This window comes from Microchirus variegatus, assembly GCF_963457635.1.
Source record: "Microchirus variegatus genome assembly, chromosome: 4".
NCBI classification, from domain to species: Eukaryota; Metazoa; Chordata; class Actinopteri; order Pleuronectiformes; family Soleidae; genus Microchirus; species Microchirus variegatus.
The window spans coordinates 35,110,750-35,234,642 of record NC_139805.1 but is presented as its reverse complement, the minus strand read 5'-3'; the positions used below and the strand labels follow the sequence as shown (position 1 = coordinate 35,234,642).

The 123,893-nt window shown below is 37.7% G+C and overlaps 2 protein-coding genes across 3 annotated transcripts; both read right to left on the bottom strand.

The window, feature by feature from the left end:
* Positions 1-3,707: 3,707 nt before the first annotated feature.
* Positions 3,708-41,134, bottom strand: eps15l1a (epidermal growth factor receptor pathway substrate 15-like 1a; the record flags this gene model as incomplete). The annotated part of the gene is given in 24 exon segments (XM_083888530.1): positions 3,708-3,854; positions 9,363-9,583; positions 20,996-21,089; positions 21,812-21,960; positions 24,605-24,677; positions 24,877-25,016; positions 26,986-27,036; positions 27,210-27,315; positions 27,629-27,808; positions 30,143-30,340; positions 30,424-30,585; positions 32,253-32,325; positions 32,427-32,512; positions 34,774-34,930; positions 35,190-35,347; positions 35,418-35,660; positions 36,381-36,440; positions 36,537-36,656; positions 37,265-37,330; positions 37,446-37,541; positions 37,747-37,794; positions 39,202-39,291; positions 39,902-39,943; positions 41,108-41,134. Coding segments are annotated over 24 exon segments (2,787 nt in total).
* Positions 41,135-42,754: 1,620 nt separating this feature from the next.
* On the bottom strand, positions 42,755-57,454 carry rad23ab (RAD23 homolog A, nucleotide excision repair protein b). Of its 2 annotated transcripts, none has more exons than XM_083887837.1 (10): positions 57,228-57,454; positions 54,547-54,628; positions 53,701-53,780; positions 51,722-52,182; positions 50,584-50,630; positions 48,543-48,670; positions 48,345-48,447; positions 48,065-48,273; positions 47,073-47,276; positions 42,755-46,145 (listed from the first exon to the last, which is right to left on the bottom strand). In XM_083887837.1, the coding sequence occupies exons 1-10, from the start codon at positions 57,294-57,296 to the stop codon at positions 46,032-46,034; spliced, it is 1,497 nt and encodes a 498-aa protein (XP_083743963.1). In that variant the 5' UTR covers positions 57,297-57,454; the 3' UTR covers positions 42,755-46,031. The 2 variants fall into 2 exon arrangements, with proteins under 2 accessions (XP_083743963.1, XP_083743964.1); XM_083887838.1 differs by having other exon boundaries at positions 48,065-48,270.
* Positions 57,455-123,893: the final 66,439 nt, after the last annotated feature.

Sequence of the window (123,893 nt, the reverse complement as noted above, 5' to 3'; positions counted from 1 at the left end):
GAGTTTCATGTTGCAGCTGAACGTCCCTCACCTCATCCGTCCCTTTACGAAGCCTTCAGAAAACGTCAAAACTCTAAAAGACGCTTAGTTTGTCCACTGCGGTCCAAAATGGCGGCGCGTGTAGAGCTGACCCTGGTCCTGAAACATATAACGTACATACACAGGGTTCCCACAACCTTTGTTGACATCAAATTCAAGGACCTTTCAAGGACTTTCCAGGACCAATTCCCTCACAATTCAAGGACAGAATGCTTAAAATGGGACTCGCTCTCTCGTTTTGGCTTTACTCGCTCATTGTTCTGCACGGAATCTCACGTCACAACACCGCTAGTAATTACAACCCCGCGTTTGTCCTGCGTCCTAAATATCAACTCTTTCTTTTCTCGCACACAATTCAAGCACTTTCAATGACCCATATCTTTTTTTCAAGGATATCAAGGACCTGTGGGAACCCTGTATATAAAAGGTTCTGGGGGATATTGTTGACATCAAATTCAAGGACTTATCAAGGACTTATCAAGGACTTTCCAGGGCCAATTCCCACACAATTCAAGGACAGAATGTTTAAGATGGGGGGACAACTTGACCTTGGGATCTTGGTCAAAGTCAGTTTGTCTTGGGTGAGACAGAGATCTTGGAATTTTCATTTCCTGGGCATCACACCATCATTTACTCTGTCTATTGTTTTAGCTTTACTCGCTCATTGTTCTGCAAAGAATCTCACAGTGGACAGTGTCCACAACAGCGCCAGTAATTATGACTCAACGTTTTGTCCTGCGTCTTAACTTCTTTTTTGTACACAATTCAAGCACTTTCAATGACCCATATCATTTTTAAGAGTGATTTTCAAGCGACTTTCCAGGACCAATTCACACACAATTCAAGGACAGAATGCTTAAGATGGGAGGACAAATTGGGCAAACTTGGTCAAAAACCTCTTTCTTGCACACAATTCAAGCACTTTTCAATGACCCATATCTTTTTTTAAGAGCGATTTTCAAGGATTTCAAGGAACACTGTATATAAAAGGTTCTGGGGGGTATTATTGACATCAAATTCAAGGACTTTCCAGGACCAATTCCCACACAATTCAAGGACAGAATGCTTAAGATGGGAGGACAAATTGGTCAAACTTGGTCAAAAACGTATTTCTTGCACACAATTCAAGCACTTTCAATGACCCATGTCTTTTTTAAGAGCGATTTTCAAGGATTTCAAGTACCTGTGGGAACCCTGTATATAAAAGGTTCTGTGGGGTATTTGATGACATCAAATTCAAGGACATTTCAAAGACTTTCCAGAACCAATTCCCCCACAATTCAAGGACAGAATGCTAAAGATGGGAGGACAAATTGGTCAAAAACTTCCTTCTTGCACACAATTCAAGCACTTTCAATGACCCATGTCTTTTTTAAGAGCGATTTTCAAGGATTTCAAGTACCTGTGGGAACCCTGTATATAAAAGTTTCTGGAAAAAAACAAACAACAAATGTTTCAGCCAAATGAAAATTGAAAATAAATCACCTCCATTTTCTTTTAAACACTGTACCTTTAAAATCTCCACACGTTTATGCCGTGTGCGGATCAGAGCGAAGTCAACTCACTTTGTACCAGGGGTCATTCTTCTTGTTCTTCTTCTCCTACAGGAACACAGTTTGTAACGGCTACAGTAAAAAGTCATACGTGATATGTAAACATGACAAATAAACAAGTAAACAGACAAACAAACAAACATATAATAATATGGCAGGGAGAGCTTTATCAGCTTTGTCTGCACCAGCGTTTGAGTTCCAATTCACATTCGTTTTCCACACGTCCTCTGTCCCCGAGCATTGTCCTCACATACAGAACAGGATTTAATCCCGACTCACGCAGATTAACAGAGAACTTTACGTACACTATATTAAACGATGCAGTCGGTAAACTTTAAAAAAAAAAAAAAATCCCTGCGTCGCATTTCATTTGAACTAAAGTCGCCTTTTTGTTCGTTTCAGTCTCTTCACAGTTTTTATGCATTTTCAGATTTCTTCCCGTAACGTCGCAAAGACGACAGAATATTTGAAATTAAACAAATATCTCGCTAATAGCTAGCTTCGCAGGGTTTGATATAGATCGGTAGATACTTGAGGCTGCGATATCGGTATCAGTATCAGTATCGGAATAGCTAATATCGAGCCAACCCTAAATTTAGACAATTTAGAACCGCCCATTCCCTGTTGTGTGCTCTGAGCACATGGCAAATCAAGAACTGTGAGAGCGTGTGACACTTACACACAAACAAAATACAGCCATACATGAATTAAACGGAAGAAAAAAAAAACATCGGTTTTCTGACTGAAAAGTGACACAACTTCAAAATGTCGCGACCGCCGCTTTCAAGTAAAGGGACAAACTCACGTAAAAACATGGAGGCGAGTGGTTCCAGTCCGTTCGTACAGCACTTTGATTCACAGATTATTCAGTTTCCAGCTTAACGAGACTATAGCTCCTCTTAAAACCCCCCCGTCTGTCTGTACAGTCAAAAACCACTAATGTGGAGTTTTAATTAGTGCTGGGCTAACACTTTAACACGTTAACGGCGTTAGCGCACGATACGCGTTTCCACGACGACTGACAGGAAAAAGACACGCGTGACGTCATGTTTACGTGTCGAGACACTGGAGTCCAGGCCCCGTTTACCGGTTAGCTCCGTTAGCTCCTCTAGCGCCGTTAGCGCTAGCACCATTTTAGCAATCGGGAGTCACGTAAACATGACGTCGCGCGCGCCTTTTTCCGGTCAGTCGTCATGGAAACGCCCCGTGCGTTAACGTTGACACCGTTAACGCCCCCCAGCACTAGTTTTAATAATGTTCTTTTAAAACAAAAACATGTGAAATATCATTAATGCGAATGAAGCGTTTAAATGGAGCAGCTAAAGAAAATAAAAACGTTAAAATTTCCACGCACTCTCTAAAAAGAAAATGAGGTCAAACATAGCAACAAAAAAAAGAAAGAAAAATAGTTCCCTCGTGTTGCCGTAGATGAATCTGGACGCGTGGTGACGTCACAGCGGTGGGGTCAAGCTTTTAGCTCCGTGTGTTTACATATATACTGTATACTGTATATATATATGTATATATACTGGACAGAAGCTGGGATCTCCACACACTCCGATCAGGTTGTTTTCTCTCCTCATTGTGGTTGAAAACTGGGTAACCAGATGAGCCAGATGAGAAGATTAATATCACTTTCATTTTTTTAAACCTGAAACAGGGGAGGAAACAGGGAGACGGAGGCAGAGAGGAAGTGAGAAGAACCTCTGCTTAATAATAGCGCTCTCACTTCTCAAGTGTTTCCTGAGGGACAAACACGGAGGACGCACGACGCAAAAAGAAAATCATCCTGAGGAGTGAAAATCCAAATCCAGGCTCCTGTTTCCTTATATTCTCGTAATGTGATCCGACATCAGTAGATCCACTCGTGGACGTGATGATGATGATGATGACGTGGTCAGGAATGGTCCGAGTGTGAACACAGTGCGTCGTCTGGTTGCCTCTTCAGTTTTCTTCACGTCAGCAGGAGGTTTTTTTTTTTTTTTGCAGCTTCTTCTTCTTCTTGTTTTGTTATTTTTGTTCCTTCTGCTCCTCATACGTTGAGTCATTAAGTGTTGGGCAGGTGGGGGGGGGAGGGAGGAGGTCGGATGCACATGTTTTTCGGTTGGCGGCAGGTCACGCGTTGGACATCTCGGCCTTGCTCAGAGCGATGGCTAGCTCCAGGTCCTCCTGCTCCTGCTGCCGCAGCCTCTTCAGCCGCTCGCGTTCGGCTCGTTCACTCTCCCTCTTTGCCCACTCCAGCTGCTGAGCCTCGTTCCCGAACTACAGACACAGGGAGAGAGAGAGAGAGAAGACACGCACATGGAATCTGCAAAACTGACCACAACGTCCTTCTTTTACCAACTAGTGCTGGGCACGTGACGCGGTTCCATGACGACTGACCGGAAAGAAGACAGCTGTGACGTCATGTTTACGTGCCGCGGCAGCGGAGTCCAGGCACAGTTTACTAGTTAGCTCCGATAGCTCCGATAGCTGCTTTAGCGCTGTTAGCGCACCTACAGTGGAACTGGAGCGGTCTGTATATTAAAGGAAAAGAGCAGCGCTAACAAATAACCAGCGTACCTGGGTACTGCGTACGTGTGCCTCTGTTTTTAAACTTTAGCGTTACTTTAGAGCATTTGTTCTCAAAGTGCGGCCCGGGGGCCAATGGCGACCCGCAGAAACATTTCTGGCAGCCCGCAATGAATTACAGTTGATAGTTTTAATCCAGGAGGTACTAAAGCTTGTTAAATGTTTATTGGACATTACTGGATACAGGCCAATAAGTGTAAACAAAAATACTGGGTATTTACCTGGTTTCTATATGGTGAATTTTAGTGTATTATTGGGTTATAAGCTGGTAATAAGTAGGTAGCGAGTAAATATATGGTAACAGAAATGTGTTACTTGGTATTAACCTGTAATTAGAAGGTAAGAACAATGGCCAAAATACTGGGTAATTACCCAGTAAATTATAAAGCGTTATTCTATTAATGCTTAAATTACATTATATAAACGCTAAACTGTAGAACTGAAATCTGGTCATTAAAATTATTACAAATGGGATTTCTTTCTGGTTTTCTTTCTTTGGCGGCCCTCGGTCCAATGTTGGGTTCCTAGATTGGCCCTCAGGTATCAAAACTTTGAGAACCCCTGCTTTAGAGACTCGTTTTAACAATCGGGAGTCACGCAGACATGACGTCACGCGCGTCTTTTTCCGGTAAAGTCGTCGTGGAAGCGCGGAATCTGGGGAAGTGAGGAATTCCAGCATGCGATTACACTCCAGTGACAATTTTAACTTATTTTTCCCAGTCCTTTTTCAGCAACAACACATGATGTAGGATCTACAGACACATGCTTCTCCATATTCTGTATTAATGCACAATAAAAGTTGTGTTTTAATCTCTTACCTTGGCTTTTTCAGGTCCTGTCAGAGAGTTGGGATTACAGAACAGAGAGATTATCAGACGGGAGTGGATCTAGTTCACAGGACATCACACACACACACACACACACACACACACACACACACACACACACACACACACACACACACACACACACACACACACACACACACACACACACACACACACACACACACACACACACACACACACACACACACACACACACACACACACACACACACGCAGAGACAACTATCCAGAGTTTCACCCTCTCCATCGTCTTCAGCTACTCGTCAATTACTTTAATAACAAACCAGTTAGTAAATATAATTATTACATTACATTATTAGAGGTTGAACAATGTGGGTGTTTCTGATGTTTGATGCTGATTTTAAAAAAAAAAATCAGTGCAGCTTAATCGCTTAATGATAACAAATAATACAAAAAAATATGGTTAAAGGTGCCATATGTAAGAATGTGGCCAAAAACGGTTACTACATTCAAATTCAAAATACCAAGGTCTTTTAGGTTTTGTTCTCTGACCTAACTGGCAACCCGTGGTTGCTCGGCAGCTGAGACTCTACTGACTGCAATGATTGGTAGACGGCGGTAGGTGGCGCCACATGACGCCAAAGCGTGATTTCAATACATAAACATGATTTGCAGTCTGCAAAATATTTTTTTAATGCGAATATTTTGTCTGTACTGTTGTTGTTGGTGAGTTCAGTTTGTTATATGAACATTATTCCTGAGTCTCTGTGACATATTAGGAGGATTTTATGGCCAGTTGCTTTAGATTTCATAGATTACATAATGCACCTTTAACTGTTATTGTACAACACTAACACTAAAGTTTTAGTGACTTTCTGAAGTTTCCGAGAACAGGAATGTCTAATAATTATTATTTACTTATTTTTAATATAAAATCAGCAAAATCGGTCTCCCTCTACTTTACAATGCTAAGAAATGAGTGCGTGAGGCTGAAGCAGAAGTCAATCAGAGCCTCAGGTGAGACGATGGACAGGTGAAACTGAACTGTCGCTCAAGTGTGAGCGAATGTTGGATTTAACTCCACTGTGGTGGGAGTGAGAAAAGCCTAAAAAAGTGTGCACTTAAAGGGATAAAAACAAAGGGAAGGATGTGAGTGAGAAAAAGAAAAACTACAGCGGAAAACATGCGTTAAAAGAGTCATGCACACAAACAGAGAGCCACTTAATGCAGGTTAGACAGATTCAGGAGCTGAGAGTTGAGAAGTGATACTGCTGTGTCTTTGTGTTGGGAGCTGAAAATCTATTTATCCCGCACTGTGAGGATCATACGCTGCTGACTTTTTTACTCTGCACCTCTTTCAGAAACTGCAAAAAAACCAAAAAAAAAACCAAACCCTCGATATTCTTCCTGTCAACACAAAAACACCGACCACAGAAAGGGCGGACACCTTTTCCTGCATCACAGTCGCACTGCAGCTCAGCAGCCAAACGCAGCTTCAACACTTACATGTTATATTTATTAATATATAATACGTTGCTAATGGTGTGGAAATATCACGTTCATTTCACTACAGAAAATTAAAATTAAAAGTCAGAATTTGAGGGTTATCTCAATATAGCGGCATGTCGTCGGCGTAACATGAAAACCTGCAGCACCAGCTCTGTTTCGACAGCGTAAACAAACATGAAAATGTGGTTTGAAAATGGGAAACGGGTGATTTCAGAGCAGCTTCTGTGGTTTCTGGTCCGTTTCATCTCGATCAATCACCAAGCGCAGGTTTCACTTACTCCCATACAAACCCCATAAAATCATACTCTTTATGTTGGGAGTACAAATGAAACTCTCTCAGCTCGACTGAATCAACGCGTAAGCAGCCAAAACTCTGATTACCTACAGCATCTTTTTCTTTTTCCCGTAAACACTACATCGTCTTCATATAAACTCCAAAGGCTGCAGTGCATGTACCAGACCTGTATGTGGTGCTGTATCGCTGCTGAATAAATGCACACACTAATAAATAAAGATGACGTAAAAAGGTGACGGCAAATAACGCAACTGCTCTGGGACCTGAGAGATACTTTAGGTTTTTTGAAGAGTGGTTGTACAAGGAAAGCTCATTGTCACTGAAAACACATCGACTGCTTAAAACGACGCACATCTACAGCCTTCTCTCACTGTACGACTGTGTCTGAGCTGTATATGGTGGTGGTATTAAAAGGATGTGTGCAACAGCTGCTGAGTGTTAGCGACAAACACGGAGGGCAGAAATACAGCAGAGAAATGAGAGCAGAGGCCGGTTTAGCTGATCCTTCACATCATGTGCTGCTGCCGTCAAATCAAATTATCACTAGTCGTCACTAGTTGGAAGATTTTGGGCTAGTTAAAAGAGTTTCTGACCATGTTATAAAACATCTGTCCTGTACAGATCAAGTGAAGCGAGGCCCCAAAAGTGAGGACACAAAACCAATCCAATATCAAAACATGATTTGCCAACTACGACACATGCGATTTGGGAGATTTGTGGCTGTCCAAAAACCAGACTGTGATGTTTTTTAAGCTGCTACTGCACCCTGCAGACTGTGTGTGTGTGTGTGAGGAGTCAGGTTCATGCTGGCATCAGGTCAGTGAAGGTGCTGGGATCAAACAGTTTCAGGTGGTGGAAATTATATTTTTGTGTCGTTTCTCATCCTGGTTAATCAACGATATCCTCGGTAGATATTGGCAAACACGCCACGATCCCCCGATGTGACTAATGACTAAGGGTGAACTCCAATTCCTTGCTTAACCCTCAGTCTCAAAAATGCGAGCTCCCTCTAGTCCAAGTGCTGTCCCGATTCTCTGAAAAATTAAGTTGAAGGCCATGTTTAAGGGCTGTATCGCTCTCAATATTGAGATTTTCCGAGACCACCCGTGGGAGCAAGGGCTACCCAGAATGCATTGCGTGTTTTCACATAACAAAGATGGCGCCGAAAGCAGCGAAGCGAGTACGCTACAAATTAAGTATTTTACTATTTACTATTTTTATACTTAGTTTAGGCCCATATTATGGATTACTGACGTCAGTGTTGCGTAACATTTATTTTACGATCTTTTGTCAATAGCCGGCCGGTGCGGACAAGCGATGGTTTGCTATGGTTTACTTTTCAATAAGCCGTGGTGTGTGGTAACTGTCAGCTGAATATGTCCGTGGTTGTGGTATTTGTATGAGTATCATCTTATAACTAACTGACAACCTAATAACTTGACTGACAAACGGATCGTAATAAATAATCCTGACGTAAATGTCTTCTTCTTCTTCTTCTTTTTTGGAGTTGACAGACTGGATGCAACTTTGGCGTTATTCTGCCCCCTACAGTCTGAAGAAGTATCTGCATGTAAGGGGTGTCCCATTTCTAAGTTACAAAATAACCCTCAACACTTGGTTTTAAGGGCCAGTTAAGATTAAGAGTTGAGCTTGAGGGTTAAGATAGGAATTGGAATTGGCCCAGACAGTACAATGAATAATACAATGACTGCGACCAAAGTGTGAAAATATGGGGTTAATTTCGCTACAGGAAAGATTAGAAGACGGAGTCAGAATGTGGGCGTTATCCCAATATATATGCACGTCGTCGGCGTAACATGAAAACCTACAGCACCAGCTCTCTCGGCTTGGCTTCACATTCGCTCATTTCTACTCTCTTACTCAAACAGGAGATGTATCTCAGGTGTATCCTGAATGTGAGCAGAACAGTCAGACTCTGACTGACAGTTGTCAAACTTATTCTTGCCGTGTTAGATTGAGTAAACTACGTCCAAAGCTTATCAGCGTTATCCACCCAAGTTTGATCGCAATCCCAGACCTGCATATGGTTCAAGTAACTGTTTTTGTGTTAAATTAAGTATTAAGTAATCACCAAATTAAAAGAGAAACAACACCGTGTTATCACATGAGCTATTAATCCAAAAAATGTCTGACTCGCAACAGCCTCATCTGTCCAATGATGAGGTTCACGGGCTTCAAAGTTCAGCACCGACTTTGACGTTGTTTGGATAAGAAATGCAAGAGAACAGGTTCTGGTTCTGCACTAGTTTGTCGCCCAAAGCAGAAAAGTCTCTAAAACTTCCTCTAAAGAGAAGAAGAATTATTACTAGCACCACTATCTATTTATGTCCAGGTGCCGATTGAAACTTTGCACTGACCAATGAAGAACCAGCACCAGTTCAGTATCCATTCTCAATACTCTTCCCTACTGTTTTAGTTCAAGATTCAACTTGAAAAATGACTTTAGACCCGAGATACGAGTTCTGCTCCACCCTTCAAATGTGACTCTGGATAAAAAAATGCAGTGACTGTGTTGGTGGTGTCTGTGCACAGCCGAGTTAAACAGTATCACCCGTCTCAACTTACAGAACTGAAGTCTGCAAAACCCGCAGTAGAGTCGGCGGGGTCTTTACTTGATGATGACGACGACGACGACGGTGGGGCAAAGGGGTCTTTGCCGCTGAACGGGTCGCCCATGCCCTTTTTACTCTGGAACGGGTCCACGGCCTCGCCGCCAAACGGCTGGAAGGGGTCACACGGTTTGGAGGGGTCGGCGGTGGTGGACATGCTCACTGGTGTGCTCTTACCTGGGGATGTAAAAGAAAAGTACTTTAACACTTCATCACAATCATTTGACAAGTGACTGAAACATGGTTTTCTCACAGGGATCGAAGGAAATTCAATGGCTCGCTAGCCTTTCTGTGTGTATTCTCGGTGTGTTTAAATGGTCATCGACAAGTGGTTTGGTTTATTTATATCATGGGTCTCAAACTCAAATGCCCCGGGAGCCACTTGTTGAGTGTCTTGTTTGGTCAATAAGGGGCTGGTGAAGTCAAAAGGAGGCCAAGTTTTTGAGAAAAAGACATGGAAATAATAATATTTATGATGATTAAAAGAGATTGATTTAATATGGAACGAAAAAAAGTTGACAATATAAATGTATTTATGACATTAGAGCTGCAACTAACGATTATTTTCTCGATTAATCGATGAATCGCTTGGTCCATAAAATGTCAGGAAATGTTAAAAAACGTTGATCAGTGTTTGTCAAAGCTGAAAATGTTCTCAGAAGTCTTGTTTTGTCCACAAACCAAAATGATTCAGTTTGAATGATTTCCTTGTTTTGAGGAGCAAAGAAACCAAGAAAATATTCACATTTAAGAAATCTGGTTTTACTGATGAAAAAAGCTTCAAACGGATTAATCGATTATCAAAATAGTTGGCGATTAATTTAGTAATCGATTAATAATCGATTCATTGATTAATCGTTTCAGCTCTATATGACATATTAAACATAGTAACATGACATAGTAATAAAAAACATACAGAAATAACTCATCTAGAGCTGCAACTATTGATTATTTTCATAATCGATTACTCTATCGATTATTTTCTCCATTAATCGATGAATCGCTTGGTCCGGAAAATGTCGGAAAATGTTAAAAAACGCTGATCAGTGTTTGTCAAACCTGGAAATGACTATGTTCTTTAATGTCTATTTAAGAAGCTAAAACAATCAGAAATCTTGTTTCAATCATGAAAAATCTATTAATAATCAATCAATCGATTAAATGTTTCTGCTATAAACTCATTATAAGTCAATATTAATTGGTGGGCCACATGCAATTGATTTGGGGGCCGCAAGTTTGAGACCCCTGATTTCAATGGTCAAAAACAAGGCATTTGAAAGTGCTTTAAAATAGAGCTGAAACAAGGTTTGAAGCTATTTTAACGATTAAAACAAGATTTATGGTCGTTTTAGCTTCTTAAAGGTGAATATTTTCTTTGAATATTTGCTCCACATAACAAAGAAATCATTAAAACTGAATCATTTTGGTTTGTGGACAAGACAAAGACATTCGAGGACATCGTCATTTCCAGGTTTGACAAACACTGATCAACGTTTTTTAACATTTCATCAAACGATTCATCGAGAAAATAATCGATAAATCAGTCAGACAGTCGTCCAACAGGTTTAAGTATGCTTACTTCTCATTACTGTAACTCCTAGACCCTGATGTGAAGGATAAAGTGGTAGAAAACGGATAAATGGATACTGGAAAGCAGAGAAAAAGAGTTTTGCGCTCATATATTTGTCATTACGGTAGAACTTTCAGGACTAGTTTCATGTCAGCTTCTCAGTACCGTAATTCCTAAACGGTTGAATAACTGCCAGATATGGAAAGTAGTAAGTTATCTTTGGAAAAATTGGCAGAGGGACTCACTCATTGAACTAATTAATAACTAGTTAAGGACGATGAAACACAAATAATAACAACTTTGACGGTTGAAAGACATGAAAAGTGGCTTTGCTTGGGCATTTCTTTAAAGGGTTCGAGGGGGAAAAAGTCTGTGTGAAGCAAATAAGAACACATGATGACAGGTTTGAGGTTTCACATACTGCGTCTATCTCTAGAGGAGGATGTAAACAGACTACGAGGAGCTCAGAGAACAACATGAATCATCAGTGCGGCTCCCACGAGAGAGACTCTCACCTCCCTGACCTTAGTGAGCGTTATACATGTTAATAACACAGGATCTGATCTGATCTAAAGCGACTGAATCCTCTGGTTCTCACGGTCCTCCCTGCCCACACACTGCCGTCACCTCAGCGGCACCATCCAGCTTCTGAAAGCCGCAACGGAGTTTCACCTCCAAAAAAAAAAAAAAACAGAACATAATCCATACCACGATGCCTTCCCACGAAGAAACGCACAAAACACACAGCTGGTCAGAGAGAGAATCGAAAAAAAAACCCAGCAAAAAAACAGCCAAACCAAGAGCGATACTCTCAGATCTGAGAAGCCACAGAGAAGCCTGAGACTCAACCGTTTCCTGGTAAATCTCTCGGTTGGGTTTGTGCCCACAGTAGCGACTGTTGGTTCACCTGCTCACCAACTACACAAACCCATCATTTAACCACATGCATTCACAAGATTCATCAATACTGCACCTTTTATGGAGTTTATTCATAATTCATTACATGGTTATGGGGTGAAAATTGAGCTGTAAATATGAAAGAGAACAAGAAAATCTTTAGAATAGATGTTTCAAGTTTCATCTATTATCTGACACTTTAAAAGTGTCTCTTATTTTCTTTATAGTATAATTCTGGCTGTTCAAGTAGCAGAAATTGAACATAATTATATTAAATTAACTCTTAAAGAGTCTAAATTGCCCGATTGTGACATTTTATAACCCCAGAATACTTGCTACATGCTACAACTTACAGTAGCCCACAAAGGTCAAACCAGTCATCTTTTGAGTAGTGCTGGGCACGCCAACGGCGTTAACGGCGTCAATGTTAGAGCACGTCAACGCATGGCGCGTTTCCATGACGACTGAGCGGAAACCATTTATTGGTGAAGTTTTATGTTGCAGCTAAATATCCTTCTCTTCCAGGTGTGTTGGTATCAAAACTAAAAAAAAATAGTGCTGGGCACGTTAACGTTAAAGGTGCATTATGTAATAAATCTAAATCAACTGTCAATCCTAATATGTCACAGAGACTCAGGAATAATGTTCATATAACAAACTGAACTCACCAACAACAACAGTACTGCCAAAATATTTGCATTAAAAAAAATCTTTTGCACACTGCAAATCATGTTTATGTTTTGAAATCATGTTTTGGCATGTGGCGCCACCTACCGCCGTCTACCAATCATTACAGTCAGTAGAGTCTCAGCTGCCGAGAAACCACGGGTTGCCAGTTATGTCAGAAAACGAAACCTAAAGACCTCTGTATTTTGAATTTGAATATAGTAAAGTAAAGTGTTTTTGGCCACATTCTTACATATGGCACCTTTAACAGCGTGAATGTTAGCGCATGTTAACGCATGGCGTGTTTCCATGACGACTGACCGGAAAAAGACGCGCGTGACGTCATGTTTACGTGCCGCGGCACCGGAGTCCAGGCACCGTTTACCAGTTAGCTCCGTTAGCTCCTTTAGCGCCGATAGCGCACCTACAGTGGAACTGGAGCGGTCTGTTAATTAAAGGAAAAGAGCAGCGCTACAAATAACTAGCGTAACTGTGTAACTGCTTATGTGTTCCTCTGTTTTTAAAGTTTAGCGTTACTTTACGGCCTCATTTTAACAACCGGGAGTCACGTAAACATGACGTCACACGCGCATTTTTCCGGTCAGTCGTCATGGAAACGCGCCATGCGTTAACGTGCGCTAACATTCACGCGATTAACGTTAATGTGCCCAGCACTACTTTTGAGTTTTGATGCCAACTGAAGGCTCCACGGCGTCTCCAACACACTTGGAAGAGAAGGATATTCAGCTGCAACATGAAACTTCACCAATAAATGTTGATTAATTACATACTGTACCTTTAAAAAGTCCTAAACAAATATATTAATATATATTAAAAAGGGTAATTAATGAACCTGACCAACTCAAATTGTGATGTCGAGCTTGACGAGCAGATCACATCTATCAGAAGCGGTGGAAACTGCGGCACAAACACGTCAGTAATCCAAGACGCTGCAGTTACGGGTATTAACGGGGGGAGACGGCGCCGGCGCTGGCAGAGGATCGTGGGAACGTTAAGAGCACATCGCGTTCGCTTTGCGAAGGTGTCAAACCACAGGGCCAGGTCAAAACTGTTGTCATACGACGCTCAGCGTCCTACTACCCAAGATAACCCGGGCCGATCAGCTGTTCACACTGTGCGAAACTTGCATGCCTGGCAATCAGTTATTTTCCTCTTTCCGAGCACAGCACGGCGCGCACACACACACACACACACACACACACACATGCACTCATTCACACTCGAGAAACCACAATCAGGAGCTCCACCCTGCTTTTTTTAAAAATAATTATCTATTTTAATATCTAAAACAGGACGGCACAACGCAGCGTCGTACTGAAAAGAAACACAACGCAGTTTCAGAGATGTGTTTCTCTGCAGACACTGCAGCATGACCTTCTCTGCTCTGACTGACACACACACACACACACACACACACAAAGGGAAGAGAGAGGAAGCATGTAAGGGTGTGTCTGCAAACAACAAGCCAAGCTAACCACAGATCATAGCTCTTTGAACATCACCATCTTGTGTGTGTGTGTGTGTGTGTGTGTGTGTGTGTGTGTGTGTGTGTGTGTGCCCACACACAAACATGAGGGCAGCAGATTGTGAACGTTAACTTAAAAATGCTTTTATTTTCATAACTGATTAATCTTTCGACTATCGTTCCATAATCGTCCATGTCAGAAAATATATATTCCATAGATATATCTAATATAGAAGATATATTATATTTTATTCCCAAAACCTATATAAGGAGTCATGACAATTTAAGAAGATATTAAAAAAAACAAGGTGTGTTTCGAAATATGGTTTGATATGAGTAAGCACGACTCCTCCTGTAACGGTATATATGTACGTAAGAAGAAGAGAAAGAAGACTCCTGCTGCAGTTACCTCTAATAGAGACAGGGGGAGACAGAGAGCAGGACTAAGCGCCGCGTAAATGCGAACAAAAACAGAGACTAGGGCAGCGACACGTACGCAACTTATTTCTTATTAAAAGGTGCCATATGTAAGAATGTGGCCAAAAACGGTTCCTACATTCAAATTCAAAATACCGAGGTCTTTTAGGTTTCGTTTTTCTGACGTAACTAGCAACCCTGTGGTTGCTCGACAGCTGAGACTCTACTGATTGGTAGACGGCGGTAGGTGGCGCCACATGACGCCAAAACATGATTTCAAAACATAAACAGGATTTGCAGTCTGCAAAATATATTTTTTAATGCAAATATTTTGTCTGCACTGTTGTTGTTGGTGAGTTTAGTTTGTTATGTGAACATTATTCTTGAGTCTCTGTGACATATTAGGAGGATTTTACGGCCAGTTGCTATAGATTTATTACATAATGCACCTTTAACTTCTTATTTCACCGATGCGACGTGTCAAAAGCGCGATTGATTGTGTGTCCGATTGCTTTTCTGGCTTCTGCTGCCAGTTTTGACAGTTGCTCACACCCTTTCACACCAAAAAAACGTGAGATAACGTGCAAAGTCGCAAGAGATGCCAGGATAAGGGAAAACATGTTTTTTTGCGCACTCATTTTTATGTTACTTTACTTTGCTAAATCTCTATACTGGGACTGATGTGCTGTAATAAAGTGAAAATGCAGGTGCTATTAAAAAGTATCAAGATACTGTAATAAGTCTTTCCTGGTTGGCTCGGGTCAGGCACTAAACTGTGTTACTTTTAATGGCGTCCTCCGAGTATTTGAGGAGACGGAGAGAGCCGAGCAGCTGCTTCAGCTTCACGCACCGCAGAAAAACCCATGAAACCGCTCTGCGTCCGTCGGCCGTGACGCGGGGTTTGTAACGGACCTGGAAACAGAGCCCGACGCAGTCAATAAAAACTGCACAGAGTTTCCTGAACGACATGTGTGCAAATTACCTTTAATACTCGCATCTATATGATGATGAAATAAAGACCGGCCGAGTGTGCAAGTGGGCAATTATTTTTCACTACTAAAGCTACGTTTTTCTACAAAAATACGGCACTGTTGAGTTCAAGGTATGGGGTTCCAGTATCTCATGTGATACCAAGCTGTGGGAACCCTGTTGACATCAAATTCAAGGACTTTCCCGGACCAGTTTCATCAAAATCAAGGCCCAAATGTGCCGACACAGTTTAAGACGAGAGGGCAACTGGTAAGAGTCACTTTGCCCATGGTGTTGACGTGTAATGAAACTCTGTGTTTTGTATTTGTTGCCTCTTTAGGACATTTTGTCTGGCATAAACACTGACCCAGTGGTCCTCATGGAGACCAAAACCTGGTCTTAGGGCCAAGATTCGTATCGGGGTTAAGTTAAGGCAGGTTTAAGCAGGGTTCCCACACTTTGGTTGATCTCAAATTCAAGGACCACATGTGCTGTCACAGCTAGTAAGAGCTTAGCTGAATTCCAATTCCTTGCTTAACCCTCAATCTCAAAAAAGCGCTCCCTCTAGTGCAAGTGCTGTCCCGATTCTCAGAAAAATTAAGTTGAGGGCGAAAGTTTAAGGGCTGTATCGCCCTCAATATTAAGATTTTCCGAGACCACCCTTGGGAGCAAGGGCTACCCAGAATGCATTGCGTGTTTTCACATAACAAAGATGGCGCCGAAAGCAGCGTAACGAGTACGCTACAAATTAAGTATTTTCTTTGTTAATAGCGATATAAAAATGATGAAAACCATTGTATTATCTTAGTTTAGGCCCATATTATGGATTACTGACGTCATTGTTGCGTAACATTTATTATTATTTTACGACAACCTAATAACTTGACTGTCAAACGGATCGTAATAAATAATCCTCTTCTTCATCTTTTTTGGAGTTGACAGAGATTGTATTTGGTGAGTTAGAGATCATGGAATTTTCATTTTCTCTCTCTTGCTTAACTTTACTCGCTCATTGCATGGAATCTCACGTCAATGGTAGGGGAGAGACAGTGGACACAACAATGCTAGTAATTATGACTCCACGTTTGTCCTGCGTAGGCCTAGTCTACGTACATCAACAGTAGGTGTTACAAACAAGGGATAAATACAAGGGTTTTGCATGAGTGTTCGATCATTTGCTTAATTATAAAAAGTCAATCAGTTCCTGGGACTATTTGTAATATATTAAAAAGACGTTAAGCTAATGTCTTATCAGCGATTGCATCTCTAATCACCAGGGGGCAGCGGCAGTAAGCATTTACTAAGTAGACTCTGCACGTGTTTGCAGAAGCGATGAAATTTATGAGGTTTCTTGAATGCATTTTGAAACCAAACACATTGTAGAACCCACAGAAATTATAAAATATTGACCAGGGTCTTTGAATGCATCTCGTTAGCTGCTCCCGTTCACTCAACAAGCTGGGAACCCTGACTTTCACTAGCTCAGTCAAAATGTGCAGTATTTACAAAATATTTTTTTGCTAGAAATGCCCTTAACTAGTTATATTTCTGTTTGGACATAAAGTCTTGATCTCCGCTGACCTTAAAGAGGCGTCTTTCCTCAGATAAATGTACGAAAAGCTGTTTTTTCTTGCGTGTGAGCCACAGTAACTGAATTCTTCAGCACATGTCTAAACCTACTTAATAACAACATCATATTAGTGTGGTTTTGTTTTAGTTTGAGATGGTTCTAATTGATGTTGCAGGTTCAGTGCACAGCACTACTTGCCACAGCTGTTTTAAATGTGTTTGACCTTGCAATGGCAGTGGCTTTCATCTTCCCTGTACCCACAACACCGCTCTTTCCTGTTGACGGATCAGAGCATAGCTTGAAACTATACTTTCTACAAAGGAGGAGGGGGGGGGGAAGATGTTATCTGATTGCACACATAAGAAAAATGAGTTCAACACTATTTATGAATCCAAAAACTTCACATAGAAGTTGGTGCATCTTATCGCCCCAAAGGGAAATTTGCTGTGGATTCTACAGTGTCTGTAGAAGCAACTTTAGAGTCACCATAGTAAAAATACAACAATAAAACAACAATATAAACTTCTGGACATGGCCAAAAACACAAACTTTCTGGGCTAAAAGATGGAATGAATGCAATCAGTGTAAAATCTTACTAATGGCTTAAGAAGAACTGGTATAAAACTGAAATTGGACACTAAATCCATTGGTGTGAGAGTGGATGGTTTGTCTCCGCCTATCGCCCTATGTCAGCTGAGATCCTTGTGATCCTCATGTGGAGGATAAAGCGATGGATGGATGGATGGTATAAAACCGAGTCCCCAAGGCTCAATCGCTGGATGATCTTTTGGCAGCCATCCCAGGCATTATTAATCGCCTTGTGCACGTCTTTTGATTGAAAGACAAAACACAACAGTGTAAACACACAATAGAAATCAGCCACATCCTCACAACCGCCACCGTAGTAACAACATATTAAGTCGAGAGGAAGTTGTGTTCAAATATTCTAAGAATACTGAGCTAAGAGCCAAAACGAAAAACCAAAGTCACGAGCGGCGTTTCCCACAGAATGAATTTAATCTGTGGCGGTGGTGATAGCAGTGATGCATTAGCATGTGGTTTACTGTCAGCGTGTGCAGTGACAGGTAGCCACACTGGACGATGAAAGACAAGAGAGAAGTGTATAACAGGCCACTTGTGGGTAAATACAGTACAGCTGTGCTAAGAGGTCTGGCTTCCTGCCTGGAAAATAAAAAAAAAGAACTTTATGAACAACAAGCGACCGCTGCACTGATATCTCTGCACAAAACGTGAGGTCTGAGACGCAAGAGCGGAGCATCACGCTTTCCATTTTGGCGGCCATGTTGACGGAAATGACGTGAGCAGAGCGACAAAGGTGAGTGAACTCGAGGTAAATATTTTTTTTTTTACCGTTTCATGTATTTAAAAATAAGCGTGAAACAAATTCATTGAGAACGGCTCCTAATATTGATCACCATGCACATTTTCTAAATTAATTGCTAACCAGGTAACACATTTTTGTTACCATATATTTACTGGGTAAATAGCTAGTAACTAGGGGACTGTAGCTACCTGCTTATATATCCCAATAATACACTAAAATTTACTATATAGTTAACAGGTAAATACCCAAAATATTGATAATAGTTTCATTGTAATTACCTTCTTATTACCAGCACTAATTACCTAATAACACACGATAATTTACTATATAGTTACCAGGGAAATGCCCAGAAATTTTGGCCATAGTTTCATCCTATTACTTTTTTATTACCATCGGTAATTACCTAGTAACACTTGTGTTAACATGAATTTACCAGGTAAATAATTTGGTACTTCCTGTTTCAAAGTAAAAGCACTCTAGAGCTTCTGTTCAGGCTTTTATTGTGAAATATTTGCCGAGCTCATACTACATTCATCGGTTGGGCTCATTTTTCAATTCCTTTAATTAACACTGACCATTTATTACTTAATAATTGGCCGAATACTTCTTATTTATGTACTTTTACGTTGGACGACAAAGGTTAGTCAATAAATGTTTAAGTTAACTCTTTGACAACGAAGTGATTTTAGATTTCCTCTGGAATAGAACATTTTTAAATAGTATACAAAGAAATGTGCTCGTTAAACCAGGTGTTATAAAATCAAACCCGATAAAAACCAGCGTGCACCGCAAGCGCAGAGTCTTTGGGCCTTGGCGGTAAATGCTGATCGTATCAGTTTCCTTTGCAGACAAAAGCCAGATGTTGGTCGGTCGTTGGATGTTGGTGTGTTTTCCATGAGTGGAAAAAATAAGACTTTCAAAGATCTTTTACACTATTATTATTATTATGAGAGGTGCAAAAGTTGTTTTTGTCCATTTTTAAACTGTGAGAAGAGGACAGGCCGCCCAGTATTCAGATTTCTTAAATGAAAACAAAAAATTAATGTCAGTGAGTGAAGCTGTAATAGGTTGATATGGGACCGTGTGCCAGGACGCCTCTATACAGTGCCTTTTAGTGCTTTTATTTCACCTTTTTTACCTCCATGTTTATTTATATAAACACATGTGACCATTGACTAATTCTAAAACAATATCGTTTGAAAAGCTCTATCACTATTAGTCAAACTTGCGATATAGTGGTTATGATGAAGATGGGTATGATGGTAATGTGGTAACCACACACTGAAGCAAACCAATTATGAAACCTGGCTTTGTATAACAGAAAGCTTCCTGTTTTTTTAAAAAGACGAACCTGTGCTGCGACGCTCTCACTGTCGCTTTGATGCAAAACAAAACTGTGATATTGGGGAAATATTTATGTGCTACGTGAGAGCATGAAAGTTTTCCATTCCTATATTGGCACAGCACAACATTTCAGTTACAACCATCATGTTGTGTTGTGTTCCACATTTAAAGCTGTAAAATATACTAAATATTGGATATTAATTTGAACACTTGATGTTGGATGTGTGTAGGGCTGCAGCTATCGAATATTTTTGTCATCGAGCATTCGACCAATTGTTTTTCGATTGCATCGAGGAAGCAAAACGCAATTATTTTTTTTTTTATAAAACAAAAATTTTCAAAATAAATACATAAAAATGCGATTACTCGATTAATCGAGGAATAATCGGTAGAATGCACGATTACAAAAATATTTGATAACTGAAGCCCTACTAAGCTACTTTAAATCAGCTAACATCAATGTTTACGTTAGCGTGTGCCGGCGGCGTTAGCAACTTGACGCTATCGGGTCAGACGCTGAATCATTGAGGACGTGCTGCTGTAGTACGCCAGCTGTAGTTTTTGCTAACTTCTTGTTTAAAGGTGAAGTAAGTAGTTTATAGTGCCATCTAGAGGAGAGGCTGAAATTTACAACAAAGAACTGCTCCTCTGCTCACCCCCTCCCTTCCCTGAGCGCTACAGTATCCTCAGCCGGCCAAATGTCGTCCTCGTCGTCTTTCTCCGTGTCAGCAGATGAGGTTCGTGAGGCGAGGGAGAGGGTGAGCTACCGCGGCCGTAGCAGACAAAGCGGAGAGAGTGGAGGCGGGGCTTCCGCTACAAGTAAAGCCACGCTTGATTTGTTCTCTCGCGTTTGTCCTTACAGGCTCCGGTAGAAACATGGCGTCTCGCTGCTAACAGTGGCTATGCAACCGCGGCCCGCGACCATGTTATTTTAGATGACTTTTTAAAACACTACGAAAATGAAACAAAAACTATTATACAGCGACTAGACAAAGCAGGAGCACATAATATGTATAAAAGAGTGGATTTTGGGTCATATAAACCCATAAATACTACACAGTGTCCCTTTAAGGACATTTTCTGCCTTTTACGGACTGTTTCACTCTCCGTCTCCGCCATCGTGCTAGCTGAAATCCGGATGTGCGGTGTGCGTCTGCTAAAGCGGTCGCAACAGGCCGCATAACGCGCGAGATAGGAATTAAAAGAATACTCGAGGCAGAGTTCTTGCCTTTTTTGTAATCGAGTTACTCGAGTAATCGTTGCAGCCCTCGATATGTGTTTGACATTCTTATTATATGTCCAGGTTTTTGCGTCATGCCACTCACCACTGGGAGGTTTGGGTCTCGGGGGAACACTTTTCTTGGGCGGCAGAGCCGGCGTGTCGCCCTTCCTGCTAAACGGGTCGTCCACAAACACTGACTGGCAGGAAAGAGAGAGAGAAGACATGGTTTTACATACGCTGTAATCTTAGTGGCAGTGATGTGATAAAGCAGTGAAAAAGAAACTGTGGTTAAATGATTAAATCTGGTGAGGATGGTACTGGGAAGCAGTTCAATTCATGGGTTTAAACATCATATAAATCCTTTCCAGATACTGTGATGACTGCAGTCTGCAGTCACAATACATTTAAATTATGAGAAGGAAAATCATAATTTGAGAGGGTTGTTGATATTTGAACATTATAAAGTGAGAAAAAATGGTTAAGATTACAGATGTGTTTCAGATTAGGCCACATAATCAATCACTGAAAGCCAATTTTCTTAATTTAACTTAACTTCAGAAACCAGTTATTGAAAAACACTAAGGGTCCAACCTACATATACAATATTTTCAATAAAAACAATGTATAAACTCACAATAAATGTTTGAAAAACAATGTAAATATAAAGCTATCCAGTTTCTGAGAATAACATTTTTTAATTTAATCAACCTCTAATCTTATGGTGATAAATTACTTCCATTTCAAGTGATATTAATCCAGGCCTTTTCATGATTTATTCCTTATTATAGAAATAAAATGGAAAAATTCTTTGTCAGAGGCTCTCTGGTACCTTCTGGTAATCTGGAACCTTCTGGTAGTCTGGAACCTTCTGGTAATCTGGAACCTTCTGGTAGTCTGGAACCTTCTGGTAATCCGGCACCTTCTGGTAATCTGGCATCCAGCTGGCTCTGCCTTCAAACGGGTCTCTGGGCTTCGACATGTGGCTGAAGTCGGCGAACCCGCCCGAGCTGCTGTTGCTGCTGCTGCTGAACGAACTGCTGCCGAACGGGTCCAGCGTGCCAAATAATTCTGAAAAGGACACAGTGACAAAGTCGTGACTAAAAAAAAAAGAAAAAAAGAAAGTACATTTATTGCAAGTAGGAATTTTTATTTTCACTGATTAATCATGCTGCACCAGGCAGGCAGCAGCTCATCAGAAGAAAAAAGTATCTCGGAATGACTCGACATTTTCCATCATAAAACGTGGCATCACTCAGAACAAGGATCCGTTGAAAATATTTGCAAACCTCTTAAGGAATAATTTTAATGAATTTTTGAAATTCAGGAAATTATCCATTTGCCCTGATGCACTTTGACAGTGAGCTGACTTTCTTCTCGAAAACAAAAAGTATCTCGGAATGACTTGAAATTTACCATCATAATAGTCGGCATCGCTCTGATCAAGGATCTGTTGAAAATATTTGCAAACCTCATAAGGAATAATTTTAATGATTTTTTGAAATTCAGGAAATTATCGATTTGCCCTGATGCACTTTGGCAGTGAGCTGACTTTCTTCAAAAAAACAAAAAGTATCTCGGAATGACTTGAAATTTACCATCATAATAGTCAGCATCGCTCTGAACAAGGATCCGTTGACAATATTTGCAAAGCTTGTAAGGAATAATTTTAATGAATTTTTGAAATTCAGGAAATTATCCATTTGCCCTGATGCACTTTGACAGTGAGCTGACTCTCAAAAACAAAAAGTATCTCGGAATGGCTTCAAATTCACTATCATAATAGTCGGCATCGCTCTGATCAAGGATCTGTTGAAAATATTTGAAAACCTCTTAAGGAAAAAATGTAATGCATTTTTGAAATTCAGGAAATGATCCATTTGCACTGATGCACTTTGACAGTGAGCTGACTTTCTTCTCAAAAACAAAAAGTATCTCGGAATGACTTGAAATTTACCATCCTAATAGTCAGTATTACTCTGAACAAGGACCCGTTGAAAATATTTGCAAAGCTCGTAAGGAATAATTTTAATGAATTTTTGAAATTCAGGAAATTATCCATTTGCCCTGATGCACTTTGACAGTGAGCTGACTCTCAAAAACAAAAAGTATCTCGGAATGGCTTCAAATTCACTATCATAATAGTCGGCATCGCTCTAATCAAGGATCTGTTGAAAATATTTGAAAACCTCTTAAGGAAAAAATTTAATGAATTTTTGAAATTCAGGAAATGATCCATTTGCACTGATGCACTTTGACAGTGAGCTGACTTTCTTCTCAAAAACAAAAAGTATCTCGGAATGACTTGAAATTTACCATCCTAATAGTCAGTATTACTCTGAACAAGGACCCGTTGAAAATATTTGCAAAGCTCGTAAGGAATAATTTTAATGATTTTTTGAAATTCAGGAAATTCTTCTCAGGACTTTCTTCTCAAAAACACGAGGCCCATTTGCTTTGTGCCTAATGAGGTTGTGTGTGCGTGCAACTGTGTTTATGCGCAACATCTTTTTTTTCCCCACATTCATGAACGCAGCACTAGCTGTCCAACTATTAACTATCACGACAGGAACGACACGCAGCGTTAGGGTCGATGGAAACGAAACAGAAGCCAAACAATACAGTGTTAGTGTCAGCAGTTGCCAGTCCATAGTTTTTGAACGGTCTACGAGTTAGGGTAATGAGATGTACTGATGCCAAATCCTGTCTGCGACAACACGATGGTAACAGAAGGGTTTAATGTGTAAAAATATAAAAAAACGTGACCCAAAACCGCAATACAAACCGAACCATGGGCTTATTGAACCGAGCTGGAGAACGTTTTAGCCAAATAAAACAGCAAATGTAAATCCAGCGGTGTTTTCATATGAGACCATGCTTCCGTTCTCGTTGACTTGCACACATGAAACCTTCATTTATCTAATCTCTGGGGGATTCAGGAGACTGAAAACCTTTTCTTTTTTCTTTTCTCTCCATCTGAAACGACCGCAAACACTTGATGGAAAGCCTTTAAAACGACTGTTCAGGTTTAACAACGTGTGCCTTTATGAGACGCAGAGACTTTGGGCTCTCGCTGAAGACACGGCTGAAGACAAGCGGGGGACACCAGGAAAAAATGTCTGCGATTACTTAACTGTGTATTAATACGCGGTCTCACTGGACGTTTAAAAGAAACATCTGGCTGTACAAGTTTGGCCTAAAAACACAGAGAAAAGTGCAGATTGTGTAGTTTTATCCTACATTCTGTGTATTTTTTATGTATATTTTATTATTTTTATTTATTTGTATCCGTGCCCTAACTTATATGCACTGCTGCTTGTCTTGGCTAAGACTTTTATCCTTGGTTAAATTAAGGTTAAATGACTAAAATAAAAATATTTGCCAATTTATCTCACATTTTCCGCCTGGAAATTAAGAATGCGAGTGTTTTTAACTCCGGGGGTTTTATGGGAACTGTTGGTCTGTTGGTTTGTCGTCACAAAATAACAGGTTTAAAGTTAGTTTAGAGGCAGCGGTGGATGAAAATCCTCTGTAATGTCATGAATTCAAGTTGGGCAACGTAAAAAGCGATAGAAACTTGAGTTAAACATCCATCAGAATGAGTGTTTTATAGGATATACTGGCTAATAAAGACCACACAGAAGGACAAATTCTAGTTTTAACACTATTACGACGTTCTCATTAAATAGAAAATAGAAAATAAATCAAATCGTACCTGCTCCTCTGGGTTTTGGGTTACTTGAAGAGAACGGATCGCCGCTCGCAAAGTGACTTGTGGCGGCTTGTTGCTGGAAAACAGTCAGAGGAAAAATTCACAAGAGTCACAAACTTTTTTATTTGGCTTCATATCATTAAGGTTTGTGAGTTTTTACGCAAATTAATATGTTTTTTTTTTCCTTCTGTGCAAGGGAATAATCCACACAGAAAGCCAGGAACGAGTATACGTTCACAGGAAGACACAACTCTACGTCTTTAAAGAAGAAGTACCTTGTTGTTGGGTAACGTGGCACTTTTGTTGAAAGGGTCTGCCGTGGAGAAAGGGTCCACCTTTGTGGTCTTCTTGAAGAAGTCTTCGGACGAAGCTTTGAACGGGTCCGTCTCTTTGAAGGGGTCTCCGCCGAAAGGATCTGCAGCAGAAACGACGGACGACGTCAGCTTTTCCAACACAACGGAAGCAGTTTTCCGTTTTTGTTTGGAAGGTTCAATCGATCGAGATCTTTTAAACCATCAGTCTCAGACTTAAATGACCTGCGGGGGCCAGTGAGCGTCCAATCGGGTCAATTAGGGGACGGTCAAATAGATGAAAATGCCAAATGTTAGGGTTGAGGTGCGATAGTAACTTGAATTTATATCACAATTATTGTAAGATCCCTGTGATGCTGTCGTGTTTGTGTGTTTCACATTCTCTTATCTCATTTTAACAAGGAAAATTGGACAATAAAGTTCTGTTCTACTCTATCGATTGGCGGGCCGCATGAGTTTGATATATATATATATTAGTGTTGGTCGCGTTAACGCCATTAACGGCGGTTAACAGCGTCAATGTTAACGCACATTAAGGCACGACGCGTTTCCATGCCGACTGACCGGAAAAAGACGCACGTGACGTCATGTTTACGTGACTCCAGATCCAGAAAAACAGAGGCACACATACACAGTACACAGGTACGCTGGTTATTTGTTAGCGCTGCTCTTTTCTTTTAATAAACAGACCGCTCCAGTTCCACTGTAGGCGCGCTAACGTTGCTAAAGGAGCTAACTGGTAAACGGTGCCTGCACTCCGGTGTCGCATGTGCGTCTTTTTCCGGTCAGTCGTCATGGAAACGTGTCATGTGTTGACGTGCGTTAACCTAGTTCCCAGCACTAATACCTATCTCGATACATATATGTATATATACATATACACATATACACATATATGTATATATACATATACCATGTCCTGTATCCTTTGCACAGATCTCGCAACACCATTATCAACACCAAAACAACCGAACATCGCTGTAGCAGACCAGGCTGTGCTCACAGCGCCCTCTTCTGGACAACTATTTAAAATGTCTGCTGGCATTTCGAGACTGGATAATTGGATAAAAAGTTATGAGTTAGGTCTGTACTGTTGTGTTGCACTGTGTGGTAATATTAAATAAAAAGTAATTGTTTATATAGTCTTATAAATGATGCACCAGGTTAAAGAGATCCCAAATTCTATGAAATTTGCAACATAAGCATTGAGCGAATGTGGCATCGGAGAGTGAAATCTCTCTCAAACGAATCATTCTTGAATCAAATAAGATGTTATGTTGTTATATATTTGGGGGTGAGCAGAGGGAAAACGAGGCCTGAGAAAGATCGCTGTGTGTTTGTGCATCTGGGCGCGACGTACGCCGCCGTGCTATCGCTAATCTCCATCTTATGAGCAGAGAAGTGAAACTCCACAATATCACAGAAGAGGGAAGTGTTACACAAGGCACGGTTGAACTCACTGACTGATGTTTTCACAAGTGACAGAGACGAGAGACAAGGGACGAGTCTACTGTGTCAGTGTTTGGACAATATCTACCTGGGGAACGTTTTCTTCATCAAAAAACCCTAAAAACACATTATTATTGTTATTACGTTATTCATACACATTTTCAATGTGAGCTAATGTTACTCAGGTACTGATTTGAACCATATTTTACCAAAAAGTACGCAAATACAGGTTGACATTTTGGATTTAAATGATATTTTGGTGTTACATATTTGGTTTTCCTCAACCTTTGTGCAGATAAATGAGTAGGGCAGGTCACAGATACCTGATAAAGATCGAGAAAACTGGTATAAACTGACAAATCCCGATGAGGAAATCCCTGTCTTACCCCAAGCTCACTGTTATTGTTGTTGTTGGGATGCAAAAGTTCGTTTTTCGTGTTTCTGAGCGATAGGACTGCAACTCATGATTATTCTCATACTTCCAATGAACTGTTTGGTCCATAAAACTGTTTTCCCAAACCTTGAAATAGGTTTAAACAATTTCTTTGTCATATAAAATAAAGAAATCGGAAAATAAACACATTTAAGAAGGTGAAAAAACAGATGAATCAATGGAGAAAATACCTGCAGGTGCTGGTGGCTGCTTCGCAAAAGGATCGTTTTGGAAAGGGTCACCTACAGGAGAGGAAGCAAGGAGGAAGAGGAAGACATAGTGAGAGCAAATCAAGCTAAAAAATTATATAATCAGCCTGGAATAAAAGGAAAACTTGCGATAAACAGCAACAGTCGTCTGAAAGAGAGAGAATATGAGAAGAAAGGAGGCTGAGGGAAATAATGGTGATAATAACCTTTGAATGGGTCTGAGATGAAGGGGTCTTCAGAGTGGAAGGGGTCAGGAGGAAGCTCCTGAGGCTGATTGTTGAACACTGATGGCTTCACTTTGAACGGATCCTCCTGAGATGAGAAGAGGAAAATCAGACAGACGGCGATTAATGGATATGTTTAAACATCTTAAAACCCTCAAAAAGCCCTGTAAAGTTGTGAGGATCAGACAAAATGTCCTCACTTTCTATGGTTTAAAGTACAACACTAGCACACGACCGCTAACGATGCTATTCAATCGCTCTTTCCACGAAGTAAAGCTTCAAACAAAGAGACCACAGCACATAGATGGAGGGAAATAATAAGTTAAGGTTTAAACTGAAGAGACTGTTGGAAATGGCTCATCTTCACGATAATAGTCTAAGATGAAAAAGAACATGCTGACCTGCGGCACTCTCATCATGGCCGGGAATCCTCCGTTCTCCCGGTCGCTGAAGCCCTCGCTCATGTCGGCCAGGTTGGTCATGCTGCCCCCGTGGGTTCCGTTCAGGGTGCTGTTGTACTGCTCGATGCTTTTGGACACTTCCTGTTGGCTGTCCTGGATCTGGCACAGCTTGCTGCGAGCCTGGCGGGACGCAGAAAAACAAACACCACGCACATTTCACTTTCAAAACTTTTCCTCAATATTTTACCCAACTTCAATGGCTCCATTTTCATTCGTTTAACAAAGGTTGGCCCCCGTTTTGTGTCTCTGTTGAGCTACGTCTTATATTTGTCATCGAAACGTCACAGACTTGCCTCGGAACATGTCATGTGACGCAGCGTGGACTCTCATTTATTTGCTACCAGATCAGGCCCATTCTGAATTAAAATAGTGCTGGATCTGGCACGACTCGCTACAACGTGCTGTCAAACGTTAACGCACGGCGCGTTTCCATGACGACTGACCGGAAAAAGAGGCGCGTGACGTCATGTTTATGCGACTCCCGATTGTTAAAGGTGCATTACGTAATAAATCTAAATCAACTGGCCATAAAATCCTCCTAATATGTCACAGAGACTCAGGAATAATGTTCATATAACAAACTGAACTCACAAACAACAACAGTACAGACAAAATATTTGCATAAAAAAAAATATTTTGCAGACTGCAAATCATGTTTATGTTTTGAAATCATGTTTTGGCATGTGGCGCCACCTACCGCCATCTACCAATCATTGCAGTCAGTAGAGTCTCAGCTGCCGAGCGACCACGGGTTGCCAGTTCCGTCAGAAAACGAAACCTAAAAGACCTCAGTATTTTGAATGTAGTAACTGTTTTTGGCCACATTCTTACATATGGCACCTTTAAAATGAGTCTCTAAAGTAACGCTAAACTTTAAAAACAGAGGCACACATACGCAGAACACAGGTACGCTGGTTATTTGTTAGCGCTGCTCTTTGCCTTTGATAAACAGACCGTTCCAGTTCGACTGTAGGCGCGCTAACGGCGCTAAAAGGAGCTAATACAGCTAACGGAGCTAACTGGTAAACGGTGCCTGGACTCCAGTGTCGCGGCACGTAAACATGACGTCACACGCGTCTTTTTTCCGATCAGTCGTCATGGAAACGTGTCATACGTTAACGCGCGTTAACCTATTGCACAGCACTATTTATAAGCTTTTCCAAACCATTTATAGGTCTGGAAAGAGAGTTTTCCTCATTTCAAAACTTCTCCAGGAACTTCACGACCGTGGGAACCCTGAAACTGAAAATTTTCAGCTTATTGAATCGTGTATATTTTCTGGTTTCTTTGCTCCATATATATATATATATAGGAAAATAATTCATTAAAAAGGCGTCATTTTAAGACAGAACAAGACATAGAAGAAGTTACACACTGCAGCTTTAACTGAGTTAGCTTCAAGAACAGATTCCATACAAAACATAGAGTGGTTTTTAATCATCCATCCCAGTTACAACACAGTCATTCCTCTTTAAAAGTGCATTTTGGAAGACGCTGAGCATCAATGGACCTGTGTGTGTGTGTGTGTGTGTGTGTGTGTGTGTGTGTGTGTGTGTGTGTGTGTGTGTGTAAATGAGCAGGACGCACATGAATCCAAACGGAGCACAGCAGCTGTTCTCCATTAAAAGAACGTTTTAACGCCACCTTTGTGGCCGATTGAGTGCCTTCATACTTTGAGGGTGTCGGGGCATTTCCTCCTGGCATGAAATACAAGACCGGCTATGGATTCAGAGCTATTTTTTCTGTTTGTATGAAGTGCTAGAACACCCACGGGTGGTAGATTTTAAATTTGGGGGGGCGGGGGATTTTTTTTTATTATGAATAATAAAAAGAAGGTCTTGGAGAACCATGTCATGAAAATCAAAATGACTGCTCCCACAAGTGAAGAAAGAGAGAGGATATTATTACAGCGAGCATGAGGGAACACATCAACTCTGGGGACTCTTCAGTGACAAGAGTTGCGTCGAACATGGGAATAAAATAGAATCTGCAACATAAAAATCTTAAAGGAAAACGCACAGAAAGTCGTAAAAAGACAACACAATACTTAACATAAGACGAAGAAGAGACAGAAGAAACATGAGGAAGAAAATAACGATTTATAACAGCCAGTAAAACTGACACAGAAAGGGTTTAAATTAGATTAAGAACTGCAGCTGTGGATTAAAAACCTCAGTGGTCACTTTGTGGAGTTAATACTTATTGCACTTGGAATGAAGGATTATGTTTTAGGACCAGGTTTTTGACTATTGGTCCTGACAAGGTCAGAGTTGCTGCCAGAAAGGGTCCCAAAAAGGTAAAAACTACTACCACATTTTATGTCTTCTTATGGTGCAGCAGAACCAAATACTGACTTCAGAGGTAAGGAAGTAGTAGATTATATAATGCAAGGGTGCCCCCTGTTGATAGTTCTAAGACACACACTCACACACACACACAGGAGTCATGTCCTACCTGGTTGATCTCGTCCTGCGTGGCCTTCAGGGACTTGATGATGGTCTCCAGCTGGATCTTCCCAGCAGCCAGACTCTGCTCCAGCTGCTTCTCCTCCTGCTGTAGTCGACCCAGGTCGGCCTTCGCCCGGCTCAGCTCTTCCTCCTGGCTCTGCAGGTCCGACTCCTGCGAGTGGATCTGAGTCTGCAGCGTCGAGATCTGCAGGCAGAAGAGTAACGGAGATGGTGAGATGACTGCAGAACTTCTAAAATCATGTACTCTCCCTTCCTCCTCTTCCTCACCATTTGAGACTCTTCCTGACACTTGATCCGGACCTCGTTGAGCATGTCCTCCAGTTTATGTTTCTGCTGGTCCATCTCCTCCAGACGTTCCTGAGCGTCCTGTTTCTGAGCCTCCAGCTCCTGCAGGCTGGCCGTCTCTCTGTCCAGGTCATTCTGCATCTCCTGGTGGACAAATGGGAGTCAAATGAAACTTCAAGCACTAATATAGAAGAAGAAGTGGCTCCTCCACGATAAAGCCACACATGCTCTCTGTACACTACCGTTCAAAAGTTTGGGGTCACTTAGAAAATGTCCTTATTTTTTAAAGGTCACATAGAGTGGTCCTGTTGCACATATATGTTAGTTATGGAGGTCTACTTACATATATTAACTTGTTTTTATGGTCAAAAACCTCCTAGTTTCTGTAAACTAGCCGATAGAAATCCTCTTTTCTGACAGTGTTTTTCAGCCGCGATGTTTCAGAGTGAACTTTCACCCCCAGAAGACAGAGTCTTGTGATTGGCCAGTACTATCCAGCACATCCGTTCTCAGAAGCGCAGCACCCCCCTCTGGAACGGCGGATGCACTGCTCCTCATTATCAAAACATTGTTTTAACAGTGTTTAAAAATAGCTTCGTCACGACTCCCCGCCGCAGTCCCATTTATGACTTTAAACCGGAGTCAGACCCAGAGTCAGAAGACACTGTCGCTCGTGAAACACCTCCACAACGGACGTTATTCTTCTTCTGCGGTTCAATGTACGTAACCGGATGTGCCCGGACTACCGCCCGGAGCAGGACGATCGGTTGTTCAGAAGAACCGCTGCTTACGTAACTATTACGGGATTTTCAGTGATCTCGTTGAGCCCCGAGATTACAATAAAACACAACGTTCTCAGCAATGGCTGAACTGTTTGTTTCGAACCGTCAGGGCTTCATAAACAAGGTAATGACGCAGATACACACCAAAAAAACAGCGATAATAGGAACTTCCGGTCTAGTTCCGCTTCAAGGAATAAAATATTTTTTCAATGAATATAACACATTTTGAGAAAGAAATTACATTTTTGAGGAAAAAAAAGTTATATTTTGAGGGAAAAAATTAGAAAAAACTAACATTTTAAGAAAAATATATCATTTTGAGAAAAAAAATAAAAATAAAAATATTTTTAAAAATTGTTTTAAAATGTCCTTATTTTTTGAAGGAAAGGCAATTTTTTTTCAATGAGTATAACACATTTTGAGAAAGAAATAACATTTTTGAAAAAACATTTTTTAGAAAATTTTGAGGAAAAAAATTAAATTTGAAAATAATAATATATATTTTTAAAAAGTGTTTTAAAATGTCCTTATTTTTGACGGAAAATCAATTTTTGAGAAAGAAATTACATTTTTGAGGCAAAAAATGTACATTTTGCGGAAAAAAATAGAGAAAAAAATTAAATTTGAATAAAAATAAAAGTTTTGAAACGTCATTATTGAGGGAATTTTTTTTTACATGTACATAGGTGTATAGAGGCCCATTTCCATTGTTCAAATGGTATATTGTGCTCTAATACCATTAGAAGGCTATTGGATGATTAGAAAACCCTTGAAAACCCTTGTGCAATGATGTTAGCACAGCGGAAAACAGTTTTGCTGGTTCTTTGACGAAAGCAAAGTCATTATTTTGAATAAAAAAATCCTTATTTCTAATCTTGTCAATGTCTTGACTATATTTTCTATTAATTTTGCAACTCTTTTGATGAATAAAAGTGTGACTTTTAATGGAAAACACAACAAAAATTGCATAGGTGAGCCCAAACTTTTGAAAGCGAGTGCATGTGCGTCGATGAAACAGCTGGTTCTCACCTGCACCTCTGCGCTCTTATACCTGATGGCCTCCTCCGTCTCCCTGATGTCCTGCTCAAGATTGTATTTTTCCCTGAAACACACACACACACACACACAAACATAAGCACACAGACACACATGAGCATGTTAAGTGAGAGGAAATCAAATTATGGGGAAAACCTTAACTGTTACCTTTGCAATTGTGTTATTTCCTGGCTGAGGTCGTCCAACTCTTTGATGCCAGAGAAATCGCCTGAACCCACTGAACTGGAGCTGTCCTGGTGAGAGAAAGATGAGAGGACAGAGACAGAGAGAGAAGACAAAAAGGGTTGGAAAAAGTTAAATATGTTTAAATTTGAAGACAGTGTGACGATAAAATGGCACCAACTGAGCCAAAAGAGACGAGGCCAGAGGAAGAAGGAGGACGAGGTAAAGAGAGGGTGGGAGGACAGAAAATAGTGGTTAATAATAATAAAAATAAGAAGAAGAAGAAGACCACAGGGGGTAAATTGGTGACAACATGTGGGGGAAAGTATCACCGCTCACTGCTGCCATGGAAAGGCAAGATTCAGGATTTTTACCAGCGTTTTCTTCATTCCGTCTCTGGTTCTGCGATTATATACATTCATCATCAGTCATGTGCACTTATTCAAATAAAGCTTTATTTGAAAAACAAAAAAGTTCATGCACCGTACGCAAGGTTTATGTTTCTGTAACAGCACGACAGCGCCTCATACAGGCCTGGCATGTGTATTACAGCGTTTGGAGTCGCACAAAAATCAAGCATTTATGGAAAATACTAGCACTGGGCATGTTAACGCGATAACGGTGGTTAACAACGCTAACGTTAATGCATGTTAACTTAACGCGTCATGCAGTTAAGTTAGCTCCGTTAGATGCGTTAGCTTGTTTATCCCCGTTAGCGTGCCTACGGCGGAACTGGAGCTGGTCTGTTAATTAAAAGAAGAGCAGCGCTACAAAACACCTCTGTTTTTAAAGTTTAGCATAACTTTAGAGACTCATTTTAACATCAGGAGTGTGTTTCCATGACAACTGGCTGGAAAAAGACACGCGTGACGTCATGTTTACGTGACTCCGGATTGTTAAAACGAGTCTCTAAAGTAACGCTGAACTTTAAAAACAGAGGTGCACATACGCAGTACACAGGTACGCTGGTTATTTGGAGCGCTGCTCTTTTCGTGTTATAAAAAGACCACTCCAGTTCCACAGTAAGCGTGCTAACGGCGCTAAAGGAGCTAACGCAGCCAACGGAGCTAACTGGTAAACGGTGCCTGGACTCCGGTGCTTCGGCACGTAAACATGACGTCTTCACCGGTCAGTCGTCATGGAAACGTCGATAACCGTCTTAAACGTGCCCACCAACATTAAAAAGTACGACACATAAAAAAATTGTACAAGTAAAATTCTTTGTTGTCGCAGCTGCTTTTCTTCATTTATGTATTAAGCACAAGCTCAAGCTGGTTTGTCCTTTTTGGGCTGCTGTAGAAAGCAACACCCTTTCCTAAACTACGTATAAAAGTCTTGTTCTAAGGCTAAAAAATGTCAATAAACCGTGCTAAATGTTACACACTGAACCCTGAATCTTCCCTCCATCTGCAGTGAGACACCTTCACTGCAAAAATATCGGAATGGAGAGAATAGTTTTGTAAATGCTTTGCAGAAAACAGCGGCGACGACAACCACAGCCCGCTGCCGAAAGCATTTATAGATCAACACGCTGTCGGTCCATGTTACCTACCCACAGCTGCAACCTTAACGCCTGAAACATCAGCAGCACGTGAGACAGAACCACAGTGGACAGTGAATGTGATTCACAGTGCGTGACAGTCAGTTTGAGGTTGTCCTCCACCAAAAAGGCAAATCATTTTTTAGACGATGTGTACATTTATGACACAAAGAGCAAGAAAACAAGAGATGACGAAAGAATCCATGACTCACCCTCCTCATATCAGACAGAGCAGCCATCTCTGATCCCACAGGAGTCATGTATCCAGACAGACTCTGCAGAGAAACACACAGTGACTCACAGCGATGGCAATAACCACAACACAGTTTCTGAAAAGGTCTTAATTTTATGAAAAAGTCTTAATTTTATGAAAAAGTCTTAATTTTATGAAAAAGTCTTAATTTTATGAAAAAGTCTTAATTTTATGAAAAAGTCTTAATTTTATGAAAATGTCCTCGCTTTCTGAAAGTGTCTTAACTTTCTGAAAAAGTCTTGATTTTCTGAAAAAGTCTTGATTTTCTGAAAAAGTCTTAATTTTCTGAAAAAGTCTTAATTTTCTGAAAATATTTTCACTTTCTGAAAAAGCCTTAATTTTTCTGATAAGTCTTAATTTTTGAAAGTCTTATTTTTCTGAAAAGTCTTAATTTTTTGAAAGAGTCTTAATTTTTTGAAAACGTCTTAATTTTCTTAAAATGTCCTCACTTTCTAAAAAAAGTCTTAGTTTTCTGAAAAAAGTCTTAATCCTAACATAAGTTTGTTTGTGTGTGTGCATGTGTGAGTGTGTGTCCTCACAGGTACAGGCGTTCCTCTCTCAGAAGGCGGGATCATATCAGCACTGAGGGCCTGCGGAGGGTCAATTCCCTTGCTGACTTTTTGCTGGATGAGATACATCGCGAGGCCAAACTGCTCCCGGGACAGTTTGCCCATTTGCCGCGTGTCTGCCAGAGCCCTGCAGGAGGCAGCACAGAGTCATTTTAAAGATATCGTAGACTCAAGATGGCCTTAGTTTTATTAGTTTAACTTGTTTTTGGACTGGTTAAATCCTGGTTCCTCCTCAAGCGTCACTTCACAGACTTCACCACTCATTACATATTTGACTTAGTTTTTAAAGATAGTTTTTACTATTCATTAGAACTGGTGCCTAATACAATAAAGCAGTAACAATAATAAACAATGCCCATGTCTTGTAAATACAGCAGATCACCTACCATATATGGGCGAGGAGGTTCTGAGAAAGTCCAGACTGCATGAAGATGTCCTTCACTTCATGTCCACTCACAAAACCATCCAGGTCAGCATCCGTCTTCAGGAAGATGTCGTCATAGCGACCGCGGTCCGACACGGGAACCACCCAGTTCAGAGAATGCTGAGACACAGAGTGAAACTAATCACATCTATCTTTTAAAACATCTACTTTTGTGTGTGCGAGTCATTACCTGTCCAGACTTGAGTGAGTGTTTGGGCGACAGGCTTCCCGTGCTGTTGAGCGAGTTCATGCTGCCGTGGGACGGCGTGGATCGCAGCAAGTCTTTTGGAGGCGGAGGACTGGCAGGGAGTCCGGGCACCGAGCTCGTCACCGAGCCCAGACTCTTCTTCCTCTTGGATGGAGGGATGAGGGACGAGGGGAGGAGCGCGGGGACGGGTTCTTTCTCCAGCGCCCGGTAAACCAGGTGCATGGCCTGTGGAGGACAACACCGTATAAATACACAGTTAGTGGCTTCACTTTCTGAAAATGTCTTCGCTTTCTGAAAATGTTCTCGCTTTCTGAAAATGTTCTCGCTGTCTGAAAAAGTCTCAATTTTCTGAAAATGTTCTCGCTTTCTGAAAAGTCTCAATTTTCTGAAAATGTCTTCGCTTTCTGAAAAAGTCTCAATTTTCTGAAAAAGTCTAAATTTTCTGAAAAAGTCTAAATTTTCTGAAAATGTCCTCAATTTCTGAAAAAAGTCCTCACTTTCTGAAAATGTTCTCGCTCTCTGAAAAAGTCTTAATTTTCTGAAAAGTCTCAATTTTCTGAAAATGTCCTCGCTTTCTGAAAAAGTCTCAATTTTCTGAAAAAGTCTCAATTTCCTGAAAAAGTCTAAATTTTCTAAAAAAGGTTTTAATTTTCTGAAATGTCTTAATTTTCTGAAAATGTCCTCACTTTCTGAAAATGTCTTAATTTTCTGAAAATGTCTTAATTTTCTGAAAATGTCTTAATTTTCTGAAAATGTCTACATTTTCTGAAAAAATCTAAATTTTCTGAAAAAATCTAAATTTTCTGAAAAAATCTAAATTTTCTGAAAAAATCTAAATTTTCTGAAAAAGTCTAAATTTTCTGAAAATCTCTTATTTTCTGAAAAAGTCCTGCTGCATATTACATCATTGATGAAGAAGAAGATGATGATGATGATGAGACTCACCACTGCGAACTCATCTCTGTCCAGATGACCGTCTTTATCGATGTCACTCAGGTCCCAAACCTGACAGCAGGAAAGGAAATCATCACAACATGGATTATAATTTGCTAACAGCTTCTGATTACAATCAGATTTAGCTTTGAGAGGGTTTTATTTCACCTTGCCGAGGACGTCCAGAGGTAGCTTAGAGTTGATGAGGACTGGCTTGACCTTGTCCCCGGACAACAGGCCGTTAACAGGAGCCAGACTTTCAAAGATTCCATCAAATTTATTCTTTTCTTCTGGCTAGAAAGGAAAAAACACACAGTCTGATGAGTCACTTTCCGAAAGTGTGAAAAAGTCTTAATTTTCTGAAAATGTCTGAAAAAGTCTTCCTTTTCTGAAAATGTCTGAAAAAGTCTTAATTTTCTGAAAATGTCTGAAAAAGTCCTCACTTTTTGAAAGTCTGAAAAGGTGTTAATTGTCTGAAAAAGTCTTAATTTTTTTTGAAAATGCCTGAAAAAGTCCTCACTTTCTGAAAGTCTGAAAAAGTCTTAATTTTCTCAAAGTCTTAATTTTTTTTGAAAAAGTCCTCATTTTCTGAAAGTCTTAATTTTCTGAAAATGTCTGGAAAAAGTCCTCACTTTCTGAAAGTCTGAATAAGTCTTAAATTTCTGAAAATGTCTGAAAAAGTCCTCACTTACTGAAAGTCTGAATAAGTCTTAATTTTCTGAAAATGTCTGAAAAAGTACTCACTTTCTGAAAAAGTCTGAAAAATACTTAATTTCCTGAAAATGTCTTGTTTCTGAAAAAGTCTTAATTTTCTGAAAAAGTCCTCACTTTCTGAATGAGTAAAATGTAACATTTTCTTGTTCTACTGCCTGTGTGTGTGTGAGTGTGTGTGTACACACCCTGACAGCCCAGTGTAGTTCAGCAGGCACAGTGCTGCTCAGAGACGGACTGCTGGTGTCCTTCTGTAAACAGTACAACATGAAAATTGTGTTTTTAACAAATTATGGATATGAATAATAGTCTTTTAAACACAGAATGGAGTTAAATCAAGGATTTAATGACAGAATTCACACTCACAAACTTTGGGGGAGGGACTGTGAGGTTGAGGCTGGACAGACTGACTTCCTGACCGCTCTGAGCACACGCCACGAGCCGCAGAGCCACGTAAAAGCCCTGAGAGACAACACACTCATTTTCTCATCCTTATCTCAGTGTATTATCACAAACAAGATCACTTTGATTCGATTTGCATGCAGAGATTTGGCTTCGCTTTGTCACTAATTGTCATTTTTCTGTTCATCACAGTCACAATGATCTAATAACATGTTGTTAATGTCCCAGCAGCTGCTGCAGCCGGAGGAAAAAAGAGTTAACCTACCTGTTTGTCCAAGTAGCCTTTTCCATCAGGATCAGCCAAATCCCAAATCTGAAGCACAAACACAGAAACAGATAATTGGTGCCAATGTTTTGTAATTTTGGACGAAAAAACTACAGATTTATGAACATTTATCAAGCTCCTGGCAACGAAAAATGTGTAAATACTATAATAACCAATGCTGTGTGTTAAAAAAAGGAATAATCTGACCACACGTGAGCTTTTCTATTCACAGTGACAAGAGTAAAACGATCAGTTTCCTCACTTCTGTCACAGCTCAAGGTTATTTAAATAAAGACTGTAACCTATACTTATTCATATAATATAATCTGTTCTTGTCCTGTATGGACTGAAATGTGAAACAACCTCATATATGAGCCTCGCTGAAGGTTTAAATGTCTTTTTCATCAATATCCTCTCCTGTCTGTCACTCACACACACTGATTAACAGTGAAAATATTATCTTTCTTTAAACCTCAGGGTTTTTCCTGTCGTATCTCGTGGCTGCAGCGACGCGCACGACCTTCACCGACCTCATTAAAAATAGAAGCGCTTTTTTAACCTTTGAGGTGGAATTCCATTCACAAAGGAAAAGCAAACACAGTTTTTAAACGAGTGTGTAGTGAGGTGGATGACGTTGACTAAAAACCTTAGATAAGCACGGTTAATGAAATGTTAGCTGCAATAACGTCTCAAAATAAAAGGTTAAAACCACAAGAAGTGACCTTTTTATTGCTAGAAAACAAAATACAAGAGCTCGGTGTCATGTTTACTCTTTGCAAAAGCACTGAAAACATCTTAACTTTGGCAAGAAATACGACAGCGTTGACAGCGAGAGCACTGAGAGTCACAGTATACGCAGATGATCTCCTGGTATATTTGAGTGACCCAGTCTCATCTCTACCTGCGATTCAATCAACTCTGGTGCAATTTGGCTCCTTTTCATGATATACATTAAAGAATTTGGCACAAAAAGCATCCAAGAAACAAACAAAATCATCTGTTTGTGAACTCTGACACCACGTACAAGTGTGAAGTGAGGATGAGGAAAATTGAAAGTGACGTTGACTAAAAACCTGAGTTGAAAACACTTAATGAAACGTTAGCTCCAACAACTTCTCAAAATAAAAGGTTAAAATCACAAAAATTGACCTTTTCATTGCTAGAAAACAAAATACAAGAGCCCAGTGTCATGTTAACTCTTTGCAAAAGCACTGAAAACATCATAACTTTGGCAAGAAAAACGACAGCGTGGACGGCGAGAGCTCAGAGTCACAGTATATGCAGATGATCTCCTGGTATATTTGAGTGACCCAGTTTCATCTCTTCCTGCGATTCAATCAACTCTGGTACAATTTTGCTCCCTTTCGGGCTAAAAATTAAACAATTTGGTACAGAAAAAGCATCCAAGAAACAAACAAACACATCTGTGCGTGACATCTGACACCACGTACGTACCTTTCCCAGTGTAACGTCAGGGAGTCCCGACTTCTTTAAGAACAGGGCAGCTTCTGTGGGTCCCACTCTCCCCGTGTTCCCTGGATCCACCTGGGACCAGAACAGACATGATGTTACCGTGACATCGCTCCAACTTTAAAGTGTACACGCGGAAAAAGACATTATAGCCACTTAACGAAAGGCTCGTCGTATAAAAGCTTCAGTCAGTGCTGCGATTTTACAACACAGCACACGGGAGTAGTTGATCCACTGCTGCCTCCTTCACAAATGTCATACGTCTTATTTTGTACATTTTGGTGTTTGAAATCCTTTATTTGGATTTAGTTAAGTGCTTAAAACGTAATTATCCTGTGTCCCTGTGAGCTAAAAACGCTGGTTTACTCAATGGACTTTGGTCATTTGGACAGTTTCCAAATGGAAAAGGTGTCTTAATGTTAGATAAATGGTATAATAGTGATTTACACGTCAGTTTTCACCACTCACACCTATTCACTCGCACATTAATCCAGTGAATAACTGAGGAGATGGGTTATGGACGTGGCAAGAACTGACTTAACTTCGGTGGGCGTTGACACAGATTCACGACTATTTAGAAAGTGGAGATTTTAACATTTTCCAATTCATAATTCTGCTCAACAAAGTATCAGTATATCAGCATATTTATCTTATCTACAGTAGAATACGTGAAGGTTGTTCTTACCTGTCTGTAAAAGTTCTCAAATACGGGGTTCCCACTTGACAACTGTGGCAAAGAGAGGAAGAGGTTATTAGTCAGTTATTAATCGATTAACAAGTGTGAATTTTGTCTGGTTTCTTTGCTCCATATCAACAAAAAAATCATTAAAAACTGAATCAATTTTGTTTTTTTGTGGACAAAAACAAGACATTTGAGAACATCATCATCGTCATCATTTCCAGGTTTGACAAACACCGATCAACGTTTTTTTTGGACCAAACGATTAGTCGATTAATCGAGAAAATTATCTACAGATGAATGGATTATGAAAATAATCATTAGTTGCAGCCCTAATTGCAAGACTGGAGGACAGTCAGGGTACATTCTATGAGGTCTGGTATCACTTACTATATTTTATACGATTCAAATTGACGAATGGGCCATAATTAAGATCATTTATGTATTTATTATTACTAATTTTTGTGATTGGGCGCAAAGTTATGCATATTTTATGAGTATGATGTGATTTTTTCAAACCAAAAATTCACTAAAAACACATATATATGTGTATATATAAATAAATCTTTTAAAATAGCACTTATATATAACATATTCTCCAGTATTAGCAGCATTAGCAGATAATATGATTGTTGTGATGATGTCAGCCTCCTCCATCACTCAGCCTTGTCCTCTCTGTGGCCCGTCTTCATCTCACCACCAGCCTCCTCATCCTCACTCTCTCCTCTCTGCATCTATGCTAGGCTAAGCTAGGCTAAGCTCTTGCTAGGCTCACGCTCCGAGCGTAGCGCCGCCTCGTTCACCTTTCTGCCGCTTTTTGTCACATAAAAGTCCGCGGTGGAGCCTCTCTATTATTCCCCTCTCTCCACATTATATATCCACAACATTCACTCATAAAAGCACGGCGTGTGTGTGTGTGTGGAGAAATAGCAGCGCGGCTAACACAGGCGAGAGCCCCGCTACCTAACGGTAACGTTACCGCAGAGAGGGCCTTCCTCTGCTGACACAGGGCCAGCTGACTGAGCTGCTCCGCGGGCTGCACTTTCAGCCGAGAGCCGCTTTGCTCTCCTTTCACGGGACATTTCTTTTATAAAAAAAAAAGACCCGGAGTCGCGGCGGCTAAGACCCGGCGCGGGGGACGGGGGGTGTTATCGTAAGCACCAACCGAGGCGGTAGTTGAAGAGTAGAGACCGATAAAAGCTGCATCTTTACCTGGGTGAAAGATGTGAGAGCTGCCATCTTCCCTGTTGCTGCGGGAACGCACCCACTCTCTCTCCGTCTGTGTGTGTGTGTGTCCACAGCGACGCTCCCCCCTGGCGGTCAGACCAAGCCACTACACCCACACCCCGCCCCAGGAGGTGACGTTTTCATCAGCGGTGATCGATAATAGTGATCAATATCGACATATTTTTTGTTAAAGTTCCGTAATAATCTACACACGAATGACGCCACACACACAAAAATATCACATTTTCACAAATGTCTGTCTTTAAAATTGGACAAAATTGTCAAAAAAAAAACAAAACTCTCACATGAAACCAGTTTCATCCGGATCTTAACCAGATTTGGCGGTTAGCGACATTTAACAAGTTCAAATGTGTTTTTCGCAACAATATTTTAACACATTAAGATGAATTTTGTCATGTTTATGTAAAATGGTAATCCCTACAAGCAGGTAAAGTTAAAAATGTCAAATTACAACGTAGGCGACGTGAAGTGTGTTAGCCGTTATCTGCTAGCATAATGTACGGTAAAGAGGTTTCAGTGTATTTAAGAATATACAATTATATTTAGGAATATTTTGTTCAGAGGAGGATTAGGGCCACATTTTCTTCAAAAAAGGGCATAATTCTGAGATCAAAGTCAAAATTCTATGTGGGAAAAGTAACTTCTGAGATTAAAGTCCGATTTTTGAGAAAGAATAGGCATAATTCTGAGATTTAAGTCAAAATTCTGTGGAGAACAAAGTCACTTCTGTGATTAAAATCAGTATTTTGAGAAAGAAAAGGCAGAATTCAGGAAAATAAGATTTAGATTTAAAGTGAGAATTGATTAAAGTCATAATTTAATCTCAGGATTTGACTTTTTCTCTGAATTCTGCTTTTTGTTTTCATTTTGTTTTCAAAAACATTTCACACATGGTCATAATCCTCTTCCTTAATTTTGCACGTCACTTTTTGTTTGTTAATTCAACAATATTTTAACAGATTAAGATGAATTTTGTCATGTTTATGTAAAATGGCCATAGCTACAAGCAGTTCAAGTTAAAAATGTAAAATTACAACGTAGGCAACGTGAAGTGTGTTAGCGGTTAGCTGCTAGCATAATGTTAGGTAAAGCGGTTTCAGTGTATTTAAGAATATACATTTATATTTATATTTATTTACTTTTGAGTTGAATTAGGGCCACATTTTTATTTATTTTTAATTTTTAAAAGGTATGGATGGAATTCTGAGATCAAGGTCAAAATTCTATGGGGGTAAAAAGTAACTTCGGAGATTAAAGTCAGAATTCAGAGAACGAAAAGGCAGAATTCTAGATATAAGGCAGAATTCAGAGAAAACAAGTTTAAAGTCAGATTTAAGTGAGAATTGATTGTTTAAAGTCAGAATTTAATCTCAGAAATTGACCATTTCTCTGAATTCTGCTTTTTGTTTTCATTTTGTTTCCAAAAACATTTCACATGTGGTCATTAGAACGTGATATAAAGACAACATGCTTAGTTTAATAAATCAATTTAAAGGCGTTACCGATTGAAGTGACTTTTCTTAAAGATCGGCACAACAAAATTGTACCTAAATCGATGGCATAATACAGTGAATATGTAATAATTAATAATAACCATCACGTCATCTCAGCCGCTCTGTAAAAGCACTTTATTTTACACAATGGTGAAACAAAAAAAGTTTTTGTTTTTTTTATTCGTTCACAACTATTCAGCAAAACCTCAACCAGTATGTACGTATTAAGGTTGTAATTATCATTATTGTTATCGTCGTTAATTTTTCATTATAAACCCCAAAAAAAACAAACAAAACAAAACGACAGATAAACTGAGATGAGAGCAAACACCACACTGGTCTCATCACTTCATGCAACCAACCAACCACCTGTCAACAGCTCGAGCAGCGTCTCCGTCACAGTAAAGTGCCTCTTAAACCCCCCCAAAGTCTGCGATTACACCCTTTACACGATTATATGACATGATACACACTTGCGTTCACTTCCAGTTCAAACAAAAATAAAGAAAAACAACAGGAGAAACAGCAAAGCACATGCCGCACACTTGAAAAATAGGACTCGTTGGTTTGTTTAGGCTGCTAGCATGTCTTCTTTTTTTGTCGTCGTTTGTCGTTTATCGTTAATTAAATGTCATTTCCGAAACACTACGTTGGTAAAACTGGGACACCGTCAGGAAAAACGAGCCGTGTTTGAACAGTGAGGCACATAGAAAAGGGGCGGGGGAAACGGGAAGTGGGCTGTAAATGCTGCGTTCCTTTAACGTCGGAACTCGGACGGAGTGACGTCAGCCCAGAGTTCAAATTAAGCAGTTGGAACTGAAAATCGCATCTCAGGCTAGCCACCGTTAGTAAAACAGGTCAATAATAACAACGCTCTGCTAAGGATATTTTGTATACAAAACATATCTACGATTAAAAATTAAACGGTACGATGTGTACGACTGAATTACTGTGAGACAATACAACAAAAATTACGCTATTTAAGTATTTTTTTAATGGTTGCAGCCCTCTGGGAGTTTCCGAGTTCAAAAATTCCGAGTTCCGACTACAAACGGAAACGCAGCAGTAGAACTCCGCTAGCTGACGTCACGCAACTGAAACGACGCCATTTTGGCAGGAAGTGACGCTGTGCACATCCACAGACTTTTATAATTGGCAGTATTTTTCACACGGTAGTATGGCTCTTCTTCACCCGCTGTTTTCACGATAAAAATTTAAGATGGTGGAAGACCGAGTTAATCAAGAAGCTGAAGTCCAGATTTGCAGCTTTCCCGGTTGGCAGTTAAGGGGAAACTTAAGGGGAAACGAATCCTAAATGAGGTTTAAGTGCGTGTATCACACCGACATTAATAAAACACTTATTCTATTTGGCAAAGAAAGGGACAATATCGTTGGAAGTCAAATTTCCCCAAAACTTCTGACCTAGCTTCAGCTAATTCGCTTAAAAATATCTTATTTTAAGCACTTTTATTGTGACGTGTGAGCATTTTCTGTCGCAAAATGAGGGGAAATTGATCAGAAAGTTGGTATAATGTCCACTCCGGCTGTTTCCATACTCGTGTCAAACACCAGGGGGCGACGTAGTGCACCGTGAACTCTTAAAGCTAAAGTTTTTCCTGCCAAGATGGCGGCGAAAACACAGTGAGTCACGCGACGTCAGCCGAGTGAAAAATACTGAGATTCAAAACACAACAAAAACCTTCCTCTCAGAACAGCAGTGATAAATGATGAAATAATATCTGGCTGGCAAACGTAGGCAGCAGCGTAGCACTTAGCGTGAGCTAATTCCTTAATGTCCAAAATACTACAGAAGCAAACAAAACCTGAGGGCTCCATCTGGCCAAAAACACTCAACACACCAACACTTTTTCACCTTCACAGGACAAAAATAAACCCTAAAATTAAATCATCAGAAATGCACATATCAGGTTTTTGAAAGTGTGGCTTCACTTAACAAAAAGGCCCGCAAACAAAAAAATCCACATCTGCTTAAGTCTACAACAGCTTTAGAATATTATGTTTGACGCCGTTTCTGTCTGGAAACATTACGTTTGTCAACGGCTCGTTCTCCCACACCAAAGCCCGTAGAGAAAATCAGCGATTTTACATCCACGCAAACAGGAGTCGTTGAGCCACTGCTGCCTTTATCAGCAGATTCAAATGTGTTGTTTTATGATGTCGGTGTTTAAAAGCCTTTGTTTGGATTTAATAAAGTGACGCAAATTTACCAAATGATGCAGCAGCAGCCCAGCAGCCGCTTTGTCCCCGTGACATAAAAACGACGATTTTCTCAATGAGGTTTGGTGCAGGAGAGCGAACGGTTAAAAAAAAAAACTCAAAGGAAAAGGCGGCCTGACACCAAAATGACGCAGAAAACATATTCTAAAGATCTTAGAGACTTAAAGGGATACTTCACCGATTTGCATGTGGCTTTGTATTGCTAGATTATGCATTTAAAAATGTGCTTCCCTCCCTCAGTTTTTCACTGAAAAAAAAAAATCTGTTTCAAAAATGTGCCAAATTTGGATCAGGGAAAACAGATTTTCTTTACAAGTCAGGGAAAAACTGAGGGAGGGAAGCACATTTTCTAAAAAATACTACTGCTATTCTAGCAATACAAAGCCACATTCAAATCGGTGAAGTATCCCTTTAAGTAAGCAAAACTGTGCAGCCGTGTTTTGACTGAAAGCCACTCTTAAAAGAACCTGAACTATCCCTTTAAGGTAACGCAACGTGCAATTGCGTGCAAAAAAACAGTAAAGTCGCAGTTTGCATCACACTCTCGGGTCAATCAACAGGGCAGGATAGTGTGTGTACTCGTTCTGTTGCGTCATCAGTTGCCTATTTCTTAAACAATTATTACAAATTACGCTTTTTTGTGTCTTATTTTAGCTTTTTGGACGACCTGGGTTTATACATCGTTTTAACTGAGAATACAGTCTAAAATTGCACTGCAGTGCAGACAGACCATTAGCGTTATTATTAACTGTCATAATTGGCATTATCGTCCAAAAAAAAATAGAAAAATCATAGAATCGCCCCTCGTCGACCGCCCTCTACAGTAAAAAGGTGATGCAGGCCGTTGACGCCGTCTCCTGGCGCGACGTCGCTCAGTGTGATGGCTCGGCACAAAGCGGCAGCGGCAGCAGCAGCGGCGGTGAGGCACAGCTCAGTGTGAGCTCATCGACAACAGCAGAATGAGAGAGAGCAGGCAGCACAGCTAACTTTGAACAGCAAAATCATCATCATCGTCACTGTGAAAAGATATGTCGTCTCTCCTCCCCCCCCCCCCCACGTCCGTCCACGTTCGTTTCCTCTGGACCTCCCGTCATCGTCCTCCTCCTCCCTCCGCGGGGCCCCTCTTATCAAACGGCGATGCGTCACGGGATGTCCGGCTACTCGTCGTCCCACGTTTGTTGTAGAAGGAAGTTTGCGGCCAGGTTTTCGTTCTTCTCGCAGGCAAAGTAAGCCTGGATGACTAAGCCTTCAGGGAAGCCCAGGGCTTTTAACTGGAACACAAAAGTCAACACAATGCATTCTCCATCACTGCAGGATTTTAAAGCTCATTTAACATCTTCAGAGTCACTGGGCCGCACTTTGAGAACCAATGCCACAGAATCAAGATCAAGGCAGTGATGCCGTTATTTTTAGTGCTGGGCGTCAACGCCGTCAAGGTTTACACGCATTTCCATGACGACTGACCGGAAAAAGACGCGCGTGACGTCATGTTTACGTGACGTCATGTTTACGCGACTCCCGATTCTTAAAATGAGTCTCTAAAGTAACGCTAAACTTTAAAAACAGACACACACATAAGCTGGTTATTTGTTAGCGCTGCTCTTTTCCTTTAATAAACAGACCGCTCCAGTTCCACTGTAGGTGTGCTAACTGGCGCTAAAGGAGCTAACAGAGCTAACAGAGCTAACTGGTAAATGGTGCCTGGACTCTGGTGCCACGGCACGTAAACATGACGTCACGCGCGTCTTTTTCACTGGAACGTTGGCGCCGCTAACGTGCCGTTAACGTGCCCAGCACTAGTTATTTTTAGACTGTTGCCGGAGGCAGTGAGGAAGAGGAATCAAGCAAGACTAAACATCGGACCGGCTTTGCTTCGAATCGTGAGAAGTTAACTAGACAAAAGCATGCAAAGCGGATACCGATCGTGGCTCCACGGCGTTGTTATCACCGGCTCCACTGAAAAGAAAGGGTCAGACGAGGGTAAAGAGATAGACGATGGATGGATGTTTACGGTGGCGTAGTAAAAAAATATGTACTCCTAGACTGTAGGGGGAGCTCCGTAGCGAAAAATGGTAACCCGACTTGCAAAATTCTTGAACCAAGCCCTAAACTCCATTCTGAACCTTTATACAATGACTTAATTACTGTCTAGATAAATGACTTAAGGCGTATTAGATGGTAGATCGTAGATGACTGACCCTCTCGATGGCCTCCTTCTCCTGTGGGGTGACCTGGATGTAGTTGGTTTGTGGTGCACCCTGGGCCTCAGCTCCCTCACTTCCTATGTCACCACCACCACCGCCGCCGCCGCCGCCGCCACCACCACTACCACCACCACCACCGCCGCCGCCCCGTGGCTCGTTCAGCATCTGCACAAACTGCTCCTGGTGCTGCGTGATTTGCTGCAAAAGAAAACAAGTCAATTCAATTCAATTTTATTTGTATAGCGCAAAATCATAACAGAAATCTCTAACAGAACCAGACTCACAGACGTGCAGCCATCTGCCTAGACAGGTTGGGGTGAAAGGAAACATGTAAGATATGATAAGATTTTAGTCGTCCCACAATGGGGAAATTTGCAGTTCCAGGACAAATATCTTGCATTGGAAACGCAAGTGAGATTAGGACGTACCATTCCAAACCTAAGCTAGCTAAACTGTAGTGGGCTACTTGGTGGAAATGAGGCTTGGGAGAACCTACAATGGTGATAAACGAAGGTGAAAGGCCCCCTTTAGAGCCCGTGTGAGGCCCGTGTGAGGTTCTTATTATTTTGGAGCAGAGTCTTACCATATTTCCAAGGGAAATATGGTAAGACTCTGCTCCAAAATAAGTTTCAGGTGATTATGCACTAATGAAATCTTACACGATTGGTCCACAGAATGTCCGAAAATGTTCTCTAAAGCCACGATAAAACCTGTGTTTTACAGTGTTTTACATGTAAACTGATTGATCCAATGGAAATTTAAACACGTTACATATTGTGTTGAAGATAAACAAGGAAACTGAATTATAGAGAAACACCATTTTGCTTATTTACAAGCGAAAGTACCTTACGTTTAAGTTTAAGAGCGTGTGTATATAAGTTGCTAGTCATTAAAAACAACAAAATAGTTGTCAAATACAGCATCAAAGTTGCCATGTTCTCAGAAAAGAAAGCCACAGTGGCTTCACAGTGTGCTGGGTTTCGTACCTGCAGCAGCTGTGGGTTGTCTCTGCCGAGCTGCTGCAGCAGAGCCGGTAGCAGCGCCGGGTTCTGCTGGATGATCTGTCTCATCTGCTGGAACTGAGGCTGGTTCCTCAGGAACTCCAGAGGGTTCGCTGTGGCTGGAGCAGAACCTCCTCCTCCACCAGAGGTGGGAGCAGAGGCAGGAGGAGGCTGAGTGACAGGCATAGGCCCTGCTGGAGAGAGTAAAATAAGCAGATGGACGAAGACATAGAAGAGTAAATGTGCGGAGAAGCGCGGTGTTTACTGTTCGAGGGCGCCGTGGGCTGCTGTGGAGCAGGGGTGTCGACTGGAGCGCTGTGTCTCACTGGTTCTTGAGGTGGGAGATCAGCGGCCTCTGCTGGAATCCCCTGCAATTACATCAACATTTACCACATACACACACACACGTATACACGAGGCAGCGCTGTGAGCTGAGCTGCTTCAGCATCACTCACTCACTCACCATGAGCAGATACTCCACCGCTCGGTCCGGGTTGTTGTAGCTCGCTCTGAGCGCAGCGACCACCTGCTCGCGCTCATAACCCATGGACATGATCTCTGACACCAGGTTCTCGTAGGCGGGGCCCGTTACTATGGAAACGGCACAACAGGTGAGCGGATGGAAAGATAGATTCTTGATTTATCGATGAGTGCTTGTTCAGTTTGAATGATTTCTTTGAAAATATTCACATTTAAGAAGCTGAAAACTCTCTTAACTAAATGACTGCAGATTTTAATGAAACTTTGTGAAAAGTTTCTAAAACACACAAACGATCCATCTTTAATGACAACTTTTCCACAAAGGTCAGACTCCGTGGCTCATTTAATTTAGATTTGTTTACCGTCGCCTCAACTCCATCGTGTGATTGATGATTCTGGACATTTCCAAAGAAAGAGGCAACACAAACACATGAACCCAGAAGACACGAGGTCAGAGAGACATGAATAAGCTTCTTAAATGGGAATATTTTCAGTTTTTTTTGTCTATTATTCATTAAAAATGTCATATTTTTTGGATTTATTTCAGGGTTTGGGAACGTTAAATCAAATTGGGAAACTTAGCAATGAACATTTTATGGATCCATTGACAAATGAATCGATGTCCTACATAATAACATAACCACAAATTAAAAAAACATTTATTATTCAAAAATTCACTCGTCTTTTGATGGCTCATATCGGTGGGACTTTCAAAGGCAAGACTATTTTGTTGACATATCGTTTCAGTTGTACAGAATTATGTAACTTAAAGGTGCATTATGTAATAAATCTAAAGCAACTGGCCATAAAATCCTCCTAATATGTCACAGAGACACACATATAACAAACTGAACTCACCAACAACAGTACAGCCAAAGTATTGGCATTAAAAAAAATATTTAGCAGACTGCAAATCATGTTTTGGCATGTGGCGCCACCTACCACCGTCTACCAATCATTGCAGTCAGTAGAGTCTCAGTTGCCGAGCAACTACGGGTTGCCAGTTACGTCAGAAAACGAAACCTAAAAGACGGTATTTTGAATTTCAATGTACTAACTGTTTTTGGCCACATTCTTACACATGACACCTTTAATTCAACAAAAATAAGTCTTATAAGGGGTCAAATCATTTTTCCAAAACATGCTCTACCAAACAGTAGACTTGTCATTTTATGGTAAAGGTAGAGAAGATAGCTAATGTTGGTAAAAATTAGGGGGAAAAAGGGTTAATGTTTTTAAAATGATTACTTTATTTTATTGATCAAGAAATTGCACTTAATGTGACTTCTCTCTATGAAGTACTTTTATTATGAACAGATGTCTCCACTGTTTGGTAGAGGACTGAATCTGAAATATTGTAGGGTCTAATATAAAAAATATATATTGATGTCTATTGTTATCGTAAGTGAATAAAACATTCAAAGAAATAATTTTTTCTTTATTTTTTCTTGGCGTGTTCTTTAAAGGGTTAATATTAGTGACATTTTTATTTCTAAATATCATCATCTCAGCTTTCTTTCATTGTTGTCTTTTCTATTATTGATTAAATCTGTTTGAGTTGATGAACATCATTATGGATGTACACGACATATGTAGAGGGTTATATAACAGGTTAATATTTGCAACATTGGCTGATTCTTTATTCATCTGCCATTTATTAAAAATGCCTTTTTGTTCCAGGAAACCTTATAAAAAACAAAGAAAATCGACTAAATATACGGACAAAAAGAAAATAATAATCAGCATCAATTTATCGCTGCTTTGATTTCTAAAAATGGCATCACCCACAGAGAAAACCATGTCAATTGACCTCGAGTACAATAAATAGATAAAATCTGTTCACAACATCAAAGTGGAAAAATGATATGATAACTTGAACTGGGGTAAATAAAAGAGCTGAGGATAATGAGAAGCTTGTGATCGACCAAAAAATAAACCAAGAAGAAACAACAGAAATAAAGATGGAACTAAATAAAGCAACTCGAAAGAAGAAGAAGAAGAAGAAGAATAACAGCTGTATTTACCCAGTATTGACGCTGCTTCTTCAAGGAGTCCCAGTTCATCAACAAGGCTGAGAAACATGAGGAAAAAGAACAGTGAGTCAGTGTTTCACAGGACAAACCATCGCATTTACTAAAAACAAAGACGAGACAAGCTGTAAACAGAACGAGGAACGCAAGATATCGGGACATTTTGCCAATATTCAATCTGCTGATGCACTGAGAGAGCTTGGACCGATAACGGATAACGATAAATATGAATGTTTATATATGTAGAGGTCATTTTTGTCTCTTCTGTGTTGAAATTAACGCAATATCTTGTAGGGATGTGTCACCATGTTGGACTTTTTAACGATATCTGAAATGCCGATATACAAAAGTTTTCGTGGTCACTGAGACTCTCTGCGTGTTTGCCAATATCGGATAAATTGCCCATAATATCATGCATCCCTAACGTGAACCTCAGAATGCTAACATGCTCACTGCTAAGAGCTTTATGCTAAGCATATTTTCCACCTTGATTTACCGTTAGCATGCTAACATGCGCTAATGAGAGCGAAACACAAAGACATGTTGACGATAAAGCCAACATTTGCCGATATCAGATAAATTGGCGATAATATCACACAGCTCTAACGTGAACCTCAGAATGCTAACATGCTCACTGCTAAGAGCGTTATGCTAAGCATATTTGCCACCTTGATTTACTGTTAGCATGCTAACATGTACTAATCAGAGCGAAACACAAATACATGTTAACGATAAAGCCAACATTTGCCGATATCGAATACCTTGCCGATAATATCACAAATTCCTAACATGAACCTCAGAATGCTAACATGCTCAGTGCTAACAGCGTTATGCTATTTGCCACCTGCATTTACTGTTAGCATGCTAACATGTGCTAATGAGAGCTAAACATGAAACACATGCTGCTGTTGTTTGAAGCTAACTTGAATCATCAGTGACTTAGTCGTATACGTCTGCCAATCAGAGGAGGTGAAGATTAAAACACTGCTAGCGTGGCTAGTGTCGCTAAACCCAACGTAGCCCACGCCTTAGGTGAGTCTGCAGAGCTTTGCTAACCCTCTTTCAAAAGTTTCCCGACAGGTTTCTTCGTAAAGCAGGTGATTAATGTACGTATTGATGCGTTTCCTCTGACCTGGAGGCAGACGACAGCTCTGGTTCCGTGGTCGAAGGCTGATCCTCGGGGTTCTCTTTAGGATTGTCTTCTGGCTGAGCAGCAGGGGTGGACGTGTCTGCAGTGGCCGAGGCCGGCTGAACGGCTTCCGGAGCCGGAGCATCAGATGGAGTCGCAGCTGGATCAGGATCTGCCTTTGAGTCCACAGCTGCTGCTGATGCTGATGCTGGTTCTGCTGCTGATGGTGCTTCAGCAGAAGCTGTCGCTGTGTTTTCTGGGACTGAGGACGAGGAGGACGGAGGTTCAGAGGGAGGCACTGACTGTGGAGCAGGTTCAGGCACGGACGCCGCTTGTGTCGGTGTCGAGGCTGCCTGTGCCGAGCCGGAGGCTGGCGCTGAGGTGGAGGAGGCTGGTGCTGAAGCTGCAGCTGGTTGAGGAGATGGTTGAGGAGCAGGCTCTTTAGGAGCAGGCGCTGCTTTTGGCTGAAGAAGAAAAAACAGAACGGAACTTTTGAGACAATTGTGTTTGGATATTTTGTGCAAGAACAACTACGGCAGTCACTTTGTATACAAAATTCACGTATACGCTCAAACTCTAACCTTTTGAGTGAGTAGTGCTGTGCAAAAGGTTAACGCATGACCCGTTTCCATGACGACTGACCGGAAAAAGACGCGACTGACGTGATGTTTACGTACCGCGACACCGGAGTCCGGGCACCGTTTACCAGTTAGCTCCGTTAGCTGCATTAGCTCCTTTTAGCACCGTTAGCGCGCCTACAGTCGAAACTGGAGCGGTCTGTTTATTTAAAGGAAAAGAGCAGCGCTACAAATAACCAGTGTACTGCGTATGTGTGCCTCTGTTTTTAAAGTTAAGCGTTACTTTAGAGACTAATTTTAACAATCAGGACTGGGAGTCACGTAAACATGACGCCGTGCGCGTCTTTCTCCGGTCAGTCGTCCAGTAGACAGTAAGTAGTCGACAGTAAGTCGACAGTAAGTAGTGCTGTCAACCTATGGCCAAGCAAACACAGCTTGGCCATAGGTACACTTTGAATCCACCAGGAGCCAGGGTTAACTTCATAATGTTACATTTTGCTGTGAAAATGGAGGACAAACGCTAAACCGTCCTCCTGGTTGGACAAACTGACAAGTTTACATCGAAAGTCAACGCATAGACGCGTCTCAAATCTTGCGTAATTTGCTCGAAAAACGCAAGTTGAAAATTTTCAACTTTGGCTAAAAAATACACGTGATATTGAAATCGGTGTCGAGATGCACTGGCTGACGTCACGTCCTTCTCTGGCGTGAAGGTAAAGCACATTAATTTACATTAATTACGTGTAATTAATACTTGTACGATCATAATTTTTCAGGAAAAAGAGACAGCAACACTCACCTACAACTACAATATAAATTTTCTATTCTGTTTAATTTCCATATCAGTCCCAAAGTGATCACTAAAAGCAAAATCAGCAAAAACATCATCAGATTTAATATCTTTGTCACTTAATCTCATCATTCGACAGACTTTTCAGACGTGCGTCAACCGTTTACGCTCTTGTACCAAAGTCCATAGAGAAAATCAAAATTTTTAGCTCACAGTGACACATGCACCGCTGGTCCATTGCTGCCTCGTGTGGCAAGTTTGTGTCACTTCAGTCAATCTGAAGAAAGAATTTCAAACACCAAAGTGACAAAAAGAACACGTGCGAGTTAACAGATGGAGGCAGCAGTGGATGATTAACTCCTGTGTACTGGGATTTAAAATCGCTGATTTTCTCAATGGGCCTCGGTGCAGGAGAGGAAGAAAGTTTGTGAAAGTCTGTCAAACAGTGCAACGAAGCAGAGGAACATGTTCTTTTTAAGTGGATTATAATCTGCCTCTGATTAGTGCTCGTGTCCCAGCTGGCGGACATGTTTTCCACGAGACTGAGCGTCTGTGTCTCCACACAAAAACACAACAATACTACACGCAGAGTAACAACCTGAAGAGACACTGACCTTGGTTACCATGACGACCACAAAGTTCTTCTCATCTATTTTGTACTCTTTGAGCGGAGTGTCATCGTTTAAGATTTTCCCTGTGAAACAGAAGGAGGATTAATGAGATTAATCAGATAACACAGCTGATATGTGAACATGGATTGACCTCAGAGGAAGAATCTCCAGTCTGGACTTTTATTCATAATTTACACACACTATACTATAGAATTAAATCTGTATATCGATAATGAATTAATCTGTCAATCATTTTCTTGTCCAAATCCTGTAACATGGTGCAAAGAAACCAGAAAATATTCACAATAAAGAAGCTGAAAAATCAGAGAAACTAGTTTTAATTATTAAAAAAAACTAGTAAAAACACAAAAAAGCATAAGATTGTGTGGATTATAACTCTGCTTCCATGGTCACAACTCGGGCTGATCTATTACTAATTATCCGTGGACCATTTTAACAATCAATTCATCAGTTTGAATGTTTTAAAAAGTCATTTCAACTTTTTTCTGCTTGGTTTCTCCATAACAACAAAAATAATCGTTAAAACTTCATTATTTTTAGTTTGTGGACATTTGAGAATATCATGTATTTCAAGGTCCGGCAAAACACAGCCGTAGAATGTACAGCAGACAGGGTTTTTCTTGCATAGTTGATCAATAATTCCATAAAGAACAACATTCTGCACCTTCTCTGCGCTCTGTTTACAACCTCACAACACAGAAACACATCTGGCTGCACACAGGTCTCGCAGGTGGCTACTCTGCACGCACAATAACGGCCTCTCTGGAGCAGAGTTTTGTTTTGTTTTTCCACGACTGTCGTAGACGCTGTCCTCTGTGTGCGTCTCACCTGCGTAGATGAGCTTCTGTCCGGCAGCAGGAAACGCATCTTTTCCCCTGTCGCCCTCGATTTTCTCCTTCAGGATTTTCACCTGACAAACGTCAACACATGAAAACGCACATCAATAAAATTACAATAACTTCGCATGTGTTCACACAGAGTGAGATGTAAATAAATGTGATGAGAACATATTTTTTTGTGTTATTTTTAAACTGTTTTTCAAAAAATATACACACAAAAACATATAACATAATATATATTAGTGCTGGGCACGTTAACGTTGGTTAATGGCGTCAAAGTTAACGCATGACGCGTTTCCATGGTAACTGACCGGAAAAAGACGCGCGTGACGTCATGTTTACGTGACTCCCTATTGTTAAAAAATGAGTCTCTAAAGTAACGCTAAACTTTAAAAACAGAGGCACACATATGCAGTACACAGGTACGCTGGTTATTTGTAGCGCTGCTTTTTCCCTTTAATAAACAGACCACTCCTGTTCCACTGTAGGCACGCTAGCGGCGCTAAAGGAGATAACTGGTAAACGGTGCCTGGACTCCGGTGCCGCGGCACGTAAACATGGCGTCACTCGCATCTTTTTCCGGTCAGTTGTCGTGGAAACGCAAATAATGCATTAACGTGCGTTAACGTTGATGCCGTTAACCGCCATTACTGCGTTCACGTGCCCAGCACTAGTAAAAAAAAAAAGTTTAGCTGAACTAAAGGAGCTAACTGGTAAACGGTGCCTGCGGCACGTAAACATGACGTCACGCGCAACTTTTCCCGGTCAGTTGTCATGGAACCGCACAATTCGTTAACGTTGACGGCATTAACCTCCATTATTGCGTTCACGTGCCCAGCACTAGTAAAAAAAAAACTTCAACTGTGCTAAAGGAGCTAACGCAGCTAACTGAGCGAACTGGTAAACGGTGCCTGCACTCCGGTGCCACGGCACGTAAACATGACGTCACGCGCATCTTTTTCCGGTCAGTTGTCATGGAAACGCATAATGCGTTAACGCCGTTAACCGACATTAGCGTGTTCACGTGCCCAGCACAAGTAAATAAGTTTACCTGTGCTAAAGGAGCTAACGGAACAAACTGGTAAACGGTGCCTGGACTTTTTCCAGTCAGTCGTCATGGAAACACATCACACGTTAACGCACATTCACGTGCCCAGCACTAACATATGCCAGGCCTGTATGTGGCGCTGTAATGCTGCCACTGAAATACCACACCAAAAACATATTTTTAACTTTAACTTCCCAATTTGTCCGTTTGTGTGTCTTAACTTTAGTCCGTTTGATTTATCTGCGTATTTAAGACGTAAAGTGACCTTACATTACAAATAAATAAAATGTATGATTACTAAAAGACGGTGATAGCTGGAAAAAAACATCAACAAATGCCAGATCAAGAGACAGGTTGCATATCGGTTGTATACATAAACGCATGGGTAGCATTTTGAGATTTTTACAAAATTAGCAAGCAAAAACAAACAATGCCGAACTGTGGACGAGTTAAAAATCCCTGAAAATGTGCGTTAATCTCCGACATTTAGCCAACAACAAAAATATCAACCTTGAGATCAACCTTTCCCAAGGATGTCAGGAAACTACGGTGGCCTTCACAGACCACAAAGGATGTAAACACTTGTTCACAAACAATCAACTTCTCCTAATGACTCTTTATCGGTTTAGGCATCGGGACTTATGTGACTTATATTCATTTTGCGTAATTACCTTCTGCTTTAAAATGACCTTGAGGGCAGCTAAAGAAACATGGCACAAAATGGCGGCGTCCGTACAGCAAGACCTGTGCCTAAATTACACATTAAAAGCTTTATTTTAAAGCAATTATAGACTCTTACAAACATCTTTAAGGGTAATATAATCCTAATTTATTAAAATTATTTTGGTCTGGATAATCTCAACAGAAAATTCCTAAATTGGTTCCTTCCTAGTCACGTGACAACACTTTACAGGAAATAGTAATAGTTTGACTGTATACACAACCTCAAATTAATACTTTTACGTTATTTACAGTGTATTAAACAAACTCCAGGTGCTCTGCTTCTTTTATCTCCTAACATTAGTTCACTGCTCGGTGTTGATCTTGTCGCTACACGGACAAAAACGAGAGGTTTAAAATATTGCACAGTCATTCATGGTGAGACTGAAACAAGTTTAGCATCAAGCTAAACGGCGCTACGATCGCTTCCGGTGCTTCTTATCAAAGTAAACCCGCTCTTTAGCGTCAACTGTACGAATAAAGTAGAGTACGTACAGAAATCTTAACGTTAAAAATATTATTTTAAACTATAATTTAATTGCGACAATACCTACGCTGTAAATTCAGCGCAAGTTACCGCGCGGAGGGGTTTTTACGCTGAAGGAGCACTTGTTCAGTTCCGGTCTGACAGAGCTACCTGCAGCTACTTTACCCCACACGAACTCACGTAGTGTCACAGAAGCTGCTAACTGACCAACTTGTGTTGCTGTACGCGTTTTGCTATTCTTAACGTTTACGTGATTAAAAACACGTCAACAGTGACAGCGGCGGCTAATGCTAACACACGGAGCTAAAGCCCGACACGAGTGAACGCTACGAGGCGGCGAGGCAGCGCTCGCTCGCCCGGCGGCCTGACCGCGTCACTGTTTACTTTAGCCCCCGTTAACTTCTTCCCAACTCACCGTCACTTCGGGGTCTATCTCTATCTTGAAGGTCTGCTGCTGCAGCGTCTTCAGCGTGATGGTCAGCATGGCGTCGACGGGCGGGCGGCTGAGGCCACACTTGGACTGCGGTTCACGGCTGTGTTCCTGTCGCTCTTTTCTTCCAGCCCCACTATCTGTTCTGTTTTCTCCGGGTCTGTGTGTGAGTGTGTGACTCAGCTGTCTGTCTCGCTGCCGCGGCGCGCTGTGTGAGCGGGGAGCAGGGCAAGCAGGCCGCGCACGGGCGCCATCTGCCGGTGGGGGAGTGGCACGACACGCACGCTGCGTTCAAGTGCCGTCGGAATTCACGACGCCTCATTAGCAAAAGCATGTTTTTATCACAAAACGTCACGATTTAGACGCATATTTTTCACGAATCACGAATTATGAAAGTCATGACCAAAGGAAACAACCAGTAGATTTTGTTAGTGATCTGGATACAAATATGTGGTCAAATTTAACTGACATTGGAAAAAATGTTGTGCTAGTTTATTTTTCGTGTTTCAGTACGGGTTCTTGTGGCGGACAAAAAGGATTAAAAAAACAATTTCAGTTCGTCAATGATGTATGACTTTATGTGTTGATTCGATGATTAAAAGTGTTTGAAAGTTTTCTTAATTAATTTATAGGTCAAGACAGCTTCACTGCAAAAAAATCATTAAAAATATTCTTCAAGAGATATGCAAATATATTCAATGGATTCTTGTTCAGGGCATGCTTGACTATGACTGTGTACAATTTCAAGACATTCCAAGATACTTTTGGGGTCTTTTTTGACGAAAAAGTTAAGTCACTGCCTAAGTGCATGGATCGCTTTCCTGATTTTCAAAAATTCATTAAAAATATTCCTTAAGCGATATACAAATATTTTCAACGGATTCTTGTTCAGGGCGTCGTTGACTATGACTGAGTACAATTTCAAGACATTCCAACATACTTGGAATGTCCAAGTGCATGGATCGCTTTCCTGATTTTCAAAAGTTCATTAAAAATATTCTTCAAGAGATATGCAAATATATTCAACGGATTCTTGTTCTGGGCATGCTTGACTATGACTGTGTACAATTTAAAGACATTCCAAGATACATTTGGGGTCTTTTTTGAATAAAAAGTTAAGTCACTGCCTAAGTGCACAGACTTTCCTCATTTTCAAAAATTCATTAAAAATATTCCTTAAGCGATATGCAAATATTTTCAACGGATTCTTGTTCAGGGCGTCGTTGACTATGACTGAGTACAATTTCAAGACATTCCAACATATTTGGAATGTCCAAGTGCATGGATCGCTTTCCTGATTTTCAAAAGTTCATTAAAAATATTCTTCAAGAGATATGCAAATATATTCAACGGATTCTTGTTCAGGGCATGCTTGACTGTGACTGTGTACAATTTCAAGACATTCCAAGATACTTTTGGGGTCTTTTTTGAATAAAAAGTTAAGTCACTGCCTAAGTGTACAGACTTTCCTCATTTTCAAAAATTCATTAAAAATATTCCTTAAGAGATATGCAAATATTTTCAATGGATTCTTGTTCAGGGCGTCGTTGACTATGACTGAGTACAATTTCAAGACATTCCAACATACTTGGAATGTCCAAGTGCATGGATCGCTTTCCGGATTTTCAAAAATTCATTAAAAATATTATTCAAGAGATATGAAAATATATTCAACGGATTCTTGTTCAGGGCATGCTTGACTATGACTGTGTACAATTTCAAGACACTCCAAGATACTTTTGGGGTCTTTTTTGACGAAAAAGTTAAGTCACTGCCTAAGTGCATGGATCGCTTTCCTGATTTTCTAAAATTCATTAAAAATATTCCTTAAGCGATATGCAAATATTTTCAACGGATTCTTGTTCAGGGCGTCGTTGACTATGACTGAGTACAATTTCAAGACATTCCAACATACTTGGAATGTCCAAGTGCATGGATCGCTTTCCTGATTTTCAAAAGTTCATTAAAAATATTCTTCAAGAGGTATGCAAATATATTCAACGGATTCTTGTTCTGGGCATGCTTGACTATGACTGTGTACAATTTCAAGACATTCCAAGATACATTTGGGGTCTTTTTTGAATAAAAAGTTAAGTCACTGCCTAAGTGCACAGACTTTCCTCATTTTCAAAAATTCATTAAAAATATTCCTTAAGAGATATGCAAATATTTTCAATGGATTCTTGTTCAGGGCGTCGTTGACTATGACTGAGTACAATTTCAAGACATTCCAACATACTTGGAATGTCCAAGTGCATGGATCGCTTTCCGGATTTTCAAAAATTCATTAAAAATATTATTCAAGAGATATGAAAATATATTCAACGGATTCTTGTTCAGGGCATGCTTGACTATGACTGTGTACAATTTCAAGACACTCCAAGATACTTTTGGGGTCTTTTTTTTTTTGATCAAGGTATCTTTTATTTTTCAAATATAGCAAACAAGAGAAATACAATTCACACATGGAATGGTCAAATCTAGTTCCTGTCATACAAACTAACAAACAAACAGATTAACTTCCCAATGCCCCCCACCCACAGGTACTGGACCCCCAGCAAATCACCATATCTGCCAACACATTCAAAAATGGGTCTGCAGACTCACACATATACAATTAAAATGTCTAAGTAAGTAAGATAGAATAAAATAAAATGATAACAAATAAATAAACATAATAATAACATTTAAAAAAAAAAAAAAAACAGGTACACACACAATTGGGTTACATAGATATGTTAATAGCTGCCACACCTTCTACAAATGAAATAAATGGCTGCCAAATGGCATAAAATTTCCTAGTGGAACCTCTTACAGTGTATCTAATTTTTTCTAACTGAACATGACTCATAACCTCTCGGATCCATTGCCCATATGTTGGGGGGAAAGCATCCTTCCATTTAAACAGGATAAGCCTCCTGGCCAATAAAGAGCAGAAGGCCATCATGCTAAGGTGGCACCCAGAAAAAACGGCATCCACCGGAGCCACACCAAACAGTGCAATCAGAGGAGATGGGTGTACTGTTTTCCCACATATTACAGAGAATGCCTCAAAGATGGACCTCCAAAAATGATGTAGCTTAGGGCACAACCAAAACATGTGCAGCAGTGTGGCAGGAGCCTGTCTGCACCGATCACATGTAGGGTCAAAATCCGCCTTAATCTTAGACAACCTATCTTTGGTCCAATGAAGACGATGTACTACTTTAAACTGAACCACTGTGTGTCTGAGGCATATAGAGGAAGAGTAGATTCGCTGTATAACTTTTTGCCATATTTCTTCAGAAATCTCTTCATCTAGGTCTGTTTCCCATTTAATTCTAAGGCTGTCGAGACTATTCATGTTATGTGTATTGAGCAATGTATAAATTCTGCCGATAACTTGTTTCATGTTAACTTTACATTTCAACATTGTTTCAAGCAGAGTTTCAGAAGGACTCAATGGGAAACAGTCAGAGTTAGAAGCCACAAAACTTCTAAGCTGTAAATACCTGTAGAAATGTGATTTATGAAGACCAAATTTCTGTTGCAATTGCATAAAAGAGGCAAACCTATTATCAATGTAGAGGTCAGCTAATGTACCTATCCCATTTCTTGCCCATACATTAAAAGCTTCATCCAACACTGATGGGACAAACATATGGTTCTTTAGCAAAGGCATAAAAAGTGAAAGATCAGTGAGTTTAAAGGTCCTTCTAAACTGATTCCAGGTTTTAATTGAATGGATAACAACTGGGTTATTGGCAAAGGATGAGATAGGTTGTTTGAAAGGTAATTTGGAACATAATAAGGCAGCAGGGGAAGTAGAGCCAATGGATGCCCTCTCTAACACTGTCCACTCAGTACTATCCGTACAATCATTTCTCAACCAATACAGCAGTGCTCTTATAGTAGCTGCCCAATGATAATACATAAAATTTGGAAGTGCCATACCTCCCATTGTGCGAGGCCTCTGTAATATACATTTACTGATCCTGGGCTGCTTTTTATGCCATATAAAGGATGAAATCTGACTGTTTAATTTGGAAAAAAACGATTTTGTTAGATAAATAGGAAGACATTGAAATAGATATAAGAACTTAGGGAGAACATTCATCTTAATCGTATTGATCCTCCCTCCTAAGGAGAGAGGTAAAGGGTCCCAGCGCTCCAGATCTTGCTTAAGGTTACTTAAGAGGGGATGATAATAAGCCTTAAAAAGATCTTTGTGGTTACGAGTGACCCATATACCCAAATATTTTATTTTGGTAGGACTAAATTTAAAAGAAAATGGTCCAAAATAAGATCTGTCTACAGAAGAGATAGGCATAAGTTCGCTTTTCTGAAGGTTAACTTTATAACCAGAAATCTTTCCAAACCTTGTGAGTAGAATTGATAATTCAGGAAGGCTTGAGCGGGGGTCCGACAGAAATAATAACATGTCGTCCGCATAGAGTGAAACTTTATGCTCCGAACCCGCCCGGTGTATTCCCTTGATGGTGGGGCTCTGCTTCAGTGCTAATGCAAGTGGCTCAAGTGCAACGGCAAACAAAAGTGGTGAAAGAGGACACCCCTGTCTCGTGCCCCGCTTCAGCTCAAAGTAGGTAGATAAATTATTATTGGTACGCACCGCAGTCACTGGGAGTGTGTAAAGGAGTCTGATCCAGGAAATGTATTTAGGGCCGAAATTGAACATTTCTAAAGTCTTGAAAAGATAGTCCCACTCCACTCGGTCGAACGCTTTTTCAGCGTCCAGCGATAGCATCACCTCGATATTCTCAGGATCAGGTGAAGTGGGACAATAAAGGATATTAAATAAACGCCTGACATTGAAAAATGAATAACGATTTTTTATAAATCCTGTCTGGTCAGACGAAATAATAGAGGGGATAATGTTTTCAAGGCGACGCGCCAAAATCTTGGCAAGAACCTTTGTATCTGTATTCAGCAAAGAAACAGGGCGGTATGAACTGCAATTAAGGGGACTTTTATCCTTTTTAAGTAATAAAGAGACGACTGCTTGACGCATGGTAGGGGGCAAAAAACTGGTGACTAAAGACTCTTCAAATACTAACAATAATAAAGGAGACAACTGGTCAGAAAATCTTTTGAAAAATTCAGTTGAGAAACCATCCGGCCCTGGAGACTTGCCACTTTGCATGGCTCCAATTGCTGACATTATCTCCTTGACTGAGAAATCCTTTTCCAGTTCAGCCGAGAATTCTACACCTACAGAAGGCATTTTCAGTGATTTAAAAAAATCTTCTAGGACAGCAGGATTGGTGGACACGTCTGAAGTATATAATAATTGGTAGAATTTCCTGAAACAGGAATTGATCTTCTCATTGTCAATACATTTTGAACCACATTCATCATTAATTTCAGGAATGGTTTGATTGGCAGTTCTTTGGCGCAGCTGGTGAGCAAGCGCTCGGCCAGACTTTTCCCCATGTTCATAATAACCATGTCTTGATTTGGAAATAAGATATTCAGCATGCCGGGTGGATAGGAGATCAAACTCTGTCTGTAATGACAAGCGTTTCTTAAGTACATCTGCTGATAGGGAATGGCCATGTAGCCTGTCTAACTTTAATATCTCATCTGCTAATTTTTTAATACGCTCAGTGCTAGCCCTTTTTTTATTTGCACAGTATGAAATAATTTGACCTCTCAAATATGCCTTTAGTGACTCCCAAACAGTGGATGACGACATCCCTGGGGTTTGATTGATGTCGAGAAACATTTTAATTTCAGATGATATGAACTTAACAAACTCATCATCCGACAAAAGCAAAGGGTTAAACCGCCATTGGCGGTATGTAGATTGTGTATTAGGAATGTGCATTTTCATGGATAAGGGACCATGATCCGAGATGACCATAGCCCCGTAATCACATTCTTTCACAAGATGAAGAAGTCTTTTATCCAGGAAAAAGTAGTCAATGCGTGAATATGTCTTGTGAACCGGGGAAAAGTAAGAGTACGCCCTAGAGGTGGGGTTGCGAAACCTCCACACATCCGCTACACCATAGGTCTTCAGGAAGAGCTGAATCGAGTGTGCGGACTTCGACAGGGATGTCCTCTTAGAAGTACTCCTATCTAAAGGCGGAGAGAGTGCACAGTTAATGTCACCACCAAGAATGAGATGATGTGATGACAAGTCTGGTAAACAAGAAAAAAGATTGGTGAAGAATGTAGGGTCATCCCAGTTCGGGGCATAAATACAGGCCAAGATAACTGGGAGCGAATATAATTTTCCTACCACAAAGACATATCGCCCTGCAGAATCAGTTTGCACATGAGATGCCGTGAACTGTACATTTTTACTGATCATAATAGCAACCCCCCTAGCCTTTGAGCAGAAATTGGATTGATACACCTGGCCAGCCCATCCCCTAGCCAACCGAGAACTATCACAAGAGCGTATATGGGTCTCTTGTAAGAATGCAATATCTGCATTAAGCTGTTTAAGGTGTGAGAATATTTTTTTAAATTTCACTGGATGATTAAGTGATTTAACATTCCAACTTATGATGTTGGCAGGGCAACCATCAAAACCTCTTGCATTATTTATAATGGCCATACTGTGTATACAGAGAAGTGAGCACCATATTTGAAACCCAGAGACACAAAAACACCAAAACAAAAACAAACATTAACAAAAATAAAAATCTGACAGAATAGCGTCAATTTGTAGATAAGTCCAGTAGTTACCCACCCCCTATCACCCACCCGAACAAGGTGATTACAGCAACCCTCAGAAAAAAATCCACACATTAAGTGTTTGTGGTAGGGAACTGAAAAGCTAAGCACTCAAGCTCCCGTCGAGCCTCCAACAAACAAACAAAAAAAAGGAATAGTAAAGTGTAATACAATTCTAAGTGTAACGCACAGTAAACCATACATTATGTCTTTCATTTCTACGACGGAGTATCATTAAAGCAAAAACAGCAAACTTGAGTCGTATCAAAGCTTAACATGAAACAGTACGTCAGTCAATGAGTACACAAATCAAGCTGGTCATCGTCACCAAAAAGAACGTGGAACAGTATATAGAAAATGTAAACATTGTATTATGGATTTGAACCTGATGACATTTGGCACAGTGTTATACACAAGCTCAACATACCCATACGTCGACCGAAGTAATACGTTCAATCGGGATGATCAGTCTTATGTACATTCTGCGGCCACCGAGGAAGGGATAATATTCTTCTTGGCATAAGCCATAGCTTTATCCGGGTCAGTGAACTCCCTGTCCTCCCCTCTGTATGTGACCCGAAATCGTGCTGGGAACAGAATCCCGTACCGGACTCCCTCTCGGTCGCGAAGCAGCTTCCTCACCTCCGTAAATGCAGCCCGAGCTTTAGCCACAGATGCCGTGTAGTCCGGGAAGATGGTAATTGGTTCCCCGTTGAAACGAAGCGGACCCCGAGTGCGAGCGTGTCGCAATATCTGGACACAGTCTTGATAATAATGTAGCTTGGCAACGATGGCGCGAGGATTCCCACCCGGCCTCTTCGGCCCTAAGCTCCGGTGCGCGCGGTCGATCAACGGCTCCTTATCCAACTGTAGCACCTCAGTTAGCAACTTTGACACAGCGGTTGTAGAGCTGGAGTCGGGGGTTTCGGGTACTCCAATGATTCGTATATTACATCTCCTCATCCGCCCTTCCATATCTTCACACTTCGTTTTCAGTGCTGCCATTTCTGCCTTCACCTCACTCACAGTACTTTGTAATGTAGCCACTTCATCCGACCATGCTGATAGCCCCCCCTCAACCTCCTTGATGCTAACTTTCACCTGGTCGATCTCTGACTTCAACGCCGCGGTGTTGTTTATTATCTCCGTTTTCACCGCCTTCAGCTCGTTCTTGAGCATTTCGAAATCATCCGCGAGAGCATTTTTCAGCTCTGACTTAATCACTGATGAAATGTCCGCTTTCAGAGAAAGAAGGATTTCTGTTTTCAAACCTTCAGCATCCATCTCTCCCGAAGCAGGTGAGGGCGGGGTCACTTTAGCTTGGCTCTTGGCAGCACTCTGGCCCGAGGAGGTATTGGGCCTTGTCTTGGAGGTTTCAGTATACTTGAATTTCTTCAGCCTGGTGTCCATCAGGGCACCGCCGCGGAATTGTTCCACAGTCCGGTGGAGTTAAGCAATAGTTTACTGTTTTATAATAACGATTTTACCTTACGCTTTACGGATTAAATTGAGGTCTAACGGGAGCTCACGACGAACACAGCTTACTCCATTGCGGCCAAGCCACGCCCCCTTTTGGGGTCTTTTTTGACGAAAAAGTTAAGTCACTGCCTAAGTGCATGGATCGCTTTCCTGATTTTCTAAAATTCATTAAAAATATTCCTTAAGCGATATGCAAATATTTTCAACGGATTCTTGTTCAGGGCGTCGTTGACTATGACTGAGTACAATTTCAAGACATTCCAACATACTTGGAATGTCCAAGTGCATGGATCGCTTTCCTGATTTTCAAAAGTTCATTAAAAATATTCTTCAAGAGATATGCAAATATATTCAACGGATTCTTGTTCTGGGCATGCTTGACTATGACTGTGTACAATTTCAAGACATTCCAAGATACATTTGGGGTCTTTTTTGAATAAAAAGTTAAGTCACTGCCTAAGTGCACAGACTTTCCTGATTTTCAAAAATTCATTAAAAATATTCCTTAAGCGATATGCAAATATTTTCAACGGATTCTTGTTCAGGGCGTCGTTGACTATGACTGAGTACAATTTCAAGACATTCCAACATATTTGGAATGTCCAAGTGCATGGATCGCTTTCCTGATTTTCAAAAGTTCATTAAAAATATTCTTCAAGAGATATGCAAATATATTCAACGGATTCTTGTTCAGGGCATGCTTGACTATGACTGTGTACAATTTCAAGACATTCCAAGATACTTTTGGGGTCTTTTTTGAATAAAAAGTTAAGTCACTGCCTAAGTGCATGGATCGCTTTCCTGATTTTCAAAAATTCATTAAAAATATTCCTTAAGCGATATGCAAATATTTTCAACGGATTCTTGTTCAGGGCGTCGTTGACTATGACTGAGTACAATTTCAAGACATTCCAACATACTTGGAATGTCCAAGTGCATGGATCGCTTTCCTGATTTTCAAAAGTTCATTAAAAATATTCTTCAAGAGATATGCAAATATATTCAATGGATTCTTGTTCAGGGCATGCTTGACTATGACTGTGTACAATTTCAAGACATTCCAAGATACTTTTGGGGTCTTTTTTGAATAAAAAGTTAAGTCACTGCCTAAGTGCATGGATCGCTTTCCTGATTTTCAAAAATTCATTAAAAATATTCCTTAAGCGATATGCAAATATTTTCAACGGATTCTTGTTCAGGGCGTCGTTGACTATGACTGAGTACAATTTCAAGACATTCCAACATACTTCGAATGTCCAAGTGCATGGATCGCTTTCCTGATTTTCAAAAGTTCATTAAAAATATTCTTCAAGAGATATGCAAATATATTCAATGGATTCTTGTTCAAGGCATGCTTGACTATGACTGTGTACAATTTCAAGACATTCCAAGATACTTTTGGGGTCTTTTTTGAATTAAAAGTTAAGTCACTGCCTAAGTGCATGGATCGCTTTCCTGATTTTCAAAAATTCATTAAAAATATTCCTTAAGCGATATGCAAATATTTTCAACGGATTCTTGTTCAGGGCGTCGTTGACTATGACTGAGTACAATTTCAAGACATTCCAACATACTTGGAATGTCCAAGTGCATGGATCGCTTTCCTGATTTTCAAAAGTTCATTAAAAATATTCTTCAAGAGATATGCAAATATATTCAACGGATTCTTGTTCAGGGCATGCTTGACTATGACTGTGTACAATTTCAAGACATTCCAAGATACTTTTGGGGTCTTTTTTGAATAAAAAGTTAAGTCACTGCCTAAGTGCATGGATCGCTTTCCTGATTTTCAAAAATTCATTAAAAATATTCCTTAAGCGATATGCAAATATTTTCAACGGATTCTTGTTCAGGGCGTCGTTGACTATGACTGAGTACAATTTCAAGACATTCCAACATACTTGGAATGTCCAAGTGCATGGATCGCTTTCCTGATTTTCAAAAGTTCATTAAAAATATTCTTCAAGAGATATGCAAATATATTCAACGGATTTTTGTTCAGGGCATGCTTGACTATGACTGTGTACAATTTCAAGACATTCCAAGATACTTTTGGGGTCTTTTTTGAATAAAAAGTTAAGTCACTGCCTAAGTGCACAGACTTTCCTCATTTTCAAAAATTCATTAAAAATATTCCTTAAGCGATATGCAAATATTTTCAATGGATTCTTGTTCAGGGCGTCGTTGACTATGACTGAGTACAATTTCAAGACATTCCAACATACTTGGAATGTCCAAGTGCATGGATCGCTTTCCGGATTTTCAAAAATTCATTAAAAATATTCTTCAAGAGATATGCAAATATATTCAACGGATTCTTGTTCAGGGCATGCTTGACTATGACTGTGTACAATTTCAAGACATTCCAAGATACTTTTGGGGTCTTTTTTGACGAAAAAGTTAAGTCACTGCCCAAGTGCATGGATCGCTTTCCTGATTTTCAAAAATTCATTAAAAATATTCCTTAAGCGATATGCAAATATTTTCAACGGATTCTTGTTCAGGGCGTCGTTGACTATGACTGAGTACAATTTCAAGACATTCCAACATACTTGGAATGTCCAAGTGCATGGATCGCTTTCCTGATTTTCAAAAGTTCATTAAAAATATTCTTCAAGAGATATGCAAATATATTCAACGGATTTTTGTTCAGGGCATGCTTGACTATGACTGTGTACAATTTCAAGACATTCCAAGATACATTTGGGGTCTTTTTTGAATAAAAAGTTAAGTCACTGCCTAAGTGCACAGACTTTCCTCATTTTCAAAAATTCATTAAAAATATTCCTTAAGAGATATGCAAATATTTTCAATGGATTCTTGTTCAGGGCGTCGTTGACTATGACTGAGTACAATTTCAAGACATTCCAACATACTTGGAATGTCCAAGTGCATGGATCGCTTTCCTGATTTTCAAAAGTTCATTAAAAATATTCTTCAAGAGATATGCAAATATATTCAACGGATTCTTGTTCAGGGCATGCTTGACTATGACTGTGTACAATTTCAAGACATTCCAAGATACTTTTGGGGTCTTTTTTGACGAAAAAGTTAAGTCACTGCCTAAGTGCATGGATCGCTTTCCTGATTTTCAAAAATTCATTAAAAATATTCCTTAAGCGATATGCAAATATTTTCAACGGATTCTTGTTCAGGGCGTCGTTGACTATGACTGAGTACAATTTCAAGACATTCCAACATACTTGGAATGTCCAAGTGCATGGATCGCTTTCCTGATTTTCAAAAGTTCATTAAAAATATTGTTCAAGAGATATGCAAATATATTCAACGGATTCTTGTTCAGGGCATGCCTGACTATGACTGTGTACAATTTCAAGACATTCCAAGATACTTTTGGGGTCTTTTTTGAATAAAAAGTTAAGTCACTGCCTAAGTGCATGGATCGCTTTCCTGATTTTCAAAAATTCATTAAAAATATTCCTTAAGCGATATGCAAATATTTTCAACGGATTCTTGTTCAGGGCGTCGTTGACTATGACTGAGTACAATTTCAAGACATTCCAACATACTTGGAATGTCCAAGTGCATGGATCGCTTTCCTGATTTTCAAAAGTTCATTAAAAATATTCTTCAAGAGATATGCAAATATATTCAACGGATTCTTGTTCAGGGCATGCTTGACTATGACTGTGTACAATTTCAAGACATTCCAAGATACTTTTGGGATCTTTTTTGAATAAAAAGTTAAGTCACTGCCAAAGTGCACAGACTTTCCTCATTTTCAAAAATTCATTAAAAATATTCCTTAAGAGATATGAAAATATTTTCAATGGATTCTTGTTCAGGGCGTCGTTGACTATGACTGAGTATAATTTCAAGACATTCCAACATACTTGGAATGTCCAAGTGCATGGATCGCTTTCCGGATTTTCAAAAATTCATTAAAAATATTCTTCAAGAGATATGCAAATATATTCAACGGATTCTTGTTCAGGGCATGCTTGACTATGACTGTGTACAATTTCAAGACATTCCAAGATACTTTTGGGGTCTTTTTTGAATAAAAAGTTAAGTCACTGCCTAAGTGCATGGATCGCTTTCCTGATTTTCAAAAATTCATTAAAAATATTCCTTAAGCGATATGCAAATATTTTCAACGGATTCTTGTTCAGGGCATCGTTGACTATGACTGAGTACAATTTCAAGACATTCCAACATACTTGGAATGTCCAAGTGCATGGATCGCTTTCCTGATTTTCAAAAGTTCATTAAAAATATTCTTCAAGAGATATGCAAATATATTCAACGGATTCTTGTTCAGGGCATGCTTGACTATGACTGTGTACAATTTCAAGACATTCCAAGATACTTTTGGGATCTTTTTTGAATAAAAAGTTAAGTCACTGCCAAAGTGCACAGACTTTCCTCATTTTCAAAAATTCATTAAAAATATTCCTTAAGAGATATGAAAATATTTTCAATGGATTCTTGTTCAGGGCGTCGTTGACTATGACTGAGTATAATTTCAAGACATTCCAACATACTTGGAATGTCCAAGTGCATGGATCGCTTTCCGGATTTTCAAAAATTCATTAAAAATATTCTTCAAGAGATATGCAAATATATTCAACTGATTCTTGTTCAGGGCATGCTTGACTATGACTGTGTACAATTTCAAGACATTCCAAGATACTTTTGGGGTCTTTTTTGACGAAAAAGTTAAGTCACTGCCTAAGTGCATGGATCGCTTTCCTGATTTTCAAAAATTCATTAAAAATATTCCTTAAGCGATATGCAAATATTTTCAATGGATTCTTGTTCAGGGCGTCGTTGACTATGACTGAGTACAATTTCAAGACATTCCAACATACTTGGAATGTCCAAGTGCATGGATCGCTTTCCTGATTTTCAAAAGTTCATTAAAAATATTCTTCAAGAGATATGCAAATATATTCAACGGATTCTTGTTCAGGGCATGCTTGACTATGACTGTGTACAATTTCAAGACATTCCAAGATACTTTTGGGGTCTTTTTTGAATAAAAAGTTAAGTCACTGCCTAAGTGCACAGACTTTCCTCATTTTCAAAAATTCATTAAAAATATTCCTTAAGAGATATGCAAATATTTTCAATGGATTCTTGTTCAGGGCGTCGTTGGCTATGACTGAGTACAATTTCAAGACATTCCAACATACTTGGAATGTCCAAGTGCATGGATCGCTTTCCGGATTTTCAAAAATTCATTAAAAATATTCTTCAAGAGATATGCAAATATATTCAACGGATTCTTGTTCAGGGCATGCTTGACTATGACTGTGTACAATTTCAAGACATTCCAAGATACTTTTGGGGTCTTTTTTGACGAAAAAGTTAAGTCACTGCCTAAGTGCATGGATCGCTTTCCTGATTTTCAAAAGTTCATTAAAAATATTCTTCAAGAGATATGCAAATATATTCAACGGATTCTTGTTCAGGGCATGCTTGACTATGACTGTGTACAATTTCAAGACATTCCAAGATACTTTTGGGGTCTTTTTTGAATAAAAAGTTAAGTCACTGCCTAAGTGCACAGACTTTCCTCATTTTCAAAAATTCATTAAAAATATTCCTTAAGAGATATGCAAATATTTTCAATGGATTCTTGTTCAGGGCGTCGTTGACTATGACTGAGTACAATTTCAAGACATTCCAACATACTTGGAATGTCCAAGTGCATGGATCGCTTTCCTGATTTTCAAAAGTTCATTAAAAATATTCTTCAAGAGATATGCAAATATATTCAATGGATTCTTGTTCAGGGCATGCTTGACTATGACTGTGTACAATTTCAAGACATTCCAAGATACTTTTGGGGTCTTTTTTGAATAAAAAGTTAAGTCACTGCCTAAGTGCACAGACTTTCCTCATTTTCAAAAATTCATTAAAAATATTCCTTAAGAGATATGCAAATATTTTCAATGGATTCTTATTCAGGGCGTCGTTGACTATGACTGAGTACAATTTCAAGACATTCCAACATACTTGGAATGTCCAAGTGCATGGATCGCTTTCCTGATTTTCAAAAGTTCATTAAAAATATTCTTCAAGAGATATGCAAATATATTCAACGGATTCTTGTTCAGGGCATGCTTGACTATGACTGTGTACAATTTCAAGACATTCCAAGATACTTTTGGGGTCTTTTTTGACGAAAAAGTGAAGTCACTGCCTAAGTGCATGGATCGCTTTCCTGATTTTCAAAAATTCATTAAAAATATTCCTTAAGCGATATGCAAATATTTTCAATGGATTCTTGTTCAGGGCGTCATTGACTATGACTGAGTACAATTTCAAGACATTCCAACATACTTGGAATGTCCAAGTGCATGGATCGCTTTCCTGATTTTCAAAAGTTCATTAAAAATATTCTTCAAGATATGCAAATATATTCAACGGATTCTTGTTCAGGGCATGCTTGACTATGACTGTGTACAATTTCAAGACATTCCAAGATACTTTTGGGGTCTTTTTTGACGAAAAAGTTAAGTCACTGCCTAAGTGCACAGACTTTCCTCATTTTCAAAAATTCATTAAAAATATTCCTTAAGAGATATGCAAATATTTTCAATGGATTCTTGTTCAGGGCGTCATTGGCTATGACTGAGTACAATTTCAAGACATTCCAACATACTTGGAATGTCCAAGTGCATGGATCGCTTTCCGGATTTTCAAAAATTCATTAAAAATATTCTTCAAGAGATATGCAAATATATTCAACGGATTCTTGTTCAGGGCATGCTTGACTATGACTGTGTACAATTTCAAGACATTCCAAGATACTTTTGGGGTCTTTTTTGACGAAAAAGTTAAGTCACTGCCTAAGTGCATGGATCGCTTTCCTGATTTTCAAAAATTCATTAAAAATATTCCTTAAGCGATATGCAAATATTTTCAACGGATTCTTGTTCAGGGCATCGTTGACTATGACTGAGTACAATTTCAAGACATTCCAACATACTTTGAATGTCCAAGTGCATGGATCGCTTTCCTGATTTTCAAAAGTTCATTCAAAATATTCTTCAAGAGATATGCAAATATATTCAACGGATTCTTGTTCAGGGCATGCTTGACTATGACTGTGTACAATTTCAAGACATTCCAAGATACTTTTGGGATCTTTTTTGAATAAAAAGTTAAGTCACTGCCAAAGTGCACAGACTTTCCTCATTTTCAAAAATTCATTAAAAATATTCCTTAAGAGATATGCAAATATTTTCAATGGATTCTTGTTCAGGGCGTCGTTGACTATGACTGAGTACAATTTCAAGACATTCCAACATACTTGGAATGTCCAAGTGCATGGATCGCTTTCCTGATTTTCAAAAGTTCATTAAAAATATTCTTCAAGAGATATGCAAATATATTCAACGGATTCTTGTTCAGGGCATGCTTGACTATGACTGTGTACAATTTCAAGACATTCCAAGATACTTTTGGGGTCTTTTTTGAATAAAAAGTTAAGTCACTGCCTAAGTGCATGGATCGCTTTCCTGATTTTCAAAAATTCATTAAAAATATTCCTTAAGAGATATGCAAATATTTTCAATGGATTCTTGTTCAGGGCGTCGTTGACTATGACTGAGTACAATTTCAAGACATTCCAACATACTTGGAATGTCCAAGTGCATGGATCGCTTTCCTGATTTTCAAAAGTTCATTAAAAATATTCTTCAAGAGATATGCAAATATATTCAACGGATTCTTGTTCAGGGCATGCTTGACTATGACTGTGTACAATTTCAAGACATTCCAAGATACTTTTGGGGTCTTTTTTGAATAAAAAGTTAAGTCACTGCCTAAGTGCACAGACTTTCCTCATTTTCAAAAATTCATTAAAAATATTCCTTAAGAGATATGCAAATATTTTCAATGGATTCTTGTTCAGGGCGTCGTTGACTATGACTGAGTACAATTTCAAGACATTCCAACATACTTGGAATGTCCAAGTGCATGGATCGCTTTCCTGATTTTCAAAAGTTCATTAAAAATATTCTTCAAGAGATATGCAAATATATTCAACGGATTCTTGTTCAGGGCATGCTTGACTATGACTGTGTACAATTTCAAGACATTCCAAGATACTTTTGGGGTCTTTTTTGAATAAAAAGTTAAGTCACTGCCTAAGTGCATGGATCGCTTTCCTGATTTTCAAAAATTCATTAAAAATATTCCTTAAGCGATATGCAAATATTTTCAACGGATTCTTGTTCAGGGCGTCGTTGACTATGACTGAGTACAATTTCAAGACATTCCAACATACTTGGAATGTCCAAGTACATGGATCGCTTTCCTGATTTTCAAAAGTTCATTAAAAATATTCTTCAAGAGATATGCAAATATATTCAACGGATTCTTGTTCAGGGCATGCTTGACTATGACTGTGTACAATTTCAAGACATTCCAAGATACTTTTGGGGTCTTTTTTGAATAAAAAGTTAAGTCACTGCCTAAGTGCACAGACTTTCCTCATTTTCAAAAATTCATTAAAAATATTCCTTAAGAGATATGCAAATATTTTCAATGGATTCTTGTTCAGGGCGTCGTTGGCTATGACTGAGTACAATTTCAAGACATTCCAACATACTTGGAATGTCCAAGTGCATGGATCGCTTTCCGGATTTTCAAAAATTCATTAAAAATATTCTTCAAGAGATATGCAAATATATTCAACGGATTCTTGTTCAGGGCATGCTTGACTATGACTGTGTACAATTTCAAGACATTCCAAGATACTTTTGGGGTCTTTTTTGACGAAAAAGTTAAGTCACTGCCTAAGTGCATGGATCGCTTTCCTGATTTTCAAAAATTCATTAAAAATATTCCTTAAGCGATATGCAAATATTTTCAACGGATTCTTGTTCAGGGCATCGTTGACTATGACTGAGTACAATTTCAAGACATTCCAACATACTTGGAATGTCCAAGTGCATGAATCGCTTTCCTGATTTTCAAAAGTTCATTAAAAATATTCTTCAAGAGATATGCAAATATATTCAACGGATTCTTGTTCAGGGCATGCTTGACTATGACTGTGTACAATTTCAAGACATTCCAAGATACTTTTGGGGTCTTTTTTGAATAAAAAGTTAAGTCACTGCCAAAGTGCACAGACTTTGCTCATTTTCAAAAATTCATTAAAAATATTCCTTAAGAGATATGTAAATATTTTCAATGGATTCTTGTTCAGGGCGTCATTGACTATGACTGAGTACAATTTCAAGACATTCCAAGATACTTTTGGGGTCTTTTTTGAATAAAAAGTTAAGTCACTGCCTAAGTGCACAGACTTTCCTCATTTTCAAAAATTCATTAAAAATATTCCTTAAGAGATATGCAAATATTTTCAATGGATTCTTGTTCAGGGCGTCGTTGGCTATGACTGAGTACAATTTCAAGACATTCCAACATACTTGGAATGTCCAAGTGCATGGATCGCTTTCCGGATTTTCAAAAATTCATTTAAAATATTCTTCAAGAGATATGCAAATATATTCAACGGATTCTTGTTCAGGGCATGCTTGACTATGACTGTGTACAATTTCAAGACATTCCAATATACTTTTGGGGTCTTTTTTGACGAAAAAGTTAAGTCACTGCCTAAGTGCATGGATCGCTTTCCTGATTTTCAAAAATTCATTAAAAATATTCCTTAAGCGATATGCAAATATTTTCAACGGATTCTTGTTCAGGGCGTCGTTGACTATGACTGAGTACAATTTCAAGACATTCCAAGATACTTGGAATGTCCAAGTGCATGGATCGCTTTCCTGATTTTCAAAAGTTCATTAAAAATATTCTTCAAGAGATATGCAAATATATTCAACGGATTCTTGTTCAGGGCATGCTTGACTATGACTGTGTACAATTTCAAGACATTCCAAGATACTTTTGGGGTCTTTTTTGAATAAAAAGTTAAGTCACTGCCTAAGTGCACAGACTTTTCTCATTTTCAAAAATTCATTAAAAATATTCCTTAAGAGATATGTAAATATTTTCAATGGATTCTTGTTCAGGGCGTTGTTGACTATGACTGAGTACAATTTCAAGACATTCCAACATACTTGGAATGTCCAAGTGCATGGATCGCTTTCCTGATTTTCAAAAGTTCATTCAAAATATTCTTCAAGAGATATGCAAATATATTCAACGGATTCTTGTTCAGGGCATGCTTGACTATGACTGTGTACAATTTCAAGACATTCCAAGATACTTTTGGGGTCTTTTTTGACGAAAAAGTTAAGTCACTGCCTAAGTGCATGGATCGCTTTCCTGATTTTCAAAAATTCATTAAAAATATTCCTTAAGCGATATGCAAATATTTTCAATGGATTCTTGTTCAGGGCGTCATTGACTATGACTGAGTACAATTTCAAGACATTCCAACATACTTGGAATGTCCAAGTGCATGGATCGCTTTCCTGATTTTCAAAAGTTCATTAAAAATATTCTTCAAGAGATATGCAAATATATTCAACGGATTCTTGTTCAGGGCATGCTTGACTATGACTGTGTACAATTTCAAGACATTCCAAGATACTTTTGGGGTCTTTTTTGACGAAAAAGTTAAGTCACTGCCTAAGTGCATGGATCGCTTTCCTGATTTTCAAAAATTCATTAAAAATATTCCTTAAGCGATATGCAAATATTTTCAACGGATTCTTGTTCAGGGCGTCGTTGACTATGACTGAGTACAATTTCAAGACATTCCAACATACTTGTAATGTCCAAGTGCATGGATCGCTTTCCTGATTTTCAAAAGTTCATTAAAAATATTCTTCAAGAGATATGCAAATATATTCAACGGATTCTTGTTCAGGGCATGCTTGACTATGACTGTGTACAATTTCAAGACATTCCAAGATACTTTTGGGGTCTTTTTTGAATAAAAAGTTAAGTCACTGCCTAAGTGCACAGACTTTCCTCATTTTCAAAAATTCATTAAAAATATTCCTTAAGAGATATGCAAATATTTTCAATGGATTCTTGTTCAGGGCGTCGTTGGCTATGACTGAGTACAATTTCAAGACATTCCAACATACTTGGAATGTCCAAGTGCATGGATCGCTTTCCGGATTTTCAAAAATTCATTAAAAATATTCTTCAAGAGATATGCAAATATATTCAACGGATTCTTGTTCAGGGCATGCTTGACTATGACTGTGTACAATTTCAAGACATTCCAAGATACTTTTGGGGTCTTTTTTGACGAAAAAGTTAAGTCACTGCCTAAGTGCATGGATCGCTTTCCTGATTTTCAAAAATTCATTAAAAATATTCCTTAAGCGATATGCAAATATTTTCAACGGATTCTTGTTCAGGGCATCGTTGACTATGACTGAGTACAATTTCAAGACATTCCAACATACTTGGAATGTCCAAGTGCATGAATCGCTTTCCTGATTTTCAAAAGTTCATTAAAAATATTCTTCAAGAGATATGCAAATATATTCAACGGATTCTTGTTCAGGGCATGCTTGACTATGACTGTGTACAATTTCAAGACATTCCAAGATACTTTTGGGGTCTTTTTTGAATAAAAAGTTAAGTCACTGCCAAAGTGCACAGACTTTCCTCATTTTCAAAAATTCATTAAAAATATTCCTTAAGAGATATGCAAATATTTTCAATGGATTCTTGTTCAGGGCGTCATTGACTATGACTGAGTACAATTTCAAGACATTCCAACATACTTGGAATGTCCAAGTGCATGGATCGCTTTCCGGATTTTCAAAAATTCATTTAAAATATTCTTCAAGAGATATGCAAATATATTCAACGGATTCTTGTTCAGGGCATGCTTGACTATGACTGTGTACAATTTCAAGACATTCCAAGATACTTTTGGGGTCTTTTTTGACGAAAAAGTTAAGTCACTGCCTAAGTGCACAGACTTTTCTCATTTTCAAAAATTCATTAAAAATATTCCTTAAGAGATATGTAAATATTTTCAATGGATTCTTGTTCAGGGCGTCGTTGACTATGACTGAGTACAATTTCAAGACATTCCAACATACTTGGAATGTCCAAGTGCATGGATCGCTTTCCTGATTTTCAAAAGTTCATTCAAAATATTCTTCAAGAGATATGCAAATATATTCAACGGATTCTTGTTCAGGGCATGCTTGACTATGACTGTGTACAATTTCAAGACATTCCAAGATACTTTTGGGGTCTTTTTTGACGAAAAAGTTAAGTCACTGCCTAAGTGCATGGATCGCTTTCCTGATTTTCAAAAATTCATTAAAAATATTCCTTAAGCGATATGCAAATATTTTCAACGGATTCTTGTTCAGGGCGTCGTTGACTATGACTGAGTACAATTTCAAGACATTCCAACATACTTGGAATGTCCAAGTGCATGGATCGCTTTCCTGATTTTCAAAAGTTCATTCAAAATATTCTTCAAGAGATATGCAAATATATTCAACGGATTCTTGTTCAGGGCATGCTTGACTATGACTGTGTACAATTTCAAGACATTCCAAGATACTTTTGGGGTCTTTTTTGACGAAAAAGTTAAGTCACTGCCTAAGTGCATGGATCGCTTTCCTGATTTTCAAAAATTCATTAAAAATATTCCTTAAGCGATATGCAAATATTTTCAACGGATTCTTGTTCAGGGCGTCGTTGACTATGACTGAGTACAATTTCAAGACATTCCAACATACTTGGAATGTCCAAGTGCATGGATCGCTTTCCTGATTTTCAAAAGTTCATTAAAAATATTCTTCAAGAGATATGCAAATATATTCAACGGATTCTTGTTCAGGGCATGCTTGACTATGACTGTGTACAATTTCAAGACATTCCAAGATACTTTTGGGGTCTTTTTTGAATAAAAAGTTAAGTCACTGCCTAAGTGCACAGACTTTCCTCATTTTCAAAAATTCATTAAAAATATTCCTTAAGAGATATGCAAATATTTTCAATGGATTCTTGTTCAGGGCGTCGTTGGCTATGACTGAGTACAATTTCAAGACATTCCAACATACTTGGAATGTCCAAGTGCATGGATCGCTTTCCGGATTTTCAAAAATTCATTAAAAATATTCTTCAAGAGATATGCAAATATATTCAACGGATTCTTGTTCAGGGCATGCTTGACTATGACTGTGTACAATTTCAAGACATTCCAAGATACTTTTGGGGTCTTTTTTGACGAAAAAGTTAAGTCACTGCCTAAGTGCATGGATCGCTTTCCTGATTTTCAAAAATTCATTAAAAATATTCCTTAAGCGATATGCAAATATTTTCAACGGATTCTTGTTCAGGGCATCGTTGACTATGACTGAGTACAATTTCAAGACATTCCAACATACTTGGAATGTCCAAGTGCATGAATCGCTTTCCTGATTTTCAAAAGTTCATTAAAAATATTCTTCAAGAGATATGCAAATATATTCAACGGATTCTTGTTCAGGGCATGCTTGACTATGACTGTGTACAATTTCAAGACATTCCAAGATACTTTTGGGGTCTTTTTTGAATAAAAAGTTAAGTCACTGCCAAAGTGCACAGACTTTCCTCATTTTCAAAAATTCATTAAAAATATTCCTTAAGAGATATGCAAATATTTTCAATGGATTCTTGTTCAGGGCGTCATTGACTATGACTGAGTACAATTTCAAGACATTCCAACATACTTGGAATGTCCAAGTGCATGGATCGCTTTCCGGATTTTCAAAAATTCATTTAAAATATTCTTCAAGAGATATGCAAATATATTCAACGGATTCTTGTTCAGGGCATGCTTGACTATGACTGTGTACAATTTCAAGACATTCCAAGATACTTTTGGGGTCTTTTTTGACGAAAAAGTTAAGTCACTGCCTAAGTGCACAGACTTTTCTCATTTTCAAAAATTCATTAAAAATATTCCTTAAGAGATATGTAAATATTTTCAATGGATTCTTGTTCAGGGCGTCGTTGACTATGACTGAGTACAATTTCAAGACATTCCAACATACTTGGAATGTCCAAGTGCATGGATCGCTTTCCTGATTTTCAAAAGTTCATTCAAAATATTCTTCAAGAGATATGCAAATATATTCAACGGATTCTTGTTCAGGGCATGCTTGACTATGACTGTGTACAATTTCAAGACATTCCAAGATACTTTTGGGGTCTTTTTTGACGAAAAAGTTAAGTCACTGCCTAAGTGCATGGATCGCTTTCCTGATTTTCAAAAATTCATTAAAAATATTCCTTAAGCGATATGCAAATATTTTCAACGGATTCTTGTTCAGGGCGTCGTTGACTATGACTGAGTACAATTTCAAGACATTCCAACATACTTGGAATGTCCAAGTGCATGGATCGCTTTCCTGATTTTCAAAAGTTCATTAAAAATATTCTTCAACAGATACGCAAATATATTCAACGGATTCTTGTTCAGGGCATGCTTGACTATGACTGTGTACAATTTCAAGACATTCCAAGATACTTTTGGGGTCTTTTTTGAATAAAAAGTTAAGTCACTGCCTAAGTGCACAGACTTTCCTCATTTTCAAAAATTCATTAAAAATATTCCTTAAGAGATATGCAAATATTTTCAATGGATTCTTGTTCAGGGCGTCGTTGACTATGACTGAGTACAATTTCAAGACATTCCAACATACTTGGAATGTCCAAGTGCATGGATCGCTTTACTGATTTTCAAAAGTTCATTAAAAATATTCTTCAAGAGATATGCAAATATATTCAACGGATTCTTGTTCAGGGCATGCTTGACTATGACTGTGTACAATTTCAAGACATTCCAAGATACTTTTGGGGTCTTTTTTGAATAAAAAGTTAAGTCACTGCCTAAGTGCACAGACTTTCCTCATTTTCAAAAATTCATTAAAAATATTCCTTAAGAGATATGCAAATATTTTCAATGGATTCTTATTCAGGGCGTCGTTGACTATGACTGAGTACAATTTCAAGACATTCCAACATACTTGGAATGTCCAAGTGCATGGATCGCTTTCCTGATTTTCAAAAGTTCATTAAAAATATTCTTCAAGAGATATGCAAATATATTCAACGGATTCTTGTTCAGGGCATGCTTGACTATGACTGTGTACAATTTCAAGACATTCCAAGATACTTTTGGGGTCTTTTTTGACGAAAAAGTTAAGTCACTGCCTAAGTGCATGGATCGCTTTCCTGATTTTCAAAAATTCATTAAAAATATTCCTTAAGAGATATGCAAATATTTTCAATGGATTCTTGTTCAGGGCGTCGTTGGCTATGACTGATTACAATTTCAAGACATTCCAACATACTTGGAATGTCCAAGTGCATGGATCGCTTTCCTGATTTTCAAAAGTTCATTAAAAATATTCTTCAAGAGATATGCAAATATATTCAACGGATTCTTGTTCAGGGCATGCTTGACTATGACTGTGTACAATTTCAAGACATTCCAAGATACTTTTGGGGTCTTTTTTGACGAAAAATTTAAGTCACTGCCTACGTGCATGGATCGCTTTCCTGATTTTCAAAAATTCATTAAAAATATTCCTTAAGCGATATGCAAATATTTTCAACGGATTCTTGTTCAGGGCGTCGTTGACTATGACTGAGTACAATTTCAAGACATTCCAACATACTTGGAATGTCCAAGTGCATGGATCGCTTTCCTGATTTTCAAAAGTTCATTAAAAATATTCTTCAAGAGAAATGCAAATATATTCAACGGATTCTTGTTCAGGGCATGCTTGACTATGACTGTGTACAATTTCAAGACATTCCAAGATACTTTTGGGGTCTTTTTTGACGAAAAAGTTAAGTCACTGCCTAAGTGCATGGATCGCTTTCCTGATTTTCAAAAATTCATTAAAAATATTCCTTAAGCGATATGCAAATATTTTCAACGGATTCTTGTTCAGGGCGTCGTTGACTATGACTGAGTACAATTTCAAGACATTCCAACATACTTGGAATGTCCAAGTGCATGGATCACTTTCCTGATTTTCAAAAGTTCATTAAAAATATTCTTCAAGAGATATGCAAATATATTCAACGGATTCTTGTTCAGGGCATGCTTGACTATGACTGTGTACAATTTCAAAACATTCCAAGATACTTTTGGGGACTTTTTTGAATAAAAAGTTAAGTCACTGCCTAAGTGCACAGACTTTCCTCATTTTCAAAAATTCATTAAAAATATTCCTTAAGCGATATGCAAATATTTTCAATGGATTCTTGTTCAGGGCGTCGTTGACTATGACTGAGTACAATTTCAAGACATTCCAACATACTTGGAATGTCCAAGTGCATGGATCGCTTTCCGGATTTTCAAAAATTCATTAAAAATATTCTTCAAGAGATATGCAAATATATTCAACGGATTCTTGTTCAGGGCATGCTTGACTATGACTGTGTACAATTTCAAGACATTCCAAGATACTTTTGGGGTCTTTTTTGACGAAAAAGTTAATTCACTGCCCAAGTGCATGGATCGCTTTCCTGATTTTCAAAAATTCATTAAAAATATTCCTTAAGCGATATGCAAATATTTTCAACGGATTCTTGTTCAGGGCGTCGTTGACTATGACTGAGTACAATTTCAAGACATTCCAACATACTTGGAATGTCCAAGTGCATGGATCGCTTTCCTGATTTTCAAAAGTTCATTAAAAATATTCTTCAAGAGATATGCAAATATATTCAACGGATTCTTGTTCAGGGCATGCTTGACTATGACTGTGTACAATTTCAAGACATTCCAAGATACTTTTGGGATCTTTTTTGAATAAAAAGTTAAGTCACTGCCAAAGTGCACAGACTTTCCTCATTTTCAAAAATTCATTAAAAATATTCCTTAAGAGATATGCAAATATTTTCAATGGATTCTTGTTCAGGGCGTCGTTGACTATGACTGAGTACAATTTCAAGACATTCCAACATACTTGGAATGTCCAAGTGCATGGATCGCTTTCCGGATTTTCAAAAATTCATTAAAAATATTCTTCAAGAGATATGCAAATATATTCAACGTATTCTTGTTCAGGGCATGCTTGACTATGACTGTGTACAATTTCAAGACATTCCAAGATACTTTTGGGGTCTTTTTTGACGAAAAAGTTAAGTCACTGCCTAAGTGCATGGATCGCTTTCCTGATTTTCAAAAATTCATTAAAAATATTCCTTAAGCGATATGCAAATATTTTCAACCGATTCTTGTTCAGGGCGTCGTTGACTATGACTGAGTACAATTTCAAGACATTCCAACATACTTGGAATGTCCAAGTGCATGGATCGCTTTCCTGATTTTCAAAAGTTCATTAAAAATATTCTTCAAGAGATATGCAAATATATTCAACGGATTCTTGTTCAGGGCATGCTTGACTATGACTGTGTACAATTTCAAGACATTCCAAGATACTTTTGGGGTCTTTTTTGAATAAAAAGTTAAGTCACTGCCTAAGTGCACAGACTTTCCTCATTTTCAAAAATTCATTAAAAATATTCCTTAAGAGATATGCAAATATTTTCAATGGATTCTTGTTCAGGGCGTCGTTGACTATGACTGAGTACAATTTCAAGACATTCCAACATACTTGGAATGTCCAAGTGCATGGATCGCTTTCCTGATTTTCAAAAGTTCATTAAAAATATTCTTCAAGAGATATGCAAATATATTCAACGGATTCTTGTTCAGGGCATGCTTGACTATGACTGTGTACAATTTCAAGACATTCCAAGATACTTTTGGGGTCTTTTTTGAATAAAAAGTTAAGTCACTGCCTAAGTGCATGGATCGCTTTCCTGATTTTCAAAAATTCATTAAAAATATTCCTTAAGCGATATGCAAATATTTTCAACGGATTCTTGTTCAGGGCGTCGTTGACTATGACTGAGTACAATTTCAAGACATTCCAACATACTTGGAATGTCCAAGTGCATGGATCGCTTTCCTGATTTTCAAAAGTTCATTAAAAATATTCTTCAAGAGATATGCAAATCTATTCAACGGATTCTTGTTCAGGGCATGCTTGACTATGACTGTGTACAATTTCAAGACATTCCAAGATACTTTTGGGGTCTTTTTTGAATAAAAAGTTAAGTCACTGCCTAAGTGCACAGACTTTCCTCATTTTCAAAAATTCATTAAAAATATTCCTTAAGAGATATGCAAATATTTTCAATGGATTCTTGTTCAGGGCGTCGTTGACTATGACTGAGTACAATTTCAAGACATTCCAACATACTTGGAATGTCCAAGTGCATGGATCGCTTTCCTGATTTTCAAAAGTTAATTAAAAATATTCTTCAAGAGATATGCAAATATATTCAACGGATTCTTGTTCAGGGCATGCTTGACTATGACTGTGTACAATTTCAAAACATTCCAAGATACTTTTGGGGACTTTTTTGAATAAAAAGTTAAGTCACTGCCTAAGTGCACAGACTTTCCTCATTTTCAAAAATTCATTAAAAATATTCCTTAAGCGATATGCAAATATTTTCAATGGATTTTTGTTCAGGGCGTCGTTGACTATGACTGAGTACAATTTCAAGACATTCCAACATACTTGGAATGTCCAAGTGCATGGATCGCTTTCCGGATTTTCAAAAATTCATTAAAAATATTCTTCAAGAGATATGCAAATATATTCAACGGATTCTTGTTCAGGGCATGCTTGACTATGACTGTGTACAATTTCAAGACATTCCAAGATACTTTTGGGGTCTTTTTTGACGAAAAAGTTAATTCACTGCCCAAGTGCATGGATCGCTTTCCTGATTTTCAAAAATTCATTAAAAATATTCCTTAAGCGATATGCAAATATTTTCAACGGATTCTTGTTCAGGGCGTCGTTGACTATGACTGAGTACAATTTCAAGACATTCCAACATACTTGGAATGTCCAAGTGCATGGATCGCTTTCCTGATTTTCAAAAGTTCATTAAAAATATTCTTCAAGAGATATGCAAATATATTCAACGGATTCTTGTTCAGGGCATGCTTGACTATGACTGTGTACAATTTCAAGACATTCCAAGATACTTTTGGGATCTTTTTTGAATAAAAAGTTAAGTCACTGCCAAAGTGCACAGACTTTCCTCATTTTCAAAAATTCATTAAAAATATTCCTTAAGAGATATGCAAATATTTTCAATGGATTCTTGTTCAGGGCGTCGTTGACTATGACTGAGTACAATTTCAAGACATTCCAACATACTTGGAATGTCCAAGTGCATGGATCGCTTTCCGGATTTTCAAAAATTCATTAAAAATATTCTTCAAGAGATATGCAAATATATTCAACGTATTCTTGTTCAGGGCATGCTTGACTATGACTGTGTACAATTTCAAGACATTCCAAGATACTTTTGGGGTCTTTTTTGACGAAAAAGTTAAGTCACTGCCTAAGTGCATGGATCGCTTTCCTGATTTTCAAAAATTCATTAAAAATATTCCTTAAGCGATATGCAAATATTTTCAACGGATTCTTGTTCAGGGCGTCGTTGACTATGACTGAGTACAATTTCAAGACATTCCAACATACTTGGAATGTCCAAGTGCATGGATCGCTTTCCTGATTTTCAAAAGTTCATTAAAAATATTCTTCAAGAGATATGCAAATATATTCAACGGATTCTTGTTCAGGGCATGCTTGACTATGACTGTGTACAATTTCAAGACATTCCAAGATACTTTTGGGGTCTTTTTTGAATAAAAAGTTAAGTCACTGCCTAAGTGCACAGACTTTCCTCATTTTCAAAAATTCATTAAAAATATTCCTTAAGAGATATGCAAATATTTTCAATGGATTCTTGTTCAGGGCGTCGTTGACTATGACTGAGTACAATTTCAAGACATTCCAACATACTTGGAATGTCCAAGTGCATGGATCGCTTTCCTGATTTTCAAAAGTTCATTAAAAATATTCTTCAAGAGATATGCAAATATATTCAACGGATTCTTGTTCAGGGCATGCTTGACTATGACTGTGTACAATTTCAAGACATTCCAAGATACTTTTGGGGTCTTTTATGACGAAAAAGTTAAGTCACTGCCTAAGTGCATGGATCGCTTTCCTGATTTTCAAAAATTCATTAAAAATATTCCTTAAGCGATATGCAAATATTTTCAACGGATTCTTGTTCAGGGCGTCGTTGACTATGACTGAGTACAATTTCAAGACATTCCAACATACTTGGAATGTCCAAGTGCATGGATCGCTTTCCGGATTTTCAAAAGTTCATTAAAAATATTCTTCAAGAGATATGCAAATATATTCAACGGATTCTTGTTCAGGGCATGCTTGACTATGACTGTGTACAATTTCAAGACATTCCAAGATACTTTTGGGGTCTTTTTTGAATAAAAAGTTAAGTCACTGCCTAAGTGCACGGATCGCTTTCCTGATTTTCAAAAATTCATTAAAAATATTCCTTAAGCGATATGCAAATATTTTCAACGGATTCTTGTTCAGGGCGTCGTTGACTATGACTGAGTACAATTTCAAGACATTCCAACATACTTGGAATGTCCAAGTGCATGGATCGCTTTCCTGATTTTCAAAAGTTCATTAAAAATATTCTTCAAGAGATATGCAAATATATTCAACGGATTCTTGTTCAGGGCATGCTTGACTATGACTGTGTACAATTTCAAGACATTCCAAGATACTTTTGGGGTCTTTTTTGAATAAAAAGTTAAGTCACTGCCTAAGTGCACAGACTTTCCTCATTTTCAAAAATTCATTAAAAATATTCCTTAAGAGATATGCAAATATTTTCAATGGATTCTTGTTCAGGGCGTCGTTGGCTATGACTGAGTACAATTTCAAGACATTCCAACATACTTGGAATGTCCAAGTGCATGGATCGCTTTCCGGATTTTCAAAAATTCATTAAAAATATTCTTCAAGAGATATGCAAATATATTCAACGTATTCTTGTTCAGGGCATGCTTGACTATGACTGTGTACAATTTCAAGACATTCCAAGATACTTTTGGGGTCTTTTTTGACGAAAAAGTTAAGTCACTGCCTAAGTGCATGGATCGCTTTCCTGATTTTCAAAAATTCATTAAAAATATTCCTTAAGCGATATGCAAATATTTTCAACGGATTCTTGTTCAGGGCGTCGTTGACTATGACTGAGTACAATTTCAAGACATTCCAACATACTTGGAATGTCCAAGTGCATGGATCGCTTTCCTGATTTTCAAAAGTTCATTAAAAATATTCTTCAAGAGATATGCAAATATATTCAACGGATTCTTGTTCAGGGCATGCTTGACTATGACTGTGTACAATTTCAAAACATTCCAAGATACTTTTGGGGACTTTTTTGAATAAAAAGTTAAGTCACTGCCTAAGTGCACAGACTTTCCTCATTTTCAAAAATTCATTAAAAATATTCCTTAAGCGATATGCAAATATTTTCAATGGATTCTTGTTCAGGGCGTCGTTGACTATGACTGAGTACAATTTCAAGACATTCCAACATACTTGGAATGTCCAAGTGCATGGATCGCTTTCCTGATTTTCAAAAGTTCATTAAAAATATTCTTCAAGAGATATGCAAATATATTCAACGGATTCTTGTTCAGGGCATGCTTGACTATGACTGTGTACAATTTCAAGACATTCCAAGATACTTTTGGGGTCTTTTTTGAATAAAAAGTTAAGTCACTGCCTAAGTGCATGGATCGCTTTCCTGATTTTCAAAAATTCATTAAAAATATTCCTTAAGCAATATGCAAATATTTTCAACGGATTCTTGTTCAGGGCGTCGTTGACTATGACTGAGTACAATTTCAAGACATTCCAACATACTTGGAATGTCCAAGTGCATGGATCGCTTTCCTGATTTTCAAAAGTTCATTAAAAATATTCTTCAAGAGATATGCAAATATATTCAACGGATTCTTGTTCAGGGCATGCTTGACTATGACTGTGTACAATTTCAAGACATTCCAAGATACTTTTGGGATCTTTTTTGAATAAAAAGTTAAGTCACTGCCAAAGTGCACAGACTTTCCTCATTTTCAAAAATTCATTAAAAATATTCCTTAAGAGATATGCAAATATTTTCAATGGATTCTTGTTCAGGGCGTCGTTGACTATGACTGAGTACAATTTCAAGACATTCCAACATACTTGGAATGTCCAAGTGCATGGATCGCTTTCCGGATTTTCAAAAATTCATTAAAAATATTCTTCAAGAGATATGCAAATATATTCAACGTATTCTTGTTCAGGGCATGCTTGACTATGACTGTGTACAATTTCAAGACATTCCAAGATACTTTTGGGGTCTTTTTTGACGAAAAAGTTAAGTCACTGCCTAAGTGCATGGATCGCTTTCCTGATTTTCAAAAATTCATTAAAAATATTCCTTAAGCGATATGCAAATATTTTCAACGGATTCTTGTTCAGGGCGTCGTTGACTATGACTGAGTACAATTTCAAGACATTCCAACATACTTGGAATGTCCAAGTGCATGGATCGCTTTCCTGATTTTCAAAAGTTCATTAAAAATATTCTTCAAGAGATATGCAAATATATTCAACGGATTCTTGTTCAGGGCATGCTTGACTATGACTGTGTACAATTTCAAGACATTCCAAGATACTTTTGGGGTCTTTTTTGAATAAAAAGTTAAGTCACTGCCTAAGTGCACAGACTTTCCTCATTTTCAAAAATTCATTAAAAATATTCCTTAAGAGATATGCAAATATTTTCAATGGATTCTTGTTCAGGGCGTCGTTGACTATGACTGAGTACAATTTCAAGACATTCCAACATACTTGGAATGTCCAAGTGCATGGATCGCTTTCCTGATTTTCAAAAGTTCATTAAAAATATTCTTCAAGAGATATGCAAATATATTCAACGGATTCTTGTTCAGGGCATGCTTGACTATGACTGTGTACAATTTCAAGACATTCCAAGATACTTTTGGGGTCTTTTATGACGAAAAAGTTAAGTCACTGCCTAAGTGCATGGATCGCTTTCCTGATTTTCAAAAATTCATTAAAAATATTCCTTAAGCGATATGCAAATATTTTCAACGGATTCTTGTTCAGGGCGTCGTTGACTATGACTGAGTACAATTTCAAGACATTCCAACATACTTGGAATGTCCAAGTGCATGGATCGCTTTCCTGATTTTCAAAAGTTCATTAAAAATATTCTTCAAGAGATATGCAAATATATTCAACGGATTCTTGTTCAGGGCATGCTTGACTATGACTGTGTACAATTTCAAGACATTCCAAGATACTTTTGGGATCTTTTTTGAATAAAAAGTTAAGTCACTGCCAAAGTGCACAGACTTTCCTCATTTTCAAAAATTCATTAAAAATATTCCTTAAGCGATATGCAAATATTTTCAACGGATTCTTGTTCAGGGCGTCGTTGACTATGACTGAGTACAATTTCAAGACATTCCAACATACTTGGAATGTCCAAGTGCATGGATCGCTTTCCTGATTTTCAAAAGTTCATTAAAAATATTCTTCAAGAGATATGCAAATATATTCAACGGATTCTTGTTCAGGGCATGCTTGACTATGACTGTGTACAATTTCAAAACATTCCAAGATACTTTTGGGGACTTTTTTGAATAAAAAGTTAAGTCACTGCCTAAGTGCACAGACTTTCCTCATTTTCAAAAATTCATTAAAAATATTCCTTAAGCGATATGCAAATATTTTCAATGGATTCTTGTTCAGGGCGTCGTTGACTATGACTGAGTACAATTTCAAGACATTCCAACATACTTGGAATGTCCAAGTGCATGGATCGCTTTCCTGATTTTCAAAAGTTCATTAAAAATATTCTTCAAGAGATATGCAAATATATTCAACGGATTCTTGTTCAGGGCATGCTTGACTATGACTGTGTACAATTTCAAGACATTCCAAGATACTTTTGGGGTCTTTTTTGAATAAAAAGTTAAGTCACTGCCTAAGTGCATGGATCGCTTTCCTGATTTTCAAAAATTCATTAAAAATATTCCTTAAGCAATATGCAAATATTTTCAACGGATTCTTGTTCAGGGCGTCGTTGACTATGACTGAGTACAATTTCAAGACATTCCAACATACTTGGAATGTCCAAGTGCATGGATCGCTTTCCTGATTTTCAAAAGTTCATTAAAAATATTCTTCAAGAGATATGCAAATATATTCAACGGATTCTTGTTCAGGGCATGCTTGACTATGACTGTGTACAATTTCAAGACATTCCAAGATACTTTTGGGATCTTTTTTGAATAAAAAGTTAAGTCACTGCCAAAGTGCACAGACTTTCCTCATTTTCAAAAATTCATTAAAAATATTCCTTAAGAGATATGCAAATATTTTCAATGGATTCTTGTTCAGGGCGTCGTTGACTATGACTGAGTACAATTTCAAGACATTCCAACATACTTGGAATGTCCAAGTGCATGGATCGCTTTCCGGATTTTCAAAAATTCATTAAAAATATTCTTCAAGAGATATGCAAATATATTCAACGTATTCTTGTTCAGGGCATGCTTGACTATGACTGTGTACAATTTCAAGACATTCCAAGATACTTTTGGGGTCTTTTTTGACGAAAAAGTTAAGTCACTGCCTAAGTGCATGGATCGCTTTCCTGATTTTCAAAAATTCATTAAAAATATTCCTTAAGCGATATGCAAATATTTTCAACGGATTCTTGTTCAGGGCGTCGTTGACTATGACTGAGTACAATTTCAAGACATTCCAACATACTTGGAATGTCCAAGTGCATGGATCGCTTTCCTGATTTTCAAAAGTTCATTAAAAATATTCTTCAAGAGATATGCAAATATATTCAACGGATTCTTGTTCAGGGCATGCTTGACTATGACTGTGTACAATTTCAAGACATTCCAAGATACTTTTGGGGTCTTTTTTGAATAAAAAGTTAAGTCACTGCCTAAGTGCACAGACTTTCCTCATTTTCAAAAATTCATTAAAAATATTCCTTAAGAGATATGCAAATATTTTCAATGGATTCTTGTTCAGGGCGTCGTTGACTATGACTGAGTACAATTTCAAGACATTCCAACATACTTGGAATGTCCAAGTGCATGGATCGCTTTCCTGATTTTCAAAAGTTCATTAAAAATATTCTTCAAGAGATATGCAAATATATTCAACGGATTCTTGTTCAGGGCATGCTTGACTATGACTGTGTACAATTTCAAGACATTCCAAGATACTTTTGGGGTCTTTTATGACGAAAAAGTTAAGTCACTGCCTAAGTGCATGGATCGCTTTCCTGATTTTCAAAAATTCATTAAAAATATTCCTTAAGCGATATGCAAATATTTTCAACGGATTCTTGTTCAGGGCGTCGTTGACTATGACTGAGTACAATTTCAAGACATTCCAACATACTTGGAATGTCCAAGTGCATGGATCGCTTTCCGGATTTTCAAAAGTTCATTAAAAATATTCTTCAAGAGATATGCAAATATATTCAACGGATTCTTGTTCAGGGCATGCTTGACTATGACTGTGTACAATTTCAAGACATTCCAAGATACTTTTGGGGTCTTTTTTGAATAAAAAGTTAAGTCACTGCCTAAGTGCACGGATCGCTTTCCTGATTTTCAAAAATTCATTAAAAATATTCCTTAAGCGATATGCAAATATTTTCAACGGATTCTTGTTCAGGGCGTCGTTGACTATGACTGAGTACAATTTCAAGACATTCCAACATACTTGGAATGTCCAAGTGCATGGATCGCTTTCCTGATTTTCAAAAGTTCATTAAAAATATTCTTCAAGAGATATGCAAATATATTCAACGGATTCTTGTTCAGGGCATGCTTGACTATGACTGTGTACAATTTCAAGACATTCCAAGATACTTTTGGGGTCTTTTTTGAATAAAAAGTTAAGTCACTGCCTAAGTGCACAGACTTTCCTCATTTTCAAAAATTCATTAAAAATATTCCTTAAGAGATATGCAAATATTTTCAATGGATTCTTGTTCAGGGCGTCGTTGGCTATGACTGAGTACAATTTCAAGACATTCCAACATACTTGGAATGTCCAAGTGCATGGATCGCTTTCCGGATTTTCAAAAATTCATTAAAAATATTCTTCAAGAGATATGCAAATATATTCAACGTATTCTTGTTCAGGGCATGCTTGACTATGACTGTGTACAATTTCAAGACATTCCAAGATACTTTTGGGGTCTTTTTTGACGAAAAAGTTAAGTCACTGCCTAAGTGCATGGATCACTTTCCTGATTTTCAAAAATTCATTAAAAATATTCCTTAAGCGATATGCAAATATTTTCAACGGATTCTTGTTCAGGGCGTCGTTGACTATGACTGAGTACAATTTCAAGACATTCCAACATACTTGGAATGTCCAAGTGCATGGATCGCTTTCCTGATTTTCAAAAGTTCATTAAAAATATTCTTCAAGAGATATGCAAATATATTCAACGGATTCTTGTTCAGGGCATGCTTGACTATGACTGTGTACAATTTCAAAACATTCCAAGATACTTTTGGGGACTTTTTTGAATAAAAAGTTAAGTCACTGCCTAAGTGCACAGACTTTCCTCATTTTCAAAAATTCATTAAAAATATTCCTTAAGCGATATGCAAATATTTTCAATGGATTCTTGTTCAGGGCGTCGTTGACTATGACTGAGTACAATTTCAAGACATTCCAACATACTTGGAATGTCCAAGTGCATGGATCGCTTTCCTGATTTTCAAAAGTTCATTAAAAATATTCTTCAAGAGATATGCAAATATATTCAACGGATTCTTGTTCAGGGCATGCTTGACTATGACTGTGTACAATTTCAAGACATTCCAAGATACTTTTGGGGTCTTTTTTGAATAAAAAGTTAAGTCACTGCCTAAGTGCATGGATCGCTTTCCTGATTTTCAAAAATTCATTAAAAATATTCCTTAAGCGATATGCAAATATTTTCAACGGATTCTTGTTCAGGGCGTCGTTGACTATGACTGAGTACAATTTCAAGACATTCCAACATACTTGGAATGTCCAAGTGCATGGATCGCTTTCCTGATTTTCAAAAGTTCATTAAAAATATTCTTCAAGAGATATGCAAATATATTCAACGGATTCTTGTTCAGGGCATGCTTGACTATGACTGTGTACAATTTCAAGACATTCCAAGATACTTTTGGGATCTTTTTTGAATAAAAAGTTAAGTCACTGCCAAAGTGCACAGACTTTCCTCATTTTCAAAAATTCATTAAAAATATTCCTTAAGAGATATGCAAATATTTTCAATGGATTCTTGTTCAGGGCGTCGTTGACTATGACTGAGTACAATTTCAAGACATTCCAACATACTTGGAATGTCCAAGTGCATGGATCGCTTTCCGGATTTTCAAAAATTCATTAAAAATATTCTTCAAGAGATATGCAAATATATTCAACGTATTCTTGTTCAGGGCATGCTTGACTATGACTGTGTACAATTTCAAGACATTCCAAGATACTTTTGGGGTCTTTTTTGACGAAAAAGTTAAGTCACTGCCTAAGTGCATGGATCGCTTTCCTGATTTTCAAAAATTCATTAAAAATATTCCTTAAGCGATATGCAAATATTTTCAACCGATTCTTGTTCAGGGCGTCGTTGACTATGACTGAGTACAATTTCAAGACATTCCAACATACTTGGAATGTCCAAGTGCATGGATCGCTTTCCTGATTTTCAAAAGTTCATTAAAAATATTCTTCAAGAGATATGCAAATATATTCAACGGATTCTTGTTCAGGGCATGCTTGACTATGACTGTGTACAATTTCAAGACATTCCAAGATACTTTTGGGGTCTTTTTTGAATAAAAAGTTAAGTCACTGCCTAAGTGCACAGACTTTCCTCATTTTCAAAAATTCATTAAAAATATTCCTTAAGAGATATGCAAATATTTTCAATGGATTCTTGTTCAGGGCGTCGTTGACTATGACTGAGTACAATTTCAAGACATTCCAACATACTTGGAATGTCCAAGTGCATGGATCGCTTTCCTGATTTTCAAAAGTTCATTAAAAATATTCTTCAAGAGATATGCAAATATATTCAACGGATTCTTGTTCAGGGCATGCTTGACTATGACTGTGTACAATTTCAAGACATTCCACGATACTTTTGGGGTCTTTTATGACGAAAAAGTTAAGTCACTGCCTAAGTGCATGGATCGCTTTCCTGATTTTCAAAAATTCATTAAAAATATTCCTTAAGCGATATGCAAATATTTTCAACGGATTCTTGTTCAGGGCGTCGTTGACTATGACTGAGTACAATTTCAAGACATTCCAACATACTTGGAATGTCCAAGTGCATGGATCGCTTTCCTGATTTTCAAAAGTTCATTAAAAATATTCTTCAAGAGATATGCAAATATATTCAACGGATTCTTGTTCAGGGCATGCTTGACTATGACTGTGTACAATTTCAAGACATTCCAAGATACTTTTGGGGTCTTTTTTGAATAAAAAGTTAAGTCACTGCCTAAGTGCACGGATCGCTTTCCTGATTTTCAAAAATTCATTAAAAATATTCCTTAAGCGATATGCAAATATTTTCAACGGATTCTTGTTCAGGGCGTCGTTGACTATGACTGAGTACAATTTCAAGACATTCCAACATACTTGGAATGTCCAAGTGCATGGATCGCTTTCCTGATTTTCAAAAGTTCATTAAAAATATTCTTCAAGAGATATGCAAATATATTCAACGGATTCTTGTTCAGGGCATGCTTGACTATGACTGTGTACAATTTCAAAACATTCCAAGATACTTTTGGGGACTTTTTTGAATAAAAAGTTAAGTCACTGCCTACTTGCACAGACTTTCCTCATTTTCAAAAATTCATTTAAAATATTCCTTAAGCGATATGCAAATATTTTCAATGGATTCTTGTTCAGGGCGTCGTTGACTATGACTGTGTACAATTTCAAGACATTCCAAGATACTTTTGGGGTCTTTTTTGACGAAAAAGTTAAGTCACTGCCTAAGTGCATGGATCGCTTTCCTGATTTTCAAAAATTCATTAAAAATATTCCTTAAGAGATATGCAAATATTTTCAATGGATTCTTGTTCAGGGCGTCGTTGACTATGACTGAGTACAATTTCAAGACATTCCAACATACTTGGAATGTCCAAGTGCATGGATCGCTTTCCTGATTTTCAAAAGTTCATTAAAAATATTCTTCAAGAGATATGCAAATATATTCAACGGATTCTTGTTCAGGGCATGCTTGACTATGACTGTGTACAATTTCAAGACATTCCACGATACTTTTGGGGTCTTTTATGACGAAAAAGTTAAGTCACTGCCTAAGTGCATGGATCGCTTTCCTGATTTTCAAAAATTCATTAAAAATATTCCTTAAGCGATATGCAAATATTTTCAACGGATTCTTGTTCAGGGCGTCGTTGACTATGACTGAGTACAATTTCAAGACATTCCAACATACTTGGAATGTCCAAGTGCATGGATCGCTTTCCTGATTTTCAAAAGTTCATTAAAAATATTCTTCAAGAGATATGCAAATATATTCAACGGATTCTTGTTCAGGGCATGCTTGACTATGACTGTGTACAATTTCAAGACATTCCAAGATACTTTTGGGGTCTTTTTTGACGAAAAAGTTAAGTCACTGCCTAAGTGCATGGATCGCTTTCCTGATTTTCAAAAATTCATTAAAAATATTCCTTAAGAGATATGCAAATATTTTCAATGGATTCTTGTTCAGGGCGTCGTTGACTATGACTGAGTACAATTTCAAGACATTCCAACATACTTGGAATGTCCAAGTGCATGGATCGCTTTCCTGATTTTCAAAAGTTCATTAAAAATATTCTTCAAGAGATATGCAAATGTATTTAACGGATTCTTGTTCAGGGCATGCTTGACTATGACTGTGTACAATTTCAAGACATTCCAAGATACTTTTGGGGTCTTTTATGACGAAAAAGTTAAGTCACTGCCTAAGTGCATGGATCGCTTTCCTGATTTTCAAAAATTCATTAAAAATATTCCTTAAGCGATATGCAAATATTTTCAACGGATTCTTGTTCAGGGCGTCGTTGACTATGACTGAGTACAATTTCAAGACATTCCAACATACTTGGAATGTCCAAGTGCATGGATCGCTTTCCTGATTTTCAAAAGTTCATTAAAAATATTCTTCAAGAGATATGCAAATATATTCAACGGATTCTTGTTCAGGGCATGCTTGACTATGACTGTGTACAATTTCAAGACATTCCAAGATACTTTTGGGGTCTTTTTTGAATAAAAAGTTAAGTCACTGCCTAAGTGCACGGATCGCTTTCCTGATTTTCAAAAATTCATTAAAAATATTCCTTAAGCGATATGCAAATATTTTCAATGGATTCTTGTTCAGGGCGTCGTTGGCTATGACTGAGTACAATTTCAAGACATTCCAACATACTTGGAATGTCCAAGTGCATGGATCGCTTTCCGGATTTTCAAAAATTCATTAAAAATATTCTTCAAGAGATATGCAAATATATTCAACGGATTCTTGTTCAGGGCATGCTTGACTATGACTGTGTACAATTTCAAGACATTCCAAGATACTTTTGGGGTCTTTTTTGACGAAAAAGTTAAGTCACTGCCTAAGTGCATGGATCGCTTTCCTGATTTTCAAAAATTCATTAAAAATATTCCTTAAGCGATATGCAAATATTTTCAACGGATTCTTGTTCAGGGCGTCGTTGACTATGACTGAGTACAATTTCAAGACATTCCAACATACTTGGAATGTCCAAGTGCATGGATCGCTTTCCTGATTTTCAAAAGTTCATTAAAAATATTGTTCAAGAGATATGCAAATATATTCAACTGATTCTTGTTCAGGGCATGCTTGACTATGACTGTGTACAATTTCAAAACATTCAAAGATACTTTTGGGGACTTTTTTGAATAAAAAGTTAAGTCACTGCCTAAGTGCACAGACTTTCCTCATTTTCAAAAATTCATTAAAAATATTCCTTAAGCGATATGCAAATATTTTCAATGGATTTTTGTTCAGGGCGTCGTTGACTATGACTGAGTACAATTTCAAGACATTCCAACATACTTGGAATGTCCAAGTGCATGGATCGCTTTCCGGATTTTCAAAAATTCATTAAAAATATTCTTCAAGAGATATGCAAATATATTCAACGGATTCTTGTTCAGGGCATGCTTGACTATGACTGTGTACAATTTCAAGACATTCCAAGATACTTTTGGGGTCTTTTTTGACGAAAAAGTTAATTCACTGCCCAAGTGCATGGATCGCTTTCCTGATTTTCAAAAATTCATTAAAAATATTCCTTAAGCGATATGCAAATATTTTCAACGGATTCTTGTTCAGGGCGTCGTTGACTATGACTGAGTACAATTTCAAGACATTCCAACATACTTGGAATGTCCAAGTGCATGGATCGCTTTCCTGATTTTCAAAAGTTCATTAAAAATATTCTTCAAGAGATATGCAAATATATTCAACGGATTCTTGTTCAGGGCATGCTTGACTATGACTGTGTACAATTTCAAGACATTCCAAGATACTTTTGGGATCTTTTTTGAATAAAAAGTTAAGTCACTGCCAAAGTGCACAGACTTTCCTCATTTTCAAAAATTCATTAAAAATATTCCTTAAGAGATATGCAAATATTTTCAATGGATTCTTGTTCAGGGCGTCGTTGACTATGACTGAGTACAATTTCAAGACATTCCAACATACTTGGAATGTCCAAGTGCATGGATCGCTTTCCGGATTTTCAAAAATTCATTAAAAATATTCTTCAAGAGATATGCAAATATATTCAACGTATTCTTGTTCAGGGCATGCTTGACTATGACTGTGTACAATTTCAAGACATTCCAAGATACTTTTGGGGTCTTTTTTGACGAAAAAGTTAAGTCACTGCCTAAGTGCATGGATCGCTTTCCTGATTTTCAAAAATTCATTAAAAATATTCCTTAAGCGATATGCAAATATTTTCAACGGATTCTTGTTCAGGGCATCGTTGACTATGACTGAGTACAATTTCAAGACATTCCAACATACTTGGAATGTCCAAGTGCATGGATCGCTTTCCTGATTTTCAAAAGTTCATTAAAAATATTCTTCAAGAGATATGCAAATATATTCAACGGATTCTTGTTCAGGGCATGCTTGACTATGACTGTGTACAATTTCAAGACATTCCAAGATACTTTTGGGGTCTTTTTTGAATAAAAAGTTAAGTCACTGCCTAAGTGCACAGACTTTCCTCATTTTCAAAAATTCATTAAAAATATTCCTTAAGAGATATGCAAATATTTTCAATGGATTCTTGTTCAGGGCGTCGTTGACTATGACTGAGTACAATTTCAAGACATTCCAACATACTTGGAATGTCCAAGTGCATGGATCGCTTTCCTGATTTTCAAAAGTTCATTAAAAATATTCTTCAAGAGATATGCAAATATATTCAACGGATTCTTGTTCAGGGCATGCTTGACTATGACTGTGTACAATTTCAAGACATTCCAAGATACTTTTGGGGTCTTTTATGACGAAAAAGTTAAGTCACTGCCTAAGTGCATGGATCGCTTTCCTGATTTTCAAAAATTCATTAAAAATATTCCTTAAGCGATATGCAAATATTTTCAACGGATTCTTGTTCAGGGCGTCGTTGACTATGACTGAGTACAATTTCAAGACATTCCAACATACTTGGAATGTCCAAGTGCATGGATCGCTTTCCGGATTTTCAAAAGTTCATTAAAAATATTCTTCAAGAGATATGCAAATATATTCAACGGATTCTTGTTCAGGGCATGCTTGACTATGACTGTGTACAATTTCAAGACATTCCAAGATACTTTTGGGGTCTTTTTTGAATAAAAAGTTAAGTCACTGCCTAAGTGCACGGATCGCTTTCCTGATTTTCAAAAATTCATTAAAAATATTCCTTAAGCGATATGCAAATATTTTCAACGGATTCTTGTTCAGGGCGTCGTTGACTATGACTGAGTACAATTTCAAGACATTCCAACATACTTGGAATGTCCAAGTGCATGGATCGCTTTCCTGATTTTCAAAAGTTCATTAAAAATATTCTTCAAGAGATATGCAAATATATTCAACGGATTCTTGTTCAGGGCATGCTTGACTATGACTGTGTACAATTTCAAGACATTCCAAGATACTTTTGGGGTCTTTTTTGAATAAAAAGTTAAGTCACTGCCTAAGTGCACAGACTTTCCTCATTTTCAAAAATTCATTAAAAATATTCCTTAAGAGATATGCAAATATTTTCAATGGATTCTTGTTCAGGGCGTCGTTGGCTATGACTGAGTACAATTTCAAGACATTCCAACATACTTGGAATGTCCAAGTGCATGGATCGCTTTCCGGATTTTCAAAAATTCATTAAAAATATTCTTCAAGAGATATGCAAATATATTCAACGTATTCTTGTTCAGGGCATGCTTGACTATGACTGTGTACAATTTCAAGACATTCCAAGATACTTTTGGGGTCTTTTTTGACGAAAAAGTTAAGTCACTGCCTAAGTGCATGGATCGCTTTCCTGATTTTCAAAAATTCATTAAAAATATTCCTTAAGCGATATGCAAATATTTTCAACGGATTCTTGTTCAGGGCGTCGTTGACTATGACTGAGTACAATTTCAAGACATTCCAACATACTTGGAATGTCCAAGTGCATGGATCGCTTTCCTGATTTTCAAAAGTTCATTAAAAATATTCTTCAAGAGATATGCAAATATATTCAACGGATTCTTGTTCAGGGCATGCTTGACTATGACTGTGTACAATTTCAAAACATTCCAAGATACTTTTGGGGACTTTTTTGAATAAAAAGTTAAGTCACTGCCTAAGTGCACAGACTTTCCTCATTTTCAAAAATTCATTAAAAATATTCCTTAAGCGATATGCAAATATTTTCAATGGATTCTTGTTCAGGGCGTCGTTGACTATGACTGAGTACAATTTCAAGACATTCCAACATACTTGGAATGTCCAAGTGCATGGATCGCTTTCCTGATTTTCAAAAGTTCATTAAAAATATTCTTCAAGAGATATGCAAATATATTCAACGGATTCTTGTTCAGGGCATGCTTGACTATGACTGTGTACAATTTCAAGACATTCCAAGATACTTTTGGGGTCTTTTTTGAATAAAAAGTTAAGTCACTGCCTAAGTGCATGGATCGCTTTCCTGATTTTCAAAAATTCATTAAAAATATTCCTTAAGCAATATGCAAATATTTTCAACGGATTCTTGTTCAGGGCGTCGTTGACTATGACTGAGTACAATTTCAAGACATTCCAACATACTTGGAATGTCCAAGTGCATGGATCGCTTTCCTGATTTTCAAAAGTTCATTAAAAATATTCTTCAAGAGATATGCAAATATATTCAACGGATTCTTGTTCAGGGCATGCTTGACTATGACTGTGTACAATTTCAAGACATTCCAAGATACTTTTGGGATCTTTTTTGAATAAAAAGTTAAGTCACTGCCAAAGTGCACAGACTTTCCTCATTTTCAAAAATTCATTAAAAATATTCCTTAAGAGATATGCAAATATTTTCAATGGATTCTTGTTCAGGGCGTCGTTGACTATGACTGAGTACAATTTCAAGACATTCCAACATACTTGGAATGTCCAAGTGCATGGATCGCTTTCCGGATTTTCAAAAATTCATTAAAAATATTCTTCAAGAGATATGCAAATATATTCAACGTATTCTTGTTCAGGGCATGCTTGACTAAGACTGTGTACAATTTCAAGACATTCCAAGATACTTTTGGGGTCTTTTTTGACGAAAAAGTTAAGTCACTGCCTAAGTGCATGGATCGCTTTCCTGATTTTCAAAAATTCATTAAAAATATTCCTTAAGCGATATGCAAATATTTTCAACGGATTCTTGTTCAGGGCGTCGTTGACTATGACTGAGTACAATTTCAAGACATTCCAACATACTTGGAATGTCCAAGTGCATGGATCGCTTTCCTGATTTTCAAAAGTTCATTAAAAATATTCTTCAAGAGATATGCAAATATATTCAACGGATTCTTGTTCAGGGCATGCTTGACTATGACTGTGTACAATTTCAAGACATTCCAAGATACTTTTGGGGTCTTTTTTGAATAAAAAGTTAAGTCACTGCCTAAGTGCACAGACTTTCCTCATTTTCAAAAATTCATTAAAAATATTCCTTAAGAGATATGCAAATATTTTCAATGGATTCTTGTTCAGGGCGTCGTTGACTATGACTGAGTACAATTTCAAGACATTCCAACATACTTGGAATGTCCAAGTGCATGGATCGCTTTCCTGATTTTCAAAAGTTCATTAAAAATATTCTTCAAGAGATATGCAAATATATTCAACGGATTCTTGTTCAGGGCATGCTTGACTATGACTGTGTACAATTTCAAGACATTCCAAGATACTTTTGGGGTCTTTTATGACGAAAAAGTTAAGTCACTGCCTAAGTGCATGGATCGCTTTCCTGATTTTCAAAAATTCATTAAAAATATTCCTTAAGCGATATGCAAATATTTTCAACGGATTCTTGTTCAGGGCGTCGTTGACTATGACTGAGTACAATTTCAAGACATTCCAACATACTTGGAATGTCCAAGTGCATGGATCGCTTTCCGGATTTTCAAAAGTTCATTAAAAATATTCTTCAAGAGATATGCAAATATATTCAACGGATTCTTGTTCAGGGCATGCTTGACTATGACTGTGTACAATTTCAAGACATTCCAAGATACTTTTGGGGTCTTTTTTGAATAAAAAGTTAAGTCACTGCCTAAGTGCACGGATCGCTTTCCTGATTTTCAAAAATTCATTAAAAATATTCCTTAAGCGATATGCAAATATTTTCAACGGATTCTTGTTCAGGGCGTCGTTGACTATGACTGAGTACAATTTCAAGACATTCCAACATACTTGGAATGTCCAAGTGCATGGATCGCTTTCCTGATTTTCAAAAGTTCATTAAAAATATTCTTCAAGAGATATGCAAATATATTCAACGGATTCTTGTTCAGGGCATGCTTGACTATGACTGTGTACAATTTCAAGACATTCCAAGATACTTTTGGGGTCTTTTTTGAATAAAAAGTTAAGTCACTGCCTAAGTGCACAGACTTTCCTCATTTTCAAAAATTCATTAAAAATATTCCTTAAGAGATATGCAAATATTTTCAATGGATTCTTGTTCAGGGCGTCGTTGGCTATGACTGAGTACAATTTCAAGACATTCCAACATACTTGGAATGTCCAAGTGCATGGATCGCTTTCCGGATTTTCAAAAATTCATTAAAAATATTCTTCAAGAGATATGCAAATATATTCAACGTATTCTTGTTCAGGGCATGCTTGACTATGACTGTGTACAATTTCAAGACATTCCAAGATACTTTTGGGGTCTTTTTTGACGAAAAAGTTAAGTCACTGCCTAAGTGCATGGATCACTTTCCTGATTTTCAAAAATTCATTAAAAATATTCCTTAAGCGATATGCAAATATTTTCAACGGATTCTTGTTCAGGGCGTCGTTGACTATGACTGAGTACAATTTCAAGACATTCCAACATACTTGGAATGTCCAAGTGCATGGATCGCTTTCCTGATTTTCAAAAGTTCATTAAAAATATTCTTCAAGAGATATGCAAATATATTCAACGGATTCTTGTTCAGGGCATGCTTGACTATGACTGTGTACAATTTCAAAACATTCCAAGATACTTTTGGGGACTTTTTTGAATAAAAAGTTAAGTCACTGCCTAAGTGCACAGACTTTCCTCATTTTCAAAAATTCATTAAAAATATTCCTTAAGCGATATGCAAATATTTTCAATGGATTCTTGTTCAGGGCGTCGTTGACTATGACTGAGTACAATTTCAAGACATTCCAACATACTTGGAATGTCCAAGTGCATGGATCGCTTTCCTGATTTTCAAAAGTTCATTAAAAATATTCTTCAAGAGATATGCAAATATATTCAACGGATTCTTGTTCAGGGCATGCTTGACTATGACTGTGTACAATTTCAAGACATTCCAAGATACTTTTGGGGTCTTTTTTGAATAAAAAGTTAAGTCACTGCCTAAGTGCATGGATCGCTTTCCTGATTTTCAAAAATTCATTAAAAATATTCCTTAAGCGATATGCAAATATTTTCAACGGATTCTTGTTCAGGGCGTCGTTGACTATGACTGAGTACAATTTCAAGACATTCCAACATACTTGGAATGTCCAAGTGCATGGATCGCTTTCCTGATTTTCAAAAGTTCATTAAAAATATTCTTCAAGAGATATGCAAATATATTCAACGGATTCTTGTTCAGGGCATGCTTGACTATGACTGTGTACAATTTCAAGACATTCCAAGATACTTTTGGGATCTTTTTTGAATAAAAAGTTAAGTCACTGCCAAAGTGCACAGACTTTCCTCATTTTCAAAAATTCATTAAAAATATTCCTTAAGAGATATGCAAATATTTTCAATGGATTCTTGTTCAGGGCGTCGTTGACTATGACTGAGTACAATTTCAAGACATTCCAACATACTTGGAATGTCCAAGTGCATGGATCGCTTTCCGGATTTTCAAAAATTCATTAAAAATATTCTTCAAGAGATATGCAAATATATTCAACGTATTCTTGTTCAGGGCATGCTTGACTATGACTGTGTACAATTTCAAGACATTCCAAGATACTTTTGGGGTCTTTTTTGACGAAAAAGTTAAGTCACTGCCTAAGTGCATGGATCGCTTTCCTGATTTTCAAAAATTCATTAAAAATATTCCTTAAGCGATATGCAAATATTTTCAACGGATTCTTGTTCAGGGCGTCGTTGACTATGACTGAGTACAATTTCAAGACATTCCAACATACTTGGAATGTCCAAGTGCATGGATCGCTTTCCTGATTTTCAAAAGTTCATTAAAAATATTCTTCAAGAGATATGCAAATATATTCAACGGATTCTTGTTCAGGGCATGCTTGACTATGACTGTGTACAATTTCAAGACATTCCAAGATACTTTTGGGGTCTTTTTTGAATAAAAAGTTAAGTCACTGCCTAAGTGCACAGACTTTCCTCATTTTCAAAAATTCATTAAAAATATTCCTTAAGAGATATGCAAATATTTTCAATGGATTCTTGTTCAGGGCGTCGTTGACTATGACTGAGTACAATTTCAAGACATTCCAACATACTTGGAATGTCCAAGTGCATGGATCGCTTTCCTGATTTTCAAAAGTTCATTAAAAATATTCTTCAAGAGATATGCAAATATATTCAACGGATTCTTGTTCAGGGCATGCTTGACTATGACTGTGTACAATTTCAAGACATTCCACGATACTTTTGGGGTCTTTTATGACGAAAAAGTTAAGTCACTGCCTAAGTGCATGGATCGCTTTCCTGATTTTCAAAAATTCATTAAAAATATTCCTTAAGCGATATGCAAATATTTTCAACGGATTCTTGTTCAGGGCGTCGTTGACTATGACTGAGTACAATTTCAAGACATTCCAACATACTTGGAATGTCCAAGTGCATGGATCGCTTTCCTGATTTTCAAAAGTTCATTAAAAATATTCTTCAAGAGATATGCAAATATATTCAACGGATTCTTGTTCAGGGCATGCTTGACTATGACTGTGTACAATTTCAAGACATTCCAAGATACTTTTGGGGTCTTTTTTGAATAAAAAGTTAAGTCACTGCCTAAGTGCACGGATCGCTTTCCTGATTTTCAAAAATTCATTAAAAATATTCCTTAAGCGATATGCAAATATTTTCAACGGATTCTTGTTCAGGGCGTCGTTGACTATGACTGAGTACAATTTCAAGACATTCCAACATACTTGGAATGTCCAAGTGCATGGATCGCTTTCCTGATTTTCAAAAGTTCATTAAAAATATTCTTCAAGAGATATGCAAATATATTCAACGGATTCTTGTTCAGGGCATGCTTGACTATGACTGTGTACAATTTCAAAACATTCCAAGATACTTTTGGGGACTTTTTTGAATAAAAAGTTAAGTCACTGCCTACTTGCACAGACTTTCCTCATTTTCAAAAATTCATTTAAAATATTCCTTAAGCGATATGCAAATATTTTCAATGGATTCTTGTTCAGGGCGTCGTTGACTATGACTGTGTACAATTTCAAGACATTCCAAGATACTTTTGGGGTCTTTTTTGACGAAAAAGTTAAGTCACTGCCTAAGTGCATGGATCGCTTTCCTGATTTTCAAAAATTCATTAAAAATATTCCTTAAGAGATATGCAAATATTTTCAATGGATTCTTGTTCAGGGCGTCGTTGACTATGACTGAGTACAATTTCAAGACATTCCAACATACTTGGAATGTCCAAGTGCATGGATCGCTTTCCTGATTTTCAAAAGTTCATTAAAAATATTCTTCAAGAGATATGCAAATATATTCAACGGATTCTTGTTCAGGGCATGCTTGACTATGACTGTGTACAATTTCAAGACATTCCACGATACTTTTGGGGTCTTTTATGACGAAAAAGTTAAGTCACTGCCTAAGTGCATGGATCGCTTTCCTGATTTTCAAAAATTCATTAAAAATATTCCTTAAGCGATATGCAAATATTTTCAACGGATTCTTGTTCAGGGCGTCGTTGACTATGACTGAGTACAATTTCAAGACATTCCAACATACTTGGAATGTCCAAGTGCATGGATCGCTTTCCTGATTTTCAAAAGTTCATTAAAAATATTCTTCAAGAGATATGCAAATATATTCAACGGATTCTTGTTCAGGGCATGCTTGACTATGACTGTGTACAATTTCAAGACATTCCAAGATACTTTTGGGGTCTTTTTTGAATAAAAAGTTAAGTCACTGCCTAAGTGCACGGATCGCTTTCCTGATTTTCAAAAATTCATTAAAAATATTCCTTAAGCGATATGCAAATATTTTCAATGGATTCTTGTTCAGGGCGTCGTTGGCTATGACTGAGTACAATTTCAAGACATTCCAACATACTTGGAATGTCCAAGTGCATGGATCGCTTTCCGGATTTTCAAAAATTCATTAAAAATATTCTTCAAGAGATATGCAAATATATTCAACGGATTCTTGTTCAGGGCATGCTTGACTATGACTGTGTACAATTTCAAGACATTCCAAGATACTTTTGGGGTCTTTTTTGACGAAAAAGTTAAGTCACTGCCTAAGTGCATGGATCGCTTTCCTGATTTTCAAAAATTCATTAAAAATATTCCTTAAGCGATATGCAAATATTTTCAACGGATTCTTGTTCAGGGCGTCGTTGACTATGACTGAGTACAATTTCAAGACATTCCAACAAACTTGGAATGTCCAAGTGCATGGATCGCTTTCCTGATTTTCAAAAGTTCATTAAAAATATTGTTCAAGAGATATGCAAATATATTCAACTGATTCTTGTTCAGGGCATGCTTGACTATGACTGTGTACAATTTCAAAACATTCAAAGATACTTTTGGGGACTTTTTTGAATAAAAAGTTAAGTCACTGCCTAAGTGCACAGACTTTCCTCATTTTCAAAAATTCATTAAAAATATTCCTTAAGCGATATGCAAATATTTTCAATGGATTCTTGTTCAGGGCGTCGTTGACTATGACTGAGTACAATTTCAAGACATTCCAACATACTTGGAATGTCCAAGTGCATGGATCGCTTTTCGGATTTTCAAAAATTCATTAAAAATATTCTTCAAGAGATATGCAAATATATTCAACGGATTCTTGTTCAGGGCATGCTTGACTATGACTGTGTACAATTTCAAGACATTCCAAGATACTTTTGGGGTCTTTTTTGACGAAAAAATTAATTCACTGCCCAAGTGCATGGATCGCTTTCCTGATTTTCAAAAATTCATTAAAAATATTCCTTAAGCGATATGCAAATATTTTCAACGGATTCTTGTTCAGGGCGTCGTTGACTATGACTGAGTACAATTTCAAGACATTCCAACATACTTGGAATGTCCAAGTGCATGGATCGCTTTCCTGATTTTCAAAAGTTCATTAAAAATATTCTTCAAGAGATATGCAAATATATTCAACGGATTCTTGTTCAGGGCATGCTTGACTATGACTGTGTACAATTTCAAGACATTCCAAGATACTTTTGGGGTCTTTTTTGAATAAAAAGTTAAGTCACTGCCTAAGTGCATGGATCGCTTTCCTGATTTTCAAAAATTCATTAAAAATATTCCTTAAGCAATATGCAAATATTTTCAACGGATTCTTGTTCAGGGCGTCGTTGACTATGACTGAGTACAATTTCAAGACATTCCAACATACTTGGAATGTCCAAGTGCATGGATCGCTTTCCGGATTTTCAAAAATTCATTAAAAATATTCTTCAAGAGATATGCAAATATATTCAACGTATTCTTGTTCAGGGCATGCTTGACTATGACTGTGTACAATTTCAAGACATTCCAAGATACTTTTGGGGTCTTTTTTGACGAAAAAGTTAAGTCACTGCCTAAGTGCATGGATCACTTTCCTGATTTTCAAAAATTCATTAAAAATATTCCTTAAGCGATATGCAAATATTTTCAACGGATTCTTGTTCAGGGCGTCGTTGACTATGACTGAGTACAATTTCAAGACATTCCAACATACTTGGAATGTCCAAGTGCATGGATCGCTTTCCTGATTTTCAAAAGTTCATTAAAAATATTCTTCAAGAGATATGCAAATATATTCAACGGATTCTTGTTCAGGGCATGCTTGACTATGACTGTGTACAATTTCAAAACATTCCAAGATACTTTTGGGGACTTTTTTGAATAAAAAGTTAAGTCACTGCCTAAGTGCACAGACTTTCCTCATTTTCAAAAATTCATTAAAAATATTCCTTAAGCGATATGCAAATATTTTCAATGGATTCTTGTTCAGGGCGTCGTTGACTATGACTGAGTACAATTTCAAGACATTCCAACATACTTGGAATGTCCAAGTGCATGGATCGCTTTCCTGATTTTCAAAAGTTCATTAAAAATATTCTTCAAGAGATATGCAAATATATTCAACGGATTCTTGTTCAGGGCATGCTTGACTATGACTGTGTACAATTTCAAGACATTCCAAGATACTTTTGGGGTCTTTTTTGAATAAAAAGTTAAGTCACTGCCTAAGTGCATGGATCGCTTTCCTGATTTTCAAAAATTCATTAAAAATATTCCTTAAGCGATATGCAAATATTTTCAACGGATTCTTGTTCAGGGCGTCGTTGACTATGACTGAGTACAATTTCAAGACATTCCAACATACTTGGAATGTCCAAGTGCATGGATCGCTTTCCTGATTTTCAAAAGTTCATTAAAAATATTCTTCAAGAGATATGCAAATATATTCAACGGATTCTTGTTCAGGGCATGCTTGACTATGACTGTGTACAATTTCAAGACATTCCAAGATACTTTTGGGATCTTTTTTGAATAAAAAGTTAAGTCACTGCCAAAGTGCACAGACTTTCCTCATTTTCAAAAATTCATTAAAAATATTCCTTAAGCGATATGCAAATATTTTCAATGGATTCTTGTTCAGGGCGTCGTTGACTATGACTGAGTACAATTTCAAGACATTCCAACATACTTGGAATGTCCAAGTGCATGGATCGCTTTCCGGATTTTCAAAAATTCATTAAAAATATTCTTCAAGAGATATGCAAATATATTCAACGTATTCTTGTTCAGGGCATGCTTGACTATGACTGTGTACAATTTCAAGACATTCCAAGATACTTTTGGGGTCTTTTTTGACGAAAAAGTTAAGTCACTGCCTAAGTGCATGGATCGCTTTCCTGATTTTCAAAAATTCATTAAAAATATTCCTTAAGCGATATGCAAATATTTTCAACGGATTCTTGTTCAGGGCGTCGTTGACTATGACTGAGTACAATTTCAAGACATTCCAACATACTTGGAATGTCCAAGTGCATGGATCGCTTTCCTGATTTTCAAAAGTTCATTAAAAATATTCTTCAAGAGATATGCAAATATATTCAACGGATTCTTGTTCAGGGCATGCTTGACTATGACTGTGTACAATTTCAAGACATTCCAAGATACTTTTGGGGTCTTTTTTGAATAAAAAGTTAAGTCACTGCCTAAGTGCACAGACTTTCCTCATTTTCAAAAATTCATTAAAAATATTCCTTAAGAGATATGCAAATATTTTCAATGGATTCTTGTTCAGGGCGTCGTTGACTATGACTGAGTACAATTTCAAGACATTCCAACATACTTGGAATGTCCAAGTGCATGGATCGCTTTCCTGATTTTCAAAAGTTCATTAAAAATATTCTTCAAGAGATATGCAAATATATTCAACGGATTCTTGTTCAGGGCATGCTTGACTATGACTGTGTACAATTTCAAGACATTCCAAGATACTTTTGGGGTCTTTTTTGAATAAAAAGTTAAGTCACTGCCTAAGTGCATGGATCGCTTTCCTGATTTTCAAAAATTCATTAAAAATATTCCTTAAGCAATATGCAAATATTTTCAACGGATTCTTGTTCAGGGCGTCGTTGACTATGACTGAGTACAATTTCAAGACATTCCAACATACTTGGAATGTCCAAGTGCATGGATCGCTTTCCGGATTTTCAAAAATTCATTAAAAATATTCTTCAAGAGATATGCAAATATATTCAACGTATTCTTGTTCAGGGCATGCTTGACTATGACTGTGTACAATTTCAAGACATTCCAAGATACTTTTGGGGTCTTTTTTGACGAAAAAGTTAAGTCACTGCCTAAGTGCATGGATCACTTTCCTGATTTTCAAAAATTCATTAAAAATATTCCTTAAGCGATATGCAAATATTTTCAACGGATTCTTGTTCAGGGCGTCGTTGACTATGACTGAGTACAATTTCAAGACATTCCAACATACTTGGAATGTCCAAGTGCATGGATCGCTTTCCTGATTTTCAAAAGTTCATTAAAAATATTCTTCAAGAGATATGCAAATATATTCAACGGATTCTTGTTCAGGGCATGCTTGACTATGACTGTGTACAATTTCAAAACATTCCAAGATACTTTTGGGGACTTTTTTGAATAAAAAGTTAAGTCACTGCCTAAGTGCACAGACTTTCCTCATTTTCAAAAATTCATTAAAAATATTCCTTAAGCGATATGCAAATATTTTCAATGGATTCTTGTTCAGGGCGTCGTTGACTATGACTGAGTACAATTTCAAGACATTCCAACATACTTGGAATGTCCAAGTGCATGGATCGCTTTCCTGATTTTCAAAAGTTCATTAAAAATATTCTTCAAGAGATATGCAAATATATTCAACGGATTCTTGTTCAGGGCATGCTTGACTATGACTGTGTACAATTTCAAGACATTCCAAGATACTTTTGGGGTCTTTTTTGAATAAAAAGTTAAGTCACTGCCTAAGTGCATGGATCGCTTTCCTGATTTTCAAAAATTCATTAAAAATATTCCTTAAGCGATATGCAAATATTTTCAACGGATTCTTGTTCAGGGCGTCGTTGACTATGACTGAGTACAATTTCAAGACATTCCAACATACTTGGAATGTCCAAGTGCATGGATCGCTTTCCTGATTTTCAAAAGTTCATTAAAAATATTCTTCAAGAGATATGCAAATATATTCAACGGATTCTTGTTCAGGGCATGCTTGACTATGACTGTGTACAATTTCAAGACATTCCAAGATACTTTTGGGATCTTTTTTGAATAAAAAGTTAAGTCACTGCCAAAGTGCACAGACTTTCCTCATTTTCAAAAATTCATTAAAAATATTCCTTAAGAGATATGCAAATATTTTCAATGGATTCTTGTTCAGGGCGTCGTTGACTATGACTGAGTACAATTTCAAGACATTCCAACATACTTGGAATGTCCAAGTGCATGGATCGCTTTCCGGATTTTCAAAAATTCATTAAAAATATTCTTCAAGAGATATGCAAATATATTCAACGTATTCTTGTTCAGGGCATGCTTGACTATGACTGTGTACAATTTCAAGACATTCCAAGATACTTTTGGGGTCTTTTTTGACGAAAAAGTTAAGTCACTGCCTAAGTGCATGGATCGCTTTCCTGATTTTCAAAAATTCATTAAAAATATTCCTTAAGCGATATGCAAATATTTTCAACGGATTCTTGTTCAGGGCGTCGTTGACTATGACTGAGTACAATTTCAAGACATTCCAACATACTTGGAATGTCCAAGTGCATGGATCGCTTTCCTGATTTTCAAAAGTTCATTAAAAATATTCTTCAAGAGATATGCAAATATATTCAACGGATTCTTGTTCAGGGCATGCTTGACTATGACTGTGTACAATTTCAAGACATTCCAAGATACTTTTGGGGTCTTTTTTGAATAAAAAGTTAAGTCACTGCCTAAGTGCACAGACTTTCCTCATTTTCAAAAATTCATTAAAAATATTCCTTAAGAGATATGCAAATATTTTCAATGGATTCTTGTTCAGGGCGTCGTTGACTATGACTGAGTACAATTTCAAGACATTCCAACATACTTGGAATGTCCAAGTGCATGGATCGCTTTCCTGATTTTCAAAAGTTCATTAAAAATATTCTTCAAGAGATATGCAAATATATTCAACGGATTCTTGTTCAGGGCATGCTTGACTATGACTGTGTACAATTTCAAGACATTCCACGATACTTTTGGGGTCTTTTATGACGAAAAAGTTAAGTCACTGCCTAAGTGCATGGATCGCTTTCCTGATTTTCAAAAATTCATTAAAAATATTCCTTAAGCGATATGCAAATATTTTCAACGGATTCTTGTTCAGGGCGTCGTTGACTATGACTGAGTACAATTTCAAGACATTCCAACATACTTGGAATGTCCAAGTGCATGGATCGCTTTCCTGATTTTCAAAAGTTCATTAAAAATATTCTTCAAGAGATATGCAAATATATTCAACGGATTCTTGTTCAGGGCATGCTTGACTATGACTGTGTACAATTTCAAGACATTCCAAGATACTTTTGGGATCTTTTTTGAATAAAAAGTTAAGTCACTGCCAAAGTGCACAGACTTTCCTCATTTTCAAAAATTCATTAAAAATATTCCTTAAGAGATATGCAAATATTTTCAATGGATTCTTGTTCAGGGCGTCGTTGACTATGACTGAGTACAATTTCAAGACATTCCAACATACTTGGAATGTCCAAGTGCATGGATCGCTTTCCGGATTTTCAAAAATTCATTAAAAATATTCTTCAAGAGATATGCAAATATATTCAACGTATTCTTGTTCAGGGCATGCTTGACTATGACTGTGTACAATTTCAAGACATTCCAAGATACTTTTGGGGTCTTTTTTGACGAAAAAGTTAAGTCACTGCCTAAGTGCATGGATCGCTTTCCTGATTTTCAAAAATTCATTAAAAATATTCCTTAAGCGATATGCAAATATTTTCAACGGATTCTTGTTCAGGGCGTCGTTGACTATGACTGAGTACAATTTCAAGACATTCCAACATACTTGGAATGTCCAAGTGCATGGATCGCTTTCCTGATTTTCAAAAGTTCATTAAAAATATTCTTCAAGAGATATGCAAATATATTCAACGGATTCTTGTTCAGGGCATGCTTGACTATGACTGTGTACAATTTCAAGACATTCCAAGATACTTTTGGGGTCTTTTTTGAATAAAAAGTTAAGTCACTGCCTAAGTGCACAGACTTTCCTCATTTTCAAAAATTCATTAAAAATATTCCTTAAGAGATATGCAAATATTTTCAATGGATTCTTGTTCAGGGCGTCGTTGACTATGACTGAGTACAATTTCAAGACATTCCAACATACTTGGAATGTCCAAGTGCATGGATCGCTTTCCTGATTTTCAAAAGTTCATTAAAAATATTCTTCAAGAGATATGCAAATATATTCAACGGATTCTTGTTCAGGGCATGCTTGACTATGACTGTGTACAATTTCAAGACATTCCACGATACTTTTGGGGTCTTTTATGACGAAAAAGTTAAGTCACTGCCTAAGTGCATGGATCGCTTTCCTGATTTTCAAAAATTCATTAAAAATATTCCTTAAGCGATATGCAAATATTTTCAACGGATTCTTGTTCAGGGCGTCGTTGACTATGACTGAGTACAATTTCAAGACATTCCAACATACTTGGAATGTCCAAGTGCATGGATCGCTTTCCTGATTTTCAAAAGTTCATTAAAAATATTCTTCAAGAGATATGCAAATATATTCAACGGATTCTTGTTCAGGGCATGCTTGACTATGACTGTGTACAATTTCAAGACATTCCAAGATACTTTTGGGGTCTTTTTTGAATAAAAAGTTAAGTCACTGCCTAAGTGCACAGACTTTCCTCATTTTCAAAAATTCATTAAAAATATTCCTTAAGAGATATGCAAATATTTTCAATGGATTCTTGTTCAGGGCGTCGTTGACTATGACTGAGTACAATTTCAAGACATTCCAACATACTTGGAATGTCCAAGTGCATGGATCGCTTTCCTGATTTTCAAAAATTCATTAAAAATATTCTTCAAGAGATATGCAAATATATTCAACGGATTCTTGTTCAGGGCATGCTTGACTATGACTGTGTACAATTTCAAGACATTCCAAGATACTTTTGGGGTCTTTTTTGACGAAAAAGTTAATTCACTGCCCAAGTGCATGGATCGCTTTCCTGATTTTCAAAAATTCATTAAAAATATTCCTTAAGCGATATGCAAATATTTTCAACGGATTCTTGTTCAGGGCGTCGTTGACTATGACTGAGTACAATTTCAAGACATTCCAACATACTTGGAATGTCCAAGTGCATGGATCGCTTTCCTGATTTTCAAAAGTTCATTAAAAATATTCTTCAAGAGATATGCAAATATATTCAACGGATTCTTGTTCAGGGCATGCTTGACTATGACTGTGTACAATTTCAAGACATTCCAAGATACTTTTGGGATCTTTTTTGAATAAAAAGTTAAGTCACTGCCAAAGTGCACAGACTTTCCTCATTTTCAAAAATTCATTAAAAATATTCCTTAAGAGATATGCAAATATTTTCAATGGATTCTTGTTCAGGGCGTCGTTGACTATGACTGAGTACAATTTCAAGACATTCCAACATACTTGGAATGTCCAAGTGCATGGATCGCTTTCCGGATTTTCAAAAATTCATTAAAAATATTCTTCAAGAGATATGCAAATATATTCAACGTATTCTTGTTCAGGGCATGCTTGACTATGACTGTGTACAATTTCAAGACATTCCAAGATACTTTTGGGGTCTTTTTTGACGAAAAAGTTAAGTCACTGCCTAAGTGCATGGATCGCTTTCCTGATTTTCAAAAATTCATTAAAAATATTCCTTAAGCGATATGCAAATATTTTCAACGGATTCTTGTTCAGGGCGTCGTTGACTTTGACTGAGTACAATTTCAAGACATTCCAACATACTTGGAATGTCCAAGTGCATGGATCGCTTTCCTGATTTTCAAAAGTTCATTAAAAATATTCTTCAAGAGATATGCAAATATATTCAACGGATTCTTGTTCAGGGCATGCTTGACTATGACTGTGTACAATTTCAAGACATTCCAAGATACTTTTGGGATCTTTTTTGAATAAAAAGTTAAGTCACTGCCAAAGTGCACAGACTTTCCTCATTTTCAAAAATTCATTAAAAATATTCCTTAAGAGATATGCAAATATTTTCAATGGATTCTTGTTCAGGGCGTCGTTGACTATGACTGAGTACAATTTCAAGACATTCCAACATACTTGGAATGTCCAAGTGCATGGATCGCTTTCCGGATTTTCAAAAATTCATTAAAAATATTCTTCAAGAGATATGCAAATATATTCAACGTATTCTTGTTCAGGGCATGCTTGACTATGACTGTGTACAATTTCAAGACATTCCAAGATACTTTTGGGGTCTTTTTTGACGAAAAAGTTAAGTCACTGCCTAAGTGCATGGATCGCTTTCCTGATTTTCAAAAATTCATTAAAAATATTCCTTAAGCGATATGCAAATATTTTCAACGGATTCTTGTTCAGGGCGTCGTTGACTATGACTGAGTACAATTTCAAGACATTCCAACATACTTGGAATGTCCAAGTGCATGGATCGCTTTCCTGATTTTCAAAAGTTCATTAAAAATATTCTTCAAGAGATATGCAAATATATTCAACGGATTCTTGTTCAGGGCATGCTTGACTATGACTGTGTACAATTTCAAGACATTCCAAGATACTTTTGGGGTCTTTTTTGACGAAAAAGTTAAGTCACTGCCTAAGTGCATGGATCGCTTTCCTGATTTTCAAAAATTCATTAAAAATATTCCTTAAGAGATATGCAAATATTTTCAATGGATTCTTGTTCAGGGCGTCGTTGACTATGACTGAGTACAATTTCAAGACATTCCAACATACTTGGAATGTCCAAGTGCATGGATCGCTTTCCTGATTTTCAAAAGTTCATTAAAAATATTCTTCAAGAGATATGCAAATATATTTAACGGATTCTTGTTCAGGGCATGCTTGACTATGACTGTGTACAATTTCAAGACATTCCAAGATACTTTTGGGGTCTTTTATGACGAAAAAGTTAAGTCACTGCCTAAGTGCATGGATCGCTTTCCTGATTTTCAAAAATTCATTAAAAATATTCCTTAAGCGATATGCAAATATTTTCAACGGATTCTTGTTCAGGGCGTCGTTGACTATGACTGAGTACAATTTCAAGACATTCCAACATACTTGGAATGTCCAAGTGCATGGATCGCTTTCCTGATTTTCAAAAGTTCATTAAAAATATTCTTCAAGAGATATGCAAATATATTCAACGGATTCTTGTTCAGGGCATGCTTGACTATGACTGTGTACAATTTCAAGACATTCCAAGATACTTTTGGGGTCTTTTTTGAATAAAAAGTTAAGTCACTGCCTAAGTGCACGGATCGCTTTCCTGATTTTCAAAAATTCATTAAAAATATTCCTTAAGCGATATGCAAATATTTTCAATGGATTCTTGTTCAGGGCGTCGTTGGCTATGACTGAGTACAATTTCAAGACATTCCAACATACTTGGAATGTCCAAGTGCATGGATCGCTTTCCGGATTTTCAAAAATTCATTAAAAATATTCTTCAAGAGATATGCAAATATATTCAACGGATTCTTGTTCAGGGCATGCTTGACTATGACTGTGTACAATTTCAAGACATTCCAAGATACTTTTGGGGTCTTTTTTGACGAAAAAGTTAAGTCACTGCCTAAGTGCATGGATCGCTTTCCTGATTTTCAAAAATTCATTAAAAATATTCCTTAAGCGATATGCAAATATTTTCAACGGATTCTTGTTCAGGGCGTCGTTGACTATGACTGAGTACAATTTCAAGACATTCCAACATACTTGGAATGTCCAAGTGCATGGATCGCTTTCCTGATTTTCAAAAGTTCATTAAAAATATTGTTCAAGAGATATGCAAATATATTCAACTGATTCTTGTTCAGGGCATGCTTGACTATGACTGTGTACAATTTCAAAACATTCAAAGATACTTTTGGGGACTTTTTTGAATAAAAAGTTAAGTCACTGCCTAAGTGCACAGACTTTCCTCATTTTCAAAAATTCATTAAAAATATTCCTTAAGCGATATGCAAATATTTTCAATGGATTCTTGTTCAGGGCGTCGTTGACTATGACTGAGTACAATTTCAAGACATTCCAACATACTTGGAATGTCCAAGTGCATGGATCGCTTTTCGGATTTTCAAAAATTCATTAAAAATATTCTTCAAGAGATATGCAAATATATTCAACGGATTCTTGTTCAGGGCATGCTTGACTATGACTGTGTACAATTTCAAGACATTCCAAGATACTTTTGGGGTCTTTTTTGACGAAAAAATTAATTCACTGCCCAAGTGCATGGATCGCTTTCCTGATTTTCAAAAATTCATTAAAAATATTCCTTAAGCGATATGCAAATATTTTCAACGGATTCTTGTTCAGGGCGTCGTTGACTATGACTGAGTACAATTTCAAGACATTCCAACATACTTGGAATGTCCAAGTGCATGGATCGCTTTCCTGATTTTCAAAAGTTCATTAAAAATATTCTTCAAGAGATATGCAAATATATTCAACGGATTCTTGTTCAGGGCATGCTTGACTATGACTGTGTACAATTTCAAGACATTCCAAGATACTTTTGGGATCTTTTTTGAATAAAAAGTTAAGTCACTGCCAAAGTGCACAGACTTTCCTCATTTTCAAAAATTCATTAAAAATATTCCTTAAGAGATATGCAAATATTTTCAATGGATTCTTGTTCAGGGCGTCGTTGACTATGACTGAGTACAATTTCAAGACATTCCAACATACTTGGAATGTCCAAGTGCATGGATCGCTTTCCGGATTTTCAAAAATTCATTAAAAATATTCTTCAAGAGATATGCAAATATATTCAACGTATTCTTGTTCAGGGCATGCTTGACTATGACTGTGTACAATTTCAAGACATTCCAAGATACTTTTGGGGTCTTTTTTGACGAAAAAGTTAAGTCACTGCCTAAGTGCATGGATCGCTTTCCTGATTTTCAAAAATTCATTAAAAATATTCCTTAAGAGATATGCAAATATTTTCAATGGATTCTTGTTCAGGGCGTCGTTGACTATGACTGAGTACAATTTCAAGACATTCCAACATACTTGGAATGTCCAAGTGCATGGATCGCTTTCCTGATTTTCAAAAGTTCATTAAAAATATTCTTCAAGAGATATGCAAATATATTCAACGGATTCTTGTTCAGGGCATGCTTGACTATGACTGTGTACAATTTCAAGACATTCCAAGATACTTTTGGGGTCTTTTATGACGAAAAAGTTAAGTCACTGCCTAAGTGCATGGATCGCTTTCCTCATTTTCAAAAATTCATTAAAAATATTCCTTAAGCGATATGCAAATATTTTCAACGGATTCTTGTTCAGGGCGTCGTTGACTATGACTGAGTACAATTTCAAGACATTCCAACATACTTGGAATGTCCAAGTGCATGGATCGCTTTCCTGATTTTCAAAAGTTCATTAAAAATATTCTTCAAGAGATATGCAAATATATTCAACGGATTCTTGTTCAGGGCATGCTTGACTATGACTGTGTACAATTTCAAGACATTCCAAGATACTTTTGGGGTCTTTTTTGAATAAAAAGTTAAGTCACTGCCTAAGTGCACGGATCGCTTTCCTGATTTTCAAAAATTCATTAAAAATATTCCTTAAGCGATATGCAAATATTTTCAACGGATTCTTGTTCAGGGCGTCGTTGACTATGACTGAGTACAATTTCAAGACATTCCAACATACTTGGAATGTCCAAGTGCATGGATCGCTTTCCTGATTTTCAAAAGTTCATTAAAAATATTCTTCAAGAGATATGCAAATATATTCAACGGATTCTTGTTCAGGGCATGCTTGACTATGACTGTGTACAATTTCAAGACATTCCAAGATACTTTTGGGGTCTTTTTTGACGAAAAAATTAATTCACTGCCCAAGTGCATGGATCGCTTTCCTGATTTTCAAAAATTCATTAAAAATATTCCTTAAGCGATATGCAAATACTTTCAACGGATTCTTGTTCAGGGCGTCGTTGACTATGACTGAGTACAATTTCAAGACATTCCAACATACTTGGAATGTCCAAGTGCATGGATCGCTTTCCTGATTTTCAAAAGTTCATTAAAAATATTCTTCAAGAGATATGCAAATATATTCAACGGATTCTTGTTCAGGGCATGCTTGACTATGACTGTGTACAATTTCAAGACATTCCAAGATACTTTTGGGATCTTTTTTGAATAAAAAGTTAAGTCACTGCCAAAGTGCACAGACTTTCCTCATTTTCAAAAATTCATTAAAAATATTCCTTAAGAGATATGCAAATATTTTCAATGGATTCTTGTTCAGGGCGTCGTTGACTATGACTGAGTACAATTTCAAGACATTCCAACATACTTGGAATGTCCAAGTGCATGGATCGCTTTCCGGATTTTCAAAAATTCATTAAAAATATTCTTCAAGAGATATGCAAATATATTCAACGTATTCTTGTTCAGGGCATGCTTGACTATGACTGTGTACAATTTCAAGACATTCCAAGATACTTTTGGGGTCTTTTTTGACGAAAAAGTTAAGTCACTGCCTAAGTGCATGGATCGCTTTCCTGATTTTCAAAAATTCATTAAAAATATTCCTTAAGAGATATGCAAATATTTTCAATGGATTCTTGTTCAGGGCGTCGTTGACTATGACTGAGTACAATTTCAAGACATTCCAACATACTTGGAATGTCCAAGTGCATGGATCGCTTTCCTGATTTTCAAAAGTTCATTAAAAATATTCTTCAAGAGATATGCAAATATATTCAACGGATTCTTGTTCAGGGCATGCTTGACTATGACTGTGTACAATTTCAAGACATTCCAAGATACTTTTGGGGTCTTTTATGACGAAAAAGTTAAGTCACTGCCTAAGTGCATGGATCGCTTTCCTCATTTTCAAAAGTTCATTAAAAATATTCCTTAAGCGATATGCAAATATTTTCAACGGATTCTTGTTCAGGGCGTCGTTGACTATGACTGAGTACAATTTCAAGACATTCCAACATACTTGGAATGTCCAAGTGCATGGATCGCTTTCCTGATTTTCAAAAGTTCATTAAAAATATTCTTCAAGAGATATGCAAATATATTCAACGGATTCTTGTTCAGGGCATGCTTGACTATGACTGTGTACAATTTCAAGACATTCCAAGATACTTTTGGGGTCTTTTTTGACGAAAAAATTAATTCACTGCCCAAGTGCATGGATCGCTTTCCTGATTTTCAAAAATTCATTAAAAATATTCCTTAAGCGATATGCAAATATTTTCAACGGATTCTTGTTCAGGGCGTCGTTGACTATGACTGAGTACAATTTCAAGACATTCCAACATACTTGGAATGTCCAAGTGCATGGATCGCTTTCCTGATTTTCAAAAGTTCATTAAAAATATTCTTCAAGAGATATGCAAATATATTCAACGGATTCTTGTTCAGGGCATGCTTGACTATGACTGTGTACAATTTCAAGACATTCCAAGATACTTTTGGGATCTTTTTTGAATAAAAAGTTAAGTCACTGCCAAAGTGCACAGACTTTCCTCATTTTCAAAAATTCATTAAAAATATTCCTTAAGAGATATGCAAATATTTTCAATGGATTCTTGTTCAGGGCGTCGTTGACTATGACTGAGTACAATTTCAAGACATTCCAACATACTTGGAATGTCCAAGTGCATGGATCGCTTTCCGGATTTTCAAAAATTCATTAAAAATATTCTTCAAGAGATATGCAAATATATTCAACGTATTCTTGTTCAGGGCATGCTTGACTATGACTGTGTACAATTTCAAGACATTCCAAGATACTTTTGGGGTCTTTTTTGACGAAAAAGTTAAGTCACTGCCTAAGTGCATGGATCGCTTTCCTGATTTTCAAAAATTCATTAAAAATATTCCTTAAGAGATATGCAAATATTTTCAATGGATTCTTGTTCAGGGCGTCGTTGACTATGACTGAGTACAATTTCAAGACATTCCAACATACTTGGAATGTCCAAGTGCATGGATCGCTTTCCTGATTTTCAAAAGTTCATTAAAAATATTCTTCAAGAGATATGCAAATATATTCAACGGATTCTTGTTCAGGGCATGCTTGACTATGACTGTGTACAATTTCAAGACATTCCAAGATACTTTTGGGGTCTTTTATGACGAAAAAGTTAAGTCACTGCCTAAGTGCATGGATCGCTTTCCTCATTTTCAAAAATTCATTAAAAATATTCCTTAAGCGATATGCAAATATTTTCAACGGATTCTTGTTCAGGGCGTCGTTGACTATGACTGAGTACAATTTCAAGACATTCCAACATACTTGGAATGTCCAAGTGCATGGATCGCTTTCCTGATTTTCAAAAGTTCATTAAAAATATTCTTCAAGAGATATGCAAATATATTCAACGGATTCTTGTTCAGGGCATGCTTGACTATGACTGTGTACAATTTCAAGACATTCCAAGATACTTTTGGGGTCTTTTTTGAATAAAAAGTTAAGTCACTGCCTAAGTGCACGGATCGCTTTCCTGATTTTCAAAAATTCATTAAAAATATTCCTTAAGCGATATGCAAATATTTTCAACGGATTCTTGTTCAGGGCGTCGTTGACTATGACTGAGTACAATTTCAAGACATTCCAACATACTTGGAATGTCCAAGTGCATGGATCGCTTTCCTGATTTTCAAAAGTTCATTAAAAATATTCTTCAAGAGATATGCAAATATATTCAACGGATTCTTGTTCAGGGCATGCTTGACTATGACTGTGTACAATTTCAAGACATTCCAAGATACTTTTGGGGTCTTTTTTGACGAAAAAGTTAAGTCACTGCCTAAGTGCATGGATCGCTTTCCTGATTTTCAAAAATTCATTAAAAATATTCCTTAAGCGATATGCAAATATTTTCAACAGATTCTTGTTCAGGGCGTCGTTGACTATGACTGAGTACAATTTCAAGACATTCCAACATACTTGGAATGTCCAAGTGCATGGATCGCTTTCCTGATTTTCAAAAGTTCATTAAAAATATTGTTCAAGAGATATGCAAATATATTCAACTGATTCTTGTTCAGGGCATGCTTGACTATGACTGTGTACAATTTCAAAACATTCCAAGATACTTTTGGGGACTTTTTTGAATAAAAAGTTAAGTCACTGCCTAAGTGCACAGACTTTCCTCATTTTCAAAAATTCATTAAAAATATTCCTTAAGCTTATGCAAATATTTTCAATGGATTCTTGTTCAGGGCGTCGTTGACTATGACTGAGTACAATTTCAAGACATTCCAACATACTTGGAATGTCCAAGTGCATGGATCGCTTTCCGGATTTTCAAAAATTCATTAAAAATATTCTTCAAGAGATATGCAAATATATTCAACGGATTCTTGTTCAGGGCATGCTTGACTATGACTGTGTACAATTTCAAGACATTCCAAGATACTTTTGGGGTCTTTTTTGACGAAAAAATTAATTCACTGCCCAAGTGCATGGATCGCTTTCCTGATTTTCAAAAATTCATTAAAAATATTCTTTAAGCGATATGCAAATATTTTCAACGGATTCTTGTTCAGAGCGTCGTTGACTATGACTGAGTACAATTTCAAGACATTCCAACATACTTGGAATGTCCAAGTGCATGGATCGCTTTCCTGATTTTCAAAAGTTCATTAAAAATATTCTTCAAGAGATATGCAAATATATTCAACGGATTCTTGTTCAGGGCATGCTTGACTATGACTGTGTACAATTTCAAGACATTCCAAGATACTTTTGGGATCTTTTTTGAATAAAAAGTTAAGTCACTGCCAAAGTGCACAGACTTTCCTCATTTTCAAAAATTCATTAAAAATATTCCTTAAGAGATATGCAAATATTTTCAATGGATTCTTGTTCAGGGCGTCGTTGACTATGACTGAGTACAATTTCAAGACATTCCAACATACTTGGAATGTCCAAGTGCATGGATCGCTTTCCTGATTTTCAAAAGTTCATTAAAAATATTCTTCAAGAGATATGCAAATATATTCAACGGATTCTTGTTCAGGGCGTCGTTGACTATGACTGAGTACAATTTCAAGACATTCCAACATATTTGGAATGTCCAAGTGCATGGATCGCTTTCCTGATTTTCAAAAGTTCATTAAAAATATTCTTCAAGAGATATGCAAATATATTCAACGGATTCTTGTTCAGGGCATGCTTGACTATGACTGTGTACAATTTCAAGACATTCCAAGATACTTTTGGGGTCTTTTTTGACGAAAAAGTTAAGTCACTGCCTAAGTGCATGGATCGCTTTCCTGATTTTCAAAAATTCATTTAAAATATTCCTTAAGAGATATGCAAATATTTTCAATGGATTCTTGTTCAGGGCGTCGTTGACTATGACTGAGTACAATTTCAAGACATTCCAACATACTTGGAATGTCCAAGTGCATGGATCGCTTTCCTGATTTTCAAAAGTTCATTAAAAATATTCTTCAAGAGATATGCAAATATATTCAACGGATTCTTGTTCAGGGCATGCTTGACTATGACTGTGTACAATTTCAAGACATTCCAAGATACTTTTGGGGTCTTTTATGACGAAAAAGTTAAGTCACTGCCTAAGTGCATGGATCGCTTTCCTGATTTTCAAAAATTCATTAAAAATATTCCTTAAGCGATATGCAAATATTTTCAACGGATTCTTGTTCAGGGCGTCGTTGACTATGACTGAGTACAATTTCAAGACATTCCAACATACTTGGAATGTCCAAGTGCATGGATCGCTTTCCTGATTTTCAAAAGTTCATTAAAAATATTCTTCAAGAGATATGCAAATATATTCAACGGATTCTTGTTCAGGGCATGCTTGACTATGACTGTGTACAATTTCAAGACATTCCAAGATACTTTTGGGGTCTTTTTTGAATAAAAAGTTAAGTCACTGCCTAAGTGCACGGATCGCTTTCCTGATTTTCAAAAATTCATTAAAAATATTCCTTAAGCGATATGCAAATATTTTCAACGGATTCTTGTTCAGGGCATGCTTGACTATGACTGTGTACAATTTCAAAACATTCCAAGATACTTTTGGGGACTTTTTTGAATAAAAAGTTAAGTCACTGCCTAAGTGCACAGACTTTCCTCATTTTCAAAAATTTATTAAAAATATTCCTTAAGCGATATGCAAATATTTTCAATGGATTCTTGTTCAGGGCGTCGTTGACTATGACTGAGTACAATTTCAAGACATTCCAACATACTTGGAATGTCCAAGTGCATGGATCGCTTTCCGGATTTTCAAAAATTCATTAAAAATATTCTTCAAGAGATATGCAAATATATTCAACGGATTCTTGTTCAGGGCATGCTTGACTATGACTGTGTACAATTTCAAGACATTCCAAGATACTTTTGGGGTCTTTTTTGACGAAAAAATTAATTCACTGCCCAAGTGCATGGATCGCTTTCCTGATTTTCAAAAATTCATTAAAAATATTCCTTAAGCGATATGCAAATATTTTCAACGGATTCTTGTTCAGGGCGTCGTTGACTATGACTGAGTACAATTTCAAGACATTCCAACATACTTGGAATGTCCAAGTGCATGGATCGCTTTCCTGATTTTCAAAAGTTCATTAAAAATATTCTTCAAGAGATATGCAAATATATTCAACGGATTCTTGTTCAGGGCATGCTTGACTATGACTGTGTACAATTTCAAGACATTCCAAGATACTTTTGGGATCTTTTTTGAATAAAAAGTTAAGTCA

What these genes read in the sequence shown, in the direction of transcription:
- rad23ab (XM_083887837.1), bottom strand. Translation starts at nt 57,296, where the DNA reads ATGCTGACCATCACGCTGAAGACGCTGCAGCAGCAGACCTTCAAGATA. An exon ending in GAGCTGTCGTCTGCCTCCAG is followed by an intron (nt 50,631 to 51,721) that starts GTCAGAGGAAAC and finishes CATGTTTCTCAG; the next exon opens with CCTTGTTGATGAACTGGGAC. An exon ending in ACAACCCACAGCTGCTGCAG is followed by an intron (nt 47,277 to 48,064) that starts GTACGAAACCCA and finishes TTTCTTTTGCAG; the next exon opens with CAAATCACGCAGCACCAGGA.